The 143,660-nt window shown below is 44.0% G+C and overlaps 2 protein-coding genes, 1 non-coding gene and 2 pseudogenes across 8 annotated transcripts; 3 read left to right on the top strand and 2 right to left on the bottom strand.

The window, feature by feature from the left end:
- Positions 1-11,695: 11,695 nt before the first annotated feature.
- Positions 11,696-11,802, bottom strand: LOC118145241 (U6 spliceosomal RNA). The gene has a single exon (XR_004730369.3). It is a non-coding gene; the product is annotated as a U6 spliceosomal RNA (small nuclear RNA).
- Positions 11,803-47,657: 35,855 nt separating this feature from the next.
- LOC100389822 (large ribosomal subunit protein eL38 pseudogene) lies at positions 47,658-47,886 on the top strand (annotated as a pseudogene).
- Positions 47,887-57,073: 9,187 nt separating this feature from the next.
- Positions 57,074-105,671, top strand: NRDE2 (NRDE-2, necessary for RNA interference, domain containing). Of its 5 annotated transcripts, none has more exons than XR_013521466.1 (14): positions 57,074-57,174; positions 69,988-70,096; positions 71,293-71,526; positions 75,920-76,069; positions 82,890-83,337; positions 84,163-84,568; positions 85,867-86,042; positions 89,002-89,122; positions 95,108-95,283; positions 97,314-97,700; positions 98,463-99,032; positions 101,096-101,234; positions 104,612-104,683; positions 105,270-105,671. XR_013521466.1 is itself a non-coding variant. In XM_002754192.7 (14 exons), exons 1-14 carry the CDS (start codon positions 57,111-57,113, stop codon positions 105,393-105,395), a joined length of 3,507 nt encoding a protein of 1,168 aa, XP_002754238.3. In that variant the 5' UTR covers positions 57,074-57,110; the 3' UTR covers positions 105,396-105,671. The 5 variants fall into 5 exon arrangements, 4 of the variants coding, with proteins under 4 accessions (XP_002754238.3, XP_035117148.2, XP_078191734.1 ...); XM_002754192.7 differs by having other exon boundaries at positions 85,909-86,042; positions 98,463-99,403; XM_035261257.3 differs by having other exon boundaries at positions 98,463-99,403.
- Positions 105,672-109,588: 3,917 nt separating this feature from the next.
- On the bottom strand, positions 109,589-123,789 carry PSMC1 (proteasome 26S subunit, ATPase 1). 2 transcript variants are annotated; one of them, XM_078335609.1, is made up of 12 exons: positions 123,742-123,789; positions 122,437-122,503; positions 121,128-121,181; positions 120,452-120,548; positions 118,558-118,682; positions 118,095-118,280; positions 117,783-117,911; positions 116,783-116,879; positions 114,371-114,560; positions 113,245-113,396; positions 112,438-112,592; positions 109,589-109,941 (listed from the first exon to the last, which is right to left on the bottom strand). In XM_078335609.1, exons 5-12 carry the CDS (start codon positions 118,615-118,617, stop codon positions 109,807-109,809), a joined length of 1,104 nt encoding a protein of 367 aa, XP_078191735.1. In that variant the 5' UTR covers positions 118,618-118,682; positions 120,452-120,548; positions 121,128-121,181; positions 122,437-122,503; positions 123,742-123,789; the 3' UTR covers positions 109,589-109,806. The 2 variants fall into 2 exon arrangements, with proteins under 2 accessions (XP_078191735.1, XP_002754239.1); XM_002754193.7 differs by lacking the exon at positions 122,437-122,503.
- A 12,882-nt stretch (positions 123,790-136,671) lies between these two features.
- LOC100410489 (ceramide synthase 2 pseudogene) lies at positions 136,672-141,719 on the top strand (annotated as a pseudogene).
- The last annotated feature ends 1,941 nt before the right edge of the window (positions 141,720-143,660 follow it).

Here is a 143,660-nt window from a genome sequence, read left to right as displayed (position 1 = left end):
TAATTTGATAGATGCCCCTAAGACTGTTACTAGCCACACACTGCTGATAATATGAAGTATTTTTTTCAAAGCAATCAGTATATTTACACTTTTAATTACCTACTGTAAAATTGAGGCCTGCCGTCTTATGGATCCTGAATGGTACTACCGGACAGGGTGGTATGTCTAATAGTGTCAGGAAATAATTTTGACACAAATTAAGAGAATACCTGCTTATGTACATGTAGCTTATATCCATAGGAGTTTATACAGTATTTTGAAATTTTTTTTTCTTTGATAATTCTTAACTTCAAATCTGTAGGGAAAAAAAATCAAGTAAATCTAAGAACTTCCCCACCCCCAATTTTAATTGTTTACTGATTCCAATAATTACTTGCTAGGCAACGTTTCATTTTCTAAATGGCTGGCCGCAGGTAGGTCTTTTGCTGTTGAAATGTTTGGAACAAGAGACTGGTTCTTCGAGGTAATTATGCGCAAGTGCTGGCATGCGTAATTATGAAAGCTGTGATCAGCTACTCATCCACGATTGTGAAACAGTCTTCCTTTTTTCTTTTTATATAGCTGAAAAAAGATGAGAATAGATGGTTTTGAGCATTTATGGAATTCGATTCTTCCACCCCCTGCTGATGCACTTAGTATTTGTCTTCTGTCACGTAGAGGATCCAAAACACAGAACTTTTGTTCACAGTGAGCACGGGTGGAATTAGATAGTGAAAACACTTTTCAACTCTTTCAAAGCTGTAACTAACTTAAAAAATACTATATATGAATAGGCTGGGCATGATGGCTCACACCTGTAATCCCAGTACTTTGGGAGGCCAAGATGGGAGGACTGCTTGAGCCGAGGAGTTTTGAGACCAGGCTAGGCAACATGGTGAGACCCTGTCTCTACAAAAGGTGAAAAATTAGCCAGGGATGGTGGCATGTGCCTGTACTCCCAGCTACTCACGAGGCTGAGGTGGGAGGATTGATTGAGCCTGGGTGGTCGAGGCTGCAGTGAGCCATGGTTGCATCACTGCACTCCAGCCTGAGTGACAGAGTGAGACCCCGTCTCAAAAAAAAAGTAAATAAAGGCAAGGAAGAAGGACACTGATTCTCAAATAAATTACAGAATTTGTCTCTAAACTTTGGTTCGGTGCAAGTCCAAATAGAACTTTTTTTGCTTCCTTCCCACTAATTCAATTTGAGACCCTGAAATACTCAAAGGATTGCTTTTTATGGGCATCCTGAGATTTTATCTGGGACAAAAATGGTAATTCTTCTGATTAAGGTTGTGGATTTCGTGAAGCTTTTTAAACTGCATTTTATTTCCCACTGGTTTTCAATTTACCTTCAGTACACTTCAGTATTTGTGGAGGTCCTAATCCCTTTTGAGTGGAAACGTAATTAATTATAGTGTAGTAGAAGGCAATAGTTGATCATGGCTAACAGTGCAAGCTCCTGCCATAACTAATTTTCACTGATATGCATTCCTACAACTGAATCAAACATAGGCAGCCTTGTCAATCAGAGAGAACTACTGTGGAGTTCTACCCAAACCATTTTAGCTTCTCTGGGCTCTTTTTATTTTTATTTTTATTTTTTTGCTGAATAGAGACATTGGCTGAGATTATCTCCTTCCTGCTGCCTCCCAGAAAGCTAATGCCAGGAGATCCAAGACACCTCTCATGATTTAATGATCAGATCCCCTTTCTTTAGAATTTCCTCTTGAGCTGACCTAGTCTTATTATTGACTTTTAGGAGTGCCTAGGACTACAGGCTCATGCCACCATGACTGGCTAATTCTTAAATTTTTTATAGAGGTGGGGCCTCACTATGCTGCAAGGCTGGTCTCAAACTCCTGGGCTCAAGCAGTCCTCCCACCACAGTTTCTGAAAGTGCTGGGATTACAGGCATGAGCCACCATGCCTGGCCTATTTTTCTATATAAACTGATTATATATTTAAGATTTTTATAAATATTTTAAAAGTTTTAAACTGCTGGTCAAAGTTAAAAAGTATTCTTTTGTGGGCTGACTCTTGATAGTTTACGTAAAACATATTTGAGAAAGTTTTTGGTTTCTACTTCCAGTTGCTGAAATAATGTTTCAGAATTTCTAAACCATGTACATTTGCTTTTGTTCTTTTTGTCCCCCACTTTGTCATGTAGCAGTGTTTCATAATCCATAGGCTATAGACTTTTGCAGGACCCTCTGGAATCTTAGCCACATTGCATTTCCCTACAGCAGTGAAGTCATTTCTATTGCTAATTATATGCCAATGCCCCCTTGGGGAATGTATTTATTCCTAAAATACACTGTCATAAAATTAAATGACTATACCAATTGCCAACAATATATTTTATAGAAATGAAATTTGGTTCACAAAAATAAATCACTATGGGAAAGATACCTCACAAATAGTGTTTTGTGAGGCTCTAAGTTTCACATTAAAAAGATAAGGTTTAAAATAATTCTGAAACATAGGGCTTGCTACAGTGGCTCTTACCAGTAATCCCAGAACTTCGGGAGGCCAGGGCGGGCAGATCACTGGAGGTCAGGAGTTCCAGACCAGCCTGGCCAACATGGCAAAACCCCATCTCTACTAAAAATACAATAATTAGCCAGGCATGGTGGCAGGCGCCTGTAATCCCAGCTATGCAAGAGAATTGCTTGAACCCGGGAGGTGGAGACTGCAGTGAACTGAGATTGTGCCATTACACTCTGACCAGGGTGACAAAGTGAGACTCTGGTCTAAAAAAAAGAAATCTTCAGTGAAGGACTGCAAATTTGTAATTTACATGTCAAAACATAAATGTGTAGCTGTCCATTTAATCTGAGAGTTTGGTTTACTTTCTCTCCTGCCACAGGAATGTTCCGAGTCATAAATCTAGAAATAAAATCATTGCCATTTTTTTTGCTTTTTACTTAATTATGCAATTAAAATATTTTTCTTTAGGCAATTACTTTGGGAGAACAAGGTACCAGTGTAAATTTAAATTGAGCCAGTTGGCTATATAGGACCTTGTGTAATAAGATGTATTTTAAAAGTTTGTTAAGCAGAATTGCTTAATAATGGAATAGGGAAGAAGCTGACTAGAAAAGAAGCAAACTAGATCCTTCTTCTTTTTTTTTTTGGCCCCATTTTATCTTGCGTAGATCCTATTTCTGTGAACACTCAGCATAAATTGAGAAACACTCTTGGTATTCCATAGAATTTTTTAATTATTAATAAAAATCCAGATGTACTTAGAATCTAAGTATCTAAGAATCTAAATTTTAGTAAAATTCAAATTATCTTTTATTGCAGTTAACCTTAACAATTTCAGAGGGTATGAATAGCAGGCATATTTAGGGTATCCAGTCATTGTTAATGAAAATATATCCTGAGTTGGGGCTGTGCAGAAAAATATTTTCCCACCTTGGTGCCTTAAAGGCATCCTGATAGGAGACAGAGAGAAAAAAAATCAAACACCTGTAGCTTAATAAAGCAATTACCCATTTTGAGTTTCTTTTCTTTTTGTACAATCTTCAACAAGTTCTTTGTAAAAAAATAAATAAATTTTTTTTTTGAGTCAGGGTCTTACCTGTGTCACCTGGGCTGGAGGGCAGTGGCACAATCATGGCTCACTGCAGCCTTGACCTCCGGGGGCTCAGGTGATCCCTCCACCTCCGCCTCTGGAGTAGCTGGGATCACAGACACACGCCATAATGCCCAGTTAATTTTCGTGGTTTTTTTTGTAGAGACAGCATTTCACCATGTTGCCCAGGCTGGTCTCAAACTCGTTGGCTCAAGGTATCCTTCTGCCTCTGCCTCCCAAAATGCTGGGACTACAGGCATGAGCCACTGTGCCTGGCCAGGAAGTCCTTTTATTCTATTATTCTATTCTATTCTATTCTATTCTATTCTATTCTATTCTGTTCTGTTCTGTTCTGTTCTGTTCTGTTCTGTTCTGTTCTGTTCGTTTATTTATGACATGGAGTCTTGCTCTTGTCCAGGGGCTGAATGTCAATGGTGCGATCTCAGCTCTCCCTACGTCTGCCTCCTGAGTTCAAGCATTTCTCCTCCTCAGCCTCCCTAGTAGCTGGGATTACAGGCATGTACCACCATGCCCGACTAATTTTGTATTTTTTGTAGAGACAAGATTTCTCTATATTGGTCAGGTTGGTCTCAAACTCCTGACCTCAGGTGATCTACCAGCCTTGGCCTCCCAGAGTGCTGGGATTACAGGTGTGAGCCACTGTGCCCAGCCTAGGAAGTCCTTTTTAATAGGATGTAAAATTCATTTCTTTTATTGGGTTCTAGGGTTTGATCTTCCCACAAAAGATGACTATTCTTCAATAGCTAGCTATGTTTGGTGGCAATACCTTGTAGGATCTGGAGGTTGGTTGATGGAGAAGATTATTCCATTTTAATTACAGCAGAAGAGCCTTGTGATGACAACTCAAGGGCATGATTCTTCCTTTTGGGTGGATACCAGCTGCACATCTTCCACCACCCCTTAGCATGCATTTGGTTGAAGGAGGAAGTGGCTTCTTGGCTGCCCAGTGCCTGTCCAGTGTCCATGCAGCACTGCACTAGAATTCCCTGTAAAGGGGTCTTGTTGACCAGGGTGAACTGTGGTTCATTTCCGACCAACAGGAAGCTGACCCTTAGCAAAACTATGACATAAGAAAGGGTGTTTTTGATACCATTCACCATGGTCTTTTCCTCCTCCATGGTCATCAAGCCACAGCTTCCACCTTCAGATGTTCAGGGTATTTATTTATTTATTTATTTATGTATTATTATTATTGAAATTGAGTTTCACTCTTGTTGCCCAGGCTGGAGTGTGGTGGCATGATCTCGGCTCACTGAACCTCTGCCTCCCGGGTTCAAGCAATTCTCCTGCCTCAGCCTCCCAAGTAGCTGGGATTACAGGCACCCTCTACCACACCCAGCTAATTTTTTGTATTTTTAGTAGAGACGGGGTTTCTCCATGTTGGTCAGGCTCGTCTCGAACTCCTGACCTCAGGTGATTCACCTGCCTCAGTCTCCCAGAGTGCTGGGATTACAGGGGTGAGCCGCCATACCTAGCCCAGGGTATTGATTTAGTATTCTCCACAGCGTAACCTCTCTGCAAGCTTTCTTTCTGGAAAGGAAGTGTTATTAATATGCAAATGCAAATTTAGGTTAATGTCTTACCTCTCTCAGGAGTATGTGCATTTCAAAGTTTTCTAGTTATGGAATGATAGAATCATCTGGCAGCAAATGTATTCTAGGGCCCTTCTGGAAATTATTTCAGGTGAAGCTCTCTTTTATCCTGCCTTCTTTTAAGGTCTTGGCCTCCAGTCTCATATCCAAGATGCCTTCTCCTACTGCTTTCTCTCATTTATTTATTCAGCACCTATTTATAGAGCTCCAATATGTGTCATGCACTAGGCTAGGCACAGGAATGCCAAGATGAGCTAAAGAAAGGCACCGCTCCTGCTGTTGGTACTCTCATGAGAGATTCTGGTATTAGTCAAATAACTGTTTAAAGCAATGTCAAGTCGTAACTGTGGTAAATGTGATGAAGGAGAAACAGAACGCTGTGTGTGTCTAACCACCTGGACCCAGACAGGGGGTCCAGGACACATTCCCTGAGAAAGTTTGAGTGGAGTTAAGGAGACAAAGGAGGTGGGAAATAAATTTGCAAGGAGAGGATTTGTAAATGATGGTGATGACAGTGTTTTCCTCAAGATGCACTGCTTCTCTGCTTCCCTCCCACCTCCTGTGTGCTTCTGCCCTCAACAGAGTCAGCATCTGAGAAGCAGGATCACTTGAGTGCTCTCCTTCCGGCACTTGACAGGTAGGGGATCAATGTGCTCACTGTCTTTCCCTCCTGGCTTGCCAGTGTGACAAAGCAGAGCAGGCTTCCAGTGTGAGACAGGAGATCCCCACTCCTACTGCCTCAAATGGGCCTTAGAACTAGGTTGATGCTGCAGGCTGGGACAGGTGCTCCTTACTTCCCTATTTGTTAAGAGTGTCATCTGGCAGCTGCTACGAATATAGGAGGATCCAAAGGTCAAATCTTTAGTAAGTCAGTTCTGGTAATTGCTGTAGACTTAGTGTTTGTGTCCCCTCAAAATTCAAGGGTTGAAATCCTAACCCCCAATATGATGGTATTAGGAGGTGGGTCCTTGGACAGGAATTAGGTCATGATGGCATTAGAGACCCTGGAAGGGTCCTTCACCCCTTCTGCTATGTGAGAACACAACCAGAAGACAGCTGTCTATGAACCAGGAAACAAGCCCTCACTAGACACAGAACATGCTGACACTTTGATCTTGGACTTCTCCGCCTCCAGAACTGTGGGAAATGAACTTCAGTTGTTTGTAAGCTACCAAGTCTATGGTATTGTGTTACAACAGCCCAAACAGATGAAGACTAATCTGATTAGTAAATCATGAGACCTGCCAAAGTGGCAAAATAGTTGATCATTCCCATTTAAAAAAAAAAAAAAAACCCTTTGTAATTTTCAGTGGCTTCAAGGCATACCTCTTCTTCTTCTTCTTCTTTTGTTGTTGTTTTTTTTTTTTTTTTTTTTTAGACAGGGTCCTGTTCTCTCCCCCAGGCCAGAGTGCAGTGATGCAATCATGGCTCACTGCAGTCTCGACCTCTTGGGCTTGAGGGTCCTCCTGCTCCCCAGCACCTTAGTAGCTGGAACCACAGGTGTGCACCCCCACACCTGGGTAATTTATTGTTTGTTTTTTGTAGAGATGAGGTCTCACTAGGTTGCCCAGGCTGCTCTTCTTTCTTCTGAGGCAGTGGGAAGAAAGTTATATGATTATTTCATGCATGGCATAGTCCAGGTTCAACCCAGAACAAAGGCCATTGAGTCTTCTCCATCTGGGAGACGGTTCATCTTGTGACAACCATGTCTGGCATATACTAGCTGCTAAATCATATATGTTGAATTCACATGCATTATATGTGAATAATATATTCACAACAAGATGAATGACTCCTTTGTTTTTTGAATTCTAGATTAAATTAATCCTTAATATGGGCATTCTCTAGTGTTTTCCTGTTCTAATGTATTTTGTTCTGCATTTTCTACATCCAGTTTTTTGCCCCAGGTTTGGGCTCACTGATGCTACTGATAATGAAAGACCGAGCCATAGCTGGTGACCAACTCAGGAACACTCCAGTTCTTCCTAGTGTATATAGCCGTAGGGTTTCCATGAAAACCTTTCTTTTTAATTTTTGTCCTTTAAGAAATTATGGCTGGGCATGGTGGCTCACACCTGTAATTCCAGCACTTTGGGAAGCCGGGCCAGGCGGATCACTTGAGGTCAGGAGTTTGAAACCAGCCTGGCCAACATGATGAAACCCAATGTCTACAAAAAAAAAATACCAAAAAATTAACAGGATATGGTGGTGCATGCATGTACCCTAGCTTCTTGGGAAGCTGAGCTGGGAGAATCGCTTGATCCCCAGAGGTGGAGGTTGCAGTGATTGCACCACTGCTCTCCAGCCTGGGCGCAGACTTGTCTAAAAAAAAAAAAGAAGAAGAAAAGGAAAAGAAATTACCCATTTCCTGAAATGTTTTATTGTGAAAGATTTTTAGGGTGCAGTGGCTCACACTTGTAATTTCAGCACTTTGGGAGGCTGAGGTGGATGGGTCACCTGAGGTCAGGAGTTCAAGACCAGCCTGGCCATCATGGTGAAAACCTATCTTTACTAAAAATAAAAAACTTAGCCAGGCATGGTGCCTGTAATCCTAGCTATTCAGGAGTCTGAGGCAGGAGAATTGCTTGAACCCGGGAGGCAGAGGTTGCAGTGGAGCTGAGATCACACCACTACAGTCCAGCCTGTGTGACAGGGTGAGACTCCATCTCAAAAAAAAAATTTTTTTTAAATATAGAAGTATTTAGGGTAAGATATAAAAAAGAAAAAAAAAAAAGAGTCTCTGCCATCTTTCTTTCTAGCACTCCCCTATCAACCCCATCCACTTTTCTTAGTGGGGTTTGCATCTTTTCAATATCTTTTCTGAAATACTTGTATATTTTTGAATATATATGAATATGGATGTGTATGTATATACATACACATATGTTTATGAATATATATGTATATATGGTTACATGTTTATAATTTTTTTACAAGTTTATATTGTACATACTAGTCTATGACTTGGTTTTTCTTTTCATATATTTTTGTAGTTTCTCTTCCTCTTTCCTTCTTCTCTCCCTTTTATTCTTTTCAATCACTGCAAAGTATTCCATAATACAGATGTATCATTATATAGCCGATTTTTCATTGATGTGTTTTGCTGTTAACAATAATGGTGCAGTGAACAGTTTTATTCTATCTTTGTCCATATGGGAAAATATTTCTTTAGGTTAGGTTCACAGAAGTGGTATCCTAGGCATATGTATTCGATTTGTTTTGGGAAATATCTATGGCATCCCTTCTGCCTCCATTACTCCACCAACCTGTGCTGCCCTGGATCTCTCTGTTCTGCTCTGACTAGTCTTGCAAGCTTCTGATGAGGGAGCTGACCAGGGGCTGGAGACTGAGTGGGCACCACGACAATGACTGCTGCCAGTATCCATTCAGTTAGGGATCGAAGAAAGTCAGGAACCGTGGTAAAAGCAGAGGTGTCTTAGGAGGAACTGCTGACACCTCTCCCTGGATGTCCAGGAGCACAGATCATGCTCTAGAAAGCAGAAAGCTAAGATTCTGGGCTTTGAAGGAGGACACAGCACATGTTGGAATCTTAGTTTGCTTCAATGGAAATTAACCTCTTCCAAGTCTCTACCTGATGATATAAATTGAGACAATTTGCCAGCTTGTGTTTAGAAAAAAAAAAAAGTTTGATTTCTGTTTTACATCATACATTGACATTAATTTCAGATTAAAGATTTAAATGTATGAAATAAAACTAGAATGTTCTAGAAGAAAATTTTGGTGAATATTTATGTATTCTAGGGATGGCCTTGACTTTTCTAAGCATGACACCAAAAGCAGAAACAGTAAAACAAAATAAGCTGTTTTGACTAAAAGGAAATTGCAAAAACTTTCACATGACAATGAATTCCAACATAAGCAAAAACTTATGATACAGAACAATCTGTGAGAATATATTTGCAGAATATATGCCATAGATCTGTGTAACATCCTATATACATATATATGAAGAATTCTAATACATAAATTAGAAGGCTGGGAACTATGGCTCACTCCCATAATCCCAACATATTGGGAGGCTGAGGCAGAAGGATCTCTTGAGCCCAGGAGTTCAAAACCAGCCTGGACAACATAGTGAGACCCTGTATCTACAAATAATTAAAAAATTAGCTGGGTGTGGTGGCATGCACCTGTGATCCCAGCTATTCAGGAGGTTGAGATGGAAAGATTGCCTGGGCCCAGAAGGTTGAGGCAGCAGTGAGCAGAGATTGTGTCACTGTACTCCAGCATGGGCAGAGGCTCTATTTCAAAATAAATAAGTAAATAAATAAGAAGACAAAGGCCCACTTATGCCTAGTGTTTCATTATTGGAATGCTAACCATGTGGGAATTATTTATATCCTACTGCTCAAGGTCTGATTTTTCACACATGTCCGTAATTCAAAACATTGCGACCTCTGGTATAAATGGGTTCAATAATTTAACAAAAAGAAAACAGGAAGGACTTTTTTTTTTTTAGTTGGAGTCTCACTCTGTTACCCAGGCTGGAATGAAGTAGCATGATCTCGGCTCACTGCAACCTCCACCTCCCAGGTTCTCGTGCCTCAACCTCCTGAGTAGCTGGGATTACAGGTGTACACCACCATGCCCAGCTAATTTTTGTATTTTTAGTAGAAACAGGGTTTTACCATGTTGGCCAGGCTGGTCTTGAACTCCTGATCTCAAGTTATCCACTGCCTTGGCCTCCCAAAGTGCTGGGATTATAGGTATGACCCACCATGCCCAGCCCTGGGATCATAAATATTAAAGTATAAATTGATACAATATTTCTGGAGCTAATTAAATGTTTATGGAGCTAATCAATGTTATACATTAAACTATGTATATTAAAAGTTTTAAAAATCTTGATTCGCCATGACCCAGCAATTCTACTTAGAATTTTTTTTTCTCATTAAATGTTTTTAATGGGTCTCAAAATTCTGTGACAAATTTTTGGTCAAGTTGTTTCCATTAAAAAGTACTGATTTTCGTTTCCTGTTGCTTTTTGGAGAAGGTGTGTTGCTTCCTCTTCTGCCAAGACTAAGTTTCCTGAGGCCTCCCTAACCATGTTGAACTTGAAACTGGACCTCTGATGATATCATAATCAAGTTGCATTGATGTTTGCCTTATTGCAGAAAATGTTGAGATTGTTGCACTCCGGATACAGAGAACTGAATTGCAAGGAGGGAGAGGAAACACTGTTTTCAAGGTGACCAAGGAAGAGAACATGGAGGAATTGCAATTGTCTAGAGCTAAAGATTTCAAAACTTAATGACAAGGAATATTTCCAAATTTGAACCCTTCGAGTTTTGTCCTCAGAGAACCAAATTACTTTTTGTGAATTACATCCCAACCCTGGATGTGGCTCCATTGATAAAAGTTTTCTTTTTTTAATTTTTTTAAAGATGGGGTTTCACCATGATGGCCAGGCTGGTCTTGAACTCCTGACCTCAGGTGATGCACCGACCTTGGCCTCCCAAAGTGCTAGGATTCCAGGCGTGAGCCACCTCGCCTGGTGATAAAAGTTTTCTTAATGGCCAGTGGTGATGTTCACACTATCCATTCACATTTAATTGAGCCAAGATAAGTCAAATGGCCAAACCAACAATGATGAAGGAAGGTGTCAACTTCCCTCCTGAAGAGTCGTCAGATACTTGTTGAAAATAGTTTTGGGTCCTTGGGGAATCGCCACACTGTCTTCCACAATGGTTGAACTGATTTGCACTCCCATCAATCGTGTAAGGGTGTTCCTGTTTCTCCAGCATCTCTCTCCAGCATCCTCTCCAGCATCTGTTGTCTCCAGATTTTTTGATGATCGCCGTTCTAACTGGTGTGAGATGGCTTCTCAATGTAGTTTTGATTTGCATTTCTCTGATGACCAGTGATGAGCATTTTTTCATGTTTCTTGGCCTCATCACTCACAGGCAGGTGTTGAACAATGAAAACATATGGGCACCAGGAGGGGAACGTCACACATTGGGGTCTTTTGTGGGGTGGGGAGCTAGGGAAGGGATAACATAGGGAGAAATGCCTGATGTAGGTGATGGGGGGTGGAGAAAGCAAACCACCCTGGCATGTGTGTACCTATGCAACAATCCTGCAAGATCTGCACATGTACCCCAAAACTTAAAGTACAATAAAGAAAAAAAAAAACAGAAAAAAGTACTGATTTTAAAAACTAATAACTTAAAACTGCTACACACACAAAAGAAAACCAAAGTGGTCCACAAAACATTCTCCTTTCCTCCTGAAGGTTCTACGATGCATTGTTATCATTAACCAGTCTTTTACGACTAAACTTAAACGGTCAGTTGAAACAAACAGTTTTGAGACCGTTCTTCCTCCACCACTGATTAAGACCAGGGTGGCAGCTGTTAGGGATAATATTCATTTAGCCTTCTGTGCTTTCTGGGCAGACTTGGTGACCTTGCCAGCTCCAGCAGCCTTCTTGTCCTCTGCTTTGATGACACACACCGCAACTGTCTGTCTCATATCATGAGCAGCAAAGCAACCCAGAGGTGGATAAAAATACAGAACGTTTCGTGAATTTGCGTGTCTTCCTTGTGCAGAGGCCATGCTAATCTTCTCTGTATCATTCCAATTTTAGTATATGTGCCGCTGAAGTGAGCACCCACTTCTTATAATTTATCCTAAGGAAAAATGATGGATGTCCACAAATGTTTAATTCACAGATGTGTTAATTTCAGTTTTTAGATAATTTTTTTTTGAGACAGTCTTGCTCTGTTGCCCCGACTGGAGTGCAGTGGCGTGATCTCAGCTCACTGCAACCTCCACCTCCTGGGTTCAAGGGATTCTCCTGCCTAAGCCTCCTGAATAACTGGAATTAGAAGCATGTGCCACCACACCTGGGCTAATATTTTTGGATTTTTAGTAGAGATGGCGTTTCACTATATTGGCCACCTGGTCTCAAATTCCTGACCTCATGATCCACCCACCTTGGCCTTCCAAAGTGCTGGGATTACGGGCGCGAGCCACCGCACCTGGCTTCAATATTTTTTGATGGGGTACAATGTTATCAGAGAGCATTTATCCATGAATATACAACAACATAATTTAAATGGATTTGTCGTATATCATTGATGTTGTAGTAAAATAATGACAGGTAAGGATGCTCTTGGTACACTGGTAAAGTGAAAAAAATCAGGTTCTCTGAAGCATCATGTACATACGAAACCTTTACTTTTTGTTCCCTAAGGTGCACTTATTTATAGTGTAAAGGACCAAAATGCTAGTATTTATCTGATTTGGAGGTATTACGACTGATTTGAATTGTATTTTTTTGCTCATCTGTAGTTTCTAAGTATTTCATGTGTTACTAAAAATTATTGTTAATGAAATGTTATTTTCCATTTACTATTTCTTTTTATTTTTTTAGATGGAGTTTCACTCTTGTCACTCCACCTGGTGACTCTTGTCACCCCAGTGGTGTGATCTCAGCTCACAGCAACCTCCGCCTCCCAGGTTCAAGCAATTCTCCTGCCTCAGCGTCCCAAGAAGCTGGGATTACAGTCACCTGCCACCATGCCCAGCTAATATTTGTATTTTTAGTAGAGATGAGGTTTCACCATGTTGGCCAGGCTGGTCTTGAACTCCTGACCTCAGGTGATCCACCCACCTTGTTCTCCCAAAGTGCTGGGATTACAGGCATGAGCCACCACACCAGCCGATTCCTAATTTTTAAAAAAAAATCTCCTGCCTCAGCCTCCTGAGTAGCTGGGACTACAGGCACACACCACCATGCCCAGCTAGTTTTTGTATTTTTTGTAGAGGAAGAGTTTTGCCATGTTGTCTAGGCTGGCCTCCAACTCCTGAGCTCAAGCATTCAGCCTACATGGGCCTCCCAAAGTGCTGGGATTAAAGGTGTCAGCCACTGCCCCCAGCCATTATTTCTGGTTCATCGGCCTCTATTCATCTCTTTATATCTGCATAATAAAACATTACCCTCTTTAGTAAGGTCTCCAATTTTTGGATCATTTTTTGGGAAATCTTTAGTAGGTAGAGGTCCTAAATCCTACCTTCAAGATATGAAAGAACAGATTTAGAGGTGAGGAAATAGATTAAAATTCCTCATACTTTGTAATAACAGTTTATTATTATTTAAGATAGGAAACATACTATATAATAAATGGCTTACACATTCCTAGAAATAAATTCTGGCTAATTTTTTATTATGTATGGATAAGTATGGCTGTAGATATTCAGGATTATAACAAATACCTACACTACAATTTTACTCCCACAAATATTTATGGAATATGTAGTGAATTGAGAAAAATGATACCACTTTCTGTTGTTACACTTTCTGAACTATGGGATGAGTTCACTCAAGCCGTTTATTTTTCATTCATTCAATTTTATTTTTAATTCCTTTGATTTTATTCAAAATTGTTTTTCTGCAAATTACAATGGAGCACTCCTTATAAAGTAACAGCACCTAGGTACCCTGAACATGATGATTCTCTTCATCTCTTATTTGTGTCTTCAACCATAGCTGCAGAACGTGGCTTCCAGTAAAGACGGATTTCATTATCGAGTCCTCTAAAGAAAAATGGCTGACTGGGTGCAGTGGCTCATGCCTGTAATCCCAGCACTTTGGGAGGCTGAGGCAGGCAGATCACCTGAGGTTAGGAGTTCAAGACCATCCTGGTCAAAATGGTGAAACCCTGTCTCTACTGAAAATACAAAAAAAAAAAAAAATTAGCTGAGCATAATGGCACACGCCTGTAGTCCCATCTACTCAGGAGGCTGAGGTAGGGGAATCACTTGAACCCAGGAGGCGGGGGTTGCAGTGAGCCAAGATCATACCACTGCTCTCCAGCCTGGGTAATGAGCGAAAGTCAGTCTGAAAAGAAAAGAGAAAAAGAAAAAAAAAAAAGAAAAGAAAAATGGCCAAACTCATATAGATGAGTAGTCAATTTTATTTTTAGTTATCTTTTTGAGATGGAGTCTGGCTCTGTTGCCCAGGCTGGAGGACAGTGGCATGATCTCAGCTCACTGCAACCTCTGCCTCCCGGGTTCCAGCAATTCTCCTACCTCAGCCTCCCAAGTAGCTTGGATTACAGGTGTGCACCACCACACCAGGCTAATTTTTTGTATTTTTGGTTTCACTATGGTGGCCAGGCTGGTCTCGAACTTCGGACCTCAAGTATTCACCCGCCTTGGCCTCCCAAAGTGCTGGGATTATAGATGTGAGCCACCATGCCCAGCCTGAATGCCCAGCCTGAGTAGTCCATTTTAATTAGTTTATTATTCTGAATTTGGTGAAATACTTTAAGGAATATTTGAGTTATTCACTTATGTTTTCATTCAACAAAGTATTTATGGTATTATATGAGTATTATAAAATATTATATGAGTTAATGTCCTAACTCATTCCTTTCTTTTCTCAAACATACTGTGTACTGAGTGCTATGTTAGACTCTGAGGATACCATGTTGAGAGAGACAAATGGGCCATCTGCCCTCATGGGGCTTGCATTCTAGTAGAGGGAAAGACATATATACACATGAGTTGCAAATTAGAGGTGTGTGAGACTAGCATGTTGGGGAGCAGTGGAGGGAAAAAGAATCAGATCAGAAAAGGTGTCCCAGTGAGAGGAGTCATGTAAAAGATGTGGAGATGTTTACTGTGCAAAAGAATTCATTATCCTGACAGCAACATGGGAGGAAGAAGAGGGAGAAGCTGGACTAGGCAGGAGGACAAGGTGATTGATGACAGGACCCTGGACTAAGGGGACAGCAGTGGAAGGAGAGAGAAGGGAAGAGATGCTGTGTAAGGTAAAGAGATAGGAATATGTCTTGCCTGGATTTGAGGAGTAAAAGAAATAAGAGATGACTGGGCTTGGTGACTCATACCTGTAATCCCAGCACGTTAGGAGGCCAAGGAGGGTGGACTGCTTGAGCCCAGGAGTTCGAGACCAGGCCAGGCAACATGGCAAGACCCTGTCTCTACAAAAAATACAAAAAAAAAAAAAAAATTAGCTGGGCATGGTGTCAAGCATCTGTAGTTCTAGCTACCCGAGAGGCTGAGGCAGGAGGATCGTGTGAGCCTGGGAGTTAGAAGCTGCAGTGAACTGAGATCACACCAGTGCACTCCAGCCTGGGTGACAGAGCACGATGCTGTCACAAAGAAACAAGGAAGACTCCGAAATCGGGAAGCCTTAGAAGTCACCTAGGAGTGTGGATATTGCTGTCCCTGGATGTGGGAACAGGTTTGGTGGAGATGAACAAACCGAGTTTGAAGCACCTGTGAGACCCTAAGTGTGTATAGGTCTGAAGTCAGGGAGAGTCTGAAACACAGATTTGGGAGGTGTCTGTATCTAAGAGCTACAAGCCAGTGACAGCTAGGAAGGAGCCCAGTGCTTTAGATGCTTAGACTCTCAATTATTATATCCAGAGAACTACTCTTTTTTCCTCTTTTTTTTTTTCTTTGAGACAGAGTCTCGCTCTATCACCCAGGCTGGAGTCCAGTGGCATGATCTTGGCTCACCGTAGCCTCCACCTCCTGGGTTCTAGCGAGTCTCATGCCTCAGACTCCCGAGTAGCTGGGATTACAGGCACCTGCCACCACACCCAGCTAATTTTTGTATTTTTAGTAGAGATGGGGGTTTCACCATGTTGTCCAGGTTGGTCTTGAACTCCTGACCTCAAGTGATCCACCTGCCTCAGCCTCCCAAAGTGCGGGGATTACAGGCATGAGCCACTGGGCCCAGCCTAGAACTGCTCTTTCATTTCCATGATTTCAAATTATTCATCCCATAAAGGAAAATTCCAGTAATAATCACAGCAACTGTAATAACTAACTTTGCATAATAATCAGCTGAGTCGTTTGGAAATGGAGTCCTGGGCCGGGCGTGGTGGCTCACGCCTGTAATCCCAGCACTTTGGGAGGCCGAGGTGGGTGGATCACAAGGTCAGGAGTTCGAGACCAGCCTGGCCAACATGGTGAAACCCCATGTCTATTAAAAATACAAAAATTAGCTTGATGTGGTGGCACGCACCTGTAATCCCAGCTACTCAGGAGGCTGAGGTAGGAGAATTGCTTGAACTTGGAAGGCAGAGGTTGCAGTGAGTCGAGATCTATCCATTGCACTCCAGCCTGGGCAACAAGACTCCATCTCAAAAAAAAAAAAAAAAAAGAAAGAAAAGAAAAGAAAATAGAGTCCTGGATCCCATCATCAGAGATTCTGATTTAGTAGGTGAGGCAGAGACATTCAACGCTCATCAGATATCCCAGCCTCCCTGCTCCCTACTCCTCACCCCTACTCAGCCCCTGGCATTGAGTGGGCTCCTGGAACAAGTTCTGGCCACCAGCTTGTGAGTATATGTGGTGGAAGTGGCATCTACTCTCTTCTTCTCCTCCAGAGCAGCAGCAAGGGGCCTTGTCTCCAGGTGGTGGAGCCACAAAGAAGAAATAGTATGCCCCAAAGCCCTGCTTGACAGGTTCCCTGAAGGATTCTCAAACCCAAAGTGGATTTTGGAGGAGGGAGAGACCAAGCTTTTAGTGTTAAACGGCTGCAGTTGTAGTGTGTGTCGGTTACTGCATCACAGCCTAGCCAGGCTGGCTTTTTTTTTTTTTTTTTTTTTTTGAGACGGGGGTCTCGCTCTGTCGTTCAGGCTGGAGTGCAAGGGCATGGTCTCAGCTCACTGCAAGCTCTGGTTCCCGGGTTCAAGCGATTCTCCTGCCTCAGCCTCCCAAGTAGCTGGGATTACAGGCACCTGCCATCACACCCAGCTGCTTTTTGTATTTTTGGTAGAGACGGGGTTTCACCATGTTGGCCAGACTAGTTTAGAACTCCTGACCTCAAGTGATCCTCCTACCTCAGCCTCCCAAAGTGCTGGGATTATAGGCATGAGCCACTGTGTTCAGCAGAAACTAGCTTTTTAATTTATTTTTACTTTTTTTTTTGAGACAGTGTCTCAATCTGTCACCCAGGCTAGAGTGCAGTGGCACAATCACGGCTCACTGCCGCCTCAACCTCCCAGGCTCAATTAATCCTCCCACTGTGGCCTTCCAAGTGCTGGGATTATAAACATGAGCCACCACGCCCAGACAAGACCAGTTTGTTTGTTTTTTTTAAATGGAGTCTTGCTCTGTCACCCAGGCTAGAGGGCAGTGGTGTGATCTCAACTCACTGCAGCCTCTGCCTCCCAGGTTCAAGCAGTTCTCCTGCCTCAGCTTCTTGAGTAGCTGGGATTACAGGCACCTGCCACCATGCCGGGCTAATTTTTTGTATTTTTAGTAGAGACCGGGTTTTTCCATGTTGCCTAGGCTGGTCTCAAACTCCTGCCTTGGCCTCCGAAAATGTTGGGATTATAGGCATGAGCCACTGTGCCCGGCCAAGACCAGCTTTTTAAACAAGCACTGGGACCAATGAGTGGACTGACCTTTTATGATGCCACAGGTGCCATGGTACCTTAGAAACATTCTCAATCCCAGAAGGTTAGATCTGCCATAAAGAAGGCTTGGCTAGCAAATGGGGTGAGCTTCATTTGGAAATGTTAATGGTATATGTCACGAAGGAAGCATGACTCTTCCGTCTAATGTGTTGGTCACACTTTGAGCATTTACTATTGCACAAGGCATAATACTAAGCACCGCACATGTGTGATCTCGTCGCCTTCACCCTTATGAGGTAGATAATGATTCTACACAGGTTCAAAGTGTTAGAATGTGATTTGAACCCAATTCTGTCTGATTCCAAACTTGTTCTTTTACTTACATGCTCTCAATTTGTAAACTTTACTCCCCTGATGTAGCTAGAGCTGGGGACTCACAATTGAGGATGACTTTAGTTGCCCCCATCAGAATGATTTGCAAAGGTTGTGGTAATACTAAAGGTTATTTATAATTTAAACAGTAAAAGAAAATTTTAAACCTGCTTTCAGGTTTTCAGGCTGGACACGGTGGCTCACACCTGTAATCTCAGCACTTTGGGAGGCCAAGGTGGGAGGATACCTTGAGCCCAGGAGTTCGAGACCATCCTGGGCAACATGGGTGAGACCCCCCCCCCCCCCCGTTTCTACAAAAACATTTTTAAAAATTAGCCAGATACGGTGGCGTGTACCTGTGGTCCTAGCTATGGGAGAGGCTGAGGAAAATCGCTTGAGCCTCAGTGTTTAAAGCTGTAGTGAGCTGTGATTGCACCACTGCACTCCAGCCTGGGTGACAGAGTGAGTCTCCCTCTCAAAAAATAACTAAACTAACTAGGCCAGGCATGGTGGCTCATGCCTGTAATCCCACCACTTTGGGAGGCCAAGGTGGGCAGATCACAAGGTCAGGAGTTTGAGACCAACCTGGCCAACATAGTGAAACCCTGTCTCCACTAAAAATACAAAAATTAGCCTACTGTGGTGTGTGCCTGTAGTCCCAGCTACTTTGGAGGCTGAGGTGGGAGAATCGCTTGAACCCAGGAAGTGGAGGTTGCAGTGAGCCCAGATTACATCATTGCACTCCAGCCTGAGTGAGACTCTGTCTCAAAAAATAAATAAATAAATAAATGTAAAAATTAATAAATAAAATCAGATTTTCAGCTAAGCATTTTTCAGGCTTTGGAAATTGCTATGTAGCATACTCTCAATTTTCCTAACAATACATGAAGCTGTTTTTTTTTATTTCTAAGGGCTGCAAATGAAGTTTGTTGTGGGATTACAATTCCTTCTCTGAAGATCTCAGACTCGAATGATTTGCATATCAGCAAACCAAATTGAGAGTACATGTTACTTATAATAAAATTTCTTTATAAATTCTAGGCATTAGCTATATCTAGAAGCCTAAAACTACCCTCCAAATTGGCAGCCTACATGGTTCATGCTCCTTGGATTCTCAGCTACCCACTGTCCTCTTCTACTTAAAAGCAGAATTGTTTCTTCTTAAGGTGCAAGGATTCGATTCTCCCAATCTCCTCCTGGCCATATAATTTTGCGTTTTGCGGCCTCTTCAGGGCAGGTGGCAGGATGGTTCCCCATCTCTACTAAAAATACAAACTTTAGCTGGACGTCGTGGCAGGTGCCTGTAATCCCAGCTACTTGGGAGGCTGAAGCACGATAATCGCTAGAACCAAGGAAGTGGAGGCTGCAGTGAGCCAAGATCATGCCACTGCACTCCAGCCTGGGTTAGACTCTGTCTAACAAAGAGAATGATTATGAGCCCCTCAGAGTTCTACTAACTCCTGATGGACAGTGGAGCAGTTGGGAATGTTTAAGCAAGAACAACAGTAACAACAAAATACCTCAAAAGCCTTCTCAGTAAGAGAAACTGTCATTCCAACAGACTGTGGTGCATGTGCTTTTTAAGCCAGCTGATAGGGTCAAATATTGACAAGCATTCAACTGGACTTTTTCTTATCAAATAGAGAACCTGGTTGCAAAACCATCATCTACGGTCTACAACAGTTAGAAATCTTGTTAGAAACCTGACTAAGACCGGGTGCAATGACTCACACCTACAATTCCAGCACTTTGGGAGACCAAGACAGGTCAGGAGTTCGAGGCCAGTCTGGCCAACATGGTGAAACTCCATCTCTACTAAAAATACAAAAATTAGCCGGGCATGGTGGCGCACTCCTATAGTGCCAGCTACTTGGAAGGCTGAGGCAGGAGAACTGCTTGACCTCAGGAGGCCGAGGTTGCAGTGAGCCAGGATCGCGCCACTGCACTCCAGCCTGGGTAACCAAGTAAGACTCTGACTCAAAAAAAAAAAGAAAAAAGAAACCTCGACTAAAAGGCCCTCTGATTTTTTTCTGTCTTCCTTTCCCTTGATTTCTTTCTTTCTTTTTTCCTTTCTCTCTCTCTCTTTCTTTCCTTTTCTTTTTTTCAGACAGGATCTGACTCTGCCACTCGGGCTAAAGTGCAGTGGTGCAATCACAGCTCACTGCAGCCTCGACCTCCTAGGTTCGGGCCCATCCTTCCTCAGCCTCCTGAGTAGCTGGGACCTCAGGTGCACACCACCATGTCTGGCTAATTTTTGTACTTTTGTAGAGATAGAGTTTCGCCATGTTGCCCAGGCTGTTCTCAAACTCCTGGGCTCAAGTGATCCTCCCACTTCAGCCTCCCAAAGTGCTAGGATTACAGGTGTGAGCCACCACATTCAGCCCTCAGAAACGGGTGGTACAGAGGAAGGAGTAACCACGAGATACCATAACTGGGAAAGTGATTTTTCTCTGCTGTTGCTAAAAAGATTGGTTGGTTGCTATAATCTAATGCCAACTCCCAGAACAGTTGAAAATTTTAGAATGATCACATGCAAGCCCATGAAATATCACCAGACACAATTTGCTCAGGTCCCATTTACAATCAAAGGAGCATGGAAGAAAAATGGCCCCGCAGTTCCAAAGTGCCCCATCCAGGAATCCACACCTTGCCTGTCATGAGTCTCCACAGAGGAAGGCATTTGCCCTGCGTGGAAAGTTCACTGAACATGCCGTGCTGACTATTTGAAAATTGCTTACTCCAAAAGCCCTTCAGAAACCAGTAATCCTATTAGCTTGGAACAGTTGCCTACCTGCAGTAAAAAGTAATTACAAGTGTCAGCCCACAAATAATTGTTTCAGTGTCTAAATGAATGGGGACTCTTCTCTGGGAGGAATTACTGTTCCTAAATGAGTCAGCTCAGCCCATTGTCTCTGCCTTGGTTGCTGACGAATTGTGCCATCTGCCTACACCAATGGGAAGGGGTGAAAAAGGTGAGGGAGCAGGGAAGGACAGGGCCTGGCCAGAGCTCATCAGCGGAAGGGCTCTCCTGGGCCATGCTAGTGTGGAGGCGAGTGCTCTGCTGAGCCACCTTCAAGCCTTTCCTGAAAACATGGGCACCCCTGGCAAGTTTCCCATCCCAGGCCTTGGCCACTGGTTGCATCATAAAACCTCTGAAGGTCTGGTCCTTTCCTTCCATTCTTTGCCAGTCCTCACTGAGCTTGACAAAGGGGTCTAGTAGACTGGCATCTCTAAGTACACAGCTGGGTAACAGTGCAGGGCACTAAGGTAGACTGTTCCCAAAAGAAATGAATGGGAAGGGTTTGGCAAGGGGGGAGGATCAATTTGTATAAGGAAAAAAATCCAGCATATTGGGGTCATCTATTTCCAGTAATACTCAAAAACTCAGGTGTTCAGACCTCCTAAAGCAGGGGTTCCCAACCCCCGGGCTGTAGACCCGGACCTGTCCAGGGCCTGATAGGAACGGAGCCACAGTGAGCGAACAGAGCTGGCCAGTGAGCGGCAGGCAGGCGAGCACTACTGCTGAGCTCCCCTCCTGTCAAATCAGTAGCGGCATTTGATTCTCAACGGAGAGCAAACCCTTTTGGGAACTGCGTATACTGGGGATCTAGGTTGCACGCTCCTTATGAGACTCCATTGTCTGATAAAAAGTACAATAACAGTTTCATTCCCAAACAATCCCTTCCCCTCAACGCCCCCACCACATCCCCTCATCCTCTCCTCCCCAGGCCCCGCTCCCCTCCTCCCTCCCCAGTCCCTGCTCCCCTCTTCCCCTCCTCATCCGTGGAAAAATTGTCTTCTCTTGTTTGAGCCAGCTATCTTGTTTGGTGTTTCCACCGCCACCAGTAGCTGGAAGGACTGGGATCCCGCGGAGTCCACTCGGGACTGGGAGAAGCCAGGCTACGAGCCAGCTGCCTGGTCCGTGGCTTAGATCTCTGGTTTTCCAGGCCTCCTTGTCACCTCCTATAACATTTTACACAGGAGCAGTGGTTGTCGTGAGGTCTCCTGTTTTGAAATTCTCCTCTGTGCTTGGGGCGCAGCTGGGCTGTGTCGTCTGAGCACTGGTGGAATGCAGTGGCCAGCCAGCTTTGAGGATGAGGGTTTTTGGTGGAGGGCTACAGTGATTTTATTTATTTGTTTGTTTGTTTGTTTATTTAGAGACAGAGTCTCACTCTGTTGCCCAGGCTGGACTGCAGTGACACTGTCTCGGTTTACTGCAACCTCTGCCTCCCAGCTTCAAGAGGTTCTCCTGCCTCAGCCTCCTGAGTAGCTGGGATTACAGGCATATGGCACCATGCCCAGCTAATTTTAGTATTATTAGTAGTGACAGGGTTTCGCCTTGTTGGCCAGGCTGAACCCCTGGCCACTTGAACCCATGACCTAAGTGATCTGCCCTCCTCAGCCTCCCAAAGTGCTGGGATTACAGGCGTGAGCTACCATGTCCAGCCTCCGGTGCTTTCTTTCTGAAGCTCTCAGGAGCTTAGTGGAAAGGTTTTTAGCAGGCCATCTGTGTGTGGAGGTCAAAGGGGCCTGCTTAAGTCTGGAAGAAAACTTAGAGATACAGAACTGCTGTAGATTAGGGGAGGCATAGATGGTCAGGTAGAGGCCTGGTCTAGCATAGCTATGTGCCTGGAGTCTGGGACCTATGCAAGTGACTGCACTTTCCTGGCCTTGATATTAGCCATTATCTTCTTCAAATGAAGTTTGGGCAAACCTTTTACTGGTAAGCAAACCTTTTACTGGTAAGCACGTGGACATGAAGAACGAGCCCATCTGCTGCACCACCAGCTTCCTGCTTGGTCTTCCATTTCAGTAACACCTAATATAGCTGGGTGCAGCGGCTCCCAGCTGTAATCCCAGCAATTCGGTAGGCCAAGGCGGGTGGATCACTTGAAGTTAGGAGTGCAAGACCAGCCTGGTCGACATGGTGAAACCCCATCTCGGAGGGCACCTGTAATCCCAGCTACTCAGGAGGCTGAGGCAGGAGAATCTCTTGAACCCAGGAGTCAGAGGTTCCAGTGAGCTGAGATCATGCCACTGCACTCCAGCCTGGGTGACAGAGTGAGACTCTGAAAAAAAAAAAAAATAGGCAACTTAGAATTGCTTGCATAAGTAACAGACGAGAGAATGGTTACGTGGCTGTACACTAGCCTCTGTTTTTTGTTCTCTCAAACTTAAGTTTAAAATTAATATTGATTCATAATATTGAACACCTAATTTAACTGTGTTAATGAACACATTTACTTCTTAGAGACCAACAATATCAGTTTAGAATGTGTTCTAAGAAGACCTGAGTTCTCTTCTAAATAATTATACTTGGGGTTAGTTACATTTGTAACAGTAATTAAGCAAATGCCTGAAGTGATTATTTATTAATTCAAAGTATATTTTATTTCTCTCCACTCTAAATTGCCTTTGTAATCATATCTATGACCAATGTTACTAGAAAGGTGTGTATTTACTGTGTACCTATTAAAGATGTCATTGACATGTAGTGCGCTACTTTCAGTTGCTTAGCAACTACCATGCTTTTGCAAATAACCATTTTCAATGCAAGGACTAGGGCAACAATTCATCAGTTTTTTATGGAGTACTTTGTTCGGCATATTTTGCTGGCAAATGTTGACCATGTGAAACTTCCAACCCCATTTAGCAAGGGGTTTTATTTTATGTTTTAGAGATGAGGTCTTCCTATCTTTTTGAAGGGGTGTTGTACGTCCTTATGAGTGGAGTTTCTGGGTCATAGATGTACCTATGTTTAGCTTTACTAAGGGCTGCCATACAGTTTTCCATAGTAGTTGTACCAATTTACATCCGCATCTACAGTGCATGAGTGTAGGTTACTCCTTATCCTTATCACTCTCAGCATTCTCTTTCTTTCTTTCTTTCTTTCTTTCTTTCTTTCTTTCTTTCTTTCTTTCTTTCTTTCTTTTCTTTTCTTTTCTTTTCTTTCTTTCTAGACAGAGTTTTGCTCTGTTGCCAGGCCGGAGTGCAATGGTGTGATCTTGGCTCACTGCAACGTCCACCTCCCAGGTTTAAGTGATTCTCCCACCTCAGTCTGTCCAGTAGCTGGGACTATAGGCATGTGCCACCTCGCCCAGCCGGTTTTTGTATTTTTTGGTAGAGACAGGGTTTCACCATGTTGGTCAGGCTGGTTTTGAACTCCTGACTTCAGGTGAACCACTCATCTCAGCCTCCCAAAGTGCTGGGATTACAGGCATGAGCCACCGCGCCCAGCCTGGCATTTTCTTTTCATTTTAGCTATTCCAGTGGTTAGGTTATGGCATTGTAATAATTAAATTAGAATTTTCAGGATGGCTGATGAAGTTGAGCACCTCTCAAAAGTTTATTAGGCGTATTTTTTTTAGGTTCAAGATCTTGCTATGTTGCCCAGGCTGAACTTGAATTCCTGGGCTCAAGCCATTTTCTCACCTTGGCCTCCTGAGTAGCTGGGACTATAGGCGTGCCCAGCTCCAGATATATATATATATATATACCCATGCCATCATCACATAATACTAGTGCTATTAAAACTGGCAGGGTGCAGTGGGGCTCGCATCTGTAATTGGTAGAGTTACAGATACAGTTTTAAGATAAAGTTTCATGCTTGTCACCCAGACTGGAGTGCAATGGCACAATCTCGGCTCACTGCAAACTCTGCCTCCTGGGTTCAAGTGATTCTCCTGCCTCAGCCTCCTAAGTAGCTGGGATAACAGGCCTGTGCCACCAAACCTGACTAATTTTTGTATTATTAGTAGAAATGGGGTTTCACCGTATTGGCCAGGTTGGTCTCTAACTCCTGACCTCAGGTGATCCACCTGCCTCAGACTCCCAAAGTGCTGGGATTACAGGCAGAAGCCACCATGCCTGGCCTCCATATATTTTATTTTCAATGTAACATTCCACATTTATTCTGTAAATGTCAAGTGCTACTCTTTCCTGAGCACAGGGCTAGGTGCCTAAGTGAGATAGAAATTGAGAATAAGCACTTGACTGCTTTCTGCTTTTATTTACCTTGGAGAGCTCATCTTTTTACAAAGGTTTAAGTTCTGTGTAGATATTTCTGAATGTTTATTATATATTAACATTCTAATAACAATATTGTATATTATGATATGTATCATATTGACATTTCCAAACGTTTATACTCCAGAGCCACATGCCCACATGCCCACTCAGTTATTCTGTCATCTGAAACCAAACTCTGTCTGCACTGGTCTTGGTCTGCGAGGCACCTTTTGGGCCTTGAGGTGTGGATAGGAGTGGGGAAGTGGGTATTCAAGGGGTTCTCGGGAAGAAAACAGCAAACGAATTAGGAATAGAGGTGAAGTGATGGTGCCAAGGTGAGTAGACTGGCCTGACTCCGGCAGACCTTTCACACGAGATGGGCGTGTTCAGGGTGGTGTGGCCGTAGGCTCCTGAAGAACTTTCAGACAGACAGGAGTGGGAGCGGTTAGCCCCTGTATTCCATGGATTGAAGCAGTGGTGCTGCATCCTCCTGTGGAATGGGGCTGGAAGGAGGAGATGGTAGGGACCTAGTCTGGATGTTTTTTTTTTTTTTTTTTTTTGAGATGGAGTTTTGCTCTGTCACCCAGGCTGGAGTACAGTGACATCATCCAGACTCACTGCAACCTCTGCCTAGAGTGATTCTTGTGCCTGTCTCCCAAGTAGTTGGGATTACAGTTGCACACCACCATGCCTGGCTAATTTCTTTTGTATTTTTAGTAGAGACAGGGTTTCACCATGTTGACTAGGCTAGTCTCTAACTCCTGACCTCAAGGGATCCGCCTGCCTTGGCCTCCCAAAATGCTGAGATTACCGATGCGAGCCACTACACCCCACCAGTTTTAATAGCACTAGTATTATGTGATGATGGCATGGATTCAAATGGCAGATCAACATGATCCTTCCGGAGGAGGAGAGACCCATGGTCTCCTTGAGAATAGAATGAAAGCGGTGGGTCCTCTCCCCAGAAAAATCCACACGCATATACTAAGTATTACATGTAGTTTGGGGAGGTTCATGAGTCCCAGTGGGTGAGAAAATAAAAGAGTTTGGGAAAGAGGTATATTTATGTGGGGCGACTGATGGAAATCAATAGGGAAACTTGGAAGAGGAAGTACTTTGGGAAAGAATTTAACAAGTTTATTTTCATGCAACAGAACATGTGATTTCTGCTGCATGGTTGGGGGGGTCAGAAATCTGAGTCATTTGGTTAAATTGCAAGAGTTTCCATTTTGAGAATGAATGAGCTCCATGAATTAACACAAAAGCAAAAAGCAATCAAGTATTTCCCAAAACGAATAATGGGGGCAATATCAGCACAGGTAATATTTATAGAAGAGTTTGGAATCACTGTGATTAAAACCGTACAAAAAAAATAGGCGTCAGGTGAATTTCTAAGTAAATTATTCCACTAATATTCATTATAAAGCTTACAAGTGAAGTTGTAAGAGTCAAGATCAGAATAGAAGCAGATAATTTAAAATTATAGTTATAATAAGCTTGGCTGGGCACAGTGGCTCACACCTGTAAACCTAGCACTTTGAGAGGCTGAGGCAGGTGGATCACTTGAGGCTAGGACTTCAAGACCAGTCTGGCAAACATGGTGAAAACTTGTCTCCACAAAAAATAGCCGGACATGATGGCACACGCCTATAATCCCAGCTACTCAGAAGGCTGAGGCACGAGAATTGTTTGAACCCAGGAATCTGAGGTTGCAGTGAGCTGAGATCGCACCGCTGCACTCCAGCCTGGACTACCGAGTGAGACCCTGTCTCAAAAATTAAAATTAAAAGAAAAATTAAATTATAGGTATAATAAACTTAAGAAGGCCCGGCGTGGTGGATCTAACCTGTAATCCCAGCACTTTGGGAGGCTGAGGCCAGTCGATCACGAGGTCAGGAGTTTGAGACCAGCCTGGCCAACGTAGTGAAACCCCATCTCTACTAAAAATTCAAAACATTAGTCGAGGATGGTGGCTAGCACCTGTAATCCCAGCCACTCCAGAGGCTGAGGCAGGAGAATTGCTTGAACCTGGGAGGCGGAGGTTACAGTGAGCCAAGATCACGCATGGCAATTCAGCCCAGGCAATAGTGCAAGACTCCATCTCAAATAATAATAATAACAATGATAAGCTTAAGATGAACCGACATGTCCAGATCTCTGAACTCTTCCAAATCACTTTCTCAGCACCTCTTTGCTTCATGGAAGCAACGTGAGTTGAAATAGCATGCTTCTTTGCTGTTCTAGTTTCTCTGCCTACATCACCCCCTTGGTATCTGGGGTATCAGTGTCTTTTGACCCTATAACCTGCACTCAGATGGGAATTCTTTGGTGACTGTTCTCCTAAGAGAGGTAAGGGAAAACAATATGGTTAGTTCCCAAAATATATGGGGCTGTTGTCCACCCTGTACAAGACCTCATTACCCTGACATCTGGATTTGGGGAATTCATCAGTCTGACTAGAAGCAAAGTGACACACCTATTCCAGACCACTGAAGTGGTCTGAATCTTCCCTCAGTCTCCCTCCCAGACTGTTGCCACCTTCCCAAAGCGTCTGGTGGTCTTTGAACAGGCCACACAGAGTACCGCGTGGGGCTAGGCTGGGACTGACCATGCCATATCCACCCCAGATATGAACGCCAGCCATGACTCTCAGAACCTACAGCCTCTGTTCGCTGTAACCCGCACTTGATCTCTTCATTCGGGTTCTTCAGGTAACCTGAAAGCAGACACGTTAGAATGCATTATTTGGGTATTTCTGGGCAGAGAGGTTTATTTGCTGAAATAATTTTCTGTGTCAGTTTCAGAGGCCAAAAGTAATCTTTACTTCCCAGGGGCTACATAGCCTTTGGGTTCTATTAGGATGGTTATGGCATAATCAGCCTAAAAGGCGGTCATTCTCCAGAACTTGCAAAAACTGGAATTATTTTATTTACTTATCTTGTAGATGGGGTCTCACTTTGATGCCCACCCTAGAGTACAGCGCCACAGTCATATACTGCAGCTTTGAACTCCTGACATCAAGGAATCCCCCCTCTTTGGCCTTGCAAAGTCATTATTCATTCACTCATTCATTTATTTGAGAAGAGTCTCCCTCTGTCTGGAGTGCAGGGAGCTATTGGGCCTCACTGCACTGCTTCACTGCAACCTCCGCCTCCTGGTTCAAGTGATTCTTCTGCCTCAGCCTCTTTAGTAGCTGGGATTACAGGCATGTGCCACCACGTCCAGCTAATTTTTGTACTTTTTAGTAGAGACAAGGTTGGCCAGGCTGATCTTGAACTCCTGACTTCAAGTGATCTGCCCCCCTCAGCCTCCCAAAGTGCTGGGAATATAGTCGTGAGCCACCATGCCTGGCCAGATCCATATCTGATTACCTCCTTTGTAAAGGCTAATCAGAATCTCAAAAGAATGGAGCCATTTGTGTTTCACTTATCTGTGACCTGGAAGCCCCCTCCCTGCTTCCTGTCTTTGCTTCAAGTTGTCCCGCCTTTCCAGATTTAGCCAATATACTTCTTACATGTATTGATTGATGTCTCATGTCTCCCTAAAATGTATAAAGCCAAGCTGTGCCCTGACCCCCTTGGGCACATGTCATCAGGGCTTCCTGAGGCTGTGTCACAGGCACGTCCTCAACTTTGGCAAAATAAACTTTCTAAATTAACTGAGACCGGTCTCAGTTTTCCTGGGTCCACAACAATAAGACTTAAAGCAAAAGATTTTTCTCCTTGGCCCAAAAAAGCAAATGATCCAGACCTGCCTTGTTTCTGCTCAGCTGGAGGAACCAGGGTCAGCTTGGTGGGCACCTGTCCTGAGTGAAGAGTTCCTGAAGGATCTTACACAGGCTTCATCAAAGGGAAACGTTTAAGGCAAGGAGGAAGCATTGAAGGGGTTCAAGCCTCAAATTCCCAGGTTCAAGCCATTCTCCCACCTCAGCCTCCTGAGTAGTTGGGAATTTTAAACTTTTTGTAGAGAAGGGGGTTTCCACCCCTATTTCTGAGCATGCTGTTCTTTTCTTTCTTTTTTTTTTTTTTGAGACAGAGTCTCACTCTGTTGCCAGGCTGGAGTGCAGTGGCATGATCTTGGCTCACTGCAACCTCCACCTCTCAGGTTCAAGCGATTTTCCTGTCTCAGACTCCCAAGTAGCTGGGATTATAGGCACCTGCCACCACGCCTGCCTAATTTTTGTATTTTTGGTACAGACAGGGTTTCACCATGTTGGCCAGGATGGTCGATCTGAACTCGTGATCTGCCCACCTCAGCCTCCCAAAGTGCAGGGGTTACAGGCGTGAGCAAACGTGCCTGGTAGAGCATGCTGTTTTCAATGTGGACTTCATGAGCAAGAAAATTCATCTGACTGAGAATGGGATAAGGGCAGATATCCAAATCCGATAATCTATCTGGTTCATTAAACTCATGCACATTGGAGATTTATCCTGGTTTCTAGGAATACTACTTCTATCATCGTGTCTACTGATTGGCTGTCAGAACCTTAGGCTGGACCTAAATAGATTGATTTCATTTCTAACCATTCAATTCTGCATGTAATCATACTTCTACCCCAAGTCATCTTTGATTCCTGGACCTAATACATTATTTTCCCTTAAAAGAAACAGTCAGGCATGGTGGCTCATGGATGTAATCCCAACACTTTGGGAGGCTGAGGCAGGCAGATCATCTGAGGCCAGGAGTTCAAGACCAACATGGTGAAATCCTATCTCTACTAAAAATACAAGATTTAGCTAGGCGTGGTGGCGGGTGCCTGTAATCCCAGCTACTCAGGATGCTGAAGCAGAACCACTTGAACCCAGGAGGCGGAGGTTGCAGTGAGTTGAGATAGCACCACCGCACTCCAGCCTGGGCAACAAAAGCGAAACTCTGTCTCAAAAAAAAAAGAGAGAAGGGGATTTCACTATGTTGCCCAGGCTGGTCTTGAACCCCTGGGCTCAGGCTATTTTCCCACCTCTTCTTCCCCAAATGCTGTGATTGTAGGCATGAGCCACCACACTCCTCCTGAAACGCTTCCCTTTCAATTGGCACATTTTTCTTTTGTTTTTTATTGGCATATTTTAAATACCTGTAGTCTGGGAGCACCAGGCAGAGCGGGCGGAACAGGCTGGTAGAAACCTTCGCTCCATGAGCAACTTGGAATCCCCGTGGCTGTGTGTTTCCCACAGTCAGGCCAGCCAGGCCTGCAGGTGCTGAATTTGGACTCCCACTGAGCCCATTTGCGGCTTCTGTCGCCTTGCCAAGGGCTCCTCCTTGCTCCCCACTGCTGTAGAAGTGATTATGGAAGCAGCCCAGTGAGGCCTCCTCTAACCTTTCCTTGCCTCGGCCTCACCTCCCTGTGAGTTTTACAGCAGGGACCATGTTACAGTGGCGCGCCCCTCCTGGCAATGACACGGGGTTTCCAGGAGATTAAAACCTCCCTGGGGGCATGTCATCTTGGTGTTATATGCTCTCAATTTCTTTTCTTTTCTTTTTTTTTTTTTTTTGAGACGGAGTTTCACTCTTGTTACCCAGGCTGGAGTGCAATGACGCAATCTTGGCTCACCACAACCTCCGCCTCCTAGGTTCAGGCAATTCTTCTACCTCAGCCTCCTGAGTAGCTGGGATTACAGGCACACACCACCATGCCCAGCTAATTTTTTTGTATTTTTAGTAGAGACGGGGTTTCACCATGTTGACCAGGATGGCCTTGATCTCTTGACCTCGTGATCCACCCACCTCGGCCTCCCAAAGTGCTGGGATTACAGGCGTGAGCCACCGCACCCGGCTATGCTCTCAATTTCTATAGTCCAGGACAGTGCTAGGAATCTTGCCAGGGCTTTATAACGTAAATAGGAAAATAAATCAAATGTGTGGACTCATTGAGGTCTTGGTGCATGGCATAACAATCACTGCTGGCACGTCTAAAGGTTTGTCGGATGCTATGACACACTGTCAGTCCTTTGAAAATCTCAGCTTCCTCTTGCTAATACACTGGATCCTAGAGATTCTTGCTTTTGAGCTCTGTGGATAACGATGGCTTGCTATGACTTGTACAGTGACTGAAAGGCAGAAGACCAGGATTTCCCATGCATTCTGATTGCGAAAGGTTCACTTCTGGAAGGTTACTCACAAGTTCACAAATATGGAAACCAATGTCGCTTGCTGGCACATTAGAGACACTAATTTAGTCTTTTGTCTTTATTACGTGATCCCATTTAAAAGAAAATCTTTCCAGCACTGCTTTTTCTCTGGTTTCTGAGAGTCTCATGCTGTGATGTATAAAGTTTTACAGTAATTGAAAAAGTAATGACTAACACCCAAGGTGGTAAATGAATCACCAAGTTCATTAATTCAAAGCACTGAACGTCCATTTGTAGAACGCTACAGCATGACGTAAAATGATATTACTTGACAGTATAAAAATGGGAAAGGGGAAATTAATTTTATTTTAATTTTTAATGCACTTTGTTTATCAAAAAAGATATTCGATGTTAATGAAATTTAATGTTTATGCTGGCATTTATTAAACCACTGATTTGCAAGCAAAATAAGCGACATGCATTCTTAAAGCATTAAAGATTCCCTGGTGATAATTAGCTTGAAAGTCAAGGAGGAAATCATTATCAGCATCTTCTGCAGCTAAAAGTGGATTTATCTGCAGAATTCCATTTGACTGGTGTTGAAACTGCACATATCTATACAGGTTGTATAATCCCTGTAGATTATACAACCCATATGCTTAAGGAGCGTGAAAAGTTGAAATCAGCTGCTTGATACTCTTGAGAGATGTTGAAAGACATGCTTTCACTAGTTTTGATGAATCCGTTAGCTAAATATTTGAGGATAGTGAAAAGTAAGGAGATGAATTTCCATCCTCAATGCTACCTTTCAGTCTAACACGGAAAGATCTGTGTCTTCTGCTTAAGCCAATCAAGCTGCATTGTGGAGGTTCGGTCCGTGATGTAAGCATATCTAATGAGGCAAGATGGAGAGCTGCACTAGGAATGTTGCTTCACCTAAATGACTGTCACCACCATGTGACATTTCATTGCTGAGATCTTTGAATTTAAGGGCCCTGACTTGAATTTCGATTCTTTAAATACAAAAACTTCTTCAAAAGAAAAAGCAAATAGGGATGGTTTTTCACTAGGGAAAGAGATGTCATGCCTGGGACTGAATCAGTTGATAACCAATCAGGTCCACTACCGATATATGCTGATGTGTTGATTTCTGGTCCCTAGTTGTAAAAGTGGATTTATCTGCAGAATTCCATTTGACTGGTATTGAAACTGCACATAGAATTCCAAGCTGTTGATAGAAGAACATGTTATCTTTGTTTTGTTGTTGTTGTTGTTTGCTTTTTTTTTTTTTTCAGATGGAGCCCTGCTCTGTTGCCCAAGCTGGAGTTCAGTGGCTCAATCTCGGCTCACTGCAACTTCCGCCTCCCCGGTTCAAGTGATTCTCCTGCCTCAGCCTCCAAGTAGCTGGGATTACAGGCACCCACCACTATGCTCACGAATTTTTGTATTTTAGTAGAGACAGGGTTTCACCATGTTGGCTAGGCTGGTCTTAAACCCCTGACCTCAAGAGATCCACCTGCCTCAGCCTCCCGGAGTTCTGGAATTACAGGTGTGAGCCACCTCGCCCAGCCAGACATCCTGTCTTTGAGGTGTGGTCAGTGCATTTGTCTACTCTAACAGGGCCTTTTGGCTCAATTTATCTAGCTTCACACGCTACAGTGATCAAATTAACTAAATGATTGCCAAATATCCACCAAATACACCACAGATTGTATTAAAATTAATTAGAGTACTAATTTTAATTAATATTTATTTAGGTCCATGATTTTTCTACAAATAAATCACTTCCACTCTAGATTATAATCTGCTTCACATGCGTGGCCACTTTGCCAATGCACCTTGTAGAGCCACCTTGGCTCATAGTTTGCAATTATTTATGCAAAACACTAGCAATCAGAAATGGAAATTTATTTAAATAACCTTGGAGGAAATAAATTTGAGACTAAACTGTCGTTTGGAAAATAACTTGTATCTCCTGTATTATAAAGGCAAGAATATTCATTATATATCATTCATAAAAGCAGCAGCTTGAATATGTACATTATCAGGACTCTACTATCCAAATGTTACTTTGTTTACTCTGGGGTGCATAAACTATATTTTTCAAATCTACAAGTATATTTTTCCCCAAACTGTGATCACACTATTTTACTTGTTTTAAAACCTTTTAAGAAACATGTCCTATATCATGTCAGCTTTCCACATTTTTACATATAAACTGACTTCATCACCTTTAAGGCTGCATAATATTTTACTGTTTGGACCATTAGGTTGTCAACAATTTTTCACTGTGATAAACACAACTGATACATGTTTAAGATAAACTCAGGCCAGAAGTAGTGGCTCACGCCTGTCATCCCAGCACTTTGAGAGGCCTAGGTGGGAAGATGGCTTGAGCCCAGGAGTTTGAGACCAGCCTGGGTAACATTGCAAAACCCTGTCTCTATATGAAAAAAAAAAAAAAAAAAAAGGAAAAAAAATATAAACACCTAAAAAAGGACTTGCTAGTTCAAAAATACTGCCTTTACCTTGTTCTTGTCCCTTCAGCCTAGCTTTTATTTTTTATTATTGCTTTTGTGATTTTAAAAATATATATTACCAAATTTGGCCAGGCATGGTGGCTCACACCTGTAATTCCAGTACTTTGGGAGGCCGAGGAGGGTGGATTATCTGAGGTCAGGAGTTTGAGACCAGCCTGGCCAACATGGTGAAACCCTGTTTCTACTAAAAATACAAATACATGCAGGGTAGTGCATGCCTGTAGTCCCAGCTACTCAGGAGGCTAAGGCAGGAGAGTTGCTTGAACCCGGGAGGTGGAGGTTGCAGTGAGCTGAGATTGCGCCACCGTGCTTCAGCCTGGGCAATGGAGCAAGACTCCATCTCAACAAAAACAAAACCAAACCAAAGAAAAACAAAAAAACCAAACTCCCATGCAGAAGATTTCTACCCTCTCCTCACCATCAGTCCATAATCACGCCTGCTTCCCCCAGTATTTTCCGTCTTTTTAATCTTTGCTATCATTTATTTGCACATCTTTGATTATTAATAAGAACAATATCTTTTGACATGATTATTTGGATATCTTCTTTTGTGAATTGCATTTTTTTTTTAAGACAGAGTCCCACTCTGTCACCCAGGCTAGAGTGCAGTGGTACAGTCTCAGCTCACTGCAACCTCTGCTTCCAGGGCTCAAGTGATTCTCATGTCTCAGCCTCCAGAGTAGGTGGGATTAGAGATGTGCCACCACATCCAGCTAATTTTTGTATTTTTAGTGGAGACAGGGTTTTGCCATATTGGCCAGGCTGATCTAGAACACCTGGCCTCAAGCAATCCACTGCCTTGACCTCCTAAAGTGCTGGGATTACAGGATTAAGCCATCACACCCAGCCTGTGAATTGCATTTTTATTTCATTTAACCATTTTGTGGGAGAGACTCACATTTTTCTTGTGTTTTATAAGAACTCTATATATCTTTAAAATATTAGTCCTAGATAGTGTAAATAGTGTTTTTTTAAAAATTTTGTTGTTTAACTGTTTATATTTGTTTTTGACACTTTTCTGTAGTTCAGAAGTTTTAAATTTTAATTGAGTAAGATCTATCAACATGTGCTTGTTAAAATGTCTAGCTTTGGTGTCATATTTGGAAGATCTTATTTGCCCCAAGATTTTAAAAATACATATATTTTCTTCTAGTTTTTGCATATTTTGAAAAATACTTGATCTACCTAGAATTTATTTGGTATTACAGAGAACAAGGAATATAATATAGCTTTCCCCAATAATTAAAATTTATTTTAAGATCATCAATTGAATAATTTATACTCTGTTCACTGATTTGAAGTACCATACTTATGATAAACGAAATTCTGTTTCTGTATTCTCTATTCTGTTGTGTTTTGTTTTGTTTTGATTTGTTTTTGTTTTTGAGACAGGATCTTGCTCTGTCGCCCAGGCTGGAGTATGGTGGCATGGTCTTGTCTCACTGTAACCTCTGCTTCCTGGATTCAAGTGATTCTCGTGCCTCAGCCCCGAATAGCTGGGACTACAGGCATGTGTCACCACACCCAGCTAATTATTGTATTTTCAGTAGAGACAGGTTTTGCCATGTCGGCTAGGGTGGTCCGAAACTCCTGAGCTCCAGCAATCCATCCACCTCTGACTCCCAAAGTGCTGAGATTACAGGAGTAAGCCATCACGCCTGGTCTTTATTCTGTTTTATGTCTACCTAGTGTAATACCAGTGCCATGTCATTTAAATTACTATAGAATACTAAACAATACATTTAAAACTTGGTAGGGCAGGGTGACATGACTACTTTAATTTAAAAGATGTTCTCAGCTCTTATTACAAGGTTATAAACGGTAGTTTGGGCATGACGAAGAAGGATGTTACTATTAAATTGAGTTTTAAATTTCTTTTCTTTTTTTTATTTGTGATGAAATTAATAATCAAAGATGTGCAAATTTCATCACAAAAAATTGAGTTTTTAATTTCTTTTCTTTTCTTTCTCTCTTTTTTTTTTTTTTTTTTTTTTTTTGAGACGGAGTTTCGCTCTTGTTACCCAGGCTGGAGGGCAATGGCGCGATCTCGGCTCACCACAACCTCCCCCTCCGGGGTTCAGGCGATTCTCCGGCCTCAGCCTCCCAAGTAGCTGGGATTACAGGCATGCACCACGATGCCCAGCTAATGTTTTTTGTATTTTTAGTAGAGACGGGGTTTCACCATGTTGACCAGGATGGTCTCGATCTCTTGACCTTGTGATCCACCCGCCTCGGCCTCCCAAAGTGCTGGGATTACAGGCTTGCTTGAGCCACTGCACCCAGCCTCTTTCTCTTTTTTTTTTTTAGACACAGTCTCACCCTGTCACCCAGGCTAGAGTGCAGTGGCACAATCTAGACTCACTGCAATCTCCGCCTCCAGGGTTCAAGCGATTCTCATGCCTCAGCCTCCCAACTAGCTGGGATTACAGGCGTGTGCCACCACGCCCAGCTAATTTTTGTATTTTTAGCAGAGATGGGGTTTCATCATGTTGGCAAGGCTGGTCTCGAACTCTTGACCTCAGATGATTCGCTTGCCTTGGCCTCACAAAGTGCTGGGCCAAGTAGTTGATTTCATCTCTGCTGCAGTTATAATGAAAAACCATCCCTTTCATTGTCCATTCAAATAATGTTTATAAGATGATGGGATGTCAATCACCTCATCCATCACAACATCTTATGAACATTATTTGCTCATGAATGTGTCTCTTTTTGTAGACGATGAAAGCCTTAGAGGCATCCCTCACCTGGAGATGATATTTGATTACCAGTGTAGAACACAGTACTTAACATACAGTTGGAAGATAAGGAGCTATGTTTTGTGATTTTCATTTTAATTATTATTATTTTTTGGCATTGAAGCATCATTTCAATATTAACCCTAAATTCTTGTTTTTGGTTTTTCAGATCACAAACATTTGTTTATAAGTTGTTTGTAAAACTGTGATTTGCGTTAAATCATCTTTGCTTAATAAGTCTACCTTTGGTGACCCTGTTCCAGCTGCTGTTGGTAAAGTCACACTCTGTTCTGTAGAAGAGTCAACCACATGATGTTGTAGGATGGACTCCTGGCAGCAGCGTCCAGGAAGGAGGCTTGATGAAGGCGGGAATACTTGTTACCTTTTGGTCAGGGCTGAAAGACGTCTGGCCCTGTGTCTAATCGTATTCCTGGTGATTATACCATGGTAAATAAAGGAGAGGTCTCCCAAGTAGCTGGGATTACAAGCGTGTACCACCACGCCCAGCTAAAAATACAAAAGTATTCTTAGGAGAGACAGGTTTCACCATGTTTACCAGGCTGGTCTTGAACTCCTGACCTCAGCTGATCTGCCCGTCTCAGCCTCCCAGAGTGCTGGGATTACACGCATGAGCCACTGCACCTGGAAGATTCTTCTTGACATCTCTGTGACTTCATTCCTTCCTCTGGGAACAGCACAGGACACTGATCGCATGAGGGTCTTATGACCTACTTTGTGGGAGGTAGGTCAGAACATTTTCCTATGGCCACGTTTCAGGGGAGAAGGGCAGGAGAAGGTCAGAGAGTGACCTTTCTGTTCTTTGAGTTTTCTTGACTTCCTTCAGCTTAAAATCCTTAGGATGCTAAAGTGTCCTATTTTGGGGTGTCATGTTCTGAGAGATAATGTTGGGTGCTTTCAGTCCTGTAGACGAAACTGAGTTAACTAAGCATTTCAAAAGGTTGAACCTGAGGAATTCAGCAGAAAAATTAATTTCGGAAAAACCCAAAAACTAATACACAAAGCCCCTCCGTCCTTAGACCTAACTCATGAAAATGGTTGCCTTGCGGGAGACAGTGGAAGGACAGTGCATTTGGGTTTGGGTCGGAGGTTTTCAGTCTCAGCACTATTGACATTTGAGGTCAGATTATTCTTTTTTTTTTCTTTTCACAGACTTTTACTCTTGTTGCCCAGGCTGGAGTGCAGTGGCATGATCTCAGCTCACTGCAACCTCCACCTCCCAGGTTCAACTGATTCTCCTGCCTCAGCCTCCCAAGTAGTTGGGATTATAGGCATGCACCACCAAGCCCAGCTAATTTTGTATTTTTAGTAGAGACAGGGTTTCTCCATGTTGGTCAGGCTGGTCTCAAGCTCCCGAACTCAGGTGATCTGCCTGCCTCGGCCTCCCAAAGTGCTGGGATTACAGGCGTGAGTCACCATGCCCGGCTGAGACCAGACAATTTTTTGTGTTGGGGACTGTCCTGGGCTGCATCTCTGGCCTCTCCCCTCTAGATGCTAATAGCACCCCAAATTGCGACATCCAGTAGTATCTCTGGCCTTTGTCAGATGTCCCCTGGGAAATAAAATTGCTTCCTCTATACTGCCTCCACTCCCCACACCATCATGTTGAGAGCCATTGATTTAAATAAAAAGGGAATAAGCACAAATAGAACAAGTGAAGAAAATGTTAGCACGTGCTAAACTGGGGGTGGGAGAGAGCACATGATCATTTGTGTTATTATTATTATTTATTAATTTATTTTTTGAGAGAGGGTCTCACTCTGTTGGCCAGGCTGGAGTGCAGTGGTGTGATCTTGGCTCGCTGCAACCTCAAACCTCCTGGGTTCAAATCCTCCCAAGTAGCTGGGACCACAGGGTGCATCGCTACGCCTGGCTAACTTTTGTATTTTTTGTAGAGACAGAATTTCGCCATGTTGCTCAGGCTGGTTCGAACTCCTGTGCTCAAGTGATCTGCCCACCTTGGCCTCCCAAAGTGCTGGGATTATAGGCATGAGCCACTGCACGGGGCCTGTTTTATTATTTTGTATCTTTAAATTCTTCCCAAACACTCAAAAGGAAAATGTATCTTTAAAAGACCTAAATCCTTTAGATCGCCAATAATTGAAAGTGATATAATCAGAAGTGCCAATAAACTGCTATCTTCCTCCTGTGCCAGGCCAGGCTGGTCACATGCAGAACTAACCCCTGGGAGTGCTTGCTCTTTCATCTGCCTGTTCGCACACGTATTTCACAGAGATGTTTGTAATTCATTCTCTTAAACATACTGTTGTTCTAAAAGTTAACTAAAAAAAAAATAGTCTCACTCCCGATCACTGTATGTTGCCCTGGTTTATTGATCATCCTGATTCCTCATCTGCCACACACCCTCCTCCATATTCTACCATCTAATCCATTCTTTATACTGCTCCAGACTGGTTTTTCTAAGACACAAGTATTTGATATTTCTGTATTTAAAACGCTTCAAAATAAGGTCTACAAATGATGCAATACTGCAATGCAATTCTTTTTTGTTCTTTCTTTTGAGATGGAGTCTCAATTTGTTGCCCATGCTGGAGTACCTGTTCTTGGCTCACTGCCTCATGGACTCAAGTGATTCTCCGGTCTCAGCCTCCCTAGCGGCTGGGATTACAGGTGTGTGCTATCATGCCCGGCTAATTTTTGTATTTTCAGTAGAGACAGGGTTTTGACATGTTTGCCATGCTGGTTTCAAACTTCTGACTTCAAGTGATCCACCCACCTCAGCCTCCCAAAGTGCTGAGATTACCAGTGTGAGCTACTGTACCTGGCCAGCAATGCAATTCTTATGTGAGGCACCCAGAATAAGCAGAATCCACAGGCTCAAGGGCACAGTTCCCAACGAGACTGTCCTGATTTCGGATACAAGCTGCAAGCAACAGAGGTCCCCAGGCCACCCAGTCTTTCTTTTTTTCTCTCTCTCTTTCTCCCTCCCTCCCTTTCTCTTCCCTCCTCCCTCCCTTCCTCTTCCCTCCTCCCACCCTCCCTCCCTCCCTCCCTCCTTTCCTTCCTTCCTTCCTTTTTCTTTTTTTTGAGGCAGGGTCTTGCTCTGTCACCGAGGCTGGATTGCAGTGCGACAATCTCAGCTCACTGCAGTCTCGACCTCCTGGGCTCATCCTGATTATCACCTCACTCTCCCAAGTAGTTGGGACTACAGGCATGTGCCATGACACGTGGGTTATTTTTTGGTATTTTTTGTGGAGATGAGGATTCACCGTATTTCTCAGGCTGGTTTTGAACTCCTGAACTCAAGAGATCCTCCTGCCTCAGCCTCCCAAAGTGCTGAGATTACAGATGTGAGCCGTCACACCCAGTGGCTCAAGTGGCAACAAATTTGGGAGTTTCCATGACACCCTCAGGCTCAATAATCCCCTAGAATGACTCACAGAACTCAGGAGAATGCTGTATTTACTACTACAGTTTTATTATAAAGGATACAAATCAGGGCCAGGTGCAGTGGCTCATGTCTGTAATCCCAACATTTTGGGAGGCCAAGGCAGGTCAATCACTTGAGGCCAGGAGTTCGAGACCAGCCTGGCCAACATGGCAAAACCCATCTCTACTAAAAATACAAACAATAGTCAGGCATAGTGGCACACACTTGTAATCCCAGCTACTTGGGAGGCTGAGGCACAAGAATCCCTTGAGCCTGGGAGGCAGAGGTTGCAGTGAGCAGAGATTGTGCCACATCCTGGGTAACAGAGCTGGTGGGAGTGTAAATTAGTTCAACCATTGTGGAAGACAGTGTGGCGATTCCTCAAGGACCTAGAAATAGAAATTCCATTTGACCCAGCAATCCCATTACTGGGTATATATCCAAAGGACTATAAATCATTCTACTATAAGGACACATGCACAGGAATGTTCATTGCAGCACTGTTTACAATAGCAAAGACCTGGAACCAACCCAAATGCCCATCAATGATAGACTGGACTGGGAAAATGTGGCACATATACACCATGGAATATTATGCAGCAATCAAAAATGATGAGTTTGTGTCCTTTGTAGGGACATGGATGAACCTGGAGACCATCATTCTCAGCAAATTGACACAAGAACAGAAAATGAAACATCGCATGTTCTCACTCATAGGCAGGTGTTGAACAATGAGAACACATGGACACAGGGAGGGGAGCACTACACACTGGGGTCTGTTGGGGGGAATAGGGGAGGGACAGCAGGGTGGGGTGGGGAGTTAGGGAGAGATAGCATGGGGAGAAATGCCAGATATAGGTGAAGGGTAGGAAGGCAGCAAATCACACTGCCACGTGTGTACCTATGCAACTATCTTGCATGTTCTTCACATGTACCCCAAAACCTAAAATGCAATTTAAAAAAGACAAAAAAAGGATATCCATCAAGACTAGCCAAATGACAATTCTGGGAGAGTCTTGAATGTAGAATCAGGATGCATGCTGATATGTTTACTGACCAGGAACCTTACTCAGCCTGTGTCTAGAGTTTTACTGGGGTTTCATGACATAGGAATGCTGGACTGAATTATTGCCTCGTTATTCAGTATGATCAAATTCAGTCTCTAGCCACCTTCACTCCCTGGAGGTCACTCCCTAGGAGCCCCTACTCTCCAGTCACAGAGTTGGTCTTTCCAGGCATCTGCCATCGAGTCATCTTGTTAGCGTAAATTCAGGTATGGTCAGGGACCCACCATGAGTAACAAAGACGCTCCTATATCACTGGGAAATTCCAAAGATTTGGAGTTTAACCAGGGACAAAGACTAGACAAATGATTAAACAACCCATGACATCAGGATTCTTCACGGCCTGATCCCAGTCTTCAGAGGCCCCCAGCCTCTCCCATTACACTGCAGCCGGAGAACCCATGAGGATCCTTGAACACACCTTGCTGTTTTCTCACTTGGGACTTCTGCGCATGCTGCTTTCTCTGCCTATGCTTGTTTTCTCCTTTGACTACTTCTCATTTGTAAGACCCAGGTAAAGAGCTCCACCTCCTTGGAGGTGGAAGAGTTAATCTCCACCTCCACTGTGCTGCTAGTATCTTTGCACTTAACTCTTCAGGCAGACTTGTCTGTTGAGATGTCAGTAGGTGCCGTTGGAATGTAGTGGGTGTGGCCTTTGCTGAATAAGCGTTGAGTAGAACCATGCCTTTATTATCTGAAGTATATTCGTCTTTTTTTTTTTTTTTTGAGATGAGGTTTCGTTCCTGTTGCCCAGGCTAGAGTGTGATGGCGCTGTCTTGGCTCACTGCAACCTCTGCCTCTCGGGTTCAAGCAATTCTCCTGCCTCAGCCTCCCAAGTAGCTGGGATTACAAGAATGTGCCAACACACCAGACTAATTTTGTGTTTTTAGGAGAGATGGGATTGCTCCATGTTGGTCAGGTTGGTCTCAAACTCCTGACCTCAAGTGACCCGCCCCCTTTGGCTTCCCAAAGTGCTGGGATTACAGGTGTGAGCACCTGGCTGTATTTGTTTTAGAAAGTATCATTGTGAGCTGGGCGCGGTGGCTCAAGCCTGTAATCCCAGTGCTTTGGGAGGCTGAGGCAGGTGGATAACGAGGTCAGGAGATCAAGACCATCCTGGCTAACACAGTGAAACCCTGTCTCTCCAAAAAAAAAAAAATTAGCCAGGCATGTTGGCATGAGCCTGTAGTCCCAGCTACTTGGGAGGCTGAGGTGGAAGAATCACTTGAACCCGAGAGGCAGAGGCTGCAGTGAGCCGAGATCTCAGCAGTGCACTCCGGCCTGGGTGAGAGAGCGCGACTCTCTGTCTCAAAAAAAAAAAAAAAAAGTGTCAGTATGCCCCTCCTGGTTGCTCTTTTCATATCTCTATCTCATTCCCCATTCTCCAGTGAAGTGGCTGTCCATTATCACCAGTGTCTCTCTTGGCTGCTGGTGGGCAAGCTACAACTTAAAATCCTATGATTGGCAGGGCACAGTGGCTCCCGCCTGTAATCCCAGCACTTTGGGAGGCAGAGGTGGGTGGATCACTTGAGGTCAGGAATTCAAGACCAGCCTGATCAACATGATGAAACCTCGTCTTTACTAAAAATACAAAAATTGGCCTGGCATGGTGGCAGGCGTCTGCAATCCCAGCTACTCGGGAGGCTGAGGCAGGAGAATCACTTAAACCCGGGAAGCGGAGGTTGCAGTTAGCTGAAATCATGCTACTGCACTCCAGCCTGAGTGACAGAGCAAGACTCTGTCCCAAAAAATAAAATAAAATTAAATTAAATAAAACATGATTGTTGACAATCCTGACCAGCCAGTTCACAGTTTGGAGAACTCAAAGATAACATTGATGAGGTGACATAAGAGGTGAGGTTTGCTAAATGTCTAACTGCAGGGAGTGGTTAAGTATACTGTAATTCCATCCATCGAATGAAATATTACTTTCATTGCCATTCCTCACTGAAAGGAATGGCAAAAAGCTTACCAAGGAATGGCAAAAACCACATTTACTTTTGCACCAACCTAATAATACAGGTTTATGAGGTTTGTAGTAAAACAGAAATGCTTATGTATAACATTAAGAGGAAGAGCAATCACAACTATGGTGAAAAAATGTATCCATAATCTAAGACACTGGGAAACCCTAAAAGAAAGAAAACCTGTAATCCCAGCTACTCGTGAGGCTGAAGCAGGAGGATCGCTAGAGCCCAGGGGTTTGAGGCTGCAGTGCCCTGTGATTGTACCATTGCACTTCAGATTGGACAACAGAGCAAGACTCCATTTCTAAACAAACAAAACAAAGCCTGGGCAACAAAATGAGACCCCATCTCTATAAAAATTTAAAAATTAACTGGTGTGATGATGTGCGCCTGTGGTCTCAGCTGCACAGGAGGCTGAGGCAGGAAGATCCCTTGAGCCTAGGAGGTTGAGGCTGCAGTGAGCTGTGATCTTACCATTGCTCTCCAGCCTGGGTGACAGAGGGAGACTGTCTTAATAATAAAAAATAATAATAAAATAAAATATAAAACAAAAGAAACTCCAAAATAATATTTGTCTTTGGGTAATGGAAACATGGGTGATCATTTCCCAACTTTTTTATACTTTTCTGTATTGAAAACTTTTCTTTCATCATGCAAAATGGTAGGAGAGAATAGTTCCTCTCTGTATTCCTAAATTAGGTGAAAACAAGTTTACTTTGGATACTTTCCCCTGTAACTGGCAATTTACAGGTGAAAAAATTCACACTTTCCCTCTTTTTGGCAATGAGAGGAGGCAAGGAAGAAAGGTACAGGTGGGAATACAAGGGGCAAGACAGAAACCAGCCGATTCTCTGGCCAGAATTGCCAGAGAGACAAAAGTCAACGAGATAAAGGAGGTTTTAAATGGAGACTGGGACCAAACCAGTTCTTAAAATGTCATTTTTCTAGTCAAAGAAAGGCAGCCTGAACAGTAGGGATTTAACTATCTGCCTATTCTAAAATTATTTTTAAAAAAGAGGTTTGTCTTGTGTCATTGCTCTCTTTCACTATCAATGTAACGTGTTTTACATATCACCTTCCGGAAGAGCTAGAATCACAAAAGCTAAAAATTGTTTCAGAGCATTTTGGGAAGAAGGGCTAGTTTAAGAGTAAGCTGCCCGAGAAGATTTATCTAACCATTTAAAACTGATTAAAATCACTCTTATCGAAGGCTTTTAAAAATGTCCTCATCCAGAATACACCAGCCTCCGTATAGGACAGTAAACCTAAGCAGGGTTCTCTTAATGATTATTCTAGATGGCAGTATACTTATTAAGTTGTTGATGTCATTCTTCTCTAATTTCTGCATAACTTTTCAAAACCTTACATATTTTAGCAGGTTCTAGGGTGCGTGAATTGTGGGTTAGGCATAAATAGTCAGGTTTAGCTATGACTGAAGATCTGTTACTTGGGATTGTGTCCACATCTTAAGGCATTTCCAACCTGAGACCCCCATTACCCCTAAACAAAACAAAATAAAATAAAACAGAAAAAAAATCACACCAGTGAAGCGGCTCAGGCTCTTTTATTTCCTTGCTGATATTTCTGATTTCCAAAGGGTACATTTTCTTTCATTTGACTTCATGGGAACTACCAGAAAATTCCTTAAGATGGATGGAGTTGATAGACCCATTTCTCCAGTTTTCTTGATTAGTCAATGAGGATTTTTTTCCTCTTAAAATGAATGGAGTTTGTTTATACATGTTCTGAGCAGACCCTTTGAAAAATGTCATTTGTCATTCAAACTATGAATAATTAGAGTACCCTCAGGTTCTGGGATTGTGACTTTGAGTGAGGAAATGGTATCATTTATTTATTCATTCACTTGTTCATTCTGTAGCATTTAGAACTCCTGGTTGCAAGTGACAGAAATCAACTTGAATTTGTTTACTGAAATGTGAGATGTAATATAAGGATACCGGGCCGTTTCCTAGAACCCAAGCACAGGAATGAGGCTGAGCTCCAGGTTGAAAAAGTAGAATTAGAGTTTCAGGCCGGGCGCGGTGGCTCACGCCTGTAATCCCAGCACTTTGGGAGGCCGAGGCGGGTGGATCACGAGGTCAAGAGATCAAGGCCATCCTGGTCAACATGGTGAAACCCTGTCTCTACTAAAAATACAAAAAATTAGCTGGGCATGGTGGCACGTGCCTGTAATCCCAGCTACTCAGGAAGCTGAGGCAGGAGAATTGCCTGAATCAAGGAAGCGGAGGTTGCGGTGAGCCGAGATCACGCCATTGCACTCCAGCCTGGCTAACAAGAGTGAAACTCTGTCTCAAAAAAAAAAAAAAAAAAAGAAGAAGAATTAGAGTTCCAAAACCCCGGGGACCCTCCTGTCCAGCTCACTTCTGGTTTTATCCTTCTCTCTCCACAGGCAGTTTACTCTGGATCTCCCCCAGCTCCTGGACGATTATATCTTGCAGTCTAGATATACAAAGAGAGGCAACTTTTTCCCTTTCAGTTCTAGTCCCAAAATTCATGGAAAAGAACTTTTCTTGGTCTGGCTTGGGTTAGAGCTGGGTTGAACACTTATCAACTAAGGACACAACGAAGCTGGGTCTCGCACTTACTCTGACCTGTCGGATGGGGCTGGGACAGCCAGACCACATTGTACTGACAAGACTTCTTGTGGATTCAGAAAGGAGCCTGCCAATTAAACAAAACAAAACAAAACATGTTCACTACCTATTTCTTTTCTTTCTTTAGTTTTATTTAAAAAAATAATAGAGACGGGGTTTCACTAAATTCCCCAGGCTGATCTCGAACTCCTTGGCTCAAGCAATCCACCCACCTCAGCCTCCCAAAGTGCTAGGATTATAGGCATGAGCCACCATGCCCGGCCCACATTCCTTTTTCTATAATATCCTTCTCCAAAACTGAGTGGGAAGGCCGGGCGCAGTGGCTCACGCCTATAATCCCAGCACTTTGGGAGGCCGAGGCGGGTGGATCATGAGGTCAAGAGATCGAGACCATCCTGGCCAACATGGTGAAACCTCATCTCTACCAAAAATACAAAAATTAGCGGGGCATGGTGGCGCGTGCCTATAGTCCCAGCTACCTGGGAGGCGGAGGTTGTGGTGAACCAAGATTGTGCCGTTGCACTCCAGTCTGGGTAACCAGAGCGAAAGTCTGTCTCAAAAAAAAAAAAAATATTGAGTGGGAATTATGTATGTGGTATTTTGCCAACAATCAAGTACTGAGTACCTTCCTAGTTTGTAGCTAAGTGCCTCTGGCCGATCCTTTTGTTCATATCATGTCTTCTGGAAAGACCTAACAGCTGTTTTCTATAGTCTTTAGCTCTCACTCATACCCACCTTTTTTCCATTCCTTTTTTTTTTGAGACAGGGTCTCACTTTGTTGCCCATGCTGGCGTGGTGCCGCCATGGCTCACTGCAGCCTTGATCTCCTGTGCTCAAGCAATCCTCCTGCCTCAGCCTCCCAGGTAGCTGGGACCACAGGATTGTGCCACTATGCCTGGGTGCGGGAAGTACAAAAGTTCATCTTCAAAGTTTTTCTTGTTAAAGAATAAATTCTTACAAATTACAGTGCTTCCATTATGTTGTGGAAAAATATATAAATCCTTCTTGCTTTTTACTAATAACGGTTTGTTAAGCCCCATCCTATGTAGCTGTTAGACAGGCTTACAGGCACATAGTATATTCGATGTCCTTGTGCTTTGATCAAGATATCTATGCTGAACGTGCTCACAGGCATGTCCCAGTTCACAGCCTATGCCCCTTCCTTATTTGGACTTCCTTTTTGTTCTCCACTGCTTGTAAACTGTTTAGAAAGGGTTTTTTTTTTTTTTTTTTTTTTTTTTAAGACAGAGTCTTGCTCTGTCACCCAGGCTGGAGTGTAGTGCTGTGATCTCGGCTCACTGCAACCTCCATCTCCCAGGTTCAAGCAATTCTCCTGCCTCAGCCTTCTGAGTAGCTGGGACTACAGGTGCTCACCATGGCTGGCTAAATTTTTTGTATTTTTAGTAGAGACAGGGTTTCACCGTGTTAACTAGGATGGTCTCAATCTTCTGACCTCATGATCCACCACCTTGGCCTCCCAAAGTGCTGGGATTACAGGCGTGAGCCACCATGCCTGGCTGGAAAAGTTTTAAGTTGTTAGCCAATCAAGTTTTAATTAGATTGTGAGGTCTCACCCCAACCAATGGAGATCAGATGCAGTAGTAAAGACAATCCCAAATGTGTAAAGGATAAATATGTTTGCTTTTTCTTTGTTTGTTGTACACTTGTAGAAAGATGGCTGGTAAAAGTACCCTTCCTGCAGGAAGTAAAAAATTGCCTTGCTGAGAGATCCTTTGTATCAGTGCTAATTTTTCTTCATAGCACCAAGCATTTGTTTCCAACACTAGCTAATTTAAAAATTTTTCTTTTTTTTTTTTTGAGACGGAGTTTCACTCTTGTTACCCAGGCTGGAGTGCATTGGCGTGATCTTGGCTCACTGCAATCTCCGCCTCCTGGGTTCAGGCAATTCTCCTGCCTCAGCCTCCTGAGCAGCTGGGAATACAGGCATGCGCCACCATGCCCAGCTAATTTTTTGTATCTTTAGTAGAGATGGGGTTTCACCATGTTGACCAGGATGGTCTCGATCTCTTGACCTCGTGATCCACCCGCCTCAGCCTTCCAAAGTGTTGGGATTACAGGCTTGTGCCACCGCACCCGGCTTTTAAATTTTTTCTATAGAAAAGGTATCTCACTTTGTTGCCCAAAGTTTCAGTGTACTGGAAACTTTCCATTTAATTCAAGAAATCTGTTCATGTTATAAACCTTGATTAAAGAGGAAGTTTTTATAATCTAAAAGAAAAAAGCTTTTTTTTTCACCCTCTTCCCTGGTTATTGCTTGCTGCGAGCGTCTGTAGGGTGGTACGCAGGTGAGAAGGTCCCAGTGCTTGCCCGTTCCCAGTGGGTCTTGTCACCATGCCTCAGAAAATTGAGGAAATCAAGGACTTTCTGCTCACAGCCCGATGAAAAGATGCCAAATCTGTCAAGATCAAGAAAAATAAGGACAACGTGAAGTTTAAAGTTCGATGCAGCAGATACCTTTACACCCTGGTCATCACTGACAAGGAGAAGGCAGAGAAACTGAAGCAGTCCCTGCCCCCTGGTTTGGCAGTGAAGGAACTGAAATGAACCAAAACACACTGATTTGACCTGTATTAAAATACTAAAAATAAAAAAAAAAACAAAAAAAAAAACTTGTCTCAAAAAAAAAAAGCTGGTCTCAAACTCCTCATCCTCCCACCTTGGCCTCCCAAAGTGCTGGGATTACAGGCATGAGCCACTGCACCCAGCCTCTTGTTTGTTTTTTATGGACAGACGAGCTGCCTGCTTTACTAAGATCAAAACTCTCATCCAACTGCTCTGCAACTAAAACAAAGCCTCTTTTCACATTTCTCCCCTGCACGGTTTTTTTTTTTCTTTTCCTTCCTGCCAGCTTCAGGGAAAAGATTCAGTCATGTCAGAGTCCAGAGGCAATCAAAATCCATGAGACAAATACAGGCTAATGAGAATACCCCAGAGAATGAGATAGATGCAAAACAGCAACTTACCTGTCTAGAGTGAGTTATCTCTGCCACAAAGAAGAGAGATTCTTAAAAGTGATTGAGCAGTTCAGTCCCTTCCTTCAGTCAAGCTACATAAAAGCCAAATCATTATCTGAAAACATCTTTGTTTATTCTGAGAAATCCCTGCCATATGCGCTGGAAATACCCAAAGCCTATAGACTGAAATAATTGTAATAATAAATAAAGTGAGTTGTTTTTATTCTCTCTGAAATTGCTTTTTGATACAGAGAAGACTACTCAAAAGTTTGCTTTTAGTTGACTCTAATAATAAAAAGTTTGCATAGGTCTAGAAAAGTATGGCAGTGGGTCAGATCAGCCCACTGCCAATCGTTATGGCCTATGTGTTAAGAATAGTTTTTACAGACCATCCTGGTCAACAAGGTGAAACCCCGTCTCTACTAAAAATACAAAAATTAGCTGGGCATGGTGGTGTGTGCCTGTAGTCCCAGCTACTTGGGAGGCTGAGGCAGGAGAATTGCTTGAACCCAGGAGGCGGAGGTCGCGGTGAGCGGAGATCTTGCCATTGCACTCCAGCGTGGGTAACAAGAGCAAAACTCTGTCTCAAAATAATAATAATAATAATAATAATTTTTACATATATAAATGTTGAAAAAAGTAGAAAAATAACATTTTATGATATGTGAAAATTGTATAAAATTCCAATTTCAGTGTGGTTGCGACCAAATGTCTTATTTATTTATTTATTTATTTATTTATTTATTTTTGAGTTGGAGTCTTGCTCTGTTGCCCAGGCTGGAGTGCAGTGGCACAATCTTGGCTCACTGCAACCTCTGCCTACCAAGTTCAAGCTATTCTTGTGCCTCAGCCTCTTGAGTACCTAGGACTATAGGCACCTGCCACCTCTCTGGGCTAATTTTTGTTAGATGGGGCTTTGCCATGTTGGCCAAGCTGGTCTCAAACTCCTGACCTCAAGTGATCCACCCACCTTGGCCTCCCAAAGTTCTGGGATTACAGTTGTGAGCTTTCGCACCCAGCCGAGACCATATGTTTTATGCGACTCTTTTCAGAAAAAGTTTACAGACCCAGTGTTTAAAAGATTGGCATCAAATTTATTTAAAAACCAAATCAAAACCCTTGTTTGTTCTTAAGCTTTTCAGAAATTGGTCAGTTACACACCTGTAATACCCACACCACAAACAAGATTCAGAATATTTCTGTCATGCCAAAAACATTCTCCACACCCCTCTGTGGAATATTCCTCTCTGTTCCCAGAGCAAGGCAAGCACTGATCCACCCTCTGTCTCTATATATTAATTTGTATTTTCTAGGATTTTGTACAAATAGAATCATACAGTAAACACTCTTTGTGCCTGGCATTTTATACCTAGTATACCAATTTTGAGATTCATGCATGTTGTATGTATCAGTGGTTTGTTCCTATTGTTATTTATTTTTTATAGGTAGGGTCTCACTTTGTAACCCAAGCTGGATTGCAGTGGTGCCATCATGGCTCACTGTAGCCTTGACCTCCCAGCTCAAGCAATCCTTCCACCTCAGCCTCTCAAATAGCCGGGTCTACAGGCAAGTAGCTGGGACTGTAGACATGCACCATCATGCTCAGCTAAATTTCTTTTCTTTTCTTTTCTTCTCTTTTTCGTAGAGAAGGAGTCTCCTAATGTTGCCCAGGCTGGTCTTGAGCTCCCGGGCTCAAGAGATCCTCCCACCTCGGCCTCCCAAAGTGCTGGAATTACAGGTGTGAGCCATGGCACCTGGCCCTGTTACACTTCTGTTTTTGAGACGGAATCGCACTCTGTTGCCCAGGCTGGAGCACAGTGGTGTGATCTTGGCTTGCTGCAACCTCTGCCTCCTGGGTTCAAGCGATTCTCCTACCTCAGCCTCCTGAGTAGCTGGGATTACAGGCATACACCACCATGCCTGGAGAATTCTTTTATTCATTCATTTAGAGATAGAGTCTCACTCTGTCCCCGAGGCTGGAGTGCAGTGGCACTATCTCGGCTTACTGCAACCTCCGCTTCCCAGGTTCTAGCGATTCTCCTGCCTCAGCCTGCCGAGTAGCTGGGATTACAGGCACCCACCACATCTGGCTAAGTTTTGTATTTTTAGTAGAGATGGGGTTTCACCATGTTGGTTAGGCTGGTCTCAACCTCCTGACCTCAGGTGATCCACCCTCCTCAGCCTCCCAAAGTGCTAGAATTACAGGCATGAGCCACCACACCCAGCTTAATTTTTGCATTTTTAGTAGAGAAGGGTTTCACCATGTTGGTCAGGCTGGTCTCGAACTCCTGACCTTGTGATCCGCCTGCCTCAGCCTCCCAAAATGCTGGGATTACAGATGTGAGCGACTGCACCTGGCCTTATAACTTTTGAAAAGAACCAACTTTTAAAATACTAGTTAAAAAGTTTATATTAGGGAACATTTCAATATACTTAATTAAAAAAGAACAAAATAGTGTATGAATTCTCATGTACACACTAATACAGCTTCAAAAATGATCAACCCAGGCTCATCTTGTTTCCACCATACTGCCAACCATGAACTCCCTTCTAGTATTAATTTGAAGTTGACGTGTTACATCATTTCACTTGTATTTCAGTATGTATGTGTAAAAGACAGAGACCCTTTAAAAAAATACATGCACCATAATGCCATTATCATACCTTTAAGATTTTAACAATAATTCCTTAATGTTATCAAATATCCAGACAGTGTCCAAATTTTCAACTACTTTGTAAATGTCATCATTTTACTTATGTGGTTTGTTTGAATCAGAATCCAAATTAGATCTGTGTAATGCTATGTAGGGTCAATATGTCTCTCAAGCCTCTGAATTTATAAGTCCCTTAGTCTGTTGGTGCTGGTATAACAAAATATCTGAGACTGGGAAATTTATACATTACAGAAATTTATTTCTCACAGTTCTGGAGGCTGGGAAGTCCAAGATGAAGGTGCAGGCAGGTTTGGCATCTGGTGATGGCCTCTCTGAGTTTTTAAGATGTCACCAATGTTGCCATGTCCTCACATGGAAGAAGGTGGAAGGGCAAAAAGGGAACAACACTAGTTACCTCCAGCTCTTTGAGAGCTCTGTCCTCATGACTTAATCACTTCCTAAAGGCTCCACTTCTATTTATTTATTTATTTGGAGACGGAGTCTTACTCTGTTGCCCAGGCTGGAGTGCAGTGGCACGATCTTGGCTCACCACATCCTCCACCTCCCAGGTTCAAAGGATTCTCCTGCCTCAGCCTCTCAGATCCCATTTCTGAATACTATTACACTGGTGATTAGGTTTCACCATGAATTTTGGAGGGGACAAATCTTCAAACCATAACCTCCCCCTTTGGTTCTCTCGCATTATTTTTTTCCCTTGTACTTCATTTATTGAAGAAACCTGGTAGTTTGATCAACACAGTTTCCCACAATCAGCGTTTTGTTGATTGTATCCCCTGGTGGTGTTCAACCTGTTCCTCTGCCCTGTTCATTTCCTGAAAAGTTGTTGAATATAAAGAAATAAATGTTTTAGGCCGGGTGCAGTGGCTCATGTCTGTAATCCCAGCACTTTGGGAAGCCCAGGAAGGTGGATCACCTGAGGTCAGGAGTTCGAGACCAGTGTGGCCAACATGGTGAAATCCCATCTCTACTAAAAATACAAAAATTAGCCAGGCGAGGTGGTGCATGCCTGTAATCCCAGCTACTTAGGAGGCTGAGGCAGGAGAATTGCTTGGGAGGTGGAGGTTGCAGTGACCTGAGATCATGCCATTGCATGATCTCCAGCCCAGGCAACAAAAGCAGGAAAAAAAGAATAAATGTTTTAATTGAAGAGTAATATTCTTAAATATTCAAGTTCAGCTTACAAATGTTATTTCATATATAAGTCTAATAAGTTTTAGCAATAATTTTTAAGGGGTCTTGAGTAATGTGTGTTTCAGTTAATAAAGGTGGTTAAACACTGTCCAATATATTGTATGACTCTTTGGGGTTGGCCTGTGGACCCACTGCCTTTTTCTATAAACAAAGTTAATTGGAACACAGCCATGCCCATTCACTTATGTAGTTCTTGTCTATGACTGCTTTCCAATATAATGACCTGGCTGGGTACAGTGGCTTACACCTGTAATCCCTGCAGTTTGGGAGGCCAATGTAGGCGGATCCTTGAGGTCAGGAGTTCAAGACCAGCCTGGCCATGGTGAAGCCCAGTCTCTAATAAAAATACAAAAATTAGCCGGGAGTGGTGGCAGGTGCCTGTAATCCCAGCTACTGGGGAGGCTTAAGCACAAGAATCACTTGAGCCTGGGAGGCGGAGGTTGCAGTGAGCCAAGGTCGTACCACTGCACTCCAGCCTGGGCAACAGAGTGAGACTCTGTTTCACACACACACACACACACACACACACACACACACACAGAAAGAAAGCACATGACCTGATTTTTATATCATAGTAAAAATAGGCCCTCTGGAGAGGGGACATGGACTTCTCTGTTGAACAGTCATTATTTATACTCATTCCGAGGCTTCTAACTTCTTGTCCATAGTTTTTTTCAACTAGGGAAGGTGAGCTTTGCTCATGGTGTCTATTCTGTGAGCTCAGAGCTGCCTTGAAATGGAATCTGCAGCCTCCCTCATGCTCCTGTGATAGGACCCTATTATTCTTTTAAAACTAATCAATTACGCTTACAAATATGGTGAGCTTTAGATTCTCTTGGATATCCTGAAACTGTTTAAACCTCATTAAGATTTCAATTTACTGCTGGGCCTGGTGGCTCACACCTGTAATCCCAGCACTTTGGGATGCTGAGGCAGATGGTCAAGACTGGAGTGAGCCATGATCACACTATTGCACTCCAGCCTGGGTGAGAAAGTGAGACTTTGTCTCAAAACCAAAGCAAACACAAAAAGATTTTAACTTAAAACCAGGAATCTATATCAGTTACTTGATTATATACTTTCAGTTGTTCTTATGAGGACGGTCTCTTGAGCCACATTCTCTTATACATTTGTAAGTACACAATATACCTAATATACCCGGATTTCTTCGTATTACAGAAACATTATTATGGTTTTAATTTCTTTTTTTTTTTTTTTTTTAATTTTTTATTGGATTATAGGTTTTGGGGTACATGAGCAGAGCATGCAAGACAGTTGCATAGGTACACACATGGCAGTGTGCTTTGCTTTTCTTCTCCCCTTCACCCACATTTGGCATTTCTCCCCAGGCTATCCCTCCCCACCTCCCCCTCCCACTGGCCCTCCCCTTTTCCTCCCAATAGACCCCAGTGTTTAGTACTCCCCTTTCTGTGTCCATGTGTTCTCATTTTTCATCACCCACCTATGAGTGAGAATATGCGGTGTTTCATTTTCTGTTCTTGTGTCAGTTTGCTGAGGATGATGTTCTCCAGATTCATCCATGTCCCTACAAACGACACGAACTCATCATTTCTGATTGCTGCATAATATTCCATGGTGTATATGTGCCACATTTTTCCAATCCATTCTATTATCAATGGGCATTTGGGTTGATTCCAGGTCTTTGCTATTGTAAACAGTGCTGCAATGAACATTCGTGTACATGTGTCCTTATAGTAGAACGATTTATAGTCTTTTGGATATATACCCAGTAATGGGATTGCTGGGTCAAACGGAATTTCTATTTCTAAGGCCTTGAGGAATCGCCACACTGTCTTCCACAATGGTTGAACTAATTTACACTCCCACCAACAGTGTAAAAGTGTTCCTTTTTCTCCACATCCTCTCCAGCATCTGTTGTCTCCAGATTTTTTAATGATCGCCATTCTAACTGGCGTGAGATGGTATCTCAATGTGGTTTTGATTTGCATCTCTCTGATGACCAGTGACGATGAGCATTTTTTCATATGATTGTTGGCCTCATATATGTCTTCTTTCGTAAAGTATCTGTTCATATCCTTTGCCCACTTTTGAATGGGCTTGTTTGTTTTTTTCCTGTAAATCTGCTTGAGTTGTTTGTAAATTCTGGATATCAGCCCTTTGTCAGATGGGTTGACTGCGAAAATTTTTTCCCATTCTGTTGGTTGCCGATCCACCCTAGTGACTGTTTCTTTTGCCGTGCAGAAGCTGTGGAGTTTCATTAGGTCCCATTTGTCTATTTTGGCTTTTGTTGCCAATGGTCTTGGTGTTTTGTTCATGAAGTCCTTGCCTACTCCTATGTCCTGGATAGTTTTGCCTAGATTTCCTTCTAGGGTTTTTATGGTGCCAGGTCTTATGTTTAAGTCTTTAATCCATCTGGAGTTAATTTTAGTGTAAGGTGTCAGGAAGGGGTCCAGTTTCTGCTTTCTGCACATGGCTAGCCAGTTTTCCCAACACCATTTGTTAAACATGGAATCCTTGCCCCATTGCTTGTTTTTGTCAGGTTTATCAAAGATTGTATAGTTGTATGTTTGTTGTGTTGCCTCCGGTGCCTCTGTTTTGTTCCCTTGGTCTATATCTCTGTTTTGGTACCAGTACCATGCTGTTTTGATTACTGTAGCCTTGTAGTATAGTTTGAAATCCGGTAGTGTGATGCCCCCCGCTGTGTTCTTTTTGCTTAGAATTGACTTGGCTATGCGGGCTCTCTTTTGGTTCCATATGAAGTTCATGGTGGTTTTTTCCAGTTCTGTGAAGAAAGTCAATGGTAGCTTGATGGGGATAGCGTTGATTCTGTAAATTACTTTGGGCAGTATAGCCATTTTCACGATATTAATTCTTCCTAACCATGAACATGGAATGTTTCTCCATCTGTTTGTGTCCTCTCTGATTTCGTTGAGCAGTGGTTTGTAGTTCTCCTTGAAGAGGTCCCTTACGTTCCTTGTGAGTTGTATTCCAAGGTATTTTATTCTTTTTTTTTTTTTAAAGACAGGGTTTCATGTTGGTCAGGCTGGTCTTGAACTCCCGACCTCAGGTGATCCCCCCGCCCTGGCCTCCAAAGTGCTTGGATTACAGGCGTGAGCCACCACGCCCAGCCGGTTTTAATTTCTTAAAACTTCCATATTAATTCTTACTTTTCTGGGGTGGAAAGATAGGAGGCATTGGGATAGACTATTTCCATCCCAGTTACCTGAAGTGATCTGCTAAGAAAGACAAATGCTGGCCAAATTAATTGATGTAACTTTCAGTCAAAGATTTTGGCAGAACCTGAGATTTAAAGTTGCAGACATACAGGAATTACTGCCCCTATTGTCATACTAAGCTCCTTTTTGTAAGTACTCTGCCAGGGACTTCAAAGCTTTAAGGGCGTCTATTTTGGACTGCGAAACTAATTCTCATGCTGGTCTGCAGCCTTCATCAGAGTCCATCCATCCCTTGATTAGATGATTACATTTGCACCTCTGGTTTCTAATGTATTTCTTATCTAACTAAAGATCTTTAACTCCCTGGGATCCCAATAAATATATCTTCATTTATCTATCTCTTTTCACTTGCAAAAACTTCAGTATATATCTCTAATATATAAGAACTTTAAAAAGTCATCTCAGGCTGGGTGTGGTGGCTCATGCCTGCAATCCCAGCACTTTGGGAGGCTGAGGGGGGTGGATTGCTTGAGCTTAGGAATTTGAGACCAGCCTGGGCAACATGGTGAAACCCTGTCCCTATTAAAAAAAAAATTAGCCAGACATAGTGGTGTATGCCTGTGGTCTCAGCTACTTGGGAGGCTGAGGTGAGAGGACTGCTTGAATTGGGGAGTTTGAGGGTGAGCAGAAATCACACCGCTGCACTCCAGCCTGGGTGACGGAGGGAGACCTTGTCTCAAAATAAAGAAATAAATAAAGGTCACCTGGGTCACATTAGTACCTTAGTACATCTAAAAGTGAATTGTTTGTACTCTGCCTACCTTCTTATTTCTCCATCTATCTTAAAAAGGTCTTTTTACAGTTTGTCCAATCAGAATCATCATGAGGCCACATATTGTATTTGCTTGACGTGTCTGTGAGATCTTCGAATCTATGAGTCTCTCCTGCCCTCTTAAAGCCATCTATGTGTTAAGGAAACACGGTTGTTTTCTATAATTTCCCACATTCTAGATTTGGCTAATTGTTTCTTGGTGGTACAGAGTCTTCTAAGTTGTTCCTTTATTCTCTATTTCTGGTAGCAGGTGTAATTAGATTTTTGGGGTGGGGTGGGGACGGGAGTCAAGAATACTTCATAGTCAGATATTTTCTAACTATCAAAAGACACTTGATCTTGATGGGACTTTCCATTTTTCCGTGTTCTGGGGCATTTAATATGGCAACCTGATTGAACTTAGGATATCTCACATGACTTTGAACCGAACTAGCAATCATAACTAACATAATAGCTAACATATATTAAGTGCTTTTCATGCGCCGGACTCAATGCTAGGCCCTTTATAAATATGTTCGTTTAATCTTCTCAACATTTTGCAGATAAGGAAACTAATAATGCTTAGAGCGTTTAAGTTGACCCGGTTAGCAAGGGATGATCTAAATTTACGGGTCGAATTGGAATCCCAATTTCCTCAGTCCCTTTCCGCGGTGAACAATTCCCTCCCCCGGTTTTCGCAGCTCGGGTTCTCACAGTGTCCCAAGCACTAGGAAGCCTTCATTCCTTGCCCCGCCCACCTTGGCCCCGCGCGGTCCTGCTTTGCCCTGCTTTGCCCTGCCTCCCTGCCCCGCCTTGTCCCCGTGCCATGATGATCCTACTCTCTGGACCCCGCCCCTCCCGCTTCGGGGTCAAGCCCTAGAAAGCACCGGGAAAACCACATTTCCCAGAGTGCACCGCGACGGCGGGGTCCTCGGACCGGCGCTCGCTCTCCGGCGCCATTTCTGTAGCGAGGAACGGCGGTGCGGCCTGTGGTCATGGCGCTGTTCCCGGCCTTTGCGGGCGTTAGCGAGGCCCCCGATAGTGGGAGCTCCAGGAAAGGTAAGCACACAAATGAGCCGAAGAAGGTACTTGGAGGGCATAAGAGGCTGTTTCTGGGGCCCAGGTCTAGACTTTTATCTTGGATTTGTGTATCCATTGTATCCCAGGGTTCTCCGCGGCGCTGCAAAGCCTTCTGGGAAGGGCTCGGGACCTCGTCCGAGGTCTCGGGCCCAGAGGACTCTTCTGGGCCGGGGTTGTAGAGTTATGGAGAGGTGGAGAAAGATGGGTACATGCCCTGGAGCTGGGACTTCTGTATTATGATGTTGTTAGGTCCTGTTCTTTTTTCGAGCATCAGTTACTTCATCTTTAAAATGGGACCAATGATACTCGACATCTCAAAAAAACCCTTGATGCAAATGCAGAATGCTTTTATTACATATTCCTTCCTTTCCTGTTACACTTATTTCTGAAATGCTTATTAGGTTGATATTACTTAGCAGGCTTGGAGCTAGGGGATTAATATCCAAATCCTAATCAGTTTCTCTCTGGATGGGCACGTCACCCAGTGATGTGGGCCTACTGTGTATCAAGTTATAGCTTTGCATATTTTACTTAAGCCCCAGACATTTCCAACAGAGCTGCATTGTTAAAAATTGGGGTACATAGTTCATTTAAAAAGTAAGTAATCCTGGCCAGGAGCAGTGGCTCACGCCTGTAGGTGGAAGGATGGTTTGAGCCCAGGGAATTCATGACCATCATGGGCAACATAGGGAGACTCCCATCTCTTAAAAAAACAGTTAGCCGAGTGTGGTGGTGCACACCTGTAGTCCCAGCTGCTCAGGAGGTTGAGGTGGGAGGATCGCTTCCCAGAAGTTTGAGGCTGCAGTGAGCCATGATCGTTCCACCGCATCCTACTTTGGGGGGGACCTTGTCTCTTAAAAAAAAAAAGTAATTTTAAATTATGTGCCACATGTGACATAATTCTAAATTATGTGCCCAGTTGAGTCTTACACCTCTCTTATATCCTATCATGTAGTTTCTACACTTTTTGTAACGTTTCTCATAATTTTTTGAGTTTTTTTGAAACAGGATCTCACTCTGTTGCCCAGGCTGGAATGCAGTGGCACTGTCATAACTCACTGTAGTCTCAAACTCCTGGGCTCAACTTCCTGCCTCAGCCTCCCAAGTAGCTGGAACTACAGGTGTGCACACCATCAGGCCCAGCTAATTTTTAAAAATTTTTATTAGAGACCAGGTCTCACTTTGTTGACCAGGCTGGTCTCAAACTCTTGAGCTCAAGCGATCCTCTGCCTCGGCATCCCAAAATGCTAGGATTGCAGGCATGGGCCACTGCACTCATCCTATTTCTCATAATTGAGAGTAATTTCTTGTATAATATTGTGGTCTTCCTTTACTAGACTGTAATATCCATCAGGTTGGGCAGTGTTTGTCTATTGATTGTAGCATAGTTAGCTCCTAGCACAGGTCCAAAATATGATAGGTATTCAACAAATATTTGTTGGATATATAGATCAGTAGTAGGTACTTAATAATTATGTGCTGTATGAATGCATGAGTGCACCTAAAAAAAGTGTATATCACAAGGTAGGATGTTATAGCTATCATAGGTGAACTACATGAATAATTAATTCTTCTTTTCTTTTTTTTGAGACCAAGTCTTGCTCTGTTGCCCAATCTGGAAGCCAGTGGTGCGATCTTGGCTCATTGCAACCTCTGCCTCCTGGGTTCAAGTGATTCTCTGCCTCAGCCTTTCAAGTAGCTGGGACTACAGGCACTCACCACCATGCTTGGCTAATTTTTGTATTTTTAGTAGAGACGGGTTTCACCATTTTGGCCAGGCTGGTCTCGAACTCCTGATCTTGTGATATGCCTGCCTCGGCCTCCCAAAGTGCTGGGATTACACTGGTGAGCCACTGTACCCGGCCCAGGAATAGTTACTTCTAATAGAAGGTTCAAATAAGGCTTTGTTTAGGAGCTAATTTTTTTTTCTTTTACTTAAAAAAAAATTTTTTTTTTTGAGTCAGAGTCTCACTCTGTCACCCAGGCTGGATTGCAGTGGCGCAATCTCAGCTCACTGCAACCTCTGCCTCCCAGGTTCAAGTGATTCTTGTGCCTCCGTCTCCTGAGTAGCTTGGATGATAGGCATACGCCACCATACTTGGCTAATTTTTTGTATTTTTAGTAGAAATGGGGTTTCACCATCGTGGCCAGGCTGGTCTCAAACTCCTGACCTTAGATGATCCACCCACCTCAGCCTCCCAAAGTGCTGAGATTACAGGTGTGAGCCACTGTACCTGGCCTACTTTTTTTTTTTTTTTCCCCCTTAAATAGAGACAGGTTTTTGCTGTGTTGCCCAGGCTGGTCTCAAACTGCTGGGCTCAAGTGATCCTCCGGGCTCAGCCTCCCAAAGTGCTGGGATTACAGGCATGAGCCACTGTGCCTGGCCAGGAGCTAAGTTTTGGATGAATCTTCAAGAGGGTAGAATTTGGACAAATAAAGATGGTGGAAGGGTATACCAGGGCCTTCAAGGCCTGCAGAAGGAAAGTATTAGAACTGTAAATCTGTCTAGTTTGTCTGGAGATACAGTGGTGGAAAGATGAGCCTTGGGAAATATGGTTGGGCTGATGATGATGGAGGATTGTGATCTTTAATAACCCATCAAAGCTTTATCTTTTTATTTTGAGAGAGGGGAATCAAAATTTTGCAGAGGAGTCTTACTCTTAAATAGTATTTGACATTCTCTTAATATCCACCATCAGGAAAATATGTGTAAAAGTATGTTTTATAAAGTGTTGTCTTTTAAAAAATTTAAACACCACATTATCTCTGGTAATGAAAAAAGCCATAATTCTTTTCTGGTCATTTTCACTTAGCAGTGTTCAAATTTCACAAGATGTCTCAAAAATGGAATTTTATAGTTGGATTGTTCAAGTCAATTTCCAAAATAAAGCCAACATTGCATTTTGTGGCTATATGCCTTAGGTCTCTTTCAATATAACAGTTTCTCCCTCTTCATTTTCCCATGTGATGGATTTGTTGAGGAAACTGTGTCATTTGTCCTGTCGACATTTCCCACCAAATCCTCATAGTGTCACTTAACATGCTTCTGTATCCCGGTATTTCCTGTAAACTGGTATTTAGATCTAATCAATTAATTAGATTCAGATTTAATCTTTTCATTGAAAGTACCTCGCTGGGCTCAGCTCATGCCTGTAATCCTAGCACTTTAGGAAGGCAGAGGTGGGCATATCACATGAGGTCAGGAGTTTGAGACCAGCCTGACCAACACGGTGAAACCCTGTCTCAAAAAAAAAAAATTAAAAAGAGGGATCAGTGCATTTGCTGTCAAGTCAAATCAAGAGGACTCCCTGTCTAATGTTCCCTCTTTTAGTGATGTTAAGGTTGACCAGTGGATTCATGTGTTTGCGACCTGATTCATCCCACATGAAGTAGCCCGTCAACCTTACACCTAATGATTTTTGCAGCCATTTAGATAATTGCTTAGGTCCATTATTATTTCATTGAGGTTGCAAAATGGTTATTTTCTAATTGTATTATTCCTTCTATACACACACACACACACACATTTATTTATTGTTATTTTTTTGATACGGAGTTTCGCTCTTGTTTCCCAGGCTGGAGTGCAATGGCATGATCTCAGCTCACCTCAGACTCTGCCCCTCCCCCGCCCCATGTTCAAGCCATTCTCCTGCCTCAGCCTCCTGAGTCGCTAGGATTACAGGCATGTGCTATCACGCCCAGCTAATTTTTTGTATTTTTAGTAGAGATGGGGTTTCTCCCTGTTGGTCAGGCTGGTCTCGAACTCCTGACAGCCAGTTGATCTGCCCACCTCGGCCTCCCGAAGTGCTGGGATTATAGGCGTGAGCTGCTGCGCCCGGCCTCTCCTATATTTGTTAATATCAGTTATTCTATGAAGAACTATTAGGATACCCTGAATATAGTTTAGGCAAGAAAGAGAGGATGAATACTTTTTTTTGTTTTGTTTTGTTTTTGAGACAGTCTAGCTGTCACGCAGGCTGGAGTGCAGTGGCGAGACCTGGCTCACTAAAACTTTCGCCTCTCGGGTTCAAGTGATTTTCCTGCCTCAGCCTCCCCATTAGCTGGGACTGTAGGGGTGCGCCACCATGCCTGGCTAATTTTTGTGTTTTTAGTAGAGAGAGAGTTGCAGCATGTTGGCGAGGCTGGTCTTGAGTTCCTGACCTCAAGCGATTCACCTGCCTTGGCCTCTCAAAGTGCATGAGCCACCTCACTCGGCCTAGGATAAATATTTGATTTATTTCTTTTGTTAGTCTCAGAATAATGAGTTGGGGTCCCAGTAACTTCTAGAGGTGACCAATGAGGTGTGAGGTTTTTTTGTTTTCATTATGAGCTCATGAATTTTTAGCATTTATATTTCCATCTATTGCAGGTAGGTTGATTTTTTTAAGAGATGGGGTTTCACTCTGTTGCCCAGGTTGGAGTGTAGTGGGGCGATCATAGCTCACTATAATCTTCAGTTCCTGGGCTCAAGCAGTCCTCCTGTCTCAGCCTCATGAGTAGCTAGGACTGCTAGTGTACACCACCACACTCGGCTGACTTATTTATTTATTCATTTATTTATTTGGTTTTCTGTTGCCCAGGCTGGAGTCCAGTGGCACGATCTCGGCTCACTGCAACCTCTGCCTCCCGGGTTCAAGCGATTCTCCTGCCTCAGCCTCCCAAGTAGCTGGGATTACAGGCATGTGCCGCCACCACACCCAGCTAATTTTTATATTTTTAGTAGAGATGGAATTTCATCATGTTGGCCAGGCTGGTCTCAAACTCCTGACCCTGTGATCTACTTGCCTTGGCTTCCCAAAGTGCTGGGATTACAGGTGTGAGCCACTGCACCTGACGATTTAACTATTTTTTTTAGAGATAGGGTCTTGCTACGTTGTTCAGGCTGATCTTGAATCCTTAAGCAGTGCTCCCACAATGGCCTCCCAGACTGCTGGGATTACAGGCATGAGCCAAAATGCTGGGCCTGACCCAATCGTCTTTATTTCATAGCTTTCTTGCTTTCTGTCCTAAGAGATGTCCAGCGATCATCGCTTAAGTTTTCTACTGTGGCCTGGAGTTGTTCATTTCTCCAGGGAATCCTGATTTCTTTTAGTGGAAAATGGTGTGGATATATGAAAACCACATGCTGGGTTCCTAGGGGTATCATCACCACGGTGTGGTCGTTACTTCTAGACTTTTTCAGTGGATGGAACCAGGAAGAGAAAAATACATCAGGAATTCATATTAGTGTTTTCAGTCCAAATTTAAGATTATGAAGTTTTTACTTCTTTATTTAATTTTAAAACTTCTTTATATGTTCAAAATGACAGTATTAATGTGACTAATACTAACAGTTTCAGATTTCTTTATGGGTCTATTTGTTTTAAGGACATACCCCACAGTGGATATGTGGTCAAATTACTGGGTTTGAAAATCACTTGAAACAATTCCCTGTATGGTTTTACCACCAGTTTGATATTTAGATATATTTGTTCCATTCGTTTTCCATTTTTAGGGATTGTTTTTTCTTTTGAATTTGGTTTTGTTTTATAATGATGTAAAACGCTGAGTCTAACGTTGAGAATGTAAACCAGGTATATTCAGAGAAGAGAAAGCTTCCGTCTCTGTTCCTCCAGCCTGTCACTTTCCTTCCCCTGCAGGTTACCATCGTCATTAGCCAATGGTATCCTCCCATTATTTTTCCTCCTTTCTGTAAGCAACCATATTTCCCCTCTCTTTCTTCAATGTGCACTGTTCTGCATTTCACCTTGGATCCTGGAGATCGCTCTACACTCTATGGAGATCTTCCTTATTTCTTTTTACTAGTGCACAGAACTCCATCGTGTGGCTGTCACATGCTTTATTCAACCAGTCCCCTATTAAGGACATTTGGACGGTTTCCAGTCTTTTGCTGTTATAAATAGAAGCAGTGTACTTTTTGCCTTACGCTATAAAAAATGTTATAAAAAGGTAAAGTAGTGCTAGCAAGTGAGTGCAGAGTTTCAATTAAAAAAAACATTCAACTTGGACAGGAAATACACCCAATACCAAAATGAGTGAAAGGGCCACTGCTTTCCTCGTTCTGGCTACCTTTGAAAGTTAGGCCAAGGGCCGGGCACAGTGACTTATACCTGAAATCCCAGCACTTTGTGAGGCCAAGGCGGGCAGATCACTTGAGCTTAGGAGCTTGGGACCAGCCTGGGCAACATGACAAAACCCCATCTCTAACAACAACAACAAAAACTAGCCGGGTGTGGTGGCATGTGCCTGTGGTCCCAGCTACTCGGAAGGCTGAGGTGGGAGGACTGCTTTAGCCTGGGAGGTAGAGGTTGCAGTGAACTGAGATCTCACCACTGCACTCTAGCCTGGGTGACAGAGTGAGATTCCATCTAAGAAAAAAAAACAAAGAGGCTAGGAATTAAGTAGGTATCACATTCAGGAAGGAGTCTGTTGGGGCTGTGTTTAGCAAAGTTCATTCTTTCAACAAACAGGAATAGGAGCATCCATTGTGTCAGGAGCAGCGGAGAGCCCCCATTGTCTGACCCCTTTAATTCTGGAGCTTTTCTTCCTACCCTCAGATTGTTGACAAGGATTGTGTACCCTAATACATTGTTGCTTGGGAATCACATATTTGACAGATTTGGAATGGAAGATGGTGTATTAGTTTATTTAATCTTCATATTATATGAAGCAGACATATTATCTATATTTGGGGAAGAAACTAACCACATTATCTTTTTCCCCACAAATGTTTTTCTTCCTGTGTCCACAAATCAGAAAACGACACTACCATTCACCCAAACCAAAACTTAGACACATACCTTGACTCCCCACTTCCACCCATTCAGTTCATTCATGCTTCCAAACAACTCTGAAAGTCCTTAGTTTCTCTGTAATCTCACTACCACTACCTAACTTTTGCCATCATTGTCCCCTGGATTACTACAGCAGCCTCCTAAAGTAGCGTCCCCACCATTAGCCCTACCTTTGCTCTCTGAACCACTTTCCACAATGTTGCAAGAATTTTAAAATGTCTTTATTTAGAAATATTATGGCTGGGCCTGGTGGCTCACACCTGTAACCCCAGCACTTTGGGAGGCTGAGGGGGGCAGATCATGAGGTCAGGTGATTGAGACCATCCTGGCTAACATGATGAAACCCCATCTCTACTAAAAATATAAAAAATTAGCTGGGTGTTGTGGCATGTGCCTGTAGTCCCAGCTACTCGGGAGGCTGAGGCAGGAGAATTACTTGAACCCAGGAGGTGGAGGTTGCAGTGAGCCAAGATCATGTCACTGCACTCCAGCCCGGGCGACAGAGCGAGACTCCATCTCCCCCGCCAAAAAAATTATGTGCCATTCCCTGGTTTAAATGCCTTACAAATACCAACTTAGTGATTCTCATAACAACCCTATGAAGTTAGTACTGTTCAACTGTATGTGCAGAGGGAGCCCAGTACGTAACTCCTGAAGGTCGTGTGATTAGTAAGTCACAGAGTCAGGATTTGAACTCAGCAATTAAGCTTCAAAGTGTGTGCTCTTAGTTTTTTGGAGACAGAGTCTCACTGTTGCCCAGGCTAGAGTGCAGTGGCATCTTCGCTCACTACAACCCCTGCTTCCAGGGCTCAAACGATTCCCTCCCTCGGCCTCCTGAGTAGCTGGGATTACAGGTGTACACCACCATGCCTGGCTAATTTTTGTATTTCTGGTAGAGGTAGGATTTCACCATGTTGGACAGACTGGTCTCGAACTCCTGACCTGAAATGATCCGTCCACCTCGGCCTCCCAAAGTGCTAGGATTATGGGTGTGAGCCACCGCGCCCAGCCTAAAACATGTGCTCTTAAACAGTATTCTTTGCTACTGATTTTTCAAATGGTGTATCTGATTTTGCCACTGTCATTCAAAACGTGACTATCTGCCCATTGCTCTTAGGGTAATGCCAACCTCTCAAACATGTTTTTTAAGGCCCTACCTCTCCTGCTTCATTTTGCCCCGATTTCCCCTCAGTCCCAATGGCCAAGCTGCAATCACTTATGCTATTTCTCAGTGTCTGTTTCCTGACACTTTCTAGGAGCCTATTTCCTTCACTCCTCCTCCTTTAGATCTTAGCTGAGATATTTTCTCAGGCAGTTTTCTCTGATCCAGATCTTGTTTGAATTAGGGGACATGCTGTCATTCTTCCCGGTATATTTTCTCTCTCTCTGAATTTGTCACATTGTGTGTAAGTGACGGTTCGTAGGACAGCACCATGAGGGTACTGTTGGATTTGTCTTATTCATCTTGCATTCCTAGCACCTAGAGCAGTACCTGGCTGTTAGTTAAAAATTACCCAATTAAAAAAAAGAGACTCAGAAATTATTTCGTTCAGAGTTGCACAACTAAGAAACAACCAGTTTGAACACAAGTCCTTCTACCTACAGAGCTTGTGTTCCAAACCGTGCTATGATATTAGAACACTGGGGTTTGGTCCTTTATGTATAATAAAGGACCTTTGGAATTACTGGGCTTCTTCAAATGGTAGGTTAACTGCCTTGGAACAGCTGGTTTTGCTCAGGTTCTCTGGAATAATCATCCTAAATGCAGTTTTCAGCCATGTTTGCTGGTGCCTTTTGTATAAATAAGTTTGTGCTCCCAGATCCTTTGTCAGAAAATGAGAGTTCCAATCAAAACTAAGAGCTTGGCTTATTCATTTTAAAGGAACAAATCTCTTCCATAATATATACATGACTTTATTTATACAGTTGGCCCTAGAAATGTTTTGAATTGCCATCTCTGGAGGAGCACTTACCTCCGAGTTCACCTAAAAAAACTAGTAATCAGTGCTATTTTGTTATAATAAAAGGGAAATGGATGTAGAACTTGGGTATTCTGTCCAATTATAATTTAAAATCTATTTTAAAGTTTAAATCTTTTCATGGCAATTTTTTTCCTCCCTCTATATGTAATATAATTGAATTAAAGCATTTTAACTAGTGATGGAGAAATAGTGTTACATAATAAATGTTCATAAAAAGTATTTCAGCTTAAATTACTCAGCGATGATTCATTATATTATTTTCTGTTAAATTACCCTGAAAATTTATACATGCTACATTTCTACCAGATACCTGCCTATTTTTGTTAGTCACTAGTTCTAAAGTGGTTTTTCTGCTTGATGTTTCCACGTTTCTTGGTGTGTATGCATAATAAAATGTATGGCAGAGTTTTAATTTCCAGGCACAAGCCAACTTGTAATTTACTAACGTGAGAGGACAAAAGATTTGTCAGCCAGTGGGATTCTCTTTCTTAAATCATAGGCATTTGGTGTGCTGCTGGTCTTCTCTATATATGTTACATCTTGCTTAGTATTGGCGTAATTACCTGTGTACATGTTTTATATCCATCAAGTATGTAAATTATGTGAGGATGTAATTATTGAAAAGGACTTGCAATCTGATTAATAAAGCATCTTTTCATCTCAGATAACTTTCTCCAGAATTATGTTGAATTAACTTACAATTCAGGTGTATTTGTTTTTTTGTTTTTTTGTGATGGAGTCTTGCTCTGTCGCCCAGGCTGAAATGCAGTGGTGCGATCTCACCTCACTGCAACCTCTGCCTCCCAGGTTTAGGCGGTTATCCTGCTTAAGTCTCCCAAGTAGGTGGGACTACAGGTGTCCCCCCACCATGCTTGACTAATTTTTGTATTTTGAGTAGAGAAGGGGTTTCACCATGTTGGCCAAGCTGGTCGACCTTGTCATCCTCCTGCCTTGGCCTCCCAAAGTGCTTGGATTACAGGGGTGAGCCACCGTGCCTGGCTCCAAGTGCATTATTTGACAGTGAAGGTTATGATTGTAAGCACCATGTGAGCAGAACCTTTCTTGTTCCCCACTGTACCCCCAATACCTAGACCTGTGCCTGGGCGTATAGTTGGTATTCAGTAACTTATGTAATATTTGAATATACATTTATAATGAAGAAAGGAAGAATTATGCTAGTTGTGCTTTATGCCCAGATAATGGATTTTTTTTTTTTGAAGATTTCAAATTTCTTCAGTTTGTTCATTTGATTAGGTGTTGGGGTTATAAACATGCAAGGATGTGGTCCATATCCTCATTCATTTTATTTATTCAACAGGCATTTATCGAGTCCAGTTGCTTTGTACCAAGGCACTGTGCTAGGAGTTGGAAATATAGTAGGGAATAGTCATGGCCCCGGCCCTCATGGGGCCTATAGTTTGGGAAGTGACAGGTGGGAGGAGGGGAGGAGCTGGAAACTTGGATGTAAGAGTTGTAAGCTGGTTGGTTATTTGTTTGGCAGAATATTTTTGTTTGTTTCTTTTTTTCTTTTGCCACTTCTGTGGTATCTCAGTAGTCATTACTAATCTGGTCTCTATAAGGATTTGAGTTTTGATGCTTGGCTTAGAGTATAGTGGGAAGATAATAAGATTACAATGTGAAGATTGCCATAAAAGCGCCATGTACCAGTTGCAGGGAGACTTTAGGAGAACTAGCCTCCCTAGTTGAGGAAGTGAAGAGAAGCTCCATGGTGTGGAGTGGAGGGAGCTGAATGAAGAATCACAGATTCAGGTCCAGATGTGTGCCCTTAGCCACAGCTGGGCCTCCAGCTGTTGGTCTATAAGTGAGGGGGAGGTGTCCAGGCTGTGCTCTGAAGAGCCATCTCAGACCCAGCTCCTCTCTCTGAACTCCCAACTAGAGGTTATCCCTGCCTTTTCTATTCTTAATTTTGAACTTCTCTGGAAGATTCTATTTGAAAAGTGAATTCCTTGCCTAAGAAAAGTTTGAAAGTCTATGGACTAGAGGACTTCCAAGATCTTTCCAGGCCTAGCACACAGTGATTATTCTTTCTAATATTCCATGCATGTCCACTCTTAATATACTATCAAAAAATAGAACAAAACACAACTTCTTGTCAGGTGAAAATAACTTTTGCTCTGCAGAAGGTCATTCAACTGGCATGATGGTCACAGAGTGTCCCTGATGATTCAGGTTCAAAACCCAAGACTTTTCTTTTCTTCTTTTCTTCCTTCCTTCCTTTCTTTCATTTTTTAAAATAGAGATGGGGTCTTGCTTATGTTTCCCAGGCTGGTCTTGAACTCCTAGGCTCAAGTGATCTTCACCTCTCGGCTTCTCAAAGTGCTAATATAATAGATGTGCTGGCTGAGTTTTATTTCTTTCTGAATTTTTCCCCCCACAGTAGTGCCATACGGCAAAGCCTCAATTGCATCCTCAAAAGCCTGGCACAGTGGTGGCTTGCCTGTAGTCCCAGCTGCTTGGGAGGCTGAAGCAGGAGGATTGTTTGAGTGTAGGAGTTTGAGGTCAACTTGGGCAACACAGCAAGACCCCATCTCTCAAATTTAAAAAGCCTTTCTTTTGTCTTCTGAAGGACTTTGAAGAGTCACACACTGTACGTTGTGATGTCTGTATTTCTTTACACTTTCTTCCAGCTGTCATCACTATCTAGAATATTTACGTAGAAATATACTGGAATTGTTTGAGAGCATCTTTTCCTGAATACTATTAGTTCCGTCTTTTCCCACTTTTTTGGATCATGATAGAATCTGATTATTGAGGAAATAATTTTGATCTCAGTGAGCAATAGGAACTAGTTTCACATGTCTTTTGCCAAGAAGTAGCCCCAAGTGAAGGGAGCCAACCTCAGAAGGAAAAAGACAGTAGAAGGCTGCATAAGCATTTGTTTAGCATTTCCTAGGTATGACCTTACTAATTACTTAACCCCTTTGAGTCTTAGTTTCCTCTTCTATAAAATGGTGATCATAATACCTCCCATAGCGCCCTGTTGTGAGGATTAACAGATGAAAAGGATGTAAGTGCTTAGTCTGGTGTTTGGCCTGCAATAGGCACTTAAGTTAGAATCTCTCACTTCTTTCTCTTTTTTCTTTTTTTAGTATTGTTTTCTTTCTTTGGGATTTTCCTTCCTTCGTCTTTCTCACAAGTATTTGTTGCATACCTACTATAAGCCAGTGATTAAAACAGTACCTGTTGTCAGAGAGCATACATTCTGGTGTCTTCTCTTTACTAAGATGCAGTTATTGATATGGTTTGACTCCGTGTGCCCCCCAATCTTGAATTGCAATCCCTTTAATCCCCGTGCATCAAGGGAGGAACCTGGTGGGAGGTGGTTGGATCCTGGGGGCCATTTTCCCCATGCTGTTCTCATGATAGTGAGAGAGTCCTCATGAGATCTGATGCTTTTATAAGGGGCTCTTCCCCCTTGGCTCTTCACTCTTTTCTCTGCTGCCACCACGTCAAGGAGGTCCTGGCTTCTCCTTCGCCTTCCACCATGATTCTAAGTTTCCTGAGGCCTCCCCAGCTATGTGGAACTGCGAGTCAATTAAACCTCTTTCCTTTATAAATTACCCAGTCTTGAGTATTTCTTTGTAGCAGTGTGAGAATGGATTAATACAATTAGGAATTGTCTGAATCAAATTTGAGGTCATAAAAGCCTAATGCTCTGGAAGCATTCATACTCATTAGACACTGTGGATGGATGGAATGCATCATGCCTTGTTGCCTTTTAGGCTGTACTTGTTACGTGGCTTTTGCTTAAGCCGCAGCTTGGTATCACAGAAAGGTTTCTGTCTTGAATATTTTAGAGTGTATTAAAGCCATGCCTTGTGAAATAAAAATTTCATGGATTCTGTTCAGCTTCTGTGGACTTTGGACTGACTGTTCAAAATGTCCGGCTGACGTTGGCTGTGAATTAGGATGTCCGCTGATGAGATGGATAAATCTCCTGCTTTAGAATCATATTGAGTTAATTTCATTGATCTTTTCTCCTTTTGCCTGTGCAGAGTTAGACTGGCTGAGCAACCCAAGCTTTTGTGTTGGATCCGTAACGTCCCTGAGCCAACAACCTGAAGCAGCCACAGCCCATGTTTCTGAAGGGTCACCGCTGTCGAGGTAGTTTTTGTTTGACAAATGTGTTTTCGTTTTTGTCAGCTTACTGTCTATAGCTTAGCTGAAATGATGCTCCTTAGAAAACTCTAATAGAAGAGCTATGTCAGACTCTTACTTAAAGTAATGAGGTGATCTTTGACTGTTTTTCCTTACCTCTTGTACTATTTTTTTTCTTTGCTTTGCAGTGGCAAGTACATGACACAGATAGTGCCTGTAATTAGGCCAAGAGGGAAATGGCATCATTGTGATTCTCAAGTAACTTTACTAACCTCATTAGTAACCTTTAGAATATCATAATTCGGATATTTCTTTAGTTGCATTTTCAACCCTTTTGGAAAAATAGAGGGAGCTTGTATAAGATAAGATTAAAAATGGCCTGAAAACATCAGGGAAAGCAAGATGGCACATCTCTCTCCTCAGCTGTGAAAGAATTTTGTTTTAGATCACTGAACTGAGAAATAAGCTCTCTCACAAATGTAGACCAGGTGGTTTCACTAATAAGGTGAATAGGCTGTGAAACCCCGTACTCTAAATGTGTAAGAAGCCTTTGGAGATTGAGAGTAGTTGATGCATGGGAGGGAGTTGGTAGATATTTGATATTTCAGTAATGAGGAAGAAGAGCTCGTCGTCACCTCTAAAAAGAAGGACCACAATTAAATGTGCTTTTTTTCCCCCAATAACTACATGTTGGCTTAATATGTGGCACTGAAAATAAACATTTTACAATGATTGTTTTAAATTTAATCAGTTTATTTTTTAAAAATAAAGATGAGGTCTTGCTATGTTGCCCAGGCTTGTCTCAATCTCCCAAGCACCTTCAGCAGTCCTCCTGCCTTGGCCTCCCAAAGTAGTAGGATTATAGGTGTGAGTCACTACACCCAGCCAACCTTTCATAATGTCTTAAAAATAATATTTGATAAGTAGTAGGTTATTTTCATTTAAAGATGTATAAATGTGATAGTATAGGTTTAGAAACTATTAAAATTAGATTTTCTTCACCTGTTTTTATTTGAGGTCCAGTTCCGAAGTCTTGAAGGTGAGGTGTAATGCAGGAAGTTACTGTCTAATATGTGGGCAAATAGTAAATCCGTGTGAACATTTATAGAGTTCCCTCTTAAGTATTGGTTGACTTATTTACGGATCATTATTTTTCCTATGTCTTTTTAGAAAGTAATTCTAAAGTTGGTTTTCCCAAACAGGAGTCCTCTGAAATCAGAGCCTTCAGATGAAAGTGACACTAACAAAAAGCTCAAACAAACAAGCAGAAAAAAGAAGAAAGAGAAAAAGAAAAGAAGGAAGCATCAGCATCATAAGAAAACAAAGAGGAAACATGGACAGTCGAGTAGCAGTAGGTCGGAGACAGACACTGATTCTGAAAAGGACAGACCTTCCAGAGCCATCGGAGGCCGTAAAAAGGAATCTGAGAAACCGAAGTAGGTTGCTGTTCTCGAGTCCCTATGATATTTTAAGTCTTGAGTTTTTCTCCCTTAATTGTTGCCGCAAATTAGATATTTGAATAACCGTTTAGTCAGAAGAGAGCTCTACCATTATATCAGCTTAAAAAAGAAAAGGAACAAGTCAGGGGCATGATTTTATTTGAGAAATGTTATTAGACACAGTAATGATTGTGTGAGTCTGGTTCAGACAAAAAGTCTGGGATTTTCAAAAGATGGCAGATGTGCCACAGTGGGCCTGTGAGTCAGTGCACCGCATAGATAAGGGTTCCCTGTCCGAGGGCGGTGGGTCTCCACACTCAGGGTAAGAGGAACAAAGTCTTCTTTCTCTGCCTTGATATGTCTTTCACTCGGTCACTCCTACCAGCTTCTGTGTGTGTACGTGATCACACACACTTTAAGATAACATAGCACTTAATTAATTGTCACGTTTTTCCTTTTCCTTTTCATATTTATTCAGGACCACTGTGTTGAAGGTGGTATAAAACAGCTCATGACTACAGTATGTCCATTCCTTGGGGACTTTATTTCTCCCATATTTTACTCTGCTTTCTTTTTTTTTTTTTTTAGACTGAGTTTCACTCCTGTTGCCCAGGGTGGAGTGCAGTGGCGCGATCTTGGGTCACTGCAACCTCTACCTCCCGCATTCAAGCAATTCTCCTGCCTCAGCCTCCCAAGTAGCTGGGATTACAGGCATCTGCCACCAAACTGGCTAAATTTTTGTATTTTTAGTAGAGATGGGGTTTCACCATGTTGGCCGGGCTGGTCTTGAACTCCTGACCTCAGTTGATCCACCCACCCCAGCCTCCCAAAGTGCTGGGATTACGAGCATGAGACACTGCTCCTGACCTACTCTGCTTTCTACCTTGAGCATATTTTTCAATGCATTCTGCAGAACGGCCATGGCATAGGTGCTCAATACAGGTTTTTCTCTGTTCCTAGTTGAACGTCCTCCTAAGTAGAGGGGTATTTGCCTGTAGGTGGGACAGGTGGTATATGGTGAAACTACCTGAATTGTTGATTATTTAACTTTTTCCTTTTTTTGCTTGGATGGTCTAGAAGAGAGAAAACTTAGGTACTTGTCTAGAACATCTTTAAAAAAGAAATAGTGCTGTTGATATTTTTGCAACTCTTCAGGAATTTTTTTTCCCTTTTTTTTTTTTGGAGACAGAGTCTCGCTATGTCACCCAGGCTGGAGTGCAGTGGTCATCTCACCTTGCCGCAACCTCTGCCTCTCAGGTTCAGGCGATTCTCATGCCTCAGGCTTAGACTATAGGTACACACTGTAGCTGGGACTACAGTGCATGCACTACAACACCCGGCTAATTTTTGTATTTTTAGTAGAGATGGGGTTTCGCCATGTTGGCCAAGGCTGGTTTTGAACTCCTGGCCTCAAGCAATCCACTTGTCTCAGTTTCCCAAAGTCCTGGGATTCCAGGCATGAGACACTGCGCCTGGCCTTCAGGAGTTAATTACTTCCATTGTGTGCTTAGAAGTCCCATTGATGTCAGTGAGAGCTCTGTAACGGAACAAGTCTGGAACCTGGCCGTTAATGCTACTTCTGAGAGCCAGTCACTGCAGGCTACGGGATCCCTCTGTCATCAGATTGTGTTGGAGAGCACTGCAGGCCGGTGTGGCTCAGAGGAGCTAGATTAATGTAGCCCTCTCTGTATCTCATATGCTCTACCTGTAACCCAAGCTTGCTCTTTTTTTTTTTGAGACGGAGTTTTGCTCTTGTTATCCAGGCTGGAGTGCAATGGCGCGATCTTGGCTCACCGCAACCTCCGCCTCCTGGGCTCAGGCAGTTCTCCTGCCTCAGCCTCCAGAGTAGCTGGGATTACAGGCACGCGCCACCATGCCCAGCTAATTTTTTGTATTTTTGGTAGAGACGGGGTTTCACCATGTTGACCAGGATGGTCTCGATCTCCTGACCTCGTGATCCACCCGCCTTGGCCTCCCAAAGTGCTGGGATTACAGGCGTGAGCCACCGCACCCGGCCCAAGCCAGTTAGCTCAATTGGTGGGCTCTTGGTGCTCAACTGCCCAAGGCCGTGCGCTCGATTCCCGGCTGCAAGCTTGCTCTTTAGAGGAAAAAATTAAGCAGTTGAGCCAAAAGGTTCTGAATTTGACTGAATTTTTGAATGCAGGAATCAGGCCTGTCTTGCTTACCACTATACTCCCCCAGTACTTGGTGCACAGGGCCTGACACAGAGTAAGTACTTCATGCGTTTTTGTTCAATGAATGAATGAATGAATATGTTTTTGGTATCCTTACTTTTTACTGTGTCTTTAAAGCAAGCTACTTTAATTGTTATGTCTTCCCAAAATTCGCCTTTTAGCTACTTGTCCTTTTTTATAGCTGAGGAAAATGAGTTTTAAAGGATTTCCCGAAACCACATAGGAACTATCTTTAGAACTTGAAGGATAGTTAATTTCAGTCTATGCTGAATCATGTCAGGGGATCTTCACAGCTCAGAGTTTTATGATCCAGATAAAACTGGATAGTTTTATGATTTTTAAGTTTGTTGATATTTTATAGAATATCCTTATTAAGATTGTTCTTGTCCTTTTTTACTTTCTTGTTATTAACTTACGTATTCTCTTCCAGAGAATGTGACTTGGAAGAACTATTTCCACATAGACAAGGACTACAGTATTACTGAGTTGTGAGACTCTTTCCATGATGTCAGGAAAGTGGGTTTATGAGGGTAGCAGACCCCATGAGACTGTTTCAGGGTGATGACGAATGGCTTCCCCAGAGGCCACAGCTACTAACTTACCTTGGGTTTCTGGGATGAGCTTTCCCTCCCCCTCAGGTGGAGGCAGCTCCTTTCTCGCACAGAGCCCAGACTACCACATCCTGCTTCCTTAGCCCAGTAGGAGAGGAAAATGCCTGATTACTCCTCCGGAGTGGTGGAGTGGTCTGCAGCTGGCCTATGCTTTTTTTCTCCCAGTTGGCTTTCCATTTCTTTCTCAAATGGATCAATCAGTTTGTAGTAAGCTCTCCATCTTTTCATTGGCCCTTATGGTTTTTGTAGACAGAAAGCCCTCTGCAGTTGTTCTGAAGGGGATGTGTTAAAATCTCCATACATTAACCTGAGGGTCATCATTCAACAACTATGTATTGAGTAGCTATTTAGTGTTTCTGAAATGTCATTCCCTTGTATTCCCTGCCAAGAATAATTAAGAAGCCTCCAGAATTTTTATTTTTACCTGGGCAGAGCTGAAAAGCAGAGATGGAACAACAGTTAATGGCTGTTTTGACCACTTTGGCAGCTTCTTGTGTCAGCAGCATTATCAACTGATTTTCTCTAGAAGATGTTAGATGTGGGAAGAGCTCTCAACGCCTTGGGAGGGGTTCCTTTTGTACCTGAGCTGAAAGACTGCCAGCTCACACATTGGTTCAGAGAGATAGCTTAGGATCTTGTCTTCATGGGAGCCTCGTGATTCTGCCCTTTACATATGAGGTCCACACGTATAAGCAAAACGGTGAATAGAGTCCAGACTATAAAAATGAGGCTGAGACCAAGCCTAAGTAATAGTGGAGGCTGAGCAGTTCAGAACCGTGGCTTTTTAAAGAAATTTTGAGTTGGAATAAAGAAGTCACGTTCAAGTAAGTTAGGTGAAGTTAGGGCAGTGCACATTAATGTCAGTGGTTGTCACCTTTGGAGGTGTGGTAGTTGCCTCTGCCTAGCCCTCCAAGGTGCCTCAGAGCAGGAATACTTTTTAGGAAAAGACCTTGTTTATAAATATAAAGGAAATTCAAGATACAGTAATCTAAATGAAATATTTAAAAGAACTGTACACCTGTATTATTCGGGTTACATTTTGAGACAAGAAGACTTCTTTTGTTGGTAGAGTGTCATTTAGTGGTGACAGGTTTTGCTTTATTTTTATTTACTTATTTTTTTGAGACAGAGTCTCGCCCTGTTGCCCGGGCTGGAGTGCAGTGGCGTGATCTCGGCTCACTGCAATCTCTGCCTTCTGGGTTCAAGTGATTCTCCTGCCTCAGCCTCCCACATAGCTGGGATTACAGGTGCATGCCACTGTGCCTGGCTAATTTTTGTATTTTTAGTAGAGATGGGTTTTACCATGTTGGTCAGGCTCCTTTTGAACTCCTGGCCTCGTGATCTGCCTGCCTCGGCCTCCCAAATCGCTGGGAGTATAGGTGCGAGCCATCACGCCCAGCCTTCCCTTATTTTTTAAAACTCTTTGCCCAGAGCGAGAGTCCTCTTCCATCTCTATGGCACGTGTACATTTTATGTATTTCGATGTGTTTGATGCCTTGTGGAGTTTGGAGTGTTTAATATTGCTGAAAATGCCAACTGTGTCAGTGGAAGATTTTTAAAGTCCCTTCTTCCTTTGTCCCACAGTCAAGGAAATAATGCGGCAGCTGATACTGGACATCGCTTTGTTTGGCTTGAGGACATTCAGGCTGTGACAGGAGAAACCTTCAGAACAGATAAGAAACCAGATCCTGCGAACTGGGAATACAAGTCTCTCTACCGAGGGGATATAGCAAGGTAGCCACCTTGTTTACCTGGGTTTTCGAAGTTGGAAAGTAACTTTTTTCTCCTCGGAGCTCTCTTAGCACTGTCTGCCTGCCTGTTTCTCTCTCTCATCAATTCTGTTGGTTTTTATTACATTGTTCAGGCACACGTCTCATCTCATATTCTAAAAAGAAAGCTTAACACTTGAAGTTAAGTCAGATTAAGCTTACTTGTCCCTGGTGCTTGCCATAGTGCCTGGCACCAAAGGTGTTCAATAAATATTTGCTAATAAGTGAATCCAAAAGTACCTTGTAATAATTAATTGTGGCAGAATATCTGGTAACCATTCAGGCTAACCTATTTGCTGTCTTTAAAAGTTGCAAAGCTTTTTATTTATCTACCCCCCACATCTGTCATTTTAAAAATGGCATTTAATGGTAAGGACTTTTTCAAAATGTTTCTAGCATACACCATCAGATAATCATAAAAATAGGTGATATTTGCTTTAGTAATGAGTTTGAACTTATCCACTCTAATCTGGCAATCAAAAATATTCGAGTACTTACTAAACCCTCTAGGCCAAGCTTGTCCAACCCATGGCCCTTGGGCTGCATGTGATCTAGGATGGCTTTGAATGAGGCCCAACCCAAATTTGTAAACTTTCTTAAAACATTATGACATTTTTTTGTGATTTTTCTTTCTTTCTTTCTTTCTTTTTTTTTTTTTTTTAACTCATCGGCTATCAATAGTGTTAGTATATTTTATGTGTGGCCCAAGACAGTTCTTCCTCCAGTGGGGCCCAGGGAAACTAAAATATTGGATACTGTATTAGTTCATTTTCATACTGTTATGAATAAATACCTGAGACTGGATAATTTATAAAGCAATATAGTCCCATTTACTAGCAGTATAGTCCCAGGCAAGTCACCTGACCTGTCTGAGCCTCCATTTCTTCATTCGTAAATTGGAAATTGTAACTTCTGCCATGGCTTGCACTCACATATCAGATTATTTGACACGGAATTGGAAATTGGTATGCAAATATAAAGGGTTAGTATTTATTAAAAGATGAAAAGAGGAGGATGTACTAAGAAAGAGTGGCTCCTGAGCTTTTGCTAATGAATGGCACAGACCTCAGGAAGAGAGTCATTGGAGACAGCCTGTTGAATCTAAACCTCAGGGGTACTACTGCTAGAGGGCTTAGCCCATTGTGATTTCCTAGCAATTCGGTAAAGTTTACACAAGATACATCTTGCCTGGATTAGTAGCTATATAACTTTTAGTGTCCAGGTCTGGGAAGTTATTGATCTCATGGCACTCTGAGCTGGTAAGAGGACAGTGGGAATACTGTCACTGAGCAAGAGGTTCAATGCCCCAAGTCAGTACGATGGCACCAGCTTTCAGGAAAAGAAGCAACTTTATGGCAAGGTTGACAGGAGGTAGCATTTGAATCTGTCACCGCCAGATGAGGTCTGTATTTTATAGGAAGAGAGTAACTGTGAGGGAGCTAGGAAAATGCATCGAGGCGTGGTTTCATTGGTTATGCAGACAGACAGTGTAGGGTTCTTGGCACTTAAGTTCATATTGCAGCAGCTCCCCTCACTTCTTAATTTGGTCCATGCTCCTTGGTTCAGGTATCTTGGTTCCCAATGCAGTTGACATTTTTGTTCCTTGGCTTTGGGGTCACCAGTTGTGCACACTTGATTAATCTGCATGTGCTTGTGACTTGCAAGCTGTGGGTCCAGTGCAACTGAAAAAAACCTCATCATTCTGTTGTTGACAAAGTGGAACTAGTTGGTTCTGCAGTTCCCAATTTTATGTCAGGTACTGAATTTTCACACTTTAGGAGGAACGCTGACAGACCGAGAGCATTGAAATGAAGGTGAGCAGTTAGGATTTGACTGGCACTGTCATGTGAGGACTAGATGGGCATTTGGCCTAGGCAGGGATATGATCATTGTCTTTTTTTCTTTTTTCCCCCCTCCTAACCCCGATCATTGTCTTTTAAGCTTTGTTAGACCGTCCCTTGGAGGCTGGATTGACAATATTTTGTGTGACTTGTGAAGTCAGAACCAGTACTAATGAGTGGAAGTTCCAGGAAGTCAGATTTGGCTCAGTGTAGAGTAGCACTTCTGCTCGCGTGAGCATCCTGCAGTGACACTGAGTATCGAGTATATGGTAAGTAAGCAGGGGTTAGGTTCTAAAGTTAGTGTATAACTTGAAAATTGGAGTCAAACTATATTTGGAAAATTCCTTTAAGACTAATATACTGTCTGATAGTGAAATTTAGCTCAGTTTTTCTCCATTTTTGGAATAGATTGTTAGTTCTTTGGCTATACACCAGATAAAATACTTGGCCTATGTTTAGGAGCCAACTTTGATAAAATAATAATAATTTAAACTTATCTAACCCTCATTGTATGGCAGACACTCTTCTAAGGACTTTACATATATAAACATTTTTGGCCAAGTGCAGTGACCCATACCTGTAGTCCCAGCACTTTGGGAGGCCAACACAGGAGGATGGCTTCAGGCCAGGAGTTCAAGACAAGGCTGAGCAACATAGTGAGTCTATATCCCTACAAAGAATTAAAAACTTAGCTGAGTATGGTGGCATGTCCCTATAGTCCCAGCTATTCAGGAGGCTAAGGTGGGAGGACTGCTTGAAGGAGTTTGAGGCTGTAGTGAGCTGTGATTGCATCATAGCACTCCAGCCTGGGCAACAGAGGGAGACCCTAAAAAAATTTTTTTTTAGTCGTCTGCAGTGGCTCACGCCTGTAATCCCAGCACTTTGGGAGGCTGAGGCGGGTGGATTGCTTGAGGTCAGGAGTTTGAGACCAGCCTGGCCAATATGGTGAAACCCCGTCTCTACTAAAAGTATAAAAATTAGCCAAGTGTGGTGGCACATACCTGTAATCCCAGCTACTCAAGAGTATGAGGCTTGAGAATCGCTTGAACCTGGGAGGCGGAGGTTGCAGTGAGTCAAGATTGAGATCGTGCCATTGCACTCCAGCCTGGGCAACAGAGCAAGACTCTGTCTCAAAAAAAAAATTAATAGCAACTGCATGATATAGGCATGTTATTTACATTTTACAGATGAGGAAACTGAGGCACAGATTATTTTTTATTTTATATATTTTTAATAACTTGATCACAATCACCCAACTAGTAAATAGTGGGGTAGGGATTTGGACTGAGCAGTCTGGCACTGTGAGGGCATTGAGAATGGACGGCAAGCAAGGAAAGGCAAGTCAGTGTTGCCAGCCCCACTCCTCCTGGGGCGCAGACCCACTGAGTAGATTCCGGGCAGAAAGGCGTGCTCCAGTAAAATGCACTTGGCCTTCCTCTGCCCCTCCCCACGCCGTGTGTTTTTAGTTTTCTTTTGTTTATGGCCAAGAGCCAGTAGCTGCATTCATTTAAATTAAATATACATATGGCATTCATGGAACCTTAAAACAAAGTTGGGGTTCCTACTTCTGGAATTATTCAAATGAAAGTTAGCTGATTTTGTTTTTTTGAGACAGAGCATTGCTGTTGCCCAGGCTGGAGTGCAGTGGTGCAGTCTTGACTCACGGCAACCTCTGCCTCCTAGGGTTGCAGCAATTCCCATGCCTCAGCCTCCCAAGTAGCTGGGACTACAGGCATGTACCACCACACCACACCCGGCTAATTTTTGTTTTTTTAGTAGAGACAGGGTTTCACCATGTTGGCTGGTCTCAAATTCTTGGCCTTAACTGATCCACCCACCTCAGCTTCCCAAGGAGCTGGGATCACAGATTTGAGACACCATGCCCAGCCATTAGTTGATTATTTGATAAGGATTTTATAGGAAAAGTGCCTTCATTTGGGAGAATATTGTGTTAGATTATAGCCTAGGTCCTAATTATTAAGATCTTAATGCTAAGTAAATTGGATACAACCTAAAGGTGTAACAGTAGGGAAGTGGTTAAATAAATTATTGGCACATCCATCCAATGGAACAGTTTGAAGTCAATAGCAATTATATTTTCTAAGATTAATGGTATGCGGAAATGCTTTTAAGTAGGGAGGATGACCTGAAACTGTGTGATATCAACTGTTTTTAAAAAGGATGTCCGGGTGCGGTGGCTCATGCCTGTAATCCCAGCACTTTGGGAGGCTGAGGTGGGTGGATCACTTGAGGTCGGGAGTTCGAGACCAGCCTGACCATCATGGAGAAACCCCGTCTCTACTAAAAATACAAAATTAGCTGGGTGTGGTGGCATGTCTGTAATCTTAGCTATACGGGAGGCTGAGGCAAGAAAATCGCTTGAACCCAGGAGGCGGAGGTTGCAGTGAGTCAGGATCACACCATTGCTCTCTAGCCTGAACGACAAGAGTAAAACTCCGCCTCAAAAAAAACAAAACAAAAACAAAAGGATATATGTGCACACAGTAAATACGTACTGAAACACATGTAGCATCTGAAAGTAGATAGTAATATAGGCCGGTAACATGTTTTTTTTCCTTCTCTTATCATTTTCATCTAATTTACAAAAATGCAGCTGTTAGTTTAAGGTCAGGAAACAGTGAACATTTTTCAGGAGATTTCATGAATATCTTAAATACTGTATGTTTTTTGTGAGACTAATGAGGAATCAATACTATTAACAGAAAATTAAGGAGAACAAAACTAGCTTTTTAACTTCAAGTTTGTTCCTTAGGGAATGACAGCCTTGTTTAGAACGACGTTAGTGCTATTTTATCTCATCACACCTTTGTTAAGGTTGTTTTTGACTCATAAATGGAATGGCAAGAGATTATCATGAGAAAAATCCAGAAAGAATTGGGAGGGAGACTAGACAAAGGGTTTGAGAGAGAATGTTTATGTCTGTGTGAGAAAATAGTCCCATACAGTGGAATGCGCCGTGTGTGGTTAGTGAGTGGGGCAGAGGCACTCAGAGGGGACCTGTTGGCGGTGGAGAAGCCATAGAGGTGATGGGAGAGAGCCAGGCCCTGAACCAGGGTGAAGTGGAGCAGAGCATCCTGGGAGCTGACAGAAGATGAAGGCAGTTCTCCCCTGCCTTTTGCTCCCCACAGCATTTCCAGTTTTATTAGGAAAAAATTTTTAATACACAGTAAAGATTGAAAGTATTTTACAGTGGATGCTCGTATTCCTGCCCCCACGTCTACCATTAACCTTGTACTGTACTTGCTTATCATATCTGTCCATCCATCAACCCATCTTATTTTTTTGATGCATTTCAAAGTACACTGAGATCAATAACTCCCCAACTACTGCAGTGTGTATATTATTAACTAGAGGTCAGTATTTATTTAGTTTTATTCTTTTGATCGAAAATTTACATGCAGTGTAATGCACAAAGCTTCATTCTCTTGAGTTTTGACAAACACATACACTCCTCTATAACCCAGACCTCTATTAAAATGTGAAATATTCCTGCGACCCCCAAAAGTTTCCTTGTGCTCTTTCTGGTGTCTGCACCCCATCCTCCCAGAGGCAATCACCGTTCTAATTTTCTTCCACCATCAATTAGTTTTTACCTGTTCTAAAAAGCACGTAAGTGGAATTACACAGTGTGTACTCTTTTGTATCTGGCTTCTTTCACTTGGCGTAATGTTTTTGAGATCCGTCCATCCGTAAGGCACTTACCAGTAGCTTGTTTTTACTGCTGGTAGTGTTCCATTGTATGGGTGTGTACCTCCATTTACTTTTCTGTCTTTTATTGGTGGACACGTGGACTCTTTCAACGTTTGGCTGCTAGGAATAAAGCTACCGAAAACATTTGTGCTCACGTCTTTGTGTAGACGTGTGCTTTCCTTTTTCTTGGGTAAATATGTAGGAATAGAATTGCTGGGTCATAGGTCAGGTCTGTGTTTAGTTTTTTAAGAAATGGCCAGATCTTTTCCCAAAGCGATTATACCAGTTTACATTCCCGCTGACAGCAGATGAGAGTCCTGATTACTCCCCAGGTTACTCATCAACATTTGGTGGTGTCAGCCTTTTAAGTATTAATTAAAAACGGTTCTAGTTGGTGTGTGGGGTACCTCATTGTGGTTTTCATTTGCCTGTCCTTGTTGACTAATGATGTTGAGTATTTTTTATGTGCTTATTGGCTATTCATGTCTTCTTTTGTGGAATTTCAGTTCAGATCTTTTGCCCATTTTTAAATTGCGTTGTTTGCTAACAGACATACAGAAAAATGTACACTTTTCCTTAGCTTTTGCCTGTGCAGATATTTAGTAGTCATGTGTTTGTTAACTCTGGGGACACCTACACGTTCCATAAAAGCATTTTAGAACCCAACCTCTTTTCCTCTAGAGTAGAAAATAACCAAATGTAATTTCATTTGACATACTTTGTTTCAGGATTAAAAAAAGAATCTTAGGCCTCTATGTTATCTTCTTAAGTAGGGACACAGGAAAATATTGAGGAAACAGGACCGGTTTAGGAGACAGATGATCCAGGTTCCCAGGCCTGTGTCCTTATTTAAGAACAGTTAAGAGAGGGGAAGATGATTTTTGCCTTGCCTGTCACATGTGGCTGTGATGATCGAATGACATAATGTGTGTGACAGTTCTTTACAAGGCTGCAGGAAAATAGAAATTACTAAGATCTGGAAGACAGGCGTGATCTTAAATTCATGAGATGTTAATGAAGAGTTGAAGTGCTATAGGAAGAAGTCAAGCCAGGCAGAAAGAAAGTTAATTGCTGGTCCTTGTGTGTCTCCAAATAGAAACACTTTGAAGGTAAGGTGAATTTGGCTAGATGCAATTAACTTGCATAACAAGAGTTTAGGTCTAATGAGCCTTCAGTCATTCAGAGGTAGTGCACATATTCCCTCAGTAACTTTTTTTCTTTTCCTAATATAAGATACAAGAGGAAAGGAGACTCCTGCCTTGGCATTAATCCTGTGAAGCAACGCATATCTTGGGAAGGGACTTCCACAGAGAAGAAGCATTCACGCAAGCAGGTTGAACGCTATTTTACTAAGAAGAGTGTGGGGTTAATGAACATTGATGGAATTGCCATTAGCAGTAAAACTGAACCTCCATCATCTGACCCCGCCTCCTTTATACCAGTGAAGGACTTGGAAGATGCAGCTCCTGTTACAACCTGGTTGAATCCTCTGGGGATTTATGATCAGTCAACCACACAGTGGCTACAAGGACAGGGTCCTCCAGAGCAGGAATCAAAGCAGCCAGACACACAGCCAGACAGCGAGAGTGCAGCTCTCAAGGCCAGGGTGGAGGAGTTTAACAGGAGGGTGCGGGAGAATCCGCGGGATACGCAGCTGTGGATGGCATTTGTTGCTTTTCAGGTATGTGTTACCATCCCAATTCTCTTACCTTAGAGGGACATTCATGATTGTGGGCAAACTGATGGACTCTGCAGCAGTTTTTGAGCTTATGAGGAAATTTGACACTGGGCATGCGGAGATGATTAGAAGGGAGCCTTTGCCCTGAGCTTGCTCAAAGTCCAATGAGGAAGATGGACATGTGAAGAATAAGTGTACCCTGGGGTAGTAAATGCTGTAATGTGTAACTTGGGAGTGGAGTGAGAGGTGACTTGCAGTGAGGGAGGAGAAAGAGCTACCAAGAAGGAAAAGGTGAAAGTGGAACACAATCGTGAAAGAAGAGATGTTCACCAGATAGGGAGAGGCATTCCTGAGGTACGCAGAAAGGGCAGAGCTCACAGAATTGTGAAAGAGAAAGAGCTGCCCGGTGTATTACCCAGTTGGAGCCATGCACTCCCTTTGAAAAACTTATGGGTTGGTCTGAGTCCCTCATTTTGAACCAGTCATACAATTACCATATTTTGTCCCACATTTGGCCCTTTTATTGGTAATGTCTGCTCTTAAGAAAAGAATTTCAAGGCATTGTTTGCTAGTTATTGATACAGATATCAAAGTTTCAAATTACAGAAAGTGGACAGTTAAGTGATAAACACAAGATCAGATATACCAGGTGACACAAGCACCTTAGGATCCAAGTTTTCTTTAAAAGAAATTGTGGCAAACCAGTGGTTGAAGAAAACTTGAATGACATTTCCCCAGGGGGTGGTAAGAAAGTGGCTAAGCATTGTTGAAACTCTCAGGATCCCTCAGGTCCATTCGCATTTGTAAATTGGTGTTTTTGTTGTTGAGGACGAGGTCATGAAAAGTCCTGGGCTGTATGCCATCGAGGAAGGAGAGCAGGAAAAGCGAAAGCGGTCCCTGAAGCTCATTCTGGAGAAGAAGCTGGCCATCCTGGAGCGGGCCATTGAGAGCAACCAGAGCAGTGTGGATCTGAAACTGGCCAAGCTGAAGCTCTGCACAGAGTTCTGGGAGCCCTCCACTCTGGTCAAAGAGTGGCAGAAACTGATATTTTTACATCCCAATAATACAGCCCTGTGGCAGAAATACCTTTTGTTTTGCCAGAGCCAGTTTAGTACCTTTTCGATATCAAAAATTCACAGTCTTTATGGAAAATGCTTGAGTACTTTGTCTGCTGTTAAGGACGGCAGCATCTTATCTCACCCTGCGTTGCCTGGCACAGAAGAGGCCATGTTTGGTAAGGAGATAACCAGATCCAGTTACGTGGGAGGAGTTAGACTTTCTTTTGGCTTTACTTGAAAATGAAAATCTCTTTTTGGTTTATTCTGGAAAAAGTCTAAATTGTTTGATAGAACTGATATTTTTTAAAAAGTATTATGACTCTTGTTGATAACAGATTTGCCCCCAGCTCGCAGGACGGGTGGGGGCAATAGAGCCAGTACAGTTAAGAAAATATCATTGGACAAAGTTCTGCTTATTAACCACGTAAACACAGGCCAGTCTCTTAACTGCTTTGGCAGTTGATGGCCTTATCTGTTGAGATGCTTGTACCCGTCTCACCCAATTATAGAGTCGCGGGCAGTAATGTCCGTGAGATGCCCTGACTGAGAACCACTGCATAAATAGAAGTCGTGGGTATTACTGTGCTGTTAACATTTTTGGTGTGTCCTGAAGGAGCCTGGAGTATAAATTTTGGCAGTAGTGAGATGTCGGAGGCTGCATGTTGTGCAGAGCCAGGGTAATCACTCTTGACCTTGAATCCTGAAGGCTTTGCCCTTCATTGGCTCTGCTGTGTCCTTGGGCAAGCCCTCTTTGAGCTCCGTTTTCTCTGTCAGCAACTATACTATAAACCTGCTTTACAGGACCGTGGTGTGCAGTGAAGGAGATCATCTGTGACGAGTCTAGCTCAGTGTCCGGCACAGAGCGGGCATTGATTTGATCGCAACCCCTGCTGCTGCACGTTAATTCCTGTTGGCATCTAAAGATAGAAATGCATTGCTCCCAAAATGATAAGCATGTATCCCACTGACACAGAGTCTTGAATTTGTTACTGTTTGTGATCTACTCAAATAGCTGAGTATGATTTAGTAGCTGGAATTGTACCACAAGTAAGATGAACTGCAGTGTTCAGACGTGGAATCTTGATTTGTTTACAGCCGACTCTGAACATGGGATGAAAGTTGCTGGTGACTCATGCCATCTAGTGATCAATTGAATACAGCTCTTTGCTTTCTGATAAAAATTTGCTGCGCCATCCTTTTTCTATAGTTTTTCTTGTAATAATGAACTCTGATTATTTGATAGCATTCAGACCAACCTCTCGACTTATTTCTATGTACCATATACAGTTTTTATTGTTAATATTTATGTTCTGTGAGGGTTTCACACAAGAATTCGAACGAACATACTTGGATTATAATACTGTTTGAGTCACTTTAAATCAGGGCATGTGTCGCAGCTTTGGAAATTAACAGGGATTGCAGGTAAAAGTGTGTTAATTGCCTGTTTTTGAGAAGTTAGTTCTTTCCCTTTAAGGGTGGCAACCAGGCTTCTTCCCCTCTGCCCTCCTGTTCGCAGCACTCTTTCTTCAGCAGTGCCACTTTCTGCGGCAGGCCGGCCACTCTGAGAAGGCCATCTCATTGTTCCAGGCCATGGTGGACTTCACCTTCTTCAAACCTGACAGCCTGAAAGAGATGCCTACCAAAGGACAGGTACCCAGCTCTGCTCTCCTCGTCTCTCTTCTCTCTGTCTCCTTCTCTGGAGGGAGACGGGGAAGGTGTGGGTAATGAGAGGTGGTGGTAGTGTTTTTAAAATACCATATCCTCCTTTATATCAGTCTGCTGAGGAGGACTTCTCAGAAGTAGTCCAGTTATCCAAGGAAAGTTTTGTAATGAAACTAGTGAGATGTGGATAGGTAAAATGAAGCTTCCCCCTCCTTCACAACATAAAGGCTTTCTGAGGACTCACCCTCGAGCCTGCCTCCCTGCCTCTCTGACTCCCTCTCTGCCTCCCTCCCTGTCTTCCCTCCCTCCCTCTCTTCCTCCTTTCCTTCCTTCCCCTCTTCCCCTCTTCTCTTTCTGCTTTTGTTTCAGTGCTGGTTAGCTCCCCCAGTCAGGGAAGCAGTTGTCATGCCATTTTAAACCTTGTATAAAGGTTTACGGTCTCTTCCACCCTTATACATTCTAGTTTGGGTCTTGCATCACTTCCCCAATGAACCTAATAAGTACCCACAATCTTTGCTAGAGTTCAAATGAAATGACACATAGGCACCGTGTCAGCAATGATCCGGATGGGGAAGGATTAATTTTTTAGATGACAAGCGAGCATTGCCAGTGTTTGAGATAGATGAAGTGAAGACATAAACAATGTTTATAGAGCTGTACAAATAAGAAAACATATCTTTTACCTTTTTCCACTAAAGACAACTCAGTTTTCTACTCTGTAAAGATGTCTAGTGGAAGATAGATAGAATATCGGAATTTATGGTGAACATTTCAAAAGTGTTTCTTGAGCGGCCAAGGTCTCCATTGGGTGGGAGTTTCATGAATTGCCAGTAGAGACCGTTTTTATCATGCTACCTCTAGAAAAAGTTGGATTAAAGAATGATACTACTTAAATTGCTGTAATCGATCATTAATAAGCCATATAACAAAGTAATTTTAAGGCATGCTTTCAGATTTTAAGACTGGGCTGTACTATAGAAGTGCTTCTCAACTGACTCTAAGGAGTCTTGTGGGTCAGGATCAGAATTTCTCTCACCCCCTCCCCCGCCCCTTTCATAAGACCCCCTGTGATAAGAACAGAGCGATGGGTGGAGGGCTCTGCCTACGAACGTGATCCATCGAGGACCACCACTCTCAACCCTGATCCATGTGCTACAGCACATGTAATTCCAAAGCATTTACATGACAATTTTGGAATAAAGTTTCTTATTTAATAACATTGCATATTGCTTTTATAACTGAGAGACATTGTTACCATAAACATAGTAGCGTGATTTAACACAGGCAGGTCTGATACTACTGGTCTGTGTTTCTGCGGAATAAACAAATTGATTATACTCATTTATCACACTATTTAAAAAAAAAACCACCTTTCTTTTTCTTGAGTAAACTTTCTTTTCTCTTATAAGAGCCAGACCTCTAAAGAGGGCGTGTAGTCTTCCTGGTTCCCCTTCCTGAGCATGACTGACATGTCAGGACACTTGCCCTGCCCTGACATGGCTCTCCTGGAGGCCATGCTCTTCCAGGCCTGTGTGGCACTGCCTGGGGCTCAGGCTGGATAATCCAGTGCCTCCTGGCCGTTGCTGTGCCCACTGGAAGCCTGCTTGTCCTCTTCAAAAGGTTTCTTACAAAAGCTTTCATTGAGTAGGTTATTGGCTCACTTTTACAGTCCTGTTTCCAGTTGATAATATGATCACGTTTCTGTTCATTGCTGTGTTCACGTTCTGTTCCATAGGGAAAGATTTTGTCAGTGAGCTGCTTACCACACACTGCAGATCTAACCCACGAATGAATGAGGGAGGCGCTAATGGGGCCAGACTTTAAAATGCAGACCTTTAGGCTGGGCGGAATTGGCTCATGCCTGTAATCCCAGCACTTTGGGAGGCTGAGGCAGGGGAATCCCTTGAACCCGGGAGGCAGAAGTTGTGGTGAGCTAAGATCACGCCATTGCACACTCCAGCCGGGGCAACAAGAGCGAAACTCATCTCAAAAAAAAGAAAATGCAGGTCAGGCGCAGTGGCTCACGCCTGTAATCCCAGCACTTTGGGAGGCTGAGGCGGGTGGATCACAAGGTCAAGAGATCGAGACCATCCTGGCCAACATGGTGAAACCCCGTCTCTACTAAAAATACAAAAATTAGCTGGGCGTGGTGGTGTGCGCCTATAGTCCCAGCTACTTGGGAGGCTGAGGCAGGGGAATTGCCTGAACCCGGGAGGCGGAGGTTGCAGTGAGCCGAGATTGTGCCACTGCACTCCAGTCTGGCACCTGGCGACAGAGTGAGATGCTGTCTCAAAAAAAAAAAAACCAGACTTTTTTATTCCCTGGTTGCCTACCTTGTTCGTATCTGTGTCAACAGGTATTTATCGAGTCCCTGCTAGACACTGAATATTGTGCCAGGTGTTAGAAATACATAGTTACTTAAGGTATGATGGTGCTCAAGAGCTCATGGTCTGTCTTATTGGAACCTTCCTCTCAAAATATCTTGAAAGTGGCATGACTTTAGGGACTAGCTTGGGGGTCAGTGGCACTAGGTGAACTGGCAGTGCCACTGTCCCTGGTTAGACTGGCCTGGCAAGATAAGAACTAGGAAACCACTCCCTTCCTATGCAGCTGGAGACCCTTCTTGCTGAACCTTGACTGGTCTTTCTGTAACCTAATCTCAGGAGGGACTTCCCATCGCTTCTGCCATATTTTTTTGTGTTAGAATCACCGGGTCCAGCTCATGTGCCAGTGTGAAATCCACGAGGCAGGGGTCAGGTCATGGGGGCTATCTTGGAAGCTGCCTGCCACAGTAGATCATTCTTTTTTCTATCTTGGGGTATGTAGCATGTATCTACTTCAAAGACTGTTGGCAAATGTGATTTCAAGGATCATACACTTCATTTTGCCCACTGACTCAGCAGTTTTGTACAAATGAAGTCTGACATCCATTCTAAAACCTGAACAGGTGGAATTCTTTGAGCCCTTTTGGGACAGTGGAGAGCCCCGGGCTGGGGAAAAGGGAGCCCGAGGATGGAAGGCGTGGATGCACCAGCAGGAGCGAGGTGGCTGGGTGGTCATCAGCCCAGGTAAGTCACCTCCCAGTGACATCCCATGTACGTCTTTTTCTTCTGGAATTTGTTTTTACATCCTCATGATTATTTGTTCTTCTGTTTAAGCTATTTATCAATAGCTTCAGAACATTGCACAAACATCAAAATGTCAAAAATGTTACGTAGATGTCATGGGAGAATGGACTGTTTCTTCCCCTTAGAAGTTTTAAAGCAGTCCTCTTACTCCTTCAGTACATAATGCTTTGAGGATTTGAAAGTTTCTGTAATTTTTCCTTTTATAGGTTGCAACTGAAGAAAGACCCTTGTTAACAACCACCCCAACCCCTATTCTTTTTTTTTTTTTTTTTAGAGATGGAGTCTCATTCTTTTGCCCTGGCTGGAGTGCAGTGGGGCTGTCTCAGCTAACTGCAACGTCTGCCTCTGGGGTTCAAGCAGTTCTCATGTGTCAGACTCTTGAGTAGCTGGGATTACAGGCTCCTGCCACTGTGCCCAGCTAAGTTTTGTATTTTTAGTAGAGATGGGGTTACACCATGTTGGCCAGGCTGGTCTCTGGTCTCAAACATCTGACCTCCAGTGATGTGCCTGCCTCAGCCTCCCAAAGTGCTGGGATACAGGTATGAGCCACCACACCCCACCCCATTCTTTTTTAGTGTGTATTTCAGACAGTCTTTTTGTTCTCCTGGCAATGTATAGACCAGTGTATAGACCAAAGGTAAGTTTGAAAAAACTTACCTTTTTAGGAATATTATAAAGTATTACCTAGCAGTTATATAACTCTCATTCTAAATGACCCAAAGTACTTTCCAGATTTATACTCTTAACACAGAGCTGTTGAATATAAATACAATGTGAGCCTGTTGTGTAATTTCAAATTTTCTAATGGCCACTTTAGAAAAGTAAAAAAGGAACAGAAGATGTTAATTTTGATAGTGTATTTTATTTAATCTAGTATATCAAAACATTTTAGCATGTAATCAGTATTTTAAAATTAACCAGAGATTCAGATGCCAATTGCATGCTTTAAAAAGAAAAAAATTATTAACTGCGTATTTTGCATCTTTTTTTTAGTACTCTTTGAAACCTAGTGTGTATTTTACACTTTTAGCACATCTCAGTTTAGACTAGCTACTTTTTTTTTTTTTTTTTTGGGGACAGAGTCTCGGTCTGTCGTTCAGGCTGGAGTGCAGTGGCTTGATCTTGGCTCACTGCAAACCTCTGCCTCCCGGATTCAAGGGATTCTCACTCCTCAGCCTCCCAACTAGCTGGGATTACAGGTATGCACCACCGTGCCCACCTAATTTTATATTTTTAGTAGAGACAGGGTTTCACCATGTTGGTCCAGGCTGGTCTCGAACTCCTGACCTCAAGTAATTCACCCACCTCAGCCTCCCAAAGCGCTGGGGTTACAGATGGCACCCAGCCCAGACCAGCTACTTTTCAAGTGCTTGATAGCCATGTGTTACTTGTATCACTTGTGTATTGGACAGCACAACTCTTAGACATTTAGGAACTGCTTCACAAAGGCAGTTCCAGCATAGAGGGAGATCTGCCAAGCAGATGGTTTTGTTGCAAGTTCTACAGGGAAAGAGCGATGGACAAGGACTCAGGATCCTGAGTGGCTCCTTGCCTAGGCTGTGAGCCTCTTCTCACAGGTATGACCTTCTTTGTTTATTCATTTGCACCATGAAAACTTTGGATTAGATATTGTCTCCATGGCAGTTCAGAGCTCCAGGCTAGCATTTCTGTTACCACTAGGAAGTGAGAGGGGCCCTTCAGTGTTTTGGGGTAGCTCTCCTCTGGGGAGTGCCATCAGACAGTGATCATGCCTCACTTGGGGCTGTCAGAGGCTCAGCTGTTTAGATTTCCCTGGAGTATTCTTTTCTAGAAAGAGTGAGAACTGCTCATCAGGCTAACTAGTGGTTTTAAATATGAAGAAAAACAGCCTGCATGAAACGGAAGTAGGTATTGCACTCAGCCACTGAGGCTGCAAGACCGCATGAGCAAGAGCCAAAAAACGGAAGTCTCATTAGTAACTCTTCTCTCTGAGTGACTGACTTAGCAAAGGGCTGTATTTTTAGGTTTAGTTTTTTTGGTTTTTTGGTTTTGTTTGGTTTTTGTTAGAGAGCCCATTACAAGCACCGTATCTGTTACATAGTTGGCTATGTTCTGTTTCTGTGATGATAAAGTTTTCATAATAGTATCCACAGAATAATTTCACTTCTGATAAGTTTCCAGATGTCTAATGGTCACTTAAAGAATACATACATATATATATATATATATATATATATATATGTTTAAACCTATTTAAACATATATATTTAAATTATATATGTTTAAATTATATATTTATTTATTTATTTTTCTTTTTTTGAGATGGAGTCTTGCTCTGTCACCCAGGGTGGGGTACAGTGGCATGATCTTGGCTCACTGCAACCTCTGCCTCCTGGGTTCAAGTGATTCTTCTGCCTCAGCCTCCCAAGTAGCTGGGACTACAGGCGTGTGGCATTACGCCCAACTAAGTTTTTGTATTTTTATTAGATACAGGGTTTCACCGTGTGTTAACCAGGATAGTCTCGATCTCCTGACTTCCTGATCCACCTGCCTCGCCTCCCAAAGTGCTGGGATTATAGTGTGAGCCACCAAGCCTGGCTGCAAAGTAAGCTGCAAATTAATATTAAAACCTTGACTTCTAGCATCAAGTTACAGACTTGTGTTGGTACTTAGATTCTCTGCAAACTTCTCACACATTTCCATTATGGGTAAACTTTTGCTGTTTAAGAATTTCTTTCTAATGAAGTTAATGGAAGTCCTCCAAAACACTAGGAGGGTCAAAAGAAAGGCTGAAAATTTTCTTGATTCCAGCAAACCTAGTTAATCACAGTTTTTGTTTTTATTTTATTTTTAATTTCCCTTATTTATCCTGAGAGGGTTAGTGTTTAGAGGGTAGTTGATTTCATCACATATTTGAGCGTTTCTCACAGCATGTTTCTTCTCTCTTGCCCTCACTTTCTGTTGGTGTGTAATTGTTATACATGAATGTCTGTCCAAAGCCATGTAATCTTTTGAGTCCTTAATGTAGTAGATTCAGGTGTCTAAGTCTGATGTATGGCTCACAAAGGTAATTTCTCTTTTAAGAGTTTTTCAGGCTGGGCATGGTGGCTCACGCCTGTAATCCCAGCACTTTGAGTCTGAGGTGGGCAGATCACGAGATCAGGAGATCAAGACCATCCTGGCTAACATGGTGAAACCCCATCTCTACTAAAAACACAAAAATTAGCTGGGCATGGTAGTGGGCGCCTGTAGTCCCAGCTACTCTGGAGGCTGAGGCAGGAGAATTGCTTGAACCTGGGAGGCAGAGGTTGCAGTGAGGCCAGCCTGGGTGACAGAGTGAAGCTCCGTCTCAAAAAAAAAAAAAAAAAAAATATATATATATATATATAAAGACTTCTTCAGAGTGATTAAAAGATTACTTTAAACATAGATCTTTAGAAGAAGGTGATAAATAGTTAAATTTTAGTTTCTTTTTGAGAAACTCAAAAGCATTTAGACAGAATATTGGTAGAATAATAGAATGCTAATATATACATTATGTGTTTATTTGGGTTTTAAAAAATATTTTATTTTGAAATAATATAGAGTCACAACAAGTAGAAAAAATGTACTAGGAGGTTTTATGCACCCTTGGTCCAGTTCTTTCCAGTGGTAGTACTACAGCACAGTGTCAGCTGGGGAACTGGCATGGGTACAGTCTGCAGAGTTTATTCACATTTCGCATTTGACATGCATTCATTTGTGTGTGTGGGTCTCTGTAGTACTAGGTAGTTCCTATCATGTGTGTAGCTTTGTGTAATCACTGCCACATCAAGATACAGAACTGTTTCATCACCGCAAGGCTCCCTTGCGCTGTCCTTTTTTAGCCGCATCTGCCCCTTCCCCCTCCCTAACTCCTGGGAAACGTTATTCTCTCTCTCTTATCCTGTTATCTCATGAAAGTTATATAAATGGAATCATATGGTATATAACTTATTAACACAATTTTTTTTAGTTGTAAAATATATATAACATAAAATTGATCATTTTTAAGCATACAGTTCACTGACGGTAAGTACATTCACACTGTCAGGCAGCCGTCACCTCCATCCACCTCCGGAACGTCTTCATCTTCCCCAAATCTGTACCCACTAAAGACAAACTCCTCATTTCTCCCTCCCACCAGGCCCTAGCTGTCACCATTCTACTGTCTGTCTCTGTGAATTCGACGGCTTTAGGAACCTGGTGTGTGTGGAATCACACAGCAGTTGACCTTCTGTTACTGGCTGATTCCACTTGGCATAGTGTCTTCAGGCTTCATCCATGTTGCACCAGGATTTCCTTCCTTTTTAAAGCTGAACGCTTCTCCACTGTATGTATCCACCACATTTTGTCAGTCCATTCATCAGTGAACACTCTGGTTGCTTCCGCCTCTGGGCCATTGTGAATAATGCTGCTGTGAATGTCTTAGTTCTCCTGACAGATACTCAGCAGTGGAATTGCCGCATCATATGGAAGTCCCGTGTCTAGTATGCCATGCTGTTTTCCACACGGCTTACGGCAGCTGCACCATTTTACATTCCTACCAGCAGTGCACAAGGGTTCCGATTTTTCCACATCCCTGGCAGCAGTTGGTTTGTGTGTAACTTTCTGAGACTGGCTTTTTAAATGTAGCATAATTTCCCTGAGATACATACATATTGTTGCATATATCAGTAGTTCGCTCATGTTTATTGCTGAGTAGTATTCCATTGTGTAAACAGACCACAGTTTAACTGTTCAACCCTACTGAAGGATGTTTGGATTGTTTCCAGGTGTTGGCAATTATGAATAAAGCTGCTCCTGAGCATTAGCATGTAGGTTTTTGTGTAAGCACAGGCGTTCATTTATCTGGGATCAGTGCCCAAGAGTGCAGTTATGCTAAGTGCCTGTTTAGTTTTGTAAGAAACTGCCGGAATGGTTTCCTGTATGGCTGTACCATTTTATATGCCTTATTTATTTTTAACATTGAACTTTACGATAACTCCAGCTTTTCTCTTCTTCCGTTCTGCATGTTAAGAATTAGGAAACAAAGTATTAGATATCCTGATTTGGCTTTTTAAAAGGCAAGTTCTAAGGAGCATAGGTCATAATTAATTATAAGGTCTTTGGCTAAAAATAATAGTGACTTAAGAAAATCTAAACTAATACCATCATTAAATGTTATTTAGCATTCTAAAACTATGTTGTCCAATACAGTAACCTCTAGTCACATGTGGCAATTTAAAATTAAATAAAATTAAGAATTCAGTCCAGGCATGGTGACTCATGCCTGTAATCCCAGCACTTTGGGAGGCCGAGGCAGGTGGATGACCTGACGTCAGGAGTTCGAAACCAGCCTGACCAACATGGCAAAACCCCATCTCTGCTAAATAGAAAAAATCAGCCAGACATAGTGGTGGCACATGCCTGTAACCCCAGCTACTCAGGAGGGTAAGGCAGGAGCATTGCTTGAACCTGGGAGATGGAGGTTGCAGTGAGCTGAGATTACACCACTGCAGTCCAGCCTGGGCAACAAGAGCGAGAATCCAGCTCAGAAAAAAAAAGAAAAGGAATTCAGTTCCTTTCCTAGCTACATCTCACGTGCCCGGTGAGTCACATGTGGCTACCTGTCAATGCAGATATGTAGAGCATCTGTATCATCACAACGAGTTCTGTGGGACAGTACTCTTCTAGAGTATGTGTCATTTCCATTCTAATCACTGTAATATTTAAAATAATATGATTTTATCATCTTGTCCTCCTTTGTTTCCTGAGGACTTGACTGATTACAATAGAGTTCCTAAATCCCACTGAATATCTGGGGAGGCTGGCATGGCTCTTAGGCATCTTGGCATTGCGGGTGCCCAGCACTCCCTGACATAGCTCATTGAGTGGCAATGGTGGTTTTATATGCTGATGAGGTGAAGACATCTCATTCTTGTCTAGACGAGGATGACGAAGAACCAGAAGAGGACGACCAGGAAATAAAAGATAAGACTCTGCCCAGGTGGCAGATCTGGCTTGCTGCTGAGCGTTCCCGAGACCAGAGGCACTGGCGGCCCTGGCGCCCTGATAAGACCAAGAAGCAAACGGAGGAAGACTGTGAGGATCCCGAGAGACAGGCACGTACCCTCCACCCAGGTGGAAGCCGAGTGGGGGCCTCTGTCTGCTTTCCATTCCGGTGCACTTTGGTTATCTGAAAGGAGGCCCCAGGAGCTTTCTGAGCACTTGGCTGGCTTAGGAGATGCCAACCTGCTCCTTTTTGTCTGTGGAAACTTCCTGCCGGGTATCAGTGTAGAATTTCCTTGTTGATTGGGGGAGCATATAGGCACTTGACCAGAGAGCTCCTTTCCCCTACTAGGTGGTAGGCCCTTGTGGTCACCCCTCTGGAGATTGTCTTCCAGGTCATTCAGTTAATTTTTCATGTGGAAGGAACCCTGTGGGATACATGGAGATTGTTTACAAAACTTGGAATCCCTGTTCTAGATTCTTTCCTTGTGTCCGCTCTCCCCACCCCACTCTTGAGTCCGTGAAGCCTAGCAGGTAGACTGGACTCTAGAAGACAAGAGGGGCTGGCTGTAGGGTCCGTGTTGGACACTTGGCATCAGCGTGTCTTGCGAAAGAAGAAACTAGCGTTTACTGAACACCTTTGGCATACCAGGCACTTCACTCGTTTTATCTCATTATGTTACCATGTGACTTGGTACATGCTGCCCTGTGTTTAGTGGCCAGCAGCTCTGGAGGTTTTAAATTAAAGGAAGCAATGCTACCTTGATACCTGGAATTGATCCATTTTCACAAGATACCAATTTTGTGTCTTGGAGTTCTGTGACCTTTTCTACAAATGAGGTGCCCTGAAGGCACAGAGTTTATCCCTTTTGTTCACTGCTGTGACATCAGTGCCTAGAACAGCGTTTGTGCTGTGGTGAGCACTCAGTGAATCTGCTTGGATGTTGAAGGAATATTTGATGACGGAGCATCTGCTTTGGGCAGAGGGATCAGCATAGGTGAGGGCCCCAGAGTGCCAGGAGCGTTTGAGGAGTAGGGAATGGGGTGGCCAGACTGGAGTGGGGACTCAGAGAAGAGGTGATCTCTGGAGGAAGGAGGGGCCGGCTTCCAGGGAAGCCTCACCTCACCAGAAGGCTTAGGGGACTGCCCGTGAGGCCCTCTGCCCCACTGAAACAATGTCTGCAGAAGAGTGGAATCTTTCTTTGGTTTCTGAGGATTTTGTAGAGTTCACAGCCACCCTTCTGGAAGTCATTTCTCAAGGCTCCGAGTCCCAGCAGCCTCCTGGAAGCAGATTTCTGGAGCAGACTGCTGCTGCGAGCAGTTTCTTCCATTTAGCTTTTTCTGTAATCAAAGCCTGGGGAAGAAAAGCTTCCTAATTATTTTTAACACAGAGAAGCAGCTTTCTGATTTATTGATGGTTTTGATTGAGTCCCGCATACTCTAGTTTATCGTGCTTGTGTTGTGATGTCCTCTTTGCTGAGAGCCACAAAGACCAGTCAGATAAGCAGCACCAGGACACAAAGGGTGGCCTCCTTGGCCTTATGTTTTTAAATTATTACACGAACTCAGCTACAGACATTCAGAGTTAGTATTAGGCTCTTGTAATTGCTTTTAACATGCTCCATTGCTCCTGGAGGTTCCTTCCTACCTTGCACCCGTTTATCTAGTTTTGAGCATATTTTTCATTTCTTGGAGCAGTTTTGTACAAGGAAACCACAAATAGTAAAGTTCTTATCTTTCATCTTACAATAAAACATTTTTCACAATCATGCGTTATCAGAGTACAAAAGCAATTACGTATGCTTTCAGAAGTGAACACGTTTCCAGATTTTCTACAGATCCGTCAGGATACTTTGAAAGCTCCTGCCTTAAACCCGTTCACATCTTCTCTCCTTCCCAGGCCTCCCCACGTTTGGAAATGTTAATGGTACCACAGGGCCACTAAACAGTTACCCTCCCGCTGTCCAGGCTGTTCAGGTCATCTTGTGAGGCCTCTGGCTTTTGCTAACGAAGAGCTGAGCGCCTCGCTATTTAAAATGTATTTAATTTGAATAATGAATCAGTGCACGCATATAAAGAGAGTGGTGAAAAGCGTGCAGGTTTTGTTTGTTACATGGGTCGCTTTTTTTTGTCTCGGTTGCAGGTGCTGTTTGATGATATCGGGCAGTCTTTGATCAGACTCTCCAGCGAAGACCTGCAGTTCCAGCTGGTGGTGGCCTTTCTGCAGTTCTTGGGTGTGCCTTCCGGCTTCACTCTGCCAGCCTCCTGTCTTTATCTGGCCATGGATGAGCACAGCATCTTTGATAATGGACTTTATGATGAAAAGCCCTTGACTTTTTTCAACCCTTTGTTTTCCGGGGCCAGCTGTGTGGGCCGCATGGACCGGCTGGGCTGTCCTCGCTGGACCAGGGGTCAGAACCGAGAGGGCGAGGAGTTCATCCGCAACGTCTTCCACCTGGTCATGCCTTTGTTTTCAGGCAAAGAGAAGTCTCAGCTCTGCTTCTCCTGGTTACAGTATGAGATTGGAAAGGTAATTCCAGACACTTTCCGTGTCTGGTGACTTTTCATTTCATGTCGGTGTTTATAAACGGGATTGTAAGCCTCCGAGTGCTCTCTGGAACTATGCCGCAGCGCCGCCTCCTCCAGTGACCCTGAAGGCGCTTTGTGTATGTTTGCCCTTCTGAGGGGCTGCAGTGAAGACAGACAGGAACAAGTCAGGCTACCCCAGTGACTCTTGAGCTGTTTATTGTATTGTCTTGCCTTACCAGCCCGTCCTTATATGAACAGTGAGTGCTCAAAACAGTTTTAAAGCAGCGTCAGAACATTCAGGGGCTTATTAAAATAATAAGCTACTTAGAATACCCTCCTCTTTCTGTCTGCTAGAAATGAGTTTGAATCGGCTGTTGTGCCCTCTGCTGGCCACAGTTAGTATTGACTCTCTTAGCACCCAAGTTCTGAAGCCTTAACTACAGATTACACACACCAGCTTGTGTTAAATAGTGTGATAAAATGTTGTGGCCACATCTCTATGGAGAAGAACATTTGTGGATATCAGACTTGTTTATAGAGATTTTAGCTGGAACCCTGGACTGTTAACCTGGGGGCACCTATGGCCCTGGTTAAAGTTCTCATTTCTTTTCCAGCTCAGAGAGCCTCAGTGTTTACCAGACCCGTGATAAAGGAAGGAAGCGTAGACCCTTTTTTAACCGCCAATGCTTTCTAGAGTTGGCAGTGTGGAGGGACGCCTTAAAATTACAGAGCACCTAGAGTCATTCTTCTCTTTCTTATGTAGGTCGTGTGGTGTCTGCACACTAAAAACAAGAAGAGATTAAAGTCACAAGGGAAGAACTGCAAAAAACTAGCCAAGAATCTCCTTAAGGAGCCAGAAAACCGCAACAACTTTTGCCTCTGGAAGCAGTATGCCCATCTGGAGTGGTTGCTTGGCAACACAGAGGATGCTAGAAAAGTTTTTGACACAGCACTGGGCATGGCAGGAAGCCAAGGACTGAAGGACTCTGAACTCTGTGAGCTCAGTCTTCTCTATGCCAAGCTGGAGGTGGAGCTGGAGGTGGAGCTGTCGCCGGAAGTGAGAGGGGCCGCCTCCGCCCGAGCTGTTCACATATTAACCAAGCTGACCGAGAGCAGCCCCTACGGGCCCTACACTGGACAGGTGTTGGCTGTTCACATTTTGAAAGCACGAAAAGCTTACGAGCACGCGCTGCAGGACTATTTGGGTGACAGCTGTGTCTCCGATCCAGCTCCCACCGATTCTTGTACCCGCCTAATTAGCTTGTCCAAATGCTTCATGCTCTTCCAGTATTTGACTGTCGGGATTGGTGCTGCTGTACGGATATACGAACAGGTATTTGCCAAACTGCACAGTTCTGTTTTTCCAGAAGGCTCTGGCGAGGGGAATAGTGCCAGCTCCCAGAGTCGGAGCAGTTTTCTCGAAGCCATCACACTGATGCACGCAAGCCTGCTGAGATTCCACATGAAAGTGAGTGTTTACCCGCTGGCCCCTCTGCGAGAGGCACTCTCACAGGCTTTAAAGCTGTATCCAGGCAACCAGGTTCTTTGGAGGTCCTATGTCCAGATTCAGAATAAGTCCCACAGCGCCAGCAAGACCAGGAGATTTTTTGACACAATCACCAGGTCTGCTAAACCGTTGGAGCCTTGGCTGTTTGCAATTGAAGCTGAGAAAATGAGGAAAAGACTAGTGGAAACTGTTCAGAGGTAATTCCAGACAGACTTTGTTCGTGTGCCCCACAGATGTTTATGGAATGCTGGCTGTGTTCCCCCCACCTTGCCGGGTCTCAGGAATACAGGGATGAACACGGCACGGTGCCCGGAACACCTGTGTGGGATGTGAGTGCTGTAGAATAATGGATTGAGGCCGGGCGCGGTGGCTCACGCCTGTAATCCCAGCACTTTGGGAGGCTGAGGTGGGGGGATCACGAGGTCAAGAGATCAAGACCATCCTGGCCAACATGGTGAAACCCCATCTCTACTAAAAATACAAAAATTAGCTGGGTATGGTGGTGCGTGCCTGTAATCCCAGCTACTCGGGAGGCTGAGGCAGGAGAATTGCTTGAACCTAGGAGGCAGAGGTTGCAGTGAGCCGAGATTGGGCCACTGTACTCCAGCCTGGGTGACAGAGCAAGACTCCATCTAAAAAAAAAAAAAAAAGAACGGATTGAAAGGCGAGCCAGACACAGAGTAGCAGTGCCTCTCAGGAGAGGAGTTGGTCACTGTCTCATGGGTATGCTCTGGGAAGTGTGAATGTTGCTTCTGTGTGCATGGGTGGTGACCGTCAGACCATGGGAGTGCTGAGAAGCTGTCACGAAAGCATGATGGCTGAGAGCACGGGCTGGGCGTCTGCTCTGTGGATTCCAGTGCCAGCTCTTCTCACCTGGGTGAACTCGAGCAGGCCACTTCCCCTCTCATAGTCCCTCTCTGTCAAATGGAAACCTACAAGGGTCAAGGGATCTCTCTGAGGGTCAGTGAGGTAAGTGCCTGGCACAAGTGCGGAATGACTGGGGCCTCTGTCAGCATTCCTAGTGACAGCAGTGTCATGTTTCATTACCATCTTTGATATGATATTTTCTTTTTTTTTTTGTTCTCGAGATAGGGTCTTATTCTGTTGCTCAGGCTGGAGTGCAGTGGTACAGTCTCAGCTCACTGCAGCCTTGACCTCCTGGGCTCAAGTGATCCTCTCACCTCAGCCTTTCCAGTAGCTGGGACTACAGGCACCACCACGCCTGGCTAATTTGGGTTTCTTTTGTATTTTTTGTAGAGATGGGGTTTTGCCATGTTGCCCAGGCTGGTCTCCCACTCCTGAGCTTAAGCGATCCTCCCATCTCAGCCTTCCAAAGTGTGGGGATTACAGGAGGGAGCCAGGGTGTCCGGCCTGATCCAGTATTTTCTCTCTGAAGGTTGAATGTTAATCTGGGGACACATTAGCTTAGGCATCGTTTTCCCAGAATCTTTGCAGTTGCTTCACTCTGACCTTATAAGGCAAAATGGTCTTTGGATAATATTTCACTTGTTTTTTATTCCATTGGGATTTTGTTCACTCCATGCAAGCCTTGCCTTCTCTACTTTAAATCTAAAGGTCTTTTCTTCCTGTAAAGTAGAATTTGCATTCTGCTGATTAAAGGGTAGCTTTCTTTAGAAAACAGAGGCTTGGGGGTTTTTGCGTAACTCTGGGAAAGGTTCAGTGTGGTGTAGAAACCACAGAACCCCGGTCTGTGCCTTCTCCTGGCCTTGGAGCAGCCCCATACACAGTACCCCACGCCTGAGGGACAGCTGCTTCCTGACTCTCTGATCTGGCTGTTGCTGACATTTGTCGTCACTAAGGCATCTTCTCCTCCTGTGATGTTGGATGAGAGAACTTGTGTCAGAGTCATGTGAGCCTTTGCCTTGCAGGTTAGACGGTAGAGAGATCCACGCCACAATTCCTGAGACCGGCTTAACGCATCGGATCCAAGCCCTGTTTGAAAATGCCATGCGCAGCGACAGTGGCAGCCAGTGCCCCTTGCTGTGGAGGATGTATTTGAACTTTTTGGTAAGAAAATACTGAGATGTTGTGTGTTCACGCAGAGCTCTACTTCTTCTTTGCAAATAAGTAAGTGCAGGTGTCCAGTAGCCCCTGCCCGGGAGAGCTGGAGGCCTTATTTCAGTCTCATCTTCTTGGCATTGGCTGATCACTAAGAAATCCTGATGGAGTAATGTCACATCTCTCAGGACTTGGCAAGAGGGTGCAAGTGGTCCATCTCCTCTAAATACTTGGTAGAATGAAGTTGAAGACTAGCTACTGGGCTGTTCGGTGCAATGGAATTGAATGTGGGTTTCTCTTGAGTTGATTGCAGGTCGGCAACTTGCAAAATGGTCTAAGAGCTTTCCTTTTAAAGAAACCTATATTCTTTGCCATTCTGCTCATAAGAATTTCTAGATCCTGATTGTTTTGTTATTAAAAGATAAGATTCGGGTTGGGTGCAGTGGTTCACACCTGTAGTCCCAGCACTTTTGGAGGCCAGGGTGGGAAAATTGCTTGAGCCCAGGAGTTCGAGACCAGCCTAAGCAAGATGGCGATACCGCATCTCTACAGAAAATTTAAAAATTAGCTGGGTGTGGTGGTGTAAGCCTTTGGTCCCAGCTACTCTAGAGGTTGAGGTGGGAGGATTTTTTGAGCCCAGGAGTTTGAGGTGGCAGTGAGTCATGATCACACCACTGCACTCCAGCCTGGATGACAAAGTGAGATCTTGTCTCTTAAAAAAAAAAATGCAATCTATAATATAATTTTAAAAATCAACATTTCCAGTCAGGCACGGTGGCTCATGCTTGTAATCCCAGCACTTTGGGAGGCCGAGGTGGGTGGATCACCTGAGGTCAGGAGTTTGAGACCAGCCTGGCCAACGTGGTGAAACCCCATCTCTACTAAAAACACAAGAAGTAGCTGGGCATGGTGGTATGTGCCTGTAATCCCAGCCACCTGGGAGGCTGAGGCAGGAGAATTGCTGACCTGGGAGGCAGAGGCTGTAGTGAGCCAAGGGCATGCCACTGCATTCCAACCTTGGCGACAGAGTGAGACTCCATCTCAAAAAATAAAAATAAATCAACATTTTCTTTTTTTTCTTTGAGACAAGGTCTTACTCTGTTGCCCAGGCTGGAGTACAGTGGTAGGCTCCGCTCATTGCAACCTCTGCCTCCCAGGTTCAAGCTGTTCTACCTCAGCCTTCTCAGTAGCTGGGATTACAGGCATGATTCCAGCTAATTTTTGTATTTTTAGTAGAGATGGGTTTGTCAGCCATGTCAGCCAAACTGGTCTCAAACTCTTGACCTCAGGTGATCTGCCTGCCTCGGCCTCCCAAAGTGCTGGGATTATAGGCATGAGCCACCACACCCGGCCAGCATCTTGTTGGTTGAGTTCCTCAGATGGTTTGGATGAGATTCAGTTCCTGGGTTCGTGTGAGGGAAGAAGCCTCTCTGTGAAGTCTCCGGTCCCACTTCCCTCTGGGAGACTGGCCTTGGCTGAATCACACACTCACCTGGGGACCCATCATGGCAGTTCTGCTCCTCCATTAGCTGTTTTCTTAGGTTCCCAGCAAAGATGCAGTTGGTGCCCTGAGATGCTCCCAGTCCGCCTGAGGGGACATTTACCTGGCCACAGTCCTGTGGGGTGGCAGACACAGTACCATGGGAACGCAAGCAAAGAAGAGTCGCTCCCTGTGTTATGTTTCATCCTGACTTAGGAATTTCATAAGGGGTCTCAGTTGTCAGTTTAGAAGGTGAGGAAGGAGGACCAGGAGACCCAGATAGCACCCATGAGCTCTTCCCCCCCTCGAGACTCTGCGCCAGTCATAGGGCAAAGATACACACAAGGCCATGTCTCAGAATATGGAATCATGGACGGAAGCCACACGTGGTCATCACCAAGCTTTCACTTGGCGTCGAGCCCTTCCATACCTCTGGACAGTGAGGGCATCTCCGGTGCCAAGGGAGGCCAGCTAGCTGCCTGCCCGGATTTGTTGGGTTCCAGGATTAGCTGTGCATGGTTGAGACAGTACAGTCATAAAGTTTTTCTTTTTTCTTTCAGAAAGGACAAAAGGCTTATATTTTGTCAGTATCCTGAGAGAGGACATTGACATATGTTGGGATGGGAAGGAAGGGCAGCGCTCAGTGGCTCTTTGGTTATAAATTGAGAGGCTCAGCCTCAGAACTGGAGGCTCACACCAGGGAGGATCGCAGGAGTCCTCTGAGCCTCACAGCTGGCCCTGTGGGTGGCACTTGCAGAGGCTGGAGGCAGCCTGGGCCTTGCCTGAAGCAAGGTTGTCAAGCTCCAGTTCCTGTGACTCTGGGAGTTAACTGAGAAGCACCGGCCATGGAGTTCCGGCCACTTGGGAGATCGAGGTGGGAGGATTGCTTGAGCTCAGGAGTTCAAGGCCAGCTTAGGTAACATAGACCCTGAAAAAAAATCAAGCAAACAAAAACAAATTGAAAAGGGAGTGAGGACATCCTTGGTAGATGGAGTTCCTGAGAAGTAAATCGGAGTCCCTAGATGCCATTGTTCGGGTTTCTGGGTTAGGCTGGTCAGCAGTCCTCACTGGTCCTGGCCTGGATGCTGCACCCCGGCCACCTGGCTGGGCAGGGCCAGCATCCCCTAGAACGTTCTTCTGAGGGATGGGAGCCTGAAGGAGAGGGGTGGAAACACAGACTTCATCTCCACAGCCTGCCTGTGCCACACTCCTGGTGGCACAGCCTGCTGCCTGTGGAGCTGCCCGTGTGGGCTGCAATTCCCTGGAGGGGCCTGAGAGGGGCTGTCGGAGGCCTCAAGCTGGGTCTCCTTCCACACTGGGCTGGGAAGGAGGTCCTGTGGCTGACTTGGGATGGAGGGTTTTACATCTAGAGAGAACATGTGCTGAGCATCCACATGGTGGTGCTGAGATTGCCGATGCAACTTGCCCCGTTAGGAAGGTTGCTGATCACAGTCCTGGCTGTCTTGTTTCTCTAAAAGATAGTTTTCAGAAAATGGCAAGTATTAAAGCAGGTATCTTCTGTTTTCCCTAAGTATTGCAGAAGAACTTTTCTCTATTTGAATAAGGTCTTTGGCCTCATCTCACTGACACACTCCTTGGTTTAAGCACTAACGCCAAGACGTGACAGCCCACAGCAGAGGAGGAGACAGAAGACTAAAAAGCCGGACACGATCAGGCCTGACACTCCGGGGCCGTTCATGGGGGGAAAGTGACCCCCACACAGCAGTGGCTTCAGAGAGCCCTCCCTGGTACCTGGCCCTACCCACGGCCACCGTGAGGGTGCCAGGGCCTCCGCACAGGCAGGCTTACTGCAGCCGAGGGGTAGTGCACGCCAGTCCAGGGGTGTTCGTGTAGCCTGGGCCTCTCTGCCAACTAATCATTTTTGTATTTTCTCCCCTCACCTCAGGTTTCCTTAGGAAATAAAGAAAGAAGCAAAGGTGTATTCTACAAAGCACTTCAGAATTGTCCGTGGGCAAAGGTAAGTGTTAACGCCATGGTGTCTTCAGCTTCCTGAAGACTCCCTGCCACGTCTCTGCCCAGCTACTGTCTTCCCGGCCTGCCCCCATGGCATCGGGGATGCTCGGCTCATGGACGCCATATACTGTCCCAAGGTACATCCAGAGCCTTTTCCTGGTGAAATGTCCCTGTGGAGGCAGAGCCTGGCCCTCCCTGGGGCCAGTGCTTCATGCAAGTGTTGCTGTGGGTAGCTGGTTTCCCAGCGTTTGCTTAGAGATCAGCCCAGATGCCGAAAGAGTTGGGATCATGTCTCAGCCCAGCTGTGAGAGCCCAGGTCAGGTGACACTCAGAAGTCAAACTGAGGGTGACGGCCAGCCAGTCCTGGCCCGCCTTGTGAAAGAGAAGGTCTCACTTGGAGTTTGCTCGCTTTCGCTCTGGAGTTCAGTGTCCTTCCTGAGCATGCCCAGTGCGGCCTGAGTTAGAAAAGTCTGAGCCGAGGGGAGCGCGGGCTGTGGAGGTGACAGGAGGAACCTGCCCTTTCTTCCTGAGCACCTCCATGCTGACAGGAAGGGCGGGCTGAGCAGGGTGGCCTTCCTGCCTGCCCCTAGGTGTTGTACCTGGATGCCGTGGAGTACTTCCCCGAGGAGATGCAGGAGGTCCTGGATCTGATGACCGAGAAGGAGCTCCGGGTGCGCCTGCCACTGGAGGAGCTGGAGCTGCTGCTGGAGGATTAGAGCCGCGGGGAATAGACCGTGCCTATGAGGCCAAGTCGCCCACCTGGCAGAGCCAGGCGGCATGAGCGGAGAATGTGTGCGTTAGAGACCTCAGCTTTTGAAATGTTCTTTCTCAATATTAATAATGTGTCTGGGCTGGCAGCCTCTCACATCTGGCACACTTTTGGGGTGTGAAAATGACACAAAAGCTGTTTACATATTATATATGTGTATGTGTGTATATATGTACATAGCCAGGGAGTCATGCCAAGTGGTCATTAAACCGATGATGATTGAGGTGTGGCCACGCCCTTGCTCATTCTCTCCCTGTGCGCAGCCAGCACTGGCCCCCGCAGGGTGATGTGTCCCCTCGGCTGGCGTCATGGTGGCCCTGCCAGGCCCTCTCTGAGATAAAGGTTTGGTTTGTCAGCACTAGGATGTCTTCCCCAGGCTGGTGAGCAGATTTTGCTTGTCTTCAGAGCCGCAGTTAACGCTTGGGTTCTGGCCTGCATGTAGTGTGTGGAAAGTTCCTAGTCATTCCTAATGCACTCTGGAGGCAACTCCTCCATCTGGAGCTGGAGGGGCAGCATGCCCTGGGGCTGCTGAGCAACTCGGGCCTGACCATATGGAGTCAGAACCCGCTCTTCAGCAGGGTCGAGGCCACTGGAGTGTGGAAGGCTGCCTGGGGCAGTGGCAGCCTCTGTGGGAAAACTGCTCCCAAGCCACCTCAGAGCCAAGCATGCTGTCCCGCCGGCTCCGGGCCTGCCTGCAGGAGGGGCCCGACATGCTGGTGCAGCAACACTGCTTATGCTGTGATGGCCGACGCTGGTTCTGGCGTACTTTCCGAGGGCTGTGAGCAGAGTGAAGTGTCCACATCCATTTTTCAGACTTGCTCTGCCTCTGAAGAGATTTTTAGTGCTGAATCATTTTCACTATTAACATATGGCTGGGAGGAATGGTTTTCTCATCTTCCCTGAGCTCTGAAGTGTTGAGGGAGGTCAGGAGGCACCTCTCTGCTGTGTTCCCAGGAGGAGGAGGCAGCTGTAAGGCCAGCAGCCCTGGTAGCTACTACCTGCAAGGTACACATGTCATTTTGTATTGGAAAAGTGAAGACGTGCTTGCTGCAGAGGGAGTGATGGGAGAGTTCACCTCCGATGGTTCCACTGAGGAAGGGCTCCACAGAGCCAGCGGGTTTTCTGCAGGCAAATGGGGCAATCCCTGTCCGGCTCGCCAGTGCAGGAAGCCAGGGAAGAAAAATTGCTCTGGGAATTCTGTTGTTTCACAAGCAGTTCACCCCTGCATTCCCAGTGCTTGGCACCGCAGGCCTCGGTGACCCGCTGCTGAAATAGTCATTTCAGCATGTTGGTCAATAAGCAAACTGGAGAAGCAGCTGGGGTGGCTGCAGTGCAGCCACTGTGCCGACACGCGCTAGGGCCTGGCGTTTGCTTTAGCTTCTTTTGTAGGACTGACATAAGGGAGACTGTCCCTCTAGAGGAAAAGACTCAGCTATTACCAGTGAGGAAAAGGCAGTACTGATGTGCTGGGTTTTTTGTTTTTTTGTTTTTTAATCTCAAACTTACGGAAAAGGTGCAAGTGCATTACAAAGAATTTTCTTTCCTGAACCATTTGAGAGTCAGTTGCTGACAGTCTCCTGCCTGCCCGTGATGCAGACATGGAACAGGAAGTCAGCACGGACGCAGTCCTCCCAGCTGGCCCTCCGGCCCCGGTCACGTCCCCTAGGAAAAGGCTCCAGTTCAGGATCATGAGCTGCATTTGGTTGTCATCTCTTCGGTCTCCTGACTGGAAGCTTTTTTGACTTTAAGGTCGTGGACACTTTTGAAGTGTCTGAATTTGAAGAATGTTCCTCAGTTTGCCTGGTGTTTGTTCATGACTGGATTCAGGCTAAGCATCTTTGGCAGGAGTGTGACAGCAGTGACACCCTTGGGTGGCACCTTCTTTAAAGGTGCCCATCACTGATGTGCATTTTGACCACTTGATGATGATGGTGTCCGCTGTGCTTCTCCTGTGTAACTTTCCAATGGAAGTGTTTTGTGGGGGACTCTCAAAATCCGTAAACACCCCTCCCTCAGCTAACTTCCAGATCAATTCCTATGTATTGGTATGTGTGTAGTTCCCTGAAGGGCTATACTGTATTCCATTGATAGTTAACTGTTTGGATGCTCAGACTGTTCCAGATTTGGCAGTGGGAGCCCCTTCACACAGGCTTCTGTGTCCTCTGAACATGTCCTTCTCATTCCTTGAGCATGCCTTTGCTTTCTGGCAAAACAGACTTTGGGTTCATCTTGTCCTTTCCCTGCCTGGTCCTGGAATCAGCCCTCGCTCCTTTTAGTGGAGAATACTTAGAAGCAAAGGTCTGGGTCTTGCATTCCCAGTGGACAGAGGTTGTTCTCATTTTTGTCCTTTCTGTATTTAACTCCTCAGAGAAACCTGGCTTCCACCGTCCCGTTTATCACCTCCTTGACCGTCTCCATACATAAGCAGCCTCCCTCCGCTGCTACCATCCTGTTCCTGCAGATGCCTCCCTCACCCACTTGGGCTCTCATACTGCACATCAGGCTGCCCACACTGACTCCCTGCATCGGACCACCCCAGCCCTGCATGCACACCCCACACGGATGCTAGCCTCACCTTGCCCATGCTGAGTCCTTGTGCTGTGGTGCCCCTCAACAGGACAGCTCCACACCCTGCTTGGACTGATGCCCAGCCTCTCCATGAGTACCCTGCCCTCACCCTGCACTGGGCCACACCCCATCATGTGTGATGTCCCCCTAAAGATGGCCACACCCTAAGCCCTGGAACCTGTGAATATTCCATAGCAAAAGGAACTTTGCAGATAAAAATTAAGATAGTAAACTTTAAAACTGGGAGTTAAAATTAAGATAAACTTTAAAATTGGGAGATTACCCTGGATTATTTGCGTGGGTCCAATGTAATCACAAGGGTCTGTAAGAGTAGAAAAGGCAGGAAGAAGGGCCAGTTGGAGAGAGGGACTGAGCCTGCTGCTGCTGGCACATGAGGGGCTGCAAGCCGGGAGGGAGAGTGTCCTTCATACACTGGCAAAGGCCTCCGCTGGCAGCCAGCAAGGAAATGCTGACTTCGGCCCCACAACTCCAAGAAACTAAATTCTGACAACCCTCAGCAAGAAAATGGATTCTCCCTTAGAAGCCACCAGAAAGAACAGTCCTGCCAACAGCTTGACTTTAGCCTGGAGACACTGTGTTGGACTTCTGACCTGTAGAACCGAGATAAAATTGTGCTTTTTTTTTTTTTTTTTTAAAGACGGAGTCTGCTCTGTCGCCCAGGCTGGAGTGCAGTGGCATGATCTCAGCTCATTGCAACCTCTGGCTTCTGAGTTCAAGCCATTTTCCTGCCTCAGCCTCCCAAGTAGCTGGGACTACAGGTGTGTACCACCACCCCCAGGTAATTTTTTTGTATTTTTAGTAGAGACTATGTTTCACCATATTGGCCAGGATGGTCTTGATCTCTTGACCACATGATTTACACGCCTTGGCCTCCCAAAGTGCTGGGATTACAGGGGTGAGCCACCGCGACTGGCCAAATTGTGCTGTTTTTTAAAAAAGCCTGCAGTAACTTGTTACGGTGTTAACAGAAAATTAATATACCCTCCTGACTCAGTGTAGGCCCCTACGACTCAAGCCAGGCCACCTGTCAAGGGAATACTTACCTTGATCTGCCCCACTTAATAGCTTTAGGCCTGATTTGTTCAGAAAGGAAAGAGAAATGAAGGAATACATGGAAAAAGGGAAGAGGAAGTTCTGACATATTTCTGAACACCTTGAAAGGGATGAGGTTTCTGAGCCCAAGAACAAGGGCTTTCAGGATATCTCTAGGAATCCTTAGTCTCTTGGGAACACCAGTAGTTATTTTCTGCCCTCAGAGTGCTAAGAAAACCCACATGGTCCACAGAACTTCCAAAAAGTAAAGCTGTTCTTCCATCTTTTTGGAAGCACCAGACACACTAACTCAGCCTTTATTATTTGAACAATGAAGGGATATCCCTGGCTCTGTTGTTGTGATCAGTTCTCCCCCACCCCAGAATTACTGGTGAACGCCAGCTCTGGGGTGTGATGCGGGGAACACATAGTGAGGTCCACACTCCTTGTGACCGCAGCCTAAAGTTCCTGCCCGGAGACTTCCCTGCAGCTAGGTGCACCCACATGCTGCTGCCAGTGTTTGTGAAAGAGCACGCTTTATTGAGAAGCAGACTGCTGCACAATGTCTGACAGACGAAGGCCACCCAGTGGGCACTTACACATCGTACTCCAAAAGACACAGGATGTTTTGCTAATAAAAACCAATGGGAACAGGGATTCCTCTGGGCAACTCCCCCAACCTCATCCCTTTTAGGGATGGAAAAATCTCCCATTTTCCTGATGGCAGCTGTGGTTCACTAGAGATAGAGCCCCTCAGGGGTACCTTCCTGTTTCTTATAAAGAACATTTTCTTTAGATTTTTTGAAGTCTTCATTTGTTACTTTCATTCTACGTTCTCTTAAGGCCATCAGACCAGCTTCTGTACAGATTGCCTGTAAGAAAGAACAGTGTGTTCAGAAAGTGAAATACTTTTTATTCTAACAAGGAATTCAGGAAAAGCTATTCTGGGGCCAGGCACGGTGGCTCACGCATGTAATCCCAGCACTTTGGGAGGCCAAGGTGGACAGATCGCTTGAGGTCAAGAGTTTGAGACCAGCCTGGCCAACATGGTGAAACCCTGTCTCTACTAAAAATACAAAAAATTAGCTGGGTGCAGTGGCAGGAGCCTGTAATCCCAGCTACTTGGGAAGCTGAGGCAGGAGAATCGCTTGAACTGGGGAGGCGGAGATCATGAACTTGCAGTGAGCGGAGATCATGCCACTGCACTCCAGCCTGGGCAACAAGAGCAAAACTCCATCTCAAAAAAGCTATTCCGAAAGAAACATGAGACACCCAGAATGAACACAAATTGCTTATGTAGGAAACATTTGGTTTTTTTTTTTTTTAAAGTTTGAAGCATCCTATTTTCTGAAAGGATGTGAAGTGGCTTAAACTGGGAGTTACTGTAACTAAGAAGACTGGCCCAAGGATCAGGGCTGTGGGTTCCAGTTTTGGCTCAGGTTATAACAAGCTACGTGGCTTGGCAAGTCAGTAAATTCTTATGGAACCACTTTCTTTAAAGAGAATAATATTCCTAGGAAATAAATGAAATCATGCCCTGAAACTTAGAGGCAATTGAGAGTATCTATTTCATTTACCTGTAGTCATGAAAGAACATGTATTCTGGTTAGATACTGTAAGTGGCAGTATCTACACTACAGAATACTACAGAGTACAGCGTTTATTCCAATCTATTAATTTCTCAGTAATTACTTGCCCAAAGTAAAAGAAAACAATGACAATATCCCATGTTACATGATTTCGTTTTAGGTCTCATCTGTTTAGAAAGGAAAGAGAAATGAAGGAAATAGAGGACAGCAAATGGACATGTTACATGGGTTATTGTCATTGTTTTCTTTTACTTTTGGAAGTAAGTACTGTGGCAAAGTCACAATCCTGGCACAGAAGTTTGTTTGGTTATGGCCATCAGATCATTTAATTAAAATGGTTCAGGTGAAAAGTTTTGTGTATAGAAAGATAAAAAGCAGGCAGGGCGCGTGGCTCACGCCTATAATCCCAGCACTTTGGTGGGAGGCCAAGGCGGGCAAAACATGAGGTCAGGAGTTCGAGACCAGCCTGGCCAACAATGTGAAACCTTGTCTCTACTAAAAGTAAAAAAATAGCTGGGTGTGGTGGCACGCACCTATAGTCCCAGCTACTCAGGAGGCTGAAACAGAAAAATCACTTGAACCTGGGAGGCAGAGGTTGCAGTAAGCCAACATTGCGCCACTGCACTCCAGCCTGGTGACAGAGTGAGACTCCGTCTCAAAAGGAGAGAAGGCAAATAGGTAAAATGTTAACTATTGGCAAATCACTGTGCTATTATTGCAAATTTTCTGAGGGCTTGAAAATTTTCAAAAGTTTATCTTAAAATTTTTCAGGCCAGGCATGGTGGCTCATGCCTATAATCCCAGCACTGTGGGAGGCCAAGGCGGGTGGATCATGAGGTCAAGAGATTGAACCATCCTGGTCAACAAGGTGAAACCCCGTCTCTACTAAAAATATAAAAAATTAGCTACTCAGGAGGCTGAGGTAGGAGAATTGCTTGAACTCAGGAGGCGGAGGTTGTTGTGAGCCGAGATTGCACCATTGCACTCCAGCCTGGAGCAAAACTCCAACTCAAAAAAATTTAATAAGTTTTTATCTTAAATTTTCAATGTTATCTTAAAAATAAAATTTTAAGATCTTTCAGTTTTTAAAAAAGAAGATAGATTTTACTCACCAACGGAGACATTAACCTAGTTCTCTAGAACTCTGCCAGTGATCTGTGGGCTCAGAGCAGGTGCTGGCTTGGAAAGGCCTGTGCTGTCCCTACCTAACCATGGCACTCATGCCCCATGAAAACCCAGCTCTTCCCAGGGAAAGCAGATTCAACTCTTATTCAACACTGCCAGGCCTTGCTGTAAATTCTTGTCATCTGGGAAGAAATATCCTAACTCATGTACATTTGTCATAAAACCAAGAGGTATAATCTGGTACAACCTTCCAGAACACAAATTGGGACACAAATATAATGGGTGCTCGATCCCCACTCTGCAGCTCTGGGGAGAGTTCTCCCAGGATACACTCTTCCCCTGACCTGGGACTGAGTGGCTACATACGACACACCTTGAGAAAGTCACCTGGGCCTATGGAGGAGGCAGCTTTGTACCAGTGACTCAGCCTTGTGGTTACAGGTGAGTTAGGGTCATTTACTGCATAAAATGATGCATTAAAAATGACTTCAAATAAGCACATATACCATTTGGATGTAATGGTAAACCAATATGATGATTAAAATACAGACACCCACCTGTCCAGGCCAACCACCATGCCAAGAGCACATATAGACTCTTTCCTGACTGATGGCCACATTCCCAGAAATGAGCTGAACACGGTTAGGCTCTCACCTTGATGTCAGCACCAGAGAGGTCATCTTTAGCCATGATCAAGTCGTCCAGGGTTACATCATCAGCCAGCGTCATCCTGCTTGTGTGAATCTGAAAGATGCGCTTCTTAGTCTTTTCATCAGGCAGGGGGAACTCGATCTTCCTGTCAATGCGGCCTGCAGGTACAAAAAGTTTTTAAGTCACACCACCACCCAGACCCAGGCTCTGCCATGGCTCAGAAAGAGGCCTCAGCCCATCTCCCATGTGAAGTTTCAGTCAGATGGTATTCTGTGAGAAGGATGCCCAAATTTTAAAAAATGAACATACATTTTTGTAGTTTGTAAATTTCTACATTGGAATTCTCTTCATTTAAAAGAAACCCTCTCTGCTTTGGTACCTTCAGAGATAAATGAAAGGAGCAATTCCTGAACGGCATATTCAGTGAAAAAGGACAGACTTATCTTGTTAAAAACATTACAAAAGATAGCAAACAAATCACTGTTTCTTCTGATGCTACCTGAATGTAAAAAGAACAAATCCCACTATCACAAGAATTATTTCTTCCAGAAAAAGCAAATTCTTGAAGCTAAAGAGGGAATATAACCGAAAATAAAAGATCAAGACGTAAGAGTGGAATTCAAAGGGCTGAAGTGCACAGACTATCTCAGGCTCTCTCATCTCAACGAGACCTATTTTTGGTAAATTATCCTAAGTTTCACTGCAGTATTTGTTTTTTTTATGTATCATTTTATAGTCCTCCCAAAACACACTTAAACACAAATACATAAACACATTAATTCCCCATGATGAAACAAAAGCAAATTTAACCTGGTCTGATAAGTGCTGGATCCAAAGTTTCTATTCGGTTTGTGGCCATGATAACTTTCACATCTCCCCTAGAATCAAATCCATCCAACTGGTTCAACAGTTCCAACATTGTTCGCTGAATTTCTCTCTCACCACCAGAATTTGAGTCATATCTTTGGGAAAAAAGGGAAGGAATGAAGACCAAACTCATTGCCTGCTAAAGAGGAATTAGAGCAAAGACCTCATTATATGACAAAACACCTTAACAGACATTCCTGTTTCAACTCACATGGCACTCCCTCAATTATTCTCGGAAAAAAGTAAATTCAGCACCCCTTGCCATGGTCTGAATGTATTTCCCCAAATTTGTGTGTTGAAATTTAATCCCTACTGGGTGGTTATTAAGAGATGAGACCTTCTGGAAAGGGAGAAAGGCATGAGACACAGCCTTAGACAGCATGTGTTCTTATCAAAAGGGATAAGGGCCTTCCTTATACGACATGTATTCCTTATAAAAAGGCTGCAAGGAACTAGCATAGGCCCTTTTTGCCCCCTGAGCATTTGTCCCCTCTGCAGAACAGGTGCCATCTTGGAAGCAGAGAGCAGCCCCCACCAGACATCAATGCCAGTGCCTTGATCTTGGAATTCCTGGCCTCCAGAACTGTGGGAAATAAATTTCTATTCTTTATACAAAATACCGGTCCTAAGGTATTTTGTTACAGCAGCCCAAATGGACTAAGAGACTCCTCATCAGCCAAGTTACAGATCACACATTTTCATGGCAGTTTCTGTGCCTGAAATTGGATCATTAATTGTTTCTATGTTTGGCATCTGATCCCTACAACTTGACTGTAAGCTCCTGCAGTGCAGGGACTATTGTGCTCACAACTGTGTCCCTGGAATCGATGGTCCTGGCTCAGGGCGGGTGCTCAAGACATGATTATTCACAACTGACCAATCTCCAGACGTTCACAGTTCCTGGACAGTTGCTACCTGGCACCTGGGAGAGCAGAGCCTAAAGCATCCACAGAAGGCCACGCACGGCAGGAACCGTGGCCACAGGAAGAGCCCTGAGATCGTTAATTCTCAAGAGAAGAACTAGGCGGTGCTGTCATTCAACAAGGCAAAATAAGTAAGAAAAATCTACCTTTTAGTCCCAATGGCGTCAATTTCATCAATAAACACGATGGATGGTGCATGTTCTTCAGCAACTCGAAACAGTTCCCGTACGAGTTTGGGCCCATCACCTAGGTACTTCTGAATAAGTTCAGAGCCAACCACTCTCAAGAAAGTGGCTGAGGTTTGGTTTGCTACTGCCTTGGCTAACAAGGTTTTACCTATTTTAGATGAAAAAAGGAAAAAGACACCTCAAGTGCTGTTTTAACTTAAAAACTCATAGCATTACCACCTTAAATGGACACCAGAAACAGGTGGGTCCCCATGCTGAAAAGGCATGCCACCAATTCAGATGTCGAGGCATTCCGTTCTCTTAAGTAGATAAGGGGAAACTTGGAGACATCTCCTAACATGTCTGGATTATCCTAAGCTACTTTACTAAACTCATCATGATGCATGAGAAAATGCTTTTTTTACTTGGCTATTTTCAAACCTTGACCCAGTTTCCCCTGAAGAACTGCAAACTATAATTACCTGTATGAATAATTTCTCTGTACCAGCAATGAAATAAATCTCATTTTTTCCTCTGGTTGAGCCTTTCTTGGGCTCCTTCAAAGTTGCATACATTAACCTGATCCATCCAACTCAGGGTTGGAGAGCCAAACTAAACTCCTACGAAACCATTAGTGCTGGAAAAAAAGGTCTGGGAATCCTAGCTTTGGTCCTAAGGAGACATGAGAGCTTCCAAGGGAAGTTCCTCCCACTGATCTCAGGGAAGAGCTCAAACATCATTTCCAATACTGCTCTACTCGTTGATATTTCTCTTTCAGGTCAAAAACAAGAGTCAGCAAAGAGTGTCCCAACTTGAGAATTTTTGAGTTGGAAGGCCTGGGTCCCTTTGATGGTCAGAGAGGATCTTGGCAAGGGCTGGGTAGGTGCCTCAGGATACAGAGGTAGTTAGGGGCGGATCTGGCAGCCTGAGGCCAGCACGGGAGGAGCGTGGAATCAGCTAGCTGGTGAGTGACAGGGAAGACTTCCCAGAACTGGGATGGCTGACACAAAGCTAAGCTTTGCCACATGTGGCAATGATGTTCCTTTTGGTCAGACCAGCAGAGTAGTAGATGAGAAGGCTGGACTGCTCCCTGAAAGCATCAATGAGGGAAGGTGAACAGAAAACAAACAGGACCTTTTCAGCGGATAGGCTCTTACAGTGCAGAAGCAGCCAAGTCTAGCTACTGTCAGTGGAATCACTGAACAAACTGCCCACTCCTCTGATGGACCCGTCTGTCCAGACCTGCCTCCCAGCCCTGTACTGTGACCACGTTAGTACTGGAGCCCCATAGGAAGCCTGTGTTCCAGCTCCAGCCCTGTTACTAGCTCAACTCCCAGAGGGGCCTTGGGCTAGTCACTGGCTGCTCTGAACATAATTTCCTAAGCTATAAGATGAGCTGTAGGAAAGAGATCTCTTCTAGCTCTCAGCCTCTGGGTACAGGTGTCTCCCAGTCTCTCCATCGTGGGCACCCCTCAGCACGGATCCTCTTAGAACACTGTCAGTTCTCTCAAATGACTGTGCTTCCTCTGGAATTTGCACAGCAGTGAACTTCTAAGTCCTGAGCTATACCAAATGAATCTGATATAACAGAAGAGAACTTTTTTTTGGAGGCAGTCTCACTCCGTCATGCAAGCTGGAGTGCAGTGGCACAATCTCAGCTCACTGCAACCTCTGCCTCCCAGGTTCATGTGGTTTTCCTGCCTCAGTCTGCCAGGAAGCTGGGACTACAGATGTGCACTACCACATCTGGCTAATTTTTGGATTTTTAGTAGAGATGGGATTTCACCGTTGGCCAGGCTGGTCTTGAACCCCTGGCCTCAAGTCATCCACCCACCTCAACCTCCCAAAGTGCTGGGATTACAGGCATGAGCCACCATGCTCAGAATAGAGCTTTTAAAGTAGTATTTCTCCACTATGGCTCCAAGGCTTGATCGTACTCCAGATGAAAAGATCAAAATCTATGGGGATGGGGCCAGGTATCAGTTTTTTGTTTTTTGTTTTTTTTTTTAAGACACAGTCTCACGCTGTTGCCCAGGCTGGAATGCAGTGGTGTGATCACGGCTCACTGAAGCCTTGATCTCCAGGGCTCAAGTGATCCTCCCACCTCAGCCTCTAGGACAGCTAGGACTACAGGCCTGCACCACTAAGCCCAGCTAATTTTTTATAGAGACAGGGTTTCACCAAGCTGCTCAAGTTTTATTTTTATTTTATTTTATGTGTGTATTTTTAAAGCTCCCAAGCTGATTCCCATGTGCAGACAAGGTTGAGCAGCCCTGTTTTAAACTGAGGAATTGTGGTATCCTCACTTAACAGTTCAGTAATTATAACTAGCCAATGTTGCTGCTCAAGAGACCAGCTGGGTGCCTGGAAAGTGTCAAAAACAGAGCCTACCTGTGCCAGGTGGACCATAGAGAATGACCCCCTTAGGAGGCTTTATACCCATCTCTTCATAATATTCAGGGTGGGTGAGAGGAAGCTCCACAGATTCCTATGAAAAATACTCAGTATAAATGAACGGCTTTACTGAAATTATTGGCAGATTTATTAATTGGCAACACAAGAATATCTTGCTTTCAACAAAAAATAGGTAGAGATCTCAATTACTCTTCTTAGAGGCAATGTGCTTGCTTTCTATTAGCAGCAAAGACAAATTGAAAATGACACCTGCCCTACTTGAGTTCCCCGCACCCACTCTATTTTCCTAATCGCACCCCATTTCCCTTTTACTTCCTACTAGAAGTCAGCCTTGAGCTCTTCTTGAGCAAGACAGACTAAGAAAGCTAAAATTCACCCTTTTCAATTAAACTACAGATAGGACTGGGAAAGAATTCCTGATGGCTATTCCCACCTAGGGATATTATTACTATTTCTCAGCTGCCTCAGAGGTCCCTGGCAGAGATCTGTGATGGCTCAGAATGACTTCCCTATGAAAGAACATGCAGAGATCCCACAGCCATCCTCAAGTGACCATATCCCCTGCAACCCCCATGGCCACTGAAGGCACTGGGATTATGCTCCAGACCTCACCGCTGTCTAAATGGGTGCAAGTACACATGCTATCTCCACAAAGCACTGGAGGTTTCCAGATAAAAACAACTGAAGTCAACACAATTAGAAACATACATATTCACACAGACAATTCATTCAACACTACATATAAAAAGTATGAAGCTGCAGCTGCTGCAGGAACTATCACACAATTGTTAGGTTATTTCTATTACCTAACTCAGTATTAATAAATACAAAAATACCACAACTGGCAAGCTCTGACTCAGCTTACTGGTTTGATTAATAAACAAGCAAACAAACATATAAAATAACTCCAGAGTACCCTAAATGGGACACCAGAAACCGAAACTCAAAAAAACCCAGAGATGGTTGCCAATCATACCTTAATTTCCTGAATTTGGTTGTCTAAGCCCCCAATATCGGCATAGGTCTCCTGGGGGGCCTTTTCTACCTTCATCACTGTGACCAGGGGATCTGTGTCATCCATCAGCACCCCTATAACAGCATGCACCTAACAGGAAACATCACGGTTTAACACAGGAATGCGGGGTTCACTGGATCTGTTTACAGCAAAGCAATGCCGATCACGGCATATTTCTCCTCAGGAGTGCTTTGGTGATCTTCCATGGGACAGGAAGACCGATCTATGCGAAAAAAGAAAGCACTCCCGTGGGCTTTAGAGACATCACCTCACCTTGTGGTTGAGCAGGACTGAGCAGCCAGGTTCCAGCAGATCCTTGTCTACAAATGACAGAATGCTGACGTAGTGTTCTGAGCCCACAGATGTAGACACGATGGCATGATTGTCATCGATGATCTCTTCCAAGGTTCCTACTGACATCGGGGTGCCCCTCAGATCATCCACTTTTGATCTTTCCTCCTATATATGAAAATACCAAGGAAAAAAAGCAGACTTATTGTGTAACGAGAAGACTGAAAGAAAGAAAGAAAAAAAAGCAGACTAGACCCAAAAGTAGATGACCCTGATAGTTCGCTAGATTTACAAAGCAGCTGATGCTTGTGAAAGGTAGCTAATAATGCTTCCTAAAAGCCTGGACAAGTTCAACTACTTGAATTTCGTTTATTTGTTGACAGTTTTAGGTTCTAAATAGAATTCAATTTGTAACAAAGAAAATTACAGTAACTTTTCAACTTACCTCTTGCTTTTCTTCTAATGGTTTCATTTGTTCCTGATTTCTAATGAATTCTTCCTCCATGAGAAGGTAGTCTTTAATTCTCTCTAATTTCAGTAATTTTAACCGGCATTGAGTGTGAGGTGTCACTGAAATTAAAATATAAAGTTTTATTATATGTGGAGCCTGAGGTTTGCAAGCAAGGAAAACTAAGATTTTAAAATAAGCTTGTTTTTGTTGGAGAGAACTTCAGAAAAATTCAGTTTGGTAATCCTAAGTAAGCAGGTGCCAAAATGGAAAGGGGAGTTTGGCTGTTATATAATCAAGTCTTTGAAAATGGGGATGGGGCTTATAACCAAAGAGCTAGCCCCAAATCACATACACTGACTGAATAGTTTGTATATTTAAAGAAGAAAAAAGCTACCGACCAATGAGATACCTGGGTCTGGTTTATTTTTTCCTATAGGTACTAATAAAAAGCTACATATGTTGCTCAGTCAGTATACACTGTTGCATGTGGCTGTATACATGTCCATCTATTTGTAGAATTCTGAAGTATCAGGGATATTAACCCTCTTTATCACATATATGGCAAATATTTTTTCCATATATTATTGTTTCTTTTGGTTTTGTTTTTAATAAGTCTCAGGCCAGTATCATTTTTATAGAGAAATATGTCAACCTTTTCCCTTATGGTTTCTGGATTTTCCCACTTACTTCAAAAACGTTCTTCTTCCCTCAGGTAAATTTCTGAATTTTCATTTATTTATTTTCACATGTATACCTGTAATCCATTTGGCAAGACCTCAGAATCTAATTTCATTTTCTTTGGACAAAAATTTTTGAAATGTCCCTTATATTAAATAACCCATCCTATTCCCCACAGACCTGAAGTGGTACATTCAGTGTATATTAAATATCCCTGTAACATGACTGTTTTTGAACTTCCTACTCTGTTCTGGTGGCCTGTCTCTTTCTGTACCAACACCATACTGATTCATGATGGTAGACTAATGGCTGGTTTTACTATCTGATACTCTTCAATTAACTGAACAACATTTTAAAAAGTAGTTTAAATTACTTCTTAGTTTTTCCTTCTAAGCAGGGAGGAGTATATTTAGATGAGGGTTTGGGGAGGTATTTGAGCTGAAGCCTGAGGGATGATGAGAAGCAGGCAGCCATGAAAAGAAAACATTTTAAGCAGAGGGATGAGTAAGGGCAAAGGCCCTGATACATACAAAAGGCAAAGAAACATATGGCAGGCAGTGTGACCAATGAGCAAGGGGGAGTGGCAGGGCTCAGGTTAGAGGTGTGCTGGGTCGGGTTACCTGGTTTGAATTTTACTCTATGTTCAGCAGGAAGCCACTGAAATTTTATTCTAACTTCAGGCATTGCATGATCTGAATTTCAGTACAGTGGCATTTCATTTCATGAAATAAATATGAACCTGAGTTACTGAAGTTCAACCTGGGTTCTGTAATTTACAATGATACGTTCATTGTATTTTTATTTATTTATTTATTTTGCAACAGAGTCTCCCTTTGTCACCCAGGCTGGAGGGCAGTGGCACAATCTTGGCCCACTGCAACCACCGCCTCCTGGGTTCAAGCAATTCTCCTGCCTTAGCCCCCCGGGTTAAAACTATACTTTTAATCCACTAGAGAAGCCAGTTAAATAAAAACAGTGACATTTCTTAAAGTGAGACACAGTCATATAATACTGTATTTTAAAACAAAAGTTAACCTGTATGCCAACCTAGAGGAATGCCACACTCAAGAGTTAGGTGGAACTGATTCACCAAGCCAGAGCTTCAGCTGCCCCTCTACTTCCTGTTTCCCCTTCCATACTCTAAGCTACATGCACAGAGACGGTTCCTCCTAAGAACTGGAAACATGGCAAGGAGGAACCATGTCATTACCCAGTGGCAATTTGCTGGCAGCATCTGGTCCCTTTGTTTTCTTCTTCTTTTTCCCCACTCTAGTTGGTACAGGAGGTTCATATTTCTTTTTCTTGTCCTTGAGATTTTAGAACAGCAGGGAAAAAAAAATCACATGAAAATCACATTCAAACAAATTTATTTCTGTACCACATCATGTATTTTCAGGTGCCACAATTTTCCTTATCTTTTAGGCTGTAATTAAAAACCTGACTTGTTTCACATTCCTGGAATTGTAATAAGTAAATATGATTATAATAAGTAAATGTAATCTTTTTACCATACAGGTAAGTGACAATGAGTTGTATTATTCCAATAAGGTATAGAGCATTAAGAATTAAATAATATGCCAAAAGTTTACATAACCTGAACTTCACCCCTCAGGACACCAAAATGATAGGCAATTTAATACTTCTCTAATGTCATTGCTTTTACATACTTAAATAAGTAACTCATAAACACCTATGTGATGGTTAGGTCAATAACCTTTTCTAAGCATGAAAAGCGTATTTATTGTTATCTGTACGACAGGCTAGTTTAAAAACAATTGGATCATTCTGCTTTTTAAAATGTATGAATCCCCACAGAAGTTCTCAGCCGAGACCTATGACATTTCCCACACTTTGCTTCTACCACAGTACAGATGTGGCTTATTTACCTTGTCATCCTTCTTGCCACCTCCAGGGCCATGACCACCACTCTGACTTTGACCCTCGGGAAGAAAAATCAGACACAGATGTAAATTCAGAATATGATCACTTCAAAAGAACGCCTTCATACTGTCCTGTGAGTCTATAACATGAACATTTCCCCCTCATTTTAACATTTCTGAACCCAAGATATAATAGTTGCAATCAATGTGTGCATTTAGTGTCACAGAATTTCTTTTTCCCTGAAAAGATGTTTAGTAGATTACTGGTGTACCTGGCAATTGATTGCATCTTAGACTCAAGAACAACTCTACTGAGAAGTAGATATAACTAAAGAGGCCGAGAGTCTTAAGATCACCCCCTCTTGAGGGGAAAATAAGGAGCTTCACTCTAGTTACCCAGGCTGGAGTGCAATGGCACGATCTCGGCTCACTACAACTCCGCCTCCCGGGTTCAAGCAATTCTCCTGCCTCAGCTTCCCGAGTAGCTGGGATTACAGGCAAGGGCCACCATGCCTGACTAATTTTGTATTTTTAGTAGAGACAGGGTTTCTCCATGTTGGTTGGGTTGGTCTTGAACTCCCAACCTCAGGCAATCCGTCCACCTCGACCTCCCAAAGTGCTGGGATTACATGTGTGAGCCACCGAGCTTGGCAGCTTCACATTTTTTGATAGAAAACTACCAGACTGAAGCTATCAAGAATATATTCCATAAAATATATGGCTATAAAAGCTAAGTCATTTTACACTCAAAAATCATGTATCAACCATTTACCCCTTACTTAGATCACACCGAGATCCAGAAGACTTTCCTTCCAATAGCACTTTATCTAATTCCTACCCATAAAGCCTAGGGGCTTTCGTGCAGGTCTTCTCAATCTGAAAAGCTGTATCACCTTAAGGAGGTGCTTCACTCTTGTTGCCCAGGCTGGAGTGCAGTGGTGCGATCATTGAGGTGTGAAGACCCTAGTGTATTAATAAACTCAGTAGGATTCCTGATTTTGAGAGACCCTTCAGTTACAGGACAATGCTTAACACAGCAATGTCTCAGAAATAGTGGCATTTCAAATATGAAGATGAGTAAACTTACTAATTAGAAGGGCCCACTTAGCTCCCTCAAATCAGCTCCACACAGGCACCTCTAAATTAATACACCAACTCTTCTTCATCTCTTAGGCATTTTACATGTTTCTCAGTCTCAAATAACAAGTACACCAATTACTGAACCCCTCCTATATGCCAAGCAGTGTCCTAAACGTTCTCCGAGTATTAGCCCACTTAATTCTTACAAACACCATGACATCGGTACTATCATTACCCCCTCATTTGCAGATAAGAAGACCAAGGCCCAGAGAGGTTAAATGACTTGCCTGTTGTCACAAAGCCTGTAAGAGACAGAGCCAGGAATCACACTCAGGTTTGCTGGCTGAATGCCAAAACCTGGGCGTTTCTCTACTGCCCTAGAAAAAACTGATGGGTCTGTGTTCCAGCACAGCCACTTACTGTGTTTCCGTTTCTTCCTTACCAAAATGAGGACAATAGTAATTACCTCGAGGGAACTGTTGTAATAAATGAGAATATGCTGGAAAAATACCTGGCACATGCTTAGAATACTACCCCGAAACCCGTATAAGACCTCTATGAGATCTGGCCTTCTTGCTGTTCATGATACAGGTTAAACATTCCCATCTCAGGTCCTTTGCGCTTGTTCTATCTTCCGCCTGGACCACATTTCCCTCAGACATCAGCAAAGGTTACTCCTTCAATTTCGGTCTGCTCAAATTTCACCTCCTCAGAGCAACCTTCATGGACACTATCAAAAACAGTTACCCCTCCATGCTATCCCTTTCTGTACAACAACCATACAACAATGACTACCCCACCCCTGACATCATATTACATATTTCTGATTATTGTCTGCCTCCTGCTCTAGAATGTAAGCACCATGAAGGCAGGGACTTCATCAATCCTGCTCACTCCCTGTATCCTCAGTGTCTAGAACAGAAGCTAGTCAAAAGTTAAACAATAACAAAACATCAGATGCTCAGTAAATGCTTGTTTAATGAATTGATGAATAAATGCTGTTTTTATTTTTACTACTGCACCACGGGCCCTTGCTGTCTGAGCTCCGCCTATCATAACAGCATTATTGAGGCCTCCTTCAAATGCCCCCAGCTCCGAAAGGCCTTCCACGACTCCGCTCTCCCCTCCTCAGGTGAAATGAATCCCACCCTCTTCTCCAGCACCCTTCACCTGCCCGACTCAAAAAGCATTTGTCCAGGTGACTCGAGGAGGCGCCCCCGAAACGCCGATCAGCAAAGCCTTGGTCCGCGGAGCAGCAAAGCCAGCGATCTGACTTGTCCTGCCGCCCCACAGGATCACGCGGGGGACCCTCTCTCTGCCCCAAGCCCCGGACAAGGCCCGCAGGTCGGCCCCGGCCCGCGGTGGACCTGAGCATCAGGAAGCTCTCTCCGGGAGCATCTACGCGCCGAGAAGACCAGGCCGGGAGAAGGAGAAGAGAGCAGTCCGAGTTCCTCGGACAGCCGCCTAGTTCTCTCGCCTCAGGTCGCTGGGACCCCATCGCACCGCGACCACCAGCGGAAAGAAACCCTTAGTCACTCACCATCTTGCCTTGGCCGCTGTAGCTGCCGCTGCCGGAAGCTCTTCCACCTTTGTGGCCAGCCAGAGACGGAAGTCGTTAGGGACGCTACGGAAGCCGATAGGAACCAAATTCTGCGCTGACGAAATCGTGCTTCAAGGGCTTGTGCCGGCAGACTGGGCTTGTGCGGGCGGACTGGGGCAACGCAGTAATTTATAAGCATGATGTGAACTTTATAAATATTTTACTTGAAAGAAATTTTGAATACCCCTTAAGAGGCGGTTGTCAACAACTTAAGACAATGACCCCGACTGTCAAAGAACTAGGACAATCGTGAAAATATAAAATATTTAAATTAGGCAAAATGTATAACTGGGAAGAACTTTATTGTTCTAAAAAGTGGGATGACATTTGGAACTGGGAGGTTGACATATACATTTGCGCAAATATGTCAGTTATTATTCAGCTTCTGAAATTAACCCGCACATCTGGGAGTATTTGTGTGTAATGAGTCATCTAAACCTGTCTTTTTCTGATGACCTGTGACTTGTGATGATGCCAAGTGTCTTAAATTCCTCCTCTTGAAGCTGGTTGATAAAGTTCATCATTTGTTACATCCTCCAGGACATCAGAAAAATGGTAAGCATCCCTTCTGTTTCTGAAAATTCCATTAACAAGTGCTCAAAATGCTGCATCTTGCTGAACTGGAGAGATGGATTTTTTTTTCTGCTCCAGATTCATTTAGGCATTTTGTGAAATACTAGAAATATTTCCCTTATGAACACAAAACAGGTACACTTCTTCCCTTTCGTCATCACTAGAACACAGTAATAGAAAGTCTTAGCACTGTCTGGCAGGGCACGGTGACTCACGCCTGTAATCCCAGCACTTTGGGAGGCCAAGGCAGGTGGATCACCTGAGGTCAGGAGTTCAAAACCAGCCTGGCCAACATGGTGAAACCCCGTCTCTACTAAAAATACAGAAAATTAGGCATGGTGGCGCTTGCCTGTAATCCCAGCTACTCGGGAGGCTGAGGCAGGAGAATTGCTTGAACCTGGGAGGTGGAGGTTGCAGTGAGCTGAGATCGCACCATTGCACTCCAGCCTGGGCAACAAGAGTGAAATTCCATCTAATAAAGAAAGAAAGTCTTAACACTGTCGACCTCTATTAACAAATCTGGCATTTAGTGCACATGACATGAAATCACACTATAGGATAGGGGCAAGATGACTATCCCCTCACACATGCTGAAAGCAATGCCAGGCCAGCATTGTATGGAAGGTCTAGGCAATCTGTGTATAACCTGAGAATGTATGGGGTTCCTGAGATGGTGACATATGCAAGGAAATATAGGCTGATGACTGAAACTTAAGACTTTGATTCTGGAGTACATGCTAATGGAGGATAATGCACAGCAACTCTGTTCCTCTCTCTCTCTCTCTCTCTCTCTTTTATAAGACAGAGTCTCATTGACCAGGCTGGCATGCAGTGGCATGATCTTGCTCACTGCAACCTTTGCTTCCCAGGTTCAAGAGATTCTCCTGCCTCAGCCTCTCAAGTACCTGGAATTACAGGCACCCGCTACCACACCCAGCTAATTTTTTGTATTTATAGTAGAGATGAGGGTTCACCATGTTGGCCAGGCTGGTCTCGAGCTCTTGACCTCAAGTGATCTGCTGACCTCAGCCTCCCAAAGTGCTTGGATTACAGGTGTGAGCCACCACGCCCAGCCCCTGTTCATCTCTTTTGCCCATTGCTGACTCTCTCAATCCTCCACCCCTGGTTGGGAGCCATCTCTGCAATTCTCCCTCTTTTCCACTTGCAACTTCCAACCTCCCCAAGTGCTGAACGCTCCAAGCAGTCTTTCTAATCCTCTCCCTGCTTTCTCTTAGCTGTCCATGATGTAGATAAACTTAACTTTTCTGCTTACTTTAATTTTATCTACATTTTGCCTATTTCTTGTATTCCCCTGAGAGAGGGAACATAGGAACTGACAGAATCAGGGAGTATCCTTCTCCCTTAGAAAGGGGAAGTGGGGCTAGAGAGAGTGGAAGATGAGAGTCACGTTACTTTTGTTATGGAGTTGTGTACATATTAATACATATGCTTGTGTCTGAGTGTGTGTGCATCTGTTTTCCTCTCTGTTCCCCTGTAGCCCCACTGTTAACGCGTATTTTTACATGGTTGTCCTACAGATGTCTAACACTGACTTAGCATCTTCCCTTAGGTGCACCTTCACATATGTTCTGTCCTGGTTGAAGACACCATTCTGAAAGCCAACCCAGAAGCCTCCCCATCTCCCTCACTCATCCCCAGCCGGCTCAGTAGTCAAGTCTTGTCACTTGACCTCTGCTATATTTCAACATCCATCTCTCCTATTGATGCCCGGTACTTCTATTTTTTTTTTTTTTTTTTTGAGATGAAGTCTCACTCTTTTCCCCCAGGCTGGAGTGCAATGGCATGATCTCAGCTCACTGCAACCTCCGCCTCCCGGGTTCAAGCTATTCTCCTGCCTCAGCCTCCTTAGTAGCTGAGATTACAGGCACGCACCACCGTGCCTACCTAATTTTTGTATTTTCACCATGTTGGTCAGACTGGTCTCGAACTCCTGACCTCAGGTGTTCCGCCCGCCTCAGCCTCCCAAAGTGCTGGGATTACAGGCGTGAGCCACCACATCCAGCTGCCTGATTCTTCTTTATCTCACATCAAGATTCATTTAGCAAATAATTTCTGGGCACTTAAATGCTCCAGGTTTCTTCCCTGGGCCTGGGGACACTGCAGTGAACAATCAGACAAAAATCCTTTCCCAACCAGGCACAGTGGCTCACGCCTGTAATCCCAGCACTTTGGGAGGCTGAGGTGGGTGGATCCCTTGAAGTCAGGAGTTCGACACCAGCCTGGCCAACATTGTGAAACCCCCATCTCTACTAAAAATACAAAAAGTAGCCAGGCATGGTGGCAGTCACCTGTAATCCCAGCTACTTGGGAGGCTGAGGCATGAGAATCTCTTGAACCTGGGAGGCGAAGGTTGCAGTGAGCAAGATCATGCCACTGCACTCCAGCCTGGGTGACAGAGCAAGACTCTGTCAAAAAAATTCAATAAAATTAAAAAAGATAAAATATTCTTTCCCTAATGCATTTTACAGTAAACAAGTAAATAATAAAATATATACCATTGTGTATTTATAGTATGCCACATAGTGGTAATGTCACAGGAAAATTAATGCTAAGGAAAAATGCCTAGGATTAGCAGCATGCAGCAGTGGTGGGGTGATTTTAACTTTAAATCAGATCATACTTGAGCAAAAGCACGTAAGGCATGAGAAAGTAAGCCATTCAGATGTCTGGTGGAAGAGCTTTCTAGGCAGAGGGAACAGCCAGCACAGAGGTCCTGCAGTAGAAGCTGTAGAGGATGGAGATTCAAGACACCACGTAGTGAAGAAGTCAGAAACAGGTACATAACTCCCGAGGAAGCTCAGTGGTTAGAGACGAGTCAATATAACCCAGTAATGAAGACAGCAGCCAGCGTTGGCATCAGACTTTCCTACTGTGGCTGTAAGAAGTGACCATAATGCCGGGCGCAGTGGCTCACGCCTGTAATTACAGCACTTTTGGAGGCTGAGGCGGGCAGATCACCTGAGGTCAGGAGTTCGAGACCAGGCTGGCTAACATGGTGAAACCCCATTTCTACTCAAAATACAAAAAGTTAGCTGGGCATGGTGGCACATGCCTGTAATCTCAGCCACTCGGGAGGCTGAGGGAGGAGAATTGCTTGAACCTGGGAGACGGAGGTTGCGGTGAGCCGAGGTCGCACCATTGCATTCCAGCTTGGGCAACAAGAACAAAACTCAGTCTCAAAAAAAAAAGTGATCATAAAGTAAGCAGAAAAGTCTATCTACAGAATGAACAACTAAGAGAAAGCGGAGAGAAGATTAGAAAGACTACTTGGAGCGCTCAGCACTTGGGGAGGTTGGAAATTGTAAGTGAAAAAGAGGGAGAGTTGTCAAGATGACTGTCAAACGGGTGGGGAGGATTGAGAGGGTCAGCCATAGGGGCAAAAGAGATGAACGGGGCTGGGCGCAGTGGCTCATGCCTGGAGTCTCAGCACTCTGGGAGACCCAGACAGGTGGATCACCTGGGATCAGGAGTTTGAGACCAGCCTGACCAATATGATGAAACCTCATCTCTACTAAAAATACAAAACTTAGCCAGGTGTGATGGCACGCACCTGTAGTCCCAGCTACTCCGGAGGCTGAGGCAGGAGAATCGCTTGAACCCAGGAGACGGGGGTTCCAGTCACTGCACTCCAGCCTGGGTGAAAAGAGCAAGATTCTGTCTCAAAACCAAAAAAAAGGTGTTACAGCACTTCAAAGTGATGTGGGGTCAGAAAGCAGGAGTACAAGGCAGCTAACAGAATAGTGTTTCCAGGAGGTAACCGGGAGGGTGCCCCCTTGCATCTGGATCTAACTGTTGACTGGCACTATGTTTCTGAGTTAATACTCCTAGAGCATTCCTACTTATTTCATGTACAAAGAGGGAAAAAGGAAGGCTGTCACTGGGGTGGCCTAGAGCAGGTGCTTGGGTGAGAGTCTGGCTTCTCCGTGGACGATACCTTTTAGTTTGTAACTAGTGGTAGGTGGGTAACAGCTGCCTACTTGGTATAGTCTTATGTGTAAATGTAGAGCACCTGTGTATTAATAAGAATCACCTGTCAAAGAGCAAATAACTACGTGGATGACTCTCTGCTCGAGGCCTTCAGTCTGGATCGCTGTCATCCCCGCAGGCTCTCAGGCTATTGGTCCCCAGGATAGATCCACTTTGTTGGATCTGGGTATCTGCCTCACAAATACCTTTAGCGCAGCCCGGGTAGGGGGCTCCCGACCGAGCTGGTCCTTGGTATCTATGGATTGGTTTTCCCCCTCTTCCCAGTGAATTGGGTCCAGCTGGGTCTGTTTTAGTGTTTTTATATAGGGGTTGCACCATGAAGGAGTAGTTTGAAATCCAACTCCTTCAATAGCCTGTTAGCCCTAAGGATATTCTTAATTGCTTTTTAGTTTTGGGCGTGGGAAATATCATAACAGCAGAGATTCTCTAAGGGTTTATTAATATCGACCTTGGGGAAATCATGTCCCAAATATTTAACTTGGGGAAGGCAAAATTGTAATTTATCTTTTGATACTTTGTGTCCCTTAAAAGCAAGCTGTTTTAATAGGTGGACAGTACCTTCTCTGCGTTTTTGTAGGGAGGATGAACACAGTGACAAATCATTCACATACTGAACTAGAATAGATTCATTTGGAAATTCAGTGCCATCTAAATCAGCCTTTAGGATTTGAGAAAAAATAAGTAGGACTTTAGGGAGAGCATTAGGACAAATACCTAATCATGCAGGGCTTAAAACCTAGATGATGGGTTGGTAGGTGCAGCAAACCACCATGGTACATGTATACCTGTGTAACAAACCTGCACATTCTGCACACTTATCCTGGAACTTAAAAAAATTAAAAAGGAGGCCAGGTGTGGTGGCTCACGCCTGTAATCCCTGCATTTTAGGAGGCCAAGGCAATGGATCACCTGAGCTCAGGAGTTCAAGACCAGCCTGGCCAACATGGCTGAACCCCATCTCTTCCAAAAATACAAAAATTAGCTGGGTGTGGTGGCGGGCACCTGTAATCCCAGCTATTCTGGAGGCTGAGGCAAGATAATCACTTGAACTCGGGACATGGAGGTTGCAGTGAGCCCAGATCATGCCACTGCACTCCAGCCTGGGTGACAGAGCAAGATTCTGTCTTGGAAAAAAAAAAAAAGAAAAGTAGGACTTTCACATGGGGTAAGATTGTCCCATGTGTACTGGTGATTTTCCCAAGTGAAAGCAAACAGATACTGGCTGTTTTGCTCTACGAGTCTGCTGGAAAATGCACTCCCTAAGTCAGTAACAGGGAAGTGGCTAGTGGTGATAGGAATTTTGGACAGTAAGGTGTGGGGGTAGGAACAACAGCCTGCCTGGGCATTATTATTTTATTTACAGCTCTTAGGTCTTGAACAAATCTCCAGCCTTTCCCATTTGCCTTTTTTTTTTGAGATGGAGTCTTACTCTGTCGCCCAGGCTGGAGTGCAGTGGCATGATTTCAGCTCACTGCCAACTCTGTGTCCTAGGTTCAAGTGATTCTCCTGCCTCAGCCTCCCAAGTAGCTGGGATTACAAGTGCTTGCCACCATGCCTGGCTAATTTTGTATTTTTCATAGAGATGGTGTTTTGCCATATTGGCCAGGCTGGTCTGGAACTCCTGGCCTTAGGTGATCCGCCCACCTCAGCCTCCTAAAGTGCTGGGATTATAGGTGTGAGCCACTGCACCTGGCCCCCATTTGGCTTTTTAACTGGAAGAAATTGGTGTATTGCAAAGGCTGGTGCAGGGATGAGTCCTTTGTGTAAATAGTCCTAAATAATTGGTTTGATTCCTAGTAACGCTTCAGGTCTAAGGGGACATTGCCTTACATTTGGCAGAGGGATTGCTTTATGGTTACCTCTGTAGGAACTGCTGACTTAATTCTCCCAATATCTGTGGAAGAGCTTGCCCATAAGGAGTCTGGTACCTTAGATAAGAAAGGCTCTAATTCTTCCTGTCCAGAATCTTGATTAACTTTTCCAAGCGTAATATTACCAATATTACATGTGGGCTTTCGTAAGTCTTCTATATCTCCCAAGTTGAGAATCATTTCTCCCTTCTGTGAAAATGAGATGTGGGCATTATGGGTCTCTAGGAAATCCCATCCCAGCAGGTGTATGGGGGCTCCATTTACTAGAAGAAAAATATGATGTCCCAATAGGTTTCCTGATTGAAATGGAAGGGGATTTGATTCGAAGCCTATAATAGGAGAGTTTGAAACTCCTACCATTTGGACTTTTTCTTTATTCCAAGGGAGAGGGTTTTTAATCGAGGTAGGGTTAAAACAGACTGTGTAGTGCCGGTGTTGACGAGGCTTCGGTGTTTTCCCCATTTGTGGATATTTCTACTTCTCCTGAAGCATCAGTCAGAAGTAGGGGACAAACCTTCTGTTCCCTCGGAGCATGCCTATTCTGATTTTTTGAGTTGTTCTGGTGCCTTCCTCTGGGGCCCTTTGCCCACTTTGTGCCAGCACCCATTTAAATTCTTTGCATTCTTTTTAAAAATGTCCTTTCTTTTTGCAATAGTGGCAAATTGCTTCCTCTTGGGGTCACTTAGATCTCTGGGGACCATGGGATCCTTGCAAACTCCAAACTTGGTTGCTAAGTTGTTTTAGTTATAAATTCATAATTTTAGAGACTGCTTCCTTTTCTTTCCTAATGATTGTTTGTGACAATCGATCAGCTAAGGTGACTAGGTGGCTAGTGGGCAAGGAAGCCCAAGCCACATTATTCTTCATTAGAGTTGCTAACTCCTTGTCCAAACCTGGAATAAACCCAGAATTTAATAAGGTGTTACTTCTGCCATGTTCACAGTTTTCAGGAGGGATTCCTGAAAAGTGTTTGAGTGTCTCTTCAAACCTGATACAGAAGTCAGGCATGGTTTCGTTTGGGCATATTTTACACTGTTGATCTTTGCCCAATCTATAACCTTGGGGAGCATCTGTGGTATAGTTTCACAGAGGCGACTGCAAAGCTCTCTGCATTTCTCTCTTCCAGTTGCATCTATCTTGTCAAAATCCTCTATTTTTTTAAATTATACTTTAAGTTTTGGGATACATGTGCAGAATGTGCAGGTTTGTTACATAGGTATACACGTGCCATGGCGGTTTTCTGCACCCATCAACCCGTCATCTACATTAGCTATTTCTCCTAATGCTCTCTCTCTCCTAGCCCCCCACCTCCCAACAGACCCTGGTGTGTGGGTGTGTGATGATCTCTTCCCTGTGCCCATGTATTATCATTGTTCAGCTCCCACTTATGAGTGAAAACATGCAGTGTTTGGTTTTCTCTTCCTGTATTAGTTTGCTGAGAATGATGGTTTCCAGCTTCATCCATGTCCCTGCAAATGACACGAACTCATCCTTTTTTATGGCTGCATAGTATTCCATGGAGTATATGTGCCACATTTTCTTTATTCAGTCTATCATTGATGGACATTTGGGTTGGTTCCAAGTCTTTGTTATTGTGAACAGTGCCACAATAAACATATATGTGTATGTGTCTTTATAGTAGAATGATTTATAATCCATTGGGTATATACCCAGCAATGAGATAGCTGGGTCAAATGGTATTTCTAGTTCTAGATCCTTGAGGAATCACCACACTGTCTTCCACAATGGTTGAACTAATTTATACTCCCACCAACAGGGTAAAAGAATTCCTATGTCTCCACATCCTCTCCAGCATCTGTTGTTACCTGACTTTTTAATAATCACCATTCTAACAGGTGTGAGATGGTATCTCAATGTGATTTTGATTTGCATTTCTCTAATTGCCAGTGATAATGAGCTTTTTTCATATGTTTGTTGTCTGTATAAATGTCTTTTGAGAAGTGTCTGTTCATATCCTTTGCCCACTTTTTGATGGGGTTTTTTCATGTAAATTTAAGTTCTTTGTAGATTCTGGATATTAGCTCTTTGTCAGATGGGTAGATTACAAAAATATTTTCCCATTCTGTAGGTTGCCTGTTCACTCTGGTGATAGTTTCTTTTGCTGTGCAGAAGCTCTTTAGTTTAATTAGATCCCACTTGTCTATTTTGGCTTTTGTTGCCATTGCTTTTGGTGTGTTTTGGTCATGAAGTCTTTGCCCATGCCTATGTCCTGAATGATATTGCCTAGGTTTTCTTCTAGGGTTTTTATGGTTATCTTGTCAAAATCTTCTAAAGGCTGTTTCCAGTCTGCTCCTGTACACCATTCTTCAGCTTTGTTTTTGGGGACCAGAAACTCAATCAGTTGATATAGGTCAGAGAACCCTGGATCATAAATCTTAAGCATTAATTGGAATTCCTTAGCAAATCCAAAGAGATCATCATTTGGATTGGGGAATGCAGATACCAGGGCCTTTAACTCCGATTTGGCCCAGGGGGCATATATTATGTTAGGGTCCCCTCTGCCTGTGGGTTTTACTCTAAAAGGAGCAACTACTATATTATTTTCTCCAGCTATTTCTGGTCCCCCTGTGGCTGGACGTAAGACAGTCGGAGAAGGAGGAAGACAGAGGAAATTGTCCAGACAAGGAACTTCAGAGAGAAGAGAGCCAGGAGGAGCAGAAGGCGAGACAGTTTCTGGAGCCTTCCTCATTTCAGAAGTGGCCTCTACTAGTTTCTTTAATTCTGAGACCATTTCAAAAAACTTTTAATTACCTTCCTGGAATAAGGAAAGCTTATTATTCCCTCTTTTTGATGATTAGGTACCAGCTAAAGTACAATTCCCATTCATTTTCTTTGATTTTGGAGCCTAATTTTTCTAATCTAGAGCTCCAGAAAACCAATTCAGGAATATCAAAAGTTCTTCATTTTGGAAACTTAGACCTAGGTCAACTTTAGTAAGGTATTCCTATTTACATAAAGACTTTCAAGTAAAGAGGCCATACTTATTAAACCAAAACCCTGCTGGGTGACTGTGGGGGCTGCTTGCCTTGCCTTGCCTCTTTTTTGGAGGGGTATTTCCCATCTTTTTTTTTTTTTTTTTTTTTTTTTTTTAAGGGAACTTGGCCAAGCCCAGTGGCTCATGTCTTTAATCCCAGCACTGTGGGAGGCTGAGATGGGCAGATCACTTGAGATCAGGAGTTCAAGAACATCCTGGCCAACATGGTGAAACCCCGTCTCTATAAAAATACAAAAACTCGTATCCAAGTCACAGCACCAAAAAAAATTGTTTTAATTTAAAAAAAAGAAGAAAAAAAAATACAAAATTAGTATAGGTCAGGGTTCTCTGACCTATATCAACATGGTGGCACATGCCTGTAATCCCAGCTACTTGGGAGACGGAGGAGAACCACTTGAACCTGGGAGGCAGAGGTTGCAGTGGGCCAAGATCATGCCACTGCACTCCAGGCTGGGTGACAGAGTGAGGCTCTGTCTCAAAAATAAATAAATAAAATAAAATAAAATAGAAGGGAGCTGACCTGTGGCCTAAGATTTCGTGTGGGCTGATGGCCGATACATGCTGCTTGTGGGCAGGACTCCACAGTGTGTCACCACTGAGTCATTTTCACCCTCTTATGTGTCTCAGTTTCTCTCTTCCGAGGTCTATCACCTCCTAAGAGGGCTTCAAAGGCCGGTGATCAGCCCTTATATGCATTTCCTGGACGAGCCTTTTAAAATTAATATTTGTTGGGGAGTTTTCTATAGAGCCACTGCACATTGTGGGGGGTCAACCCCCAGACACTCCCACAAGGCCCCAGTCATTCCAAGGTGCCTTTCGGCTGGGAGGAGCAAAATGCCCTTTCTCTTCGGAGCTGAGCAACTCAGTCTCTCATTTGTTAATGAAAAATCGCAGTTCCATTCCTCACACACAGTGCCCACAGACAAGCCAATTGAGTTTAATTTTGAGAGAAAAGGCAATGGATAAAGATCCTTTTGAATGCACCTATGAAACTAAAACTAAGATTTTAACCAATTCCCTAGGAGAAAAGAGAGAGAGAAAGAAAAAAACCAGCTCAGAATAAATCAAAGACCATCAACCAAAACGGGAGGTCTGGGGCTCAGGAGGATTTATCGGTTCCACCACAGGAGAAGCTCAGACTCATGAGGCTTCAATGGACCCCTGCTGGTACCTTTGCTCCAGTTTCAGGCAACTCCTTCAGGGTCCTGAGTCTTCTCAGAGGCCCCATGTTGGGTGCCAGATTATTGTTAATGAAAAGAGTCAAACTCTGTACAATATTTGAAGAAAGTTATTCTGAGCCAAATACGAGTGACCGTGGCCCATGACAGTCCTCAGGAGATCCTGAGAACATGTACCCAAGGTGGTCAGGGTGCTACGTAGTTTTATATATTTAAGAAGGCATGAGACATCAATCAAATACATGTTAAAAATACATTGGTTTGGTCCAGAAAGGTGGGACAACTCAAAGTGGGGTCTCCCAGGCTATAGGAAAATTTAAACATTTTCTGGTTGACGGTTGAGTTTATCTGAAAACCTGGGATTATAACAATTATGAATAATACTGCTATACAATTTCACATGCAAGTTTTGGGGGGGACATATGTTTCCAATTTTCCCGGGTATATACATAGGAGTGGAATTTCTGGCTTATATGGTAACTCTGTTTAACCTTTTGAGAAACTCCTAGACTGTTACCTTTATTGTTTTTAAAGGTCAGAACACTGAGTAAGAAAAAGTACAAAATAAGAGGGATTTTATTCCTACCTTCCACCCACCTCCACCCCCAGCAGTCTGGGGAGGGAGAAGCTTCCTGCCTACTATGGGTGGCTTCTGTTGAATCTGCTGTCTATGTCCTGAGGTCTCCCTGAAGAGCAGAGGCTCCCTGTCCTCACACTGTGCTTCTCGTTCTTTGATTGATGGACAGTTGGGTTGTTTGCTCTGTTTTGCAATTGTGAATAATGCTGTTATAAAATTTCACATACCAGATTTGGGAGGACATGCTTTAAATGTTCTCAGGTATATACGTAGGAGTGAAATTTCTGTATCATATGATCTGATTTAAAGGCTGTAATAATATTCATAATTATTAAGTGTGGTATATACATACATGGAAATATTATTCAGCATGAAAGGAGTGAGATATGATGCATACATGACATGAATGAGCCCTGAAAATACTGCATTAAGTGAAAGAAGTCAGTCCCAAAACATCACGTTATTTGCTCCCATTCATATAAAATGTTCAGATTAAGTGAAGTCATGGAGAACAGAAAGTAGATTGGTGGGCCAGGCACGGTAGCTCATGCCTGTAATCCCAGCACTTTGAGAGGCCAAAGCAGGCAAATTCCGTGAGCCCAAAAGTTTGAGACCAGCCTGGAAAACATGGTGAAACCCCATCTCTACAAAATACAAAAATTAGCTGGGTGTTCTGGCGTGTGCCTGTGGACACAGCTACTTGGGAGGCTGAGGCAAGAGGAGCACCTGAGCCTGGGAAGTCAAGTCTGCAGTCACCCATGGTTGCACCACTGCACTCCAGCCTGGGCAACAGAGACACAGTTTGTGAAAGAAAGAAAGAGAGGGAGGAAGAAAGAAAGAAAAGAAAAAAAGAAAGGAGAAAGAAGGAAGGAAGAGAAAGAAAGAAAAAGAAAGTCATAAAAGAAGGAAGGAAGGTTGGTTAGTGGTTTTCTGGAGGTAGGAAGGAGAGGGTGGGGAGTGAGTGCAAATGGGAAAGGGGCTTTTTTGGGGAGTGGTTAAAATGCTCTAAAATTTACTCTGGTCATAGTTGCACACACCTGTGACCACACTAAAAACCACTGAGTTGTGTGTTTTAAATGGGTGAATTGTATGGTATGTGAATTATACCTCAATCAAGCTGTTACATCAAAAAGAGAAAAAGAGGAGCAGGTACTGGAATGGTGAAGTGCAGGCACCCTGAGGCCAGGCTTCCTGCCCCCCGCTTGCCACTGGCATGGCATGTCAGCAGGTGAGCCCTGGCGCCAGTGTCCCCATCTGTAAAATGGGTATACTAATAGACCCTACTCACATAACTTCTTTGAATAAAAAGCTAGGTGGCATTTGTAAAGTACTTAAAACAGTGCCTGGCAGGTATGTTTATTAAAAGAATATTTTTTTCAAATAAAGTATTTGGGTAAAATGACCTGAGGCTTGGTAATTTACCACCAAAACTAATCTCAGCTTTAGCGCCCAGGCTGCCTGTGACTGAGTGCATCCTGTGAAGAAGGAATGAATGAAAAATGGTGCTATTTTCCCGGGTTATGACAAACGCATGCAATTCAGACACTCACCAGCAGAGAGCGCCGCAAACCAAATACCGCGCAGGTGCGGGTTCCTCCCGGGATGAGAAGTGCTCTGTGGAGCACCTGTCTGCCCCTCAGTCTCCAAATGTCCTGGGTGCTCTCGGACCTGACGCGCATTGCCCACCCGCTCTTCGGACTGGCCTACTCTTTCTCACCGTGGCCCTTGAGCTCTCTGGCCGAGTTGCTTGGTATTTGGCCTCTATCCTGCTGAAAGCCAGGTCTACAGGGCTGCGTCTGTGGGTTTACCCTCCCTCCCTCTGTCCAGGCCCCACCTGGCCACCCGTGCTGGAGAGAGACTGGCACTGCCAGGATGGAGCCAGACCACTCCATGTCATGGGACCCCAGTCCTCCCACCTCCAACCTGTCTTGAGCACTTGATCCCAAGAGATGAGCTAAAGCCAGACTTTAGATTCCACTTAAACTTGCTGAATGCCCGCTGTCTGCTCTCTTAGATGGGCTCATCCGACCTCACAACAGTGCTTTGAGGTTGGAGTGTCACTCCCATTTTGCGGATGAGAATCCGGGCTGAGACATTAAATGGCCTGTCTGGGACCACATAGCTGATGTGCAGTCAGGTCTAACTCAGACATTCTGGCTCCAGGTCCAGTGTTGAGCCCCAATTTTAATTTTTATCTCCCTTCTGTCTCAAGGAAATCCAAAGGGTTTTAGGAGTAGGATGTATCTTTTTTTTTAGATGAAGTCTCGCTTTTGTCGCCCATGCTGGAGTGTAATGGTGCAATCTTGGCTCACTGCAACCTCCGCCTCCCAGATTCAAGCAATTCTCCTGCCTCAGCCTCCTGAGTAGCTGGGACTACAGGCACCTGCCACCACACCCAGCTAATTTTTGTATTTTAGTAGAGATGGGGGTTTCACCATGTTGGCCAGGCTGGTTTCGAACTTCTGACCTCAGGTGATCCGCCTGCCTTGGCCTCAGGGTGCTGAAATTACAGATGTGAGCTACCGCACCTTGCCGGACTGGGAACTATCTTAAACTCCACTTCCCATCCAGGTGCTCAATGCTTTAGCCAGCTCTGAGCAGAGAAAACCTGTACTTGGAGACATCTCTGCCTGCCTTCCTCCTGCTTAACTTTCAGGTCTCAGCTGAAACATGGTGGCGACTACTCAGAACCCCAGAACTGGTATAAAGATTATTTTGGTTGATTATGAAGATTATATGAAGACATTTGAGAGTCAACAGATGCAGAAGAAGCCCTTTTGGAACTTCCCTTATCTGACTAAAAGCAGCAACTTCTGGGAAACGAAGCTGCCAGAAATTCCTTCTTCACGGCTGGGCCTACTCCCAGGATAGAGACCAAGAGTAAATCTACCAAAAATCTCCACTCTGGGGGAGTTTCATGGCCATGAAGAAAATGGAAAGACTACTCACTCCTGCATAAACGGTCACAAACTTTTCTATTTCCCATTTGTTCTCCTATAGCCCTTTTGTCTTTTCTAAAGAAACACAATCGTTCTTCCAATAGAAGCTTTTTCTTGGCTGGGCGTGGCGGCTCATGCCTGTAATCCCAGCACTTTGGGAGGTCGAGGCAGGTGGATCACAAGGTCAGGAGTTCAGCACCAGCCTGGCCAAGATGGTGAAACCCCGTCTCTACTAAAAATACACAAATGAGCCCAGTGTGGCGTCGAGTGGCGGTAATCCCAGCTATTTGGGAGGCTGAGGCAGAGAACTGTTTGAACCCAGGAGGTGGAGGTTGCAGTGAGCTGAGATTGCTCCACTGCACTCCAGCCTGGGCAACAGAACAAGACTCTGTCTCAAAAAAAAAAGAAGCTTTTTCTCCCCACTCCCCTTTTCCACCCTATGTTAGGTATACAAATGCCTAACTTAGGATGACTTACGATGGGGTTATGAGCCAATAAGCCCATCTGTATTAGGGTTCTCTAGAGGGACTAAACTAATAGAATACACACACACACACACACAAAGGGGAGTTCATTAAGGAGTATTAAACTCACGTGATTACGAGGTCCCACAATAGGCCATCTGTAAGCTGAGGAGCAAGGAAGCCAGTCCAAGTCCCAAAGCTGAAGAACCTGAAGTCCGATGCTTGAGGGCAGGAAGCATCCAGCACAGGAGAAAGACGTAGACCAGGAGGTTAAGCCAGTCTGGTCTTTTCACGTGTTTCTGCCTGCTTTATATCCTGGCCATGTTGGCAGCTGATTAGATGGTGCCCACCCAGATTAAGGGTGGGTCTGCCCTTCCCAGCCCACTGACTCAAATGTTAATCTCCTTGGCAACACCCTCACAGACATACCCAATACTTTGCATCCTTCAATCCAATCAAGTTGACACTCAGTATTCACCATCACAAGTCCACCCTTTGTCAACCTAAACCCATACACATCTCCTGAGAGCATACACAAGCTTCAAATAAAGACCATAATAAGGTCAGAATTATGCCTAACATAATACAACTATCCTTCGTACAACCGGGGATACACCAATCCCCAACCCAAATGCTATTACACAAAGTTAACAATGCTTAAATGCTGACACGAAGTCAGTAAATCTTAAATCGCATGCTCAAGGAAAAAGGAGGTTGGGCAATGTTGGAAATAGATGTTGAAAATAGATGCTCAGTGCTGCAAAGAAAAATCAGCACTGAGACAAAGGATCTTTCAGCAATGCGATTTTTACTTCCTGGACTGCAGGAAGGGTACCCTCGCTAGCCATCATGCCACGAGAGTACAACGAACAAAGGAAAACACACAAATTTATCCCTCATGCATCTGGGGTTGTCCTTACTGCTGTGTCTGATTTCTGTTGCCTAGAGTCAGACCTCACAATCTAACTAAAATCCAATTGGCTAAAAACGTAAAACTTTCCTAAACAGGTAAAAGCAATGGAGAGCTGGGACATACCTGTGAACATGTCCAGCACAGATATCTTGGTTAAAGTACAAGGACATAGAATGTACTACGTGCCTGTGAGCATGGCATGTTTAACAGCTACATAGGATAGGGCTTAATAAAGTTATTAGCACACTTATTCTCTAACAGAAAAGAAAACTTTAAAAAGGAAGTTTTCTACTTCCCACGGGCAAGGTGTCTCACACCTGTAACCCCAGGACTTGGGAGGTCAAAGCGGGTGGATCACCTGAGGTCAGGAGTTGGAGATAGCCGACCAACATGGTGAAACCACGCCTCTACTAAAAATAAAAAAATTAGCTGGGCCTGGTGGTGCATGTCTGTAATCCCAGCTACACAGGGGGCTGAGGCATGAGAATCAGTTGAACCCAGGAGGCGAGGGTTGCAGTGAGCTGAGATCATGCCACCACACTCCAGCCTGGGTGACAGAACGAGACTCCATCTCAAAACAAAAACAGAAACAAAAAAGAAAAGAAAAAGGAAATAAAATGAAGATATTTTCTTAGTACAAATGTAGACATGCACAAACATGTTTTTAACAAAAGAAGGAGGAAATACTCATGACAATTACAGTCCTCGTTTCTGTAGCTGGTCCCGTGATCGTAGCTGGTATTGATGACGACCTTCTTCTACTACCCGCTCTGTATTCCCTTTGCCTTCAGCAAGCACCTCAGCAGGTCATGGTTTTTCTTTTTCCTGGTGGAGTGACCCAAACCTTTATTCCTGAAGGGTCCGGGCCATTTGTGGTCCTGCCTGGATCGGGCTGTTGTAGTTTCCCATTGACCTTAATCACACAGCATGGTGATACTAACCTAAAGCATCTCGTATATTCCATGCATTCTCTTCCTTACCTTCACAGTGGAGTAGTGGACTGGTTTCATCTTGATAGCCTGGGTCAGTCACCCCAGCCAGCAGTGTAACTTTCTTTTTAGCCTGTTGACTTAAAGGTAGGAAGAGCCCAAAGTGTCCAGGTGCAATCTTAACTTCTGGCTTAATGGAATCATTCTTGCGTCTCCTGGTGGCAGACACAATCGTTGTGTTTCCAGTGGTTCCTGCATATCATGCAGAATCATCTGTGAACCAGGCCCTAGTCTTTTCTCTTCCTCTGTCAACTTATCATAGGGAATGCCCCATAAGGCCATCGGTGCAGACTTGGGGAGAGAAGGCAGAGTGGCAGGAGTGGAGACCATGGGCATTTGAGCCACTTCCTCATGTAACTGAATCGTGTCTTCAGTCAGGGATTGTGCTCGAGCCCAATTATGTATCTGCCACTTCCATTTGATGATGGAATGCTGCTGCCCATGACCCACTTTGTGGCTAGATGGGTCAGGAAGCGCCCGGTTCATGATACGCAGTTCAGGCTGCAGGGTGACTTGATGACCCGGAGTCAAATGTTCCGTTTCCACCAAAGCCAGTAACAGGCCAAGAGCTGTTTCTCAAGAGGAAGGTAGTTATTTGCAGAAGATGGCAGGGCCTTGCTCCAAACTCCTAGAGGCCTCTGTTATGATTCACCTATGGGAGTCTGCAAAGGCTCCAAACAGCATCCCTATCTGCCACTGACACCTCAAGCACCATCAGATCTGCTGGGTCGCAGGGCCCAACTGGCAGAGCAGCCTGGACCTGTTGCTGAGTCTTCTCCTATTCTGGACCTCACTCAAAACTGGCAGACTTTCAGGTTGAACTTTCCTTCTACTGGTCCCTGTTCTTCAGCATTGCCTCTGACATCAAGTGAAAGGATTTCAAGGAACAGATCATCCACCATGTGGCCACCATCCTCCTCCTCAGCTTCTCCTGGTTTGCCAATTACATCCGAGTTGGGACTCCCATCATGGCTCTGCATGACTCTTCTGATTTACCTGTTAGCATCAACGAAGATGGAAGAACACCTGAAACAATATCTTCATCGTCTTCGCCATTGTTATCATCATCACCCGACTGGTCACCCTGCCCTTCTGGATCCTGCACTGCACACTGGTGTACTCACTGGAGCTCTATCCTGCCTTCTTTGGCTATTACCTCTTCAGTTCCATGATGGGAGTGCTACAGCTGCTGCATATCTTCTGGGCCTGCCTCCTTGTGCGCATGGCCCACAAGTTCATAACTGGAAAGCTGGTAGTAGATAAACAAAGTGGCCATGAAGAAACAGAGAGCTCAGAGGGGAAGGAGGCTGTAGCCAGGGGAGGAGCAAAGAACCGGCCCCTAGCCAGTGGCCACCCCATCCTCAATAACAACCATCCTGAGACTGACTGAACATTATTCCAGCTGCCTCCCAGATTAATGCATAAAGCCAAGGAACTACCCCTTGCCACCACCACAACCCCCTCCTCTCCACGCTATAGGGTCACTTTAAGCTCTGGGGAGAAAGATGGGTGACTTTTCCGCATCCTCCCTCCTTGTTGGTCACCCAGTTGCCTTTTTTTTTTCTTCCCTGAGATGGAGTTTCTCTCTTGTTGCCCAGGCTGGAGTGCAATGGTACCATCTTGGCTCACCACAACCTCTGCCTCCCAGGTTCAAGCGATACTCCTGCCTCAGCCTCCTGAGTAGCTGGGATTACAGGCGTGCACCATCACACCCGGCTAATTTTGTATTTTTAGTAGAGACAAGGTTTCACCATGTTGGCCAGGCTGATCTCAAACTCTCAACCTCAGATGATCCGCCCATCTCGACCTCCCAAAATGCTGGGATTATGGGCGTGAGCCACTGCACCTGGCCACCCAGTTGCCTGTAAATCAAATTCTAACCAGCCTATCCCAGGTAGGGGAAGATTGGTTCTGTCCTTTGTTCGAGGGGGATGGTCATATTTTCCTCTCTATCCTCCAAGTCATCCTTTCTACTGCTTTTGAGGCCCTCCCTCAGCTCTCTGGGGGTAAAGGCTGCAACTCACATTCCTTATTCTGAGAATTAGGCCCTAGCTGTTTGTCTTTGACTCCCTGACCTCCAGAATCAGGGTTGTGCCTTATTGTCCCATCTGTGGGCCTCATTCTGTCAAAGCTGGACCAAGGCTCACCTTCTTAAGCTCCCTAACTAGGGCCAGAAACCAAAGCTGAGCTGACTTTTAACTTTTTTCCTCTATGACACAAATGAATTAAGGGTGGGAGGGTGTACGTGACCCTCACTCTACCTCTGCCAAAAAGTGGGAGCTGTACTGGGGACAGATCTTTCTTTGTGCTGCTTCTTTCGGCTGTCCCCGTAGCCACAGATTCAAGATCTGACTGCCTCTTCCTTTCTCTGACCTCTTCCCCTTCCCCCTTTTCTTCAGCTAGGCTAGCTGGTTTGGAATAGAAATGGCAATTAATTCTAATTTTTTTTTTTTTGAGACGGAGTCTCATCTATTGCCTGGCTGGAGTGCAGTGGTGTCATCTCGGCTCACTGCAACCTCCGCCTCCCGGGTTCAAGTGATTCTCCTGCCTCAGCCTCCCGAGGAGCTGACACTACAGGCACATGCCACCACATGTGGTGGCTAATTTTTGTACTTTTTAGTAAAGACGGGGTTTCGCCATGCTGGCCAGGCTGGTCTTCACCTCTTGACCTTGTGATCTGCCTGCCTCAGCTTTGCAAAGTCCTGGGATTACAGGTGTGAGCTACCGCACCCAGACTCTAATTTTTATTTATTAAATATTTGGGGTTTTGGTTTTAAAGCCAGAATTACAGCTAGCACCTAGCATTTCAGCAGAGGGACCATTTCAGACCAAAATGTACTGTTAATATTTTTTCATATTAAAATTTTAAATAAATAATAGTAATAATGGCTATTCCATAGACAGAGAAGACCTGAGGGCTGCTAGTTGCCCACTTTTATGGTTGTTTCTTGATAATATGCTAAACAAGGGATGGATTATTCATGCCTTCCCTTTTTAGACCATATAGGGTCATTTTGTGATGTTGTTATAACATTTGTAAACTGTCAAGGTGCTTGTGGGACTATAGCAGTGAGGTCGACCAGAGGTCAGTCTCGTGACCATCTTGGTTTCGTCCAGCTTCTTCACTACAACCTCTTTTATCAGCAAGGTCTTTACGACCTGTATCTTGTGCCCACCTCTTGTCTCATCCAGGGACTTAGAATGCCTTAACCGTCTGGGAACGCAGTCCAGTAAGTCTCAGCCTCATTTTACCCAGCTCCTATTCAAGATGGAGTCGCTCTGGTTTGAAAACCTCTGATAGAATCATCTGGCAATAGCGTGTCTGTGGTTT

The sequence above is a fragment of the Callithrix jacchus genome, chromosome 8 (assembly GCF_049354715.1).
Source record: "Callithrix jacchus isolate 240 chromosome 8, calJac240_pri, whole genome shotgun sequence".
Classification (NCBI taxonomy): Eukaryota; Metazoa; Chordata; class Mammalia; order Primates; family Cebidae; genus Callithrix; species Callithrix jacchus.
This window is presented reverse-complemented; position numbering and strand designations above follow the sequence as displayed.

What these genes read in the sequence shown, in the direction of transcription:
- PSMC1 (XM_002754193.7), bottom strand. An exon ending in CATTAGAAGAAAAGCAAGAG is followed by an intron (nt 118,281 to 118,557) that starts GTAAGTTGAAAA and finishes TTTCATATATAG; the next exon opens with GAGGAAAGATCAAAAGTGGA. An exon ending in ACCAAATTCAGGAAATTAAG is followed by an intron (nt 116,880 to 117,782) that starts GTATGATTGGCA and finishes TATTTTTCATAG; the next exon opens with GAATCTGTGGAGCTTCCTCT.
- NRDE2 (XM_035261257.3), top strand. Translation starts at nt 57,111, where the DNA reads ATGGCGCTGTTCCCGGCCTTTGCGGGCGTTAGCGAGGCCCCCGATAGT. An exon ending in TGGCATTTGTTGCTTTTCAG is followed by an intron (nt 83,338 to 84,162) that starts GTATGTGTTACC and finishes TTTGTTGTTGAG; the next exon opens with GACGAGGTCATGAAAAGTCC. An exon ending in CACAGAAGAGGCCATGTTTG is followed by an intron (nt 84,569 to 85,866) that starts GTAAGGAGATAA and finishes TTTCCCTTTAAG; the next exon opens with GGTGGCAACCAGGCTTCTTC.